At 40.2% G+C, this 117,434-nt stretch overlaps 4 protein-coding genes and 1 long non-coding RNA gene across 7 annotated transcripts; all 5 read left to right on the top strand.

The window, feature by feature from the left end:
* The first annotated feature begins 11,741 nt into the window (after positions 1-11,741).
* lingo4b (leucine rich repeat and Ig domain containing 4b) lies at positions 11,742-27,927 on the top strand. Its single transcript, XM_018676083.2, is given in 4 exon segments — positions 11,742-12,297; positions 24,504-24,619; positions 24,731-24,982; positions 24,984-27,927. Coding segments are annotated over 2 exon segments (1,815 nt in total). The 5' UTR covers positions 11,742-12,297; positions 24,504-24,619; positions 24,731-24,742; the 3' UTR covers positions 26,559-27,927.
* A 4,080-nt stretch (positions 27,928-32,007) lies between these two features.
* si:ch211-113g11.6 (uncharacterized protein LOC559008 homolog) lies at positions 32,008-63,752 on the top strand. Its single transcript, XM_051076090.1, has 14 exons — positions 32,008-32,442; positions 38,626-38,765; positions 41,890-41,952; positions 45,505-45,600; positions 45,954-46,059; positions 48,463-48,570; positions 48,934-49,073; positions 50,526-50,704; positions 51,912-52,020; positions 52,277-52,484; positions 57,749-57,864; positions 58,392-58,564; positions 59,080-59,135; positions 60,752-63,752. The coding sequence occupies exons 1-14, from the start codon at positions 32,364-32,366 to the stop codon at positions 61,096-61,098; spliced, it is 1,920 nt and encodes a 639-aa protein (XP_050932047.1). The 5' UTR covers positions 32,008-32,363; the 3' UTR covers positions 61,099-63,752.
* Positions 63,753-68,285: 4,533 nt separating this feature from the next.
* tlr18 (toll-like receptor 18) lies at positions 68,286-84,378 on the top strand. Its single transcript, XM_018676080.2, has 4 exons — positions 68,286-68,450; positions 78,288-79,283; positions 79,383-80,565; positions 81,961-84,378. The coding sequence occupies exons 2-4, from the start codon at positions 78,298-78,300 to the stop codon at positions 82,426-82,428; spliced, it is 2,637 nt and encodes an 878-aa protein (XP_018531596.1). The 5' UTR covers positions 68,286-68,450; positions 78,288-78,297; the 3' UTR covers positions 82,429-84,378.
* Positions 84,379-86,126: 1,748 nt separating this feature from the next.
* LOC108883167 (protein S100-A1-like) lies at positions 86,127-88,497 on the top strand. The gene is made up of 3 exons (XM_018676079.2): positions 86,127-86,255; positions 87,889-88,065; positions 88,149-88,497. The coding sequence occupies exons 2-3, from the start codon at positions 87,934-87,936 to the stop codon at positions 88,338-88,340; spliced, it is 324 nt and encodes a 107-aa protein (XP_018531595.1). The 5' UTR covers positions 86,127-86,255; positions 87,889-87,933; the 3' UTR covers positions 88,341-88,497.
* Positions 88,498-91,053: 2,556 nt separating this feature from the next.
* Positions 91,054-93,406, top strand: LOC108883169 (uncharacterized). Of its 3 annotated transcripts, XR_007814636.1 has the most exons (4): positions 91,054-91,068; positions 91,442-91,543; positions 92,330-92,500; positions 93,113-93,406. It is a non-coding gene; the product is annotated as an uncharacterized LOC108883169 (long non-coding RNA). The 3 variants fall into 3 exon arrangements; XR_001960892.2 differs by lacking the exon at positions 91,054-91,068 and having other exon boundaries at positions 91,434-91,543; XR_007814637.1 differs by lacking the exons at positions 91,054-91,068; positions 91,442-91,543 and adding an exon at positions 91,590-91,613.
* Positions 93,407-117,434: the final 24,028 nt, after the last annotated feature.

The following is a 117,434-nucleotide window of genomic DNA, read 5'->3' as shown; positions in this document are numbered from 1 at the left end:
AGAAAACCGAATGACATCCTATTTTCTGTATGCATCCCCGTCTATATCACTCCCTCAGGGACAGATTACGTAACTCTAATGCTGTTCCCTGTTGAAATGAATTGTGTTTAAGCACCAGAAAACATCAGACCTCGTTCAGATTCTTCTCCCCTGCCAATCTACTGAGAGAGCCTGAGAGGCTTTAAATCCTGATCTGAACTGTGTGCACTTTTCACTGACCAGTTCAGAGATTAGTGCAGCAGACACCAAAGAGGTTTTAAAGGCTTGTTTTGATTCCAACAGATTAAACTGTGTTGTCTTTTTTCATTCCAAGCTCAGATTGTTTGTTGGGGGGAAACGCAAGAAGAATATTTACGGTGGTCAAAAAGTCATTGTTGTTTGAGCCACACTCGTCCTGACATCACTCTTTCAACATCTCCTCTGAGGAGAGCGCTGAATGACAAAGAACAGGCTGAGGTCCACACTTTTAGCATGAACACCAGCAGGCACTCAATGAGGATTATGACAAGTATGATGACAATTATAATGAGTTTTTGCATCTGTTGGTCTCCCTGCTGATGGCTAATGCTAGGTGGTGTTTATCTGGCACTCGCAGTCCCCTCACAGATGCCACCTGGTGTTTGTTGGTGCACAGAACTGGTACTTCTTCTACCGGAGACAAATAAAAATGATCTGAAGAGGCTCCTTGTTGGAAGCGTCAGTCCTGATGCACCACACTGCACTAAATGTTAATGTCAAAAAGAAAAGAAAAAAAAGATTTCAAAATGTTCAATTCTGAGCAGCACCGTGGTGCAGTGGTTAGCACTGTCACAAGAAGGATCTGGGTTTGAACCCAAGTTCAGCCGGCGCTTTTCTGTATGGAATTAGCATGTTCTCTGTGCCATGTGGGTTTCTTCTGGGAACTCTGGCTTCCTCCAACAGTCTGAAGACATGCAGTGTGTGACTCTAAATTACCTGTAGGTGTTTGATTTGTACACTTCTGTATAAGCATCGTAGGGGTGATTTATACAGTAGACTCTTTTATAGCTTTTTCTCTTTATCTCTGATTATTATTTCTTGTAGAGCATTGCTCCTTTGGTCAAAAAATAAAGGAGACTCAGGGACACTCAAAAAAATAAAAAAAATAAATAAAAAATTTCAATAAAAAAACTAACAAAAGCAGCTCTGAGCAGTGAAACAAAAACAAACATTGTGCCAGAGAAGCTGGATCTCAGCTTTTAAAACTGCACTTACTCCTTGCCCCAGCTGGTATGATGCTCCAATGATGGATGGTTTGAGAAGAGGCAACAGATGGAGGATGGAGAGTCCCCAGATGAGTCAGGTCCCTCAACCAGGATTCAGCAGTTCCAGAGGAGGCAGAGATGGGCCGATGGTAGCACCTTGGATTTTCAAATACCCCACTTTGAACATCATTTTGACCTCAGACACCCCATAACAGCAGCATCTAACCACTTTAAGTCTGTCTTCAATAAATAAATCAGATTATTCTTGGACAGCGCTGTGTGCTTTCTCTAACCGGTTCATACGAGAGCACCAGACATCAGAAAGCCTTTTAAACTCTTGTATTCATCCAAACAGATTAGATCAAATTTGAACCATTTGATTGCAAGCTGAGACTGTGCACTGAAAAGATCTTTTAATATCTATTATGGAAGAAAACAAGTTACCTTTTAATACTGTAGTACTTTGTTGCTGTTTGTGAATACAATGCATCAAAAGACTCATTCTAAAATGCTATATTTGGAAAACTGTGACCTGATTTTTGTAGCTCTGTATTAATATTCAGACAGACTGAGGTCAGCGCTGCCACCAGGTGAATCAAGGTGCAGGAAAAAGGAAGTTGAAAATGAAAACCCACCACTGTGATGTGTATATATATATTTATAATCAGGGTTAAGTGGGTTAAGAGAACATTGTCAGAATGTAAAATGAGGTTGAACAAACTGGACTATTCAGTAGGTTAATTAGAGGCAGATGAGTTTGCCTAGAGGAGATCCAGAGGGCCTGCTGGCCACAGAGTTGGTGTGGAACAAAAAATATAAACAGACAACAACAAGACAAGGACATACAGCAGACAATATACTAGTACACACAGTGAATCACAGGTACATCCATGAAGGTTTGTTTTTTGGATTAAGGTCAGGAGGTTAGGTAAAGCAATTTAAATTAACCGTCGGGAAAGTTACTTTGGTTGAGGTAAATCGTTTGAAGCATTAGCTTCACTGAAATAACTCCGTGTAATTTAAAAGGGGTCACTCATAGTGCCAAGGTTGTGGAGAATTTCCACCAAACTCTTCTTCTTTTTAGCCTTCTTTTCTAGCCAATACAGGATAACAGGAAGAGGAGAGAATCAAAGTACTGAAAGCTACATGTAGCATGATAACAAGGATGATGCTGCAGGAATCCTGCAAGGATGTTTGTTTCTCCAGGCTCAGGAACAAAATAAGCAGTTTGTAAAAAAAATGAATGGGTCATTTCATGAACTGAAGTGTTGGAGAAGTGGAAATTTTGACCTGTTAATGGTTGTCCAGGGAAACCAGGGAATAACCAAAATCTCTGAATTTATTCCCAGGGGGGACCATGGGTATCTGTACCCATTCAGTTCCAGTTCAGCAGGACCATGGCTCAGTGTGACTAAAAAAAGGAAAACAGCTCAATAAGAATACAATATGGAAAACCAAGAAACAGGGATACAATGGATAGCATGTAGGTGGTGTTTAATGTGAGCACATTGATTAGAATACTGTTATCCTCCTTAGCATTCACGCCTCAGGGGGTCAGGTTCTACATCCAATATGCTTCCCTTGATCTGTGCCGTTAATCAGTGTCTCCTTCCTCTCTGGGTTTACTCAGTGCCAGAGTGAGAAAAAAAAACAAAAACGTTCAAGCAATGATTTCTTTTCTTACTGTGGGCTATGAGGCTGCTGGATGGAGTTGTGGTTGTCACACATGTAAAATAAATCACCCCAGACTGAGCATAAAGTGCACAAATGTAGACTCCATCATATTCTATATTTAAGCATACAGAATATTGACATTTAGATAAGGTAAATGGGAGAAATCATTTTATTCCCTGTTGGAATTTTAAACATCTTTACCTCCAGTCTGTGTGTGTGGGTGTTGTTCTAAGATAGAGCTTGCTGGTGGATCTGTGCCTAAAAGATGCCAATTCTTTTTTGAGTAATGCTGCTAGACTTTGGCAGCGTAGGCAGTTTGTAGCTGAAATGACGGCCCTGTTTCTGGTTTATTTCAGTTTCATCGTGGTTTCTTGTTATGGCACTAACATTCTTCACTCCACAGCTGCTTTCTAATCATTTTAACATTGCTCTTCTTCCTTTATTGATTCATTTTTCCCCATGTTGTGTTTCATTTGAAGATAGTATTTTATGAATTCATTTCTGTATTGACATCAGACTTTCCTTTTTAAGTAGAATGATAATTGAAATGCATGGGGAATTAGTTATGTATGCGTGGTCTGTGAGGGACATTCAGACCTCTTTCAATATCCGCTCTCATGAAGGCAATCATCTGTTCGGAGCTGGCCCATATGTCCTTTCAAAAACTAAAGGAAAGCATGAATATATTTGGATATGTTGCATTTTTCTGCACTTGACTCTTAATAAGCAGAGACCATCTGTTGGTGAGTAAGTGAGCATGTGAATAAATAAACAGATAAATAAATGCTCCAATCTCCAAGGATAATAAACACAAATATCAGTGAGGTATTTGTGTGTGTTTGTGTGAACATGTATGGACCTTGGACCATCAGCTCACTCTGGACCTTCGCTCTTTGTGTCTTTGTCACGTGCCGAGGAAAAAATTATCAACGAGTCCAGTCAGAAACGGGCAGCAAAGCAAAGTCATTCATGATTCCTGGCATCTAATCTCTTTATGCCTGGTCGCTGTGCATCTGTGCCTTCCGCTGATGCACACATGTGCTGTGATGTTTAAGGGATTAGTATTTATTCTAAGCAGAGACAGAAAACCCCACATATCACGCACACTGAAATGAAAACCGGTCTCACAAACACAAGCTGCCAGCACACATTCATAATTTTTCCAATGGTTGATCTGTCACGTGCTGATCCGTCTCCAAGTTCGCTCTTTAGGGATTAGCAGTCAACATGAGGTTGTGCTGCCTTGCGCTCCTGTCTTTTAATTCATATTTTTAGTTACGCAGAAAATGTTGATGTGAAAATTAAACGAGCTCAAGGCTTGTAGCTTAAGTGACACTCTCTTTATAGTGGTGCCAATATTTTAACCCTAAAGAATATTTGAGCAGTCAGCATTAGCTGGACCCTCATTAGAGGAGGCAACAGCTGAGGCCTCAACATGGATTTAAAAGCTAAAAGGTCTATTTGTGCTTGTATGCTTTGTTCTGTGGAATAGCATTAGTGCGACCTTTGAAACCAGCTGATCGTCCATCACAGCTTCCATTCATAAAGACAGAGATTTACATCAGCAGGTTTATGGAGCTTTAATTGTCAGCAGCTATCAAGGCTTCAGAGAAGAGCCACATGGGAGAATGTTTAATAGACAATAAAAGGGGGATCAAAAAATTTACTGCCGACCTTTACAACAGAACCTTTGGGAGAACAATGTGTTCCTGCTCACAATTTTTGTTTCTTGTTGCAGAATTTGAATGCAGATTATTTATGTACCTGATAAATTAGTATTAAAGAACAACTAGTATCCGGTATTTTCCTTAGTTCCAAAAACAGCCACACAATTGTCACAATTATGCAATCACTGCAGCTTCCATTTCTACCTTATCACCATCTTGGTTTGAGGAAGGCGCTGGCCCTTTGTTTTCTCTTTACAAAAAAATAAAAAATACAGGATGCTCTGGGTCTGCTGAAAAGAAATAATCCCCATGTAATGTTCATGGTTATAAGAATAGGCCAGGCCTGTGGATGGCAGCAGGATGACCAGATGTCGCTGGCAGCTATTATCAAAAGGATGAGCGGTTGAGAAGACCTCCTCCTCCCTTTCCTCCCCCCACCTCAACCACTTCCAGTTGGCTCACTGGGTTGAGGTGCATGCTGGGCAGCAGCCAGCGTTGCTTTGCTGATACAGACATTAAATATTATAACAGCCAGTCAGCACTGTGGCAGACGTTTTCACAATGACTCAACCTGTACCTTAAAGAAGCTTTGTGTTATTGGTTTCTGAGGAGGGTTTTAGTGTCCCATGATTTCCTAATTTTTTTTTTTTTTTTTTTTTTGACATTGACATCAAGAAAATTCAGGAGAAATCCCAGCATACATGTTCTACTTTCTGCCATTACAATGATACAATGGTCCTGTTTAAAGCAACAATCCTTAACTCAAATGTAGATGTGAAAAAGGGCTTCCTCCATCATCAAATTCAAAATGCAAGCTCTTAAACTTGCATAAACTAGCATCAGCTGTTTGCCTAATGCTTCACAGTGATTGGCTCATTCACACCTGTGTGGCTAGTCTAGTCTCATGTTATCAAATGCTCTGGCTTATTTGTGTTTCTTTAAACCAAACACAATCATCTTGGGTGGCGCTAAGCCCAGGATGCATCAGCCGTGCCCCTGCAAAATGATGTTGGCGAGCACTGTCATTAAACAGTGAATTCCCCACAATAAAACAAAGCAGGTCTGTGTGATTGCATGATCTAAATCTTAATCAAATCTCGCCATTTTCAGCATGTAGGCTGGTTGTTGATTGTCAAAATGGTAACATGAAGAAAGCAGAAGAGGAGAAGAATGCCCTGTGAAATACGTGGCCCACGGCAGGCTTGTGTCCACAGTCTACATCAAGTGACCTGACACTTATCACTGTTACTCTGCTGATTACACACACTGTTGAAACACTCGCTCCACCAGCTCAACCTCCTCTCTTTATGGTATTGTCAATTTTACTGATTTATGTTTATTAAGGGGAATTAGCTCTCTCAGCAGAAACCTCAGTGCTGATCATGTTCTCTTAGAGCTCCCTTTCAGCACATGGTCAATTAATTGACATAAGTGTCCTCGACTGGACACAACATTGACGTATTTTCACCTTATAAACTCACAAGTGTAGCAAACAGTTGTCTATTTATGTCTGTGAAGATTCTCAGTCATCCAGGTCATGATTATCCAAGAAGGATTACATCTGGAGCAACAGGACCTGGCTGTAGATACCTGATGCTGTTTCACCAGTTCTGCGCCTCACCTTTTCCCTTTTGTGACACTCTTCATTATTCCCTAGTTTGCACCAACAAATAAAGCAGACGTGACATTGAAAGTTACACAAGTCTTTTGTTTTCACACACATTCACTCACAAACAGAGAAGCAAGCGGAGGAGGGCAATGAGAGGTAACCAACCCTGCAAATTATTCTCCTCACATGCATATGGACATGATGGATGTCAGCTGTTTATTTTTGTTGAGCAAAGTGGCCACATGCTGTTGAGAATCTGGTCACGTTTCTGCCTAATCATCCAGAAACTGCTCTCTACAAATTACACTAATTTAAAGGATCGGAGACGGAAGCAAATTAGATTCGTAGGTACTTTTTTATATCAAGGAAGTGATGATGATTTACTGTTGATATTTATAAAACAGTTTTCCAAATCACAGGGCTGCAGCATGAATATATAAACAGCTCTCTATCGACCAATCACTTGTCTTTCTCTATCTGTGCCGCTGTTAGTTTTAGGATTTCGACAGGAGCTTGTCTTTAGGGCCAAAGGTCAAGCTTCATGATTCCTCCCTCCTAATTGGCCTCAGTTTCCCATTATTCATTTCAGGCAGTGCTGACCCTTCCTGAAGTACCACATCTAATTAAACCCCTCCGGAATTTTCAGAGAATTTTCAGAGAGTACCACTGTCCTCCTGAAACACTGACGGTTGCAACTTCATATGTAGATTTCCTGTTTACCCTCAGGCCACACCGTTCTTTTCATATACAGTTATTGATGAGCTGTCGGCACGCTGTCTTTTCCCTTCCTGCATCTGAAAAAACTTCAAGAATGCAGGGTGGATACCTAAAGATACATCACATTTCTTAAATCATGGAATGCCACTTTCATTTTTTCATCCTCTACATCTTTTTTTGTTTAGTTGTTTGTGTGCAGGCTTCTTCATTTCTGCATGCTGACCCAGCCTATTTACTCCTGCCACTGTATCAACTGTGGTCTCCCTTCCTCTCGACCACCAGGAGCAGCCTCCTGCCTGGCAGATGCTCCATGTTTTGCTTCAGGGAAACAAGGAAGCGCAAGGCTGCCCTGCTCTAATCAGAGAACCACAGGCAAAAGGATGAGGATTAATTAAAATGGAACGTGAGGTTGAGCCCCAATCCAGCATCGCCTACTGGGAACCAAAATGCAGCGTGCAAAGCATCCTGAAAATTTGCTTATGGTCTGAGAAAATAATCTCAGTGTTGTGGGAAAAATCCTTGATTGCATATACTTTTTTAAACAGCCTCAGAGTGGACACTTTAGTCAAATCTTTGAAACTTCAACACCTCTACTTCAGTATTACTAACTTTGTTTTCACACCCTAACCAAACAATTGGACCAAGACCACCTGGAAATCTGGGTTTCTGTCCAATTATAAGCAGACTCTGACGCAGTTCATTTGTGGTGTGAAAGCAAAGCAGGCGAACCACAAGACTGTGATATGTTATTTTAGCAGGAATTCAAAATCTAAACTACTGTTACATTTCTCTGCTGATCACGAACCGTTCAGACAGAAGTCTCCTGATCTATTTTCCTCGTTACATCAGAAAGTGAAAAGGTGTTAAACAGAGGTGTGAGTTAAGATTGTGTCCCAATAATAAGTGAGTAAAAAGAGTGAAACAAATCGCCCACACAGAATCTATCTTTGTGCAATATTGCAGCACAAAATGCTTGTCACTATAAGGTCCAGTTGCAGTTTTGATGAATACTGCTCATAATTTAAGTCTATGTGACTTTATGCTTACAGCTTTTGGTACCAGAATTAAAGAACTAAAAGGAAACAATGTGTCTGTAACTTCTGCATGTACAGTGATCTTATTACCATGTGCTTTTTTGCAGCAATTGTTGTGTGTGTGCCCTCACAAGTCGTGCTCTCTTCCATACAGGAGACTAAAACGTCACAATGTCTGCATGTCACCATAGCCACCTGTTCTTCCATGTTCTTGTTTCTTCATTTTGTTGTTAGTGTGTTTGAAGGAAGTGAAGTGATCCCACAGAGTGAGGTTCATTCATTAACAGGACCAGTTTCATGGCCTCAGAGAGCCATTTTTCAAACTTTGAAGCTGGTGTGGGGACCAGGTGCATAGCTCTCAATAATATAATTGTGGTGTGCTACAACAACATCATGTTACTTCTACTTTTTCTGCTGAGAGAGGACAGTCATTTTTTACATCCACAAGAAGCTGATTGTCAGGAAAGTGATATTTTTTCTCATGAAGACAGCCAGTGAAGGTCTCTCTGAGGTTTGAAAACTAACCAGTCCTCAGAAAAACAACTAAAGACAGAAATGAACAGGAATGCAGAAACTTCATTTAATAAACACTTTGGTGTTGATCCTGTTGATTACAGAGGCGGGGTGCGGAGGGGCGAAGTTGTGAGTAGCATTGACAAGCAGTGACAATGAGGTTGTTTCCTCAGCCAAGATGATCATTGGATGATTGGAAAGGCTGTGCAATCTCTGGATCCAGTGAAATCACTGGATAATAACAGAGAGTGTGATGACAGGATACGCTAAAAGCTCCATGAGCAGGAGTTTTGAATCAAAGTTATATTTTAGGAGGTGAATTGCATTCAAATTCTGTCCATTTCTGCAGACAGCCTCAGTTTTGGGTCTGCTCTCACCTCAGGCTCTGCTTGTCTTTTTCTTGGTGTACTCGTCTGTTCCTGCTGCTCATGAATGGAGCTCTGACAGGCACACATGCTAAAATCCAGAGGGAAGGTCTCTTTGGATGGGTGACTTTGCATTTTGGGCTGGGATGCATTCACTGTGAAAATGTTTCTGCACCCGTTTACAACAGCTGAATGCTTGAATAGCTCAGCATAGTTCAGCAGTGGCCTTTGAGGTATGTTTGCTCCCATTTGGTGGGTGTGACAAGACTGAAAACCAATGCAGCTACGGCAATAAACTAATGGAAAAGGACAGCATAAAAAAACCCCACAGTGTACCAAATGGCCCTTAATGCACCATGTAACATTTTAAAATATTTTCAAAGACCCTCATTTTCAATGTTCTCTGTGATTTTTTTTGGAGAGGACACACACCAGTGCATCCATTTAGCTCTTAAGTGGAGACCAGAGAGCATCAGCGCTTTGCAGCAGCAGGTTCAGCCCACTACAGTTTCGGTCCAAAACACACATTTTACCCTCTTTGGAATCCAGAGACACTTACAATAATTGAAAAAGCAAGTTTTTCCTCACAGGCGTTTAAAGTCTGTAGAAATGAAATTTCGTGTTATGTGAGGAGCAACTTTAGTTTATATCTCTGCAAGTTTTTGAATCCTCTGCTCCTAAAAGACAGAAAATGAGTCAATACAAGCAGCTTAGTATGTTACCTAATATAGTTACTTTGGATGGCCTCCATTTTTATTATAAGGAACGTTGGGGTCATTTTGACCAGGACATGTCCTGGACCTCACACAACATAAGACTTTGACTCTTGAGACCACTGTTGATGACAAGGGTCCAGGACACTTTGCATGTTTATCGTTATAACATGATGATGAAGGTCCAGTCCACCTGCTGCAGTAGTAGTTAGGAGCATCTGTATGTTTTATACATAGTTCAGTTAAACCTCAGTGCATGGTAGTGTCTCTCCTGCATGGGTCAGCAGCAGCAAACAGAAGGGAGTTGTACTGCCCTCCATTTCCATCATCCCTCTCCATTTAGACTCAGTTTGTCTGTGTACAATGATATATTATTTATATTCATAAAATTGGTCAGTAATTTGACTAAAAAAATGGGATTTGACTTGGGGTCCTCTCAACTGATGATTCAAATCATCTACTTCTTACAACTACTTCTGTCATTTCTCGTGCATGCAGTTGAAGGGATAACAGTTAAAGAAGTGAAGAAAGTGTGCACTGTTATCCCTACTTGTAAACACTCTTGCTGTTAAACTTGGTTGGAGAACACTGTGTACCAACGAGTCCTCACAACCAGTGGATGTGTGTGTGTTTGTTTGTGTGCAATGTGAGGTCCATATTAATCAGGTGAGTTTCCAGCCTGCAGTAAGGAGCGTCTCTGTTGTTCTGACCGGAGAGGAAAGGTCAGTCCAGCAGGGGAAGCTAAACAAGACGATGATGAGAGGGAGACACTTTTTTGTGGACAACTCTTTGTTGATGCAAAACTGCACTGATAAACAGCAGCTGTACATGTTTTTTTTTTTTTACTTTTCAATCTGAGCGAGCAAAGTCTGTCTGTAGAACTATGATGATCCAGGTTTAACAGAGTGACTGACCTGAACTTGAATGAACTGAACTGAGAAGTATGATGGACTGTCACCAGGGCCATTAATGTTTTAAAACCAAGAATCTGAGCATTTGGCAGCCTCATTAACAGGCTGTGTGTGTATGTGTGTTTGTACATCAGCGTTCATGTGTGTGCATGAGCGAGTGGGAGGGGGTATTCCTCACCGCTACTACACAGTCGGAGCCTACTCATCTTTATCGTATCCAGCTGTTGTTCAATCCAGAGATTTGGCTGACCCATGCATATCTGCCCATCTCTCCCTCCAAGCTGTGATAGTAATGTACTGTCCTGGAAACATGCCAGCACTCACTCAGTGTAGCGGATAAAAAAACAAAGGAAAAAAAAAAAAAAACACAAATCCCCTCAGAGCTGACAGCTTGGGGATTTTGCCACCCATATTATCATTATTTGCACATATCCCGCAACCTGGATGTGTTCTAACAGTTACTTTGTTGACAAAAAGCTGTTTTTATGTGCATCAACCTGTTGGGATTGCAGCTGGGTAAAAGACTAGTATATTATTTATCTGTAGCCACAGTGATGAAAGAAGAACTTGTGTCTTCCTGTTTTCTAGGTTTCCTGTCTTCTTTTGTGTCTGTTACTTTAGTAAAAGCACCATATAAAGAAAAAATTCCAGTTTATTACAACTTAGGTCTTGTTTTTGTAGCGTTGGCCTTTCATTTTTTATTAATCATGATAACACTGAACTCTGCAAAGTAATTGCTAGGATCTAGAAACACAGCAGTAGCACTAAAAAGCAGTGAAATGGAGAAAGAAGCGGCAGATGATCATAAACATCCCCTGATCTTTTGTGAGTTAATATAATATTTTTACATTAGGATGCGGTCAAAACAAACAAACAAATGCAACCAAACTTTCCTACCTAATTAAAAGTATCAGAGTATTAGCTGTGAAAAGGTTTAGTCCCTGAGGTGCCAGATATTGTCCTGAATTGTAAAACTGCTTCCCACCTCACTGACAGTTGGGGATTTGGGCCACTATTTTAGAAGCAGCAGTAGTTTTTTGCAGAACCATGAAACAATCCGCACACTGTCAACACTTCAAACGACCTTCATCAGGCACTTATGATTGTCAAGACTTCAGTTATGACTCCCTGAAAGTTTTTATTTATCACTTATTTTTAATCTATTCTACTTTCAAAACTAGACTCCTATTAAAAGAAAGCATGTGTCCTCTTGCTGGAATGCACTTGATACATAAAGAGTAGGAATGTAATGGTAATTATGAGAAGTGACCAGAATAATGGGAATCATATTTTTTCAAATATCTATGGTGGAAATGAAGCGCTGGGGACAAAAGCAACAACTTATTTCACATTTTGTCGTGACTGTAATAGTCCCACCCTTCGTTACACTACTCGTTACATGGGGATTTAAGGCATTATGCGGCCGTGACACATGGCGCGGATCCAGCCTTTAAATCTGTGGGACTTTTGTTCCAGCTGAGCGGAGGGATGGAGATGCGGAGGGCGCAGCATCAGCAGCACCGCGGTCAGAGCGCAGCAGCTTCTCCACAGCATCACCACGGCACAACAAGACCGACACAGACACAGTCGACCTAAATTAATTTAGTAGCGCAATTATCCCAAAAACTCCCCTGGGTGTTCGGCAGTCGGAAAAAGGAAATTAATGAAGAAGGAGGGCGAAGTAAATTGCGCGACTCCGATGTGACAGATGTTGGAAAAGTCTGGTTGAATATAGACGAGGAAGAGGAAGAGGAGGAGGAGGCAAAGTGTCCTGAACAGAGATGAACATGTTTTTCTGTTGGAGACAGACGATGAGTGTTAGAGATGTGGAAGATTTGTTGCGATGGTTCCTTCACTGAACGCTTCAGCTGGTGAGTTTTCTCTGGAAATCACAATGTAGGAGACTTTTTCCTAAAAATCTCAAACTACTTTTTAGTTTTTCTGCAGTTTTACTGTGGTTGAACCTGAAAGCTGCTCTGATATCCTGGAACCATTTCTATAAGAGGCGACACTATATTTATTAATAGCATGAACAGAGTTTAGGGTTAGGTCTTAATCTGATGTTTCTTGCTCGCAGTGTGACATTGTGCTCAATATACTATACCGTAATAATGATCCTCACACGTTCCAGCTGTGCCACTGTGTTCTTTTGTCGTATTTGCGCAGCTTTTCAACTTTTGCTTTATGATTATTTTTGTATATTATCCTGAATAGATTAAAGCATTTCTTCAGATCAGATCAGATTTAACGGTGACATTCATGGATCAAAACGTGAAACGAGTAGCGGTTTCTCTTGTGTCATATTTGAAGCAAAGTTTCCTGTTTCTTTGTTGGTGGCTGCTCTTGTTGTTTTTATTTATTTCATTTAGGACAATAAGGGTAAAGGCATGTTGTAACGTTTACATACTGGGACTTGTTTCTATTATTTGATGTGGTCACAGCCCAAACCAAGTCAAACCATAATAAAAAGTGTAAAACAGTTATAACATTAGTAACTTGTACAATGCTAGGTTTAAATACTGACCTATATTAATACTTTTATGCGCCATGTTTTTATTAAATCTTTTGAAACAAGAGAGAGAAGGAAAATGTGCCATTGCTACTTTACTATTCAGCCTAGTTGCTTTGTTGTTTGTGTAAAATTGTCACTCTGTTGTTGTTGTTTTTTGTGGAGTTACAGTCTGTCCATGTGAACAGTAATCCTCAGGATCGTTTGTTCCATAAACCTAAAAAGGGCTGCAGCAGACTGTGTTTTAACTGCGTTTCAGCAGGATTACAGACAGCAGTAACTGCAGCCTCATTTCCCTCTGGGACAGCATGTGGCTGTGTGTGTTTTCAAATCAAGATGCTTCACTCTGACAGTAATTCTGATCAAACCTTTGTTTGTCACCCAAAAACTGTATTGTTTCCAAACTTGGCTCCTCACGTTGACTCACCTGCGGCCTGATATAAGCCAGGATCAGCATTTCAGTAAGGGCACAGGGGTGAACTCAGACCAGGAGCAAACTCCTCGTCCTCTCCTCCTGTCATAATGAGGACACACATCACGTCGGTTACAATGTGGTTCAGGAGGAGTAGATCACCATCAAGGGAGAACCAAGGATTTGACGCTTGGGATTCTGCCAAATGGGCAATTTAATCAGAGGGCATTTTATGCACAGGAAGTATGTCAGTCTCCTTGTTAGGGAATGATTTATCTGGACTGTTATATTGGGCAGCTGCTTCAGACCTCAATTGATTTCAGCCTCAGGCAAAGAAGTGTATGACAAATCTTTAACTGGTTTCATTGCTTCTCCTGAATGACCTCAGTGATGTAAGCACCAAGGCTTTTAGGTGTGTTTTGAGTTTTGAGTATTACAGTGTGTTTTGGGGGGTTTATCAGTACATTGATCAACATTGTTCTGGGAGATGCTTTTCTGATATCCTATTGGAGTGCTTTTAGGCTCAAGATGTAGCTTTAATTCAGGACTCTGAAAGCAGATAGGTGAAATGATTTGGAGTATCACAGGAAACGCTTCGGGTCACGGTTTCACAGAAAAGCTGTCTTGGTTGAATCCAGAGGATCCAAAAGGTTTTGTAAATGTCCTACTGATCAGACTCAGAGATCAATATTTCAGTTTCACACAGCTGCAATATGAGTTTATTTATTTTTAGAAGCTTTCAGTCACATCCCATGGTCTTCCTCAGGGGACAGAGGTGCTAAGTTGTAAGGAAACTTCAGTGGCTGTGGATGAAAGCTTCACAAACACAAAGTGGAATTTGTGACAGGAATTTTTAAAAAAATTATACAGTTATTTCCAAGGTCAAGCTCAACATTTATTTGTATCTAGGGAGCTCTTTTGTTTTCCTACATCTCTTCACTTTTAACTGACTGGAAAATATTCGGTGATGTCCTCACCTCTAGAGGAAACAGTAAGTTCAACTCTGTCCTTGAGGAGCAGAAAACAGGAAAAAATGGGGAGTGGGAATATGAAATCCTGCGTAAATTCAGCCTCAGCCCATTTATACCTTTTGAAGATGGAAATATGTTTAAAAGCAATAATGTGCTGAGTTCTTCCACCATTTAAGAGCTGTGGTGAATACTTTTGAAAACATATTTGTTTCAAATCACCAAAAATATCCACCAGTGACTTCAGCTTGAAAACAATGCTTTAAAATATCAACGAATGTGCTACTTGCACACTCATTGTCCCATTAGAGGAACTGAGAAAATTGGGCAACAGAGTATTTCACTGCAGCTTTGACTTTGTTCCAACTGCAGCTCCTTAATACCAGGCTTAGCCAAAGATGTTTAGGAGCTGTCTGAGAGAAGGTGTATCTGAGCCTGGAACAATTCATTTGCACATCCACCCACCACATTTTCAGCCATGAGATTAACATCATAGTTAGGTTCAGTACTTCTCTTGTTTTCACAAAAGATAAATCTCTCGGTTTTCCCTCAGTTCTATGTTCTGCTGTTTGTCTTTTCATCAGAGTCTCATCTAAACCTGCTTCTTTTTTTTTGGAGGGATTGCACATGAAAACATGTATCCACAGGGAATCTGTGGTGCGCAGCACTTTTGAACCCACCATGCGCACAAGCACTATTCAGGCCACTCAGTCATTTGAAGTCCCTTTGTAGTTGAATAGAAGGATCAGATGGTCACTGCCACTGGAGTGATGTAGTCAGGGCATAAATGAAGAGTTGTATGCTACTGGCCCAGGGCTTGTGTCAGCAGCAGCCTGGTGTTGTCTGACCCTGAAAAGAGCATCGTCATATTACAGGGTTTCTTTCATGCAGCATGTTTTCTGTCATGTGGTGTTTCTTTACCAATATGTGTGTGCCCATGTGGCTTTTATTAAATTCTGGTGTGTGTTGTGAGTGTGTGGGCTTCCTGTCTGACATGCATTTTATCTCTACTTTTTTTCACTACCTACACAGCCAGTGCAAACAAAATTAAGTAGGGTTCCTAATTCCATCTGGTCTCTTTTTCCAGTAGCTTCAGCTATGGAAGGTATGTGTATCTGACAAACTGTCCAAAAATATTTGAAGAACAACAAAATAAACCAAAAACACCACAGATCATGACAGGCAGGTCACAGCCTGGCAAGAGTTACAAAGAAACACGCAGCAGGCAAGATGCTGGAACGCACAGAGGAGCTGATAAATAGTGGGAAGGTTGCTGGTAGACTCACTGGGGCTAAATGAGGGAATGATGGGCAGGTGTGGCAGGGAGCAGCAGGGCCAGGTGACAATCATTGTGACAATTAACTCCACTTGTCCCAGTATGTGGAGATGTGAAAGAGGGCAGGGTTCGAATTTCTCTTGCAAGCTCTTTTTTGTCATTCTTCACACAGTCACTTCATCACTTTTTGTGTGTACAACTTTGTAACACCATGGATGCCTTTGAGGATGGATATTAAACTACTACTACTATACTAAAATCAATCTTTTTCCTTATTTGTATGATTCACTGCATCAAGACTACAAACCAAATTGAGGTTTCGTGACGCAGCCAGGGGGAGTGTAGACATTTGGAATAAAGAAAAAAAAAATGGAAAAAAGACACAATCTTTATTCCATTTCCATGTGTCTATTTTCTATACCCATCTAGCCAAGGTCATGGGGACTGGAGCCTTGTCAGGGTACTCCCAGGAGTACAGGGATCCAGTTATAAATTAACGTCACAGTTATGAAACAAGGTGGTGTAGAGGGAATAAGGAGAAGCAGTCAAAGCCCACACTTGGCTGGTTAAGGAGCTTGTACTTGTTCTCCTGCCTGGTGGGGGACGTCATCATGTCAACCTCAGGGTGTAAATGTCCCAAAAGAGGTTTTTGCCTTTTTACTTTTACTTCTAGATATTTTTAAGTTGCTCATGTGGTCACAGGACAAATTACAAATGTTAATATTAAAATTTAATTGTTGTAACTTAGGTCTGTTTTAAAGTAGGACAACACAGATGAGTGTATAAAGCCAGGAGTGCATCTGTTCCTCTTCTATCTGTTCTGTCTCCATGGTTTTCTGTGGGAAGTGATAACAGTGTAGCACGAGTTACTATCACTGTGACTGAAAAGATAATAAAACACCTTTGGAAGTCATGTTTGGTCAAAGACATTTGAACAGCACTGGAGAGATCAGAGGCTGTGGCGAATTGAGTCCGTGACCTGCCAGTTACGGGAAGCCTTGATCCAAACTCCTCCCACACACACGGAGCACAGAGTTGATTGTATAGTAATGTTTCTTGGCCTTTGCGCCACTGTGGCTCGCTCAGGCTCAGATGGAAACCAGGTGGGATGGTGGAGTGGCCCAGTCAGATTAGCATGCAGGCCTTTAAGTGTGCCAACGAGGAAAAGCTCCTCCTCCACACTAGTGACAGGAGATTATAGAGTTGATCGCTTTCCTGTAAAACAGAAAACAAAAAAATTACAATAGTAATTTCTTTTCTTTTGTCCTCAAGAGGTCGGCTTACCCAATCTCCTCTTAAACTGCAGATTTGAAACATAATTTTTTAGGTTTTGTCAGAAAACTAAAAGTTGTTTGACACATGGGATTAAAATGTGAGGTTCTTGGACAAAGCAGCAAAACACAATAACTGTATCCCTTTGTCTCCTCACTGCTTTTCCCTACTTTTCCTCCTCATTGATTTTTTAACATCCCTTTTCTTGATCTAACTTTTTAATTTGTAATTTCCGATTGCTCAGTGCTTTTGTATTTCGTACTTCTTCTGAGAGCACGTCTTAGCTACTTCTATATCTTCAATAGACTGAGAGACTTTCAGTTTTGGTCAAAGAGTCCTACAACAGAGACCATGAGGAGTGTTTTTGTGTTTTTGTATCTGTCTACAACCAGTGAAACACCAACAGTCTGCTGTCCCAGATTTTAGAAGGAGCTGATTGCAGTTGAAGCCTATAGTCAGTCTGTATGTTGCCCTGAATTAGTCTGATCGGTGTTTGACACATGACCTGTTCCAGGTTAAGAACCGTCTGTCTCCCATCAGTCAACACCTCTTAAATGCGTGTCCTCCCATCATCCCTCTGATGTACATTGATGGATCCAACGCATCAGTTCTGTTAGCTGAGACGACCTAATTTGTCACATCACATAGGCACTGCACTGAGACTAATTCCCTTCCCTCATTTATTTGTGCTATTATTAATATTGCAGACAGAGCACTTTGCGTGACGTCGCACAGAGTCTTAACTCTCTCCTCGTCAGAATGAGGAATTACAGCGGAAGTGCTTTACCCAACTAGGAACAAGACCGATGTGAGGGGATCTGTCAGTGTGACCCACTTCCACCACACACTACATGGGTGTAAATACTCAAACACACCCACCCTTACTGCATCTGTCCCTTTCTCTCTGTCTATCACACTTACTTTTTCACTTCTTCAAACAATCGTGTTTTCATTTTATCCATGTTTTACGTTGCACTTCATGTAAATACATTTGAAGCAGCTGAGCTGAACAACAAGGAAAAGAAAGAGAGAAATACTGCTTAATAACAAGACAGTTTTATTCATACAGAACTTTCCTTACAGCTAAACCCAATGCAGGTGGCTTTAAAATGTGCACAGCAACAGGTAATGGCAACAGAAGTCAGGCTAAAAAAACACCCACACTCCAAAAGAAGCTGATAAATCTTGTATCTACCCCCACACACAAACCATAAACATAGATATCCAACAGGCACTGAAACAGAAATGTTTTCAGGTCACTTCTGAATGTAGACAGCATCGTGACAGATCTCATGTCATCAGGCACTTTGTTCTTGGGTATAAAAACTTTCCCATTTCAAAATAAGCAACAAAAAACAGCACAATCCGCAACATTCAGATGAAATAAATCTGTTTCAATGTGTGTAGGCACAGAGGCAAACAATTAATAGAATCCCATTTGTCACAGGCATAAGCTTGCAGCCACGTTGACATACACTTTTCTTTATCTCTGTTCCACATGCCAATTTCAAATATGCAGCCAGGCAAACACACTCTTCCTTGGTGACATTAGTATTCATGGGTCTGCATTTTCCCCACAGCCTTGTTAAAATAATTTTCAAATTAGAAATGGCTTGCTTGACCTCCACACAGTCTGTGAAATGTTTTGTAATGAGTGCAAAGATTATGTAATGTAGACATGAATTACGTGAAGATTACATTCCCCCACCACAAACTGGATTATGTGATAACAACAGGTGCTAAACTCTCACCTGTCTAGCATCACGTCATTCACTACATTTTATTGTTATCCTGGACAAATTAACTGGGCTAAACCATAGTATATCAGTTATTACTAAGACAAGGAAACATGAACAATATTTGATGAGACAAAACTGTTTTTCCACCTCGCTGTTCAGAGTTATTGAGTAGTCCAGAGGAGTTTGGTTTCGAAGCAGCGCCCCCTTGTGTTCACTGATAGTAATCAAATCTGAAACTAATAAACTATGTGCATCATACAAATTACACTGAATGAATAACAGGGTCTGTTTTAAATGTGAGATATGTTAAATTATTTATCTGACTCTGATGCAGTTTGTAAATGTAACTAAAAATTAGTATTCTTCTCAGAAAGAGGAAGCTACTTAGCCTAGCTTGTGAACGTTAGCACTACACATTACTTTTTGTTCATGTTGTTTCAGCACCTGCTGAGTCATTGGCAGCTTCTATACACAGTTTGTCCTGCAGTATAGGAAGGAGGAGGTCTGTCTATAGTGTTAACTGACCTCTTTCCATGTGTCCAGACCTGGTGTTGTGATAAGTTTTGATTCGAGCTTCAGTTGTTATTGTCCACCATGACGTTTCATTATTAATCTACTTTTGGTTTCTGTCACAGGGTCCTCCTGTACAGGGAAAAGTTTTACATTTTGTTTATTTAACACAGATGTGCCTCCCAACATGAACTTGTTTACAAGTCCTTTCCCAAACAAACCCAAAGGGGAAAGACCAGGGGACTTTTGTTTTTCAGCTATGCAGCCGACAGCTGTTCTGCCAACAAACCTTTTAATATTTGCTGGCTTGCATGCAGGAGGTCTCAGGGGCCGTCTCACTGCAGCAGGTGCCAGAAGGCCATAAAAAAAGAAAAAAGAAACACTCACACACCAACTCCACCACCACCATACATTCAAACACATTTTTAACAACTCAAACACACACACACACACATAACACACAAAGACCCAAGCTCATGCTCTGTGATCCTCACGCTGTTGTTCTGTTCCAGCCACTTTAATTGGGGATTTGAGCCAGGCTCTTGTCTTTCTCACTGTGACGAGCTAAAAATAGCTTTTTGACAAGTGTCAGAAAACCCAGCCGGGCTCCGACTGTGCATTCTCTGTCAGATGGGCTGCTTCACACAGGGATTCATGCTCAGGGCATTCAAACTCAGAAGAAAAAAATCTGTCATCCTGTGGCCCATGTGAAATTATGCTCCTGTTTCATGCACCTGTTGCAAAGCAAGTCTTCATCTCAATAAATGTTCACTCTCTGTCGCAGTTTTTCACATTTCGCTGCAGGTCCCCAAGTAACAAGCAGAGATTGAGTGTTGAGAAATGGCAGATAAGGTAAAACTTTAAAAAGCCCAGTTCCCTCTCAAAGCTAATGAAGCCATAATACAGGTAAGAATAAGAGTTAAAGATAATTGAGAATCATTGCCTTTTCTTGGTTTCTGGCTGTGTTACAGCAAGATAATGATATGAGCCACTGTTCACTGTAGCACTTTGTTGAATATGATCCTGAGCAGAAATGCTCGCGTTGGCAGTTTTGTGAATGAGATGAGCACTAAAATATTTCATCAGAGATTTTGCTGAGCCTCATAATCAGCAAACCAACAGCACACAGGTGGATAAAAACACTTTGGTGACCATCCTCCACACCAAAACACCATGATGATGTGGTGTGATGCCCAGTGAAATCATGTCTTTGAATGTTTTTTTAATTTCACTTGTGGTTTGATAAACACAATCTGCTCATAATCATAGCCATCAAAGAAACATAAAGCAACTGTGCAGAGCCAAGTAAAGACTAAATCTGCAGCTGTGTTCAGTCACTGAAGAAAGTCCTAATTTTAACACAGGGTGCAAACTGTCCACAGATTGATGTAAGGCGATAAGGGCCTGAGCTGAGAGACTTGATGAGTTTTGTCTGATGACAGAGTGGAGAGGGCAAACTGAGCACAGTAAGGGAAGTTGAATTATTTCAAAGAATTAAACGACTGTGGGACTTTGCCCAAAAGACTGCTGCAACTCTGCCAGAGGATTGTCTGAGGAGAGGTTACATTGGATTGGATTTGATATTGTTTGCATTTTGGCATCGTGAGGGTTTGTTAGGTAAGAGCCAGCACACACTTGGCTTCAGGAGAGTGGATGGTTTTGAGTTATGCAAAAAGGTTTTTGCAGGGACATCAAATGGCAACTTCTTATTGGTGAATCAGGCTCTACACAGGTATCTGGCCAGACTTTGACTTACGTAAGCAAATCCAAGCAGCAACCAGATGGTGAGACTTACCTCAGTAACCAAACAGCATCATTACTGAACTGAACTAACCAGAAAAGATCAATGGACTTCTGAGAAATGATGATTTCAAAAAGAAGGAAGTAGTGTTTGGTAGATATTACGGTAACTGTAACAACCACCACTATATTTACACATGGCCAACAAAACAACATCATTATTAAACTGAATTAGGAAATAATAATAAAAAATGTCAAAGAAATGATGAGCAGGAGTGTGAAATCAATGTGACTGAGTGTGGTTAACAATACAAATTACAGACTGGTCTAATTTCTATTAAATTATGGAATTTCCAGCTCATAATTTCCATTGTTATAAAATATTTGTAAACATGAGAAATGTCTCAAAGTGGAAACAACACTGTAACATACATAGAAAAACAGGGAATTTCCTTGCAAGTTAATTCATAAGAACATTATAGTCATAAAAACAGATACTTCCTCATTTGACACGAAGCGGATTTTGTATTATTTTCCTGAAGACCTCGGCACTGTAAGTCACTGTTGTCTGCTCTAATTTGAAATGGCATCATTAATAGAAAGGACAAGCGGCCGTGCGTAATCGAAAATAGTTAGTGTAATTAACACTGTAACACGACACTCATGTGACTGCGCTCCATGCAGGGTGAGAAATACATGTCCAAATTACAAATGCATCTATTCCCTCACTTTCTAATTTGACGGACTGGGTCAGGCCTGGCTGTGACTTCAGGGTCATGACCTTTGGGCTGGACTGTAGCTTTATGATGTGTGCGGAGTCGCAAAGGAGGAGCGATCCTGATCCCTGATTGGCTGGAAGGGATCTGCAACTGACAGCCCACCCGCCTGAGATATCACACACCTGCCAGTCTCTGTCTCTCACAAGTTGGCTCGGTGGGTGGGGCAACACATTTAAATTGTTGGTCCCTCCCATGTTTTTGAAACAGACAGGACACTAAGGAGACTGATATGGGTTTCTTGAATGCTAAAAAGCCAATATTTGTTGCTGGTCATCAACTTGTTTACATTTGATCATTTTTATCCAAGGAGGAGAGAGGTTAAAAAAGTGTCTGAAAGAGCAGTAAGACCACAGGACGGTATAACTCTTACAAGATCCCAGATAAATACATTGTTGTTTTTATAAATCATGACGTTCTTTAAGGCACCATCACTTCATCATGTAAGAAGTCAATATTTAAAGGCCAAATACACTACATCATCCCTTTAACTCAAGAATTAACTTACAAAAATGACTTAAAAGATGAATAAATGAAAGTTGTACCTTAATATAGGTTTTTTTTTTAAAATTGTTTTGGTATAGCTGTGATCAAGAAAAAACTCTCCCTGATAACTTGTACTTGGCTGAAGTCAAACATTTAATAACCAGGTTTAGTATCGGTGTCTGTGTGGTGTGTCTGCACTCCGATGCCGTATATCGGTCTAACACAAGTCCTGGGAGTCTAAGAAGTGTTGGGTTGTGAGTCAGCGCAGCCAGCCAGTATAAGAGCTGTTTGCATGAGGAGCAGGGATGAGACAAAGACTGTGCAGCTCTGGGACTGTCGACAACTCTGCCACTCAGGCAAGGCTGCAGTGAGGGCGAGTCCACACTCTTGAAGCTGTCTGATGGTGGGGAGTGAGAATCTGCAGCTGCTGTGGGTTAGTCTCAGTCCGGCATTTGGTATTTTTAAGAATTTGGATTGTCTTTGGTGTATATTTGAAGTACATATAAAATATCTGCTTGTTTTGAAAGGAAACTTTGCTCTAAAGTGCTGTTTATGTTTTGGGGTTTTAGTTTTCTGTGCACTGTGCACATTGGGCATGGTGCAATGTTTAGAATTAGAGCTGATTTTTTTATGGTCAGTTACCTCTGTTGCATGTACTAAAGCAGCTCTCAGCAGTGCTTGTTGGAGAGGAAATACATAATTTATATTATGTACTTTCCTGGCACCTGTTTATTTAACAGGCAACACCAGACACTGGCACAATAATGTAATTATGTAATATTTCACAACGCAAAAGTGGGCCTTTTTTTGGACTCAAAAAATATGTTTTGATCTCTCTCTTGATTTGGCTTTAAGCATATTTTTCTACTTGAGATGCATAAGTATTGACTTGTTTTGACAGCTCTATGTTTTTATGTTTTGTAACTGTATTTTTAAAAAATCTCTGTTACTCAAAGTCATTGTATTATTTGAGTATTTCACTTCGAAACACTATACATCTGGAATATTGCTACTGTGGACAGTATTTTAAGAGCTGGCTAGTCCTCACTTCAGATGAGTCATTTCCTAACTCTTATCAGTAATTCAGAATAATGCTCTGAATTTATGTCAGTAATTAGAGCAGAGTAGTCATCATTTTGTATAATGAACATTAGTTTCTCACTTTAGAACCAAGGTCTTATGTTAAAAAGTCTATGTTATCTATTAACATATGCATTCTTTTGGAATTTTCGGAAACAGAATCTTGCATAAATTCAACTGATCTTATAGAGTTATTTCTCTAGGGTCAATATTCTAAATTATTCTCATGTAATGGACATTATAGAATATTTTTTTAATCATAATAATTTCTATATACAATAATTTTCTCCAAATCACAAATTTTACTTAGAGGTCTTTACAATCTGTTCAGCATACAACAAGCCTTTCCTTGCTTTTAAATGTTGTACTTCATTGCTTATTTGGTATTTAAACTTTTATTCAGACTCAAAGCCTGTTGCTGGCTCTGACTCCAGTTGGCGTGCCTAAATCCAGATGCCTGGCCCAAGGGGCAAAGCTCTCATCCCACTGAGACCTCATCTGCAGCGCCGCACATGACGCTAGATGCACTAATACTTTTTTTTTTTTTTTTTTTTTTTGTAGGGCAGATCATATGTGGACACTTCTGTGGGTGTTAAGTGCTGTTAATGGTACTTTTCCAGTCTTTGGGAGGATAAAATGTCCTGAGTAAAAAGTGTGATGTATTCTTTGATAATCAGTTAAGTAGGGATTTTGTTGTCTGCGGCACAGAGATGTAGGCCGGTCTTATCTGCTGCGACATCTGCTTCACACTGAACAGACTCTACTATCCAAAATGTGCACTTTTTGTTGTATTCTCACTCACATCAGAAAAAAACACCAAGGGAGAACCAAAATGAATATGGGACACAAAAAAGTCAAAATTGTGTCAGCATGTTGATTATCAGAGACAAAAAGCAAACTCAAACGCTCTGGTCACTATTCTCCATAAGACCAGCTGATACTAATTTTTGTAATTTTAAGACAGGGCAGGACAGTCTGTTCAGAAAGTTATGCCTGTGTTGATTTTGAATTCATCTGGTTTTCTGTTTGGAGCACCAAACCGATAAGATAGACAAGGTTAATAGTTTTCTTATATCAAGCACGTGGACCTAACACTACAGTGATAGACTAATGGCACATGTCCACTCTCACAGTGGTATTTGGGATAGATGTAAACTGAAGTCAACCAATTGTTTATGTAGTCTCAGAAGTGTTTTTGGATGCTGTCTTTTGTTTGCGAGTTAAATTGAACTTTGCCCTTCAAGTCACCATTTAAGGCCATTGTTTGATTTTGTTAAGACTTGTTTTTCTGTCTCTCTGCTCTCTCCAGGCCACTCTAAAGGGCATGTTACTGACAGGACCACATTTCTGCAGAGGACTTAACTTAAGTCTGACTCCAACGTGATTGCCACTGGTTATGAAAATCTGCGTACCCAGACTGAAACGGTATGTCTTGACACAACAACTTCTAGTACAGTTATAAATATAGTAAATGAATCTATTTATTTACATTGACATATCTGTATTATTAGAATTTGTGTCTTTGTCTCTTTACAGGCAGGGGGTAAGATGTTCGTGGAGTCAGTCGTGCGATGGGGGGCGTGGAGCATCCTGCTACAGTTTGGACTGGGTGTATCTGCAGGAGGCTGTCCTCCACGCTGTGTATGTCGACCTGAGTCTAAAGAAGTGATCTGCTCTGGCAAACATTTCAACTCAGTGCCAGAGAGCTTTTCCAGTGATGCCAGGCGTTTGGATTTATCCCACAATAAGATTAAAACTGTGGGGCGCCGCCAGTTCTCTGGCCTTCCTGCAACTTCAAGAGTTGGACCTCAGTGATAATATAATCTCCATGATTGAGGTGGAGGCTTTCCAGGGCCTACAGAATCTCAGGACGCTTCGGATTAAGAATAACCGACTCAAGATCATCCCAGTTGGGGTGTTCTCTGGCTTGTCCAGCCTACGCTTTCTGGATTTGAGCCAGAATGAGATTCTGGTCTTTCTGGACTACACCTTCAAAGAAATGGTGAACTTGCAAACACTGGAAGCTGGGGAGAATGACTTAGTGTTCATCTCGCAGCGGGCTTTCTTTGGTTTGCAGAATCTGCAGAAGCTCAATTTAGATCGCAGTAATCTGACCTCCATTCCAACTGAGGCATTGTCCCAGCTCCAGAGCCTGACACATCTTCAAATGCTGCGCCTCACCATTTCTACACTTCCCAACAACGCTTTCCGACGCCTCCACCGTCTGTGCAGCCTCACGATTGAAAACTGGCCTGCACTGGACACTATGGCTAGCAACAGCCTGATTGGTCTCAATTTGACCTCGCTTGTCATCAGCAAATGCAATCTAAGTGCTGTTCCTTACTCAGCACTTCGTCACCTGGTCTATCTGCGCTTCCTGGACCTGTCCTACAACCCCATTACTGTTATCCAAGGTAATCTGTTAGGGGACCTCTTGAGACTCCAGGAGTTACACCTAGCAGGGGGGAGTCTGCTACGAATAGAGCCGGGGGCCTTTAGGGGACTGGCCTACTTTCACACGCTTAATGTGACATCCAATCAGCTCACCACTTTGGAGGAGAGCGTCTTCCACTCTGTGGGGAACCTTCAGGTGCTGCGGTTGGATGGGAATCCCCTAGCATGTGACTGCCGCCTTCTCTGGGTGGTCCGACGCAGACTACGCTTGAACTTTGATGGACATCAGCCCACTTGTTCCTCTCCTGATGCAGTGAGACAGCGTGAATTCAGAGACTTCTCAGAAAAGGAGCCCCCTAGGCTGTTCACCTGCCGCCCTGCTCGCATCATGGACCGCAGGCCGCAGGAGGCAAGAGTAGAGGAGGGCACCACAGTTCTCTTCTCCTGTAAGGCTGACGGAGATCCATTCCCATCTATCACTTGGATCTCATCCCACAAGAATGTGGTTTCTCCAACAGGAAGAATAAGAGTTCTGCCCAATGGTACTCTAGAAGTGCGTTTTGCCCAAGTTCAGGACAGTGGCACATATCAGTGCCTGGCAGGTAATGCTGCTGGCAATGATAGCCTGACTGTTGGTCTCTACGTGAAGGGCCTCCCTCGTAACCGAACCATCCCTTTATTCTCAGAAGATGGCTGGGTGGAGCCATCAAATCCCCAAGCGGCCAACTCCTCAGCTCAAATGGCCAAGCCATACCCATTTGATGCAAAGACCCTGATCATTGCCACCACCATGGGCTTCCTGTCTTTCCTCAGCTCAGTGGCCATCTGTTTTGTCTTCATGTTCTTCTGGAGCCAGAGCAAAGGGCAGATCAAGCACACAGCAACTATTGATTTTGTTCCTCGGTCTTCAATGGGTGGAGGAGGAGGGGATGGGGGTGATGGTGGCAGGTTTACCATGAAACTTATTTAAAGCCAAGGAAGATGTGAAAGGGGTCTCAATATTGACTGTGACTTCTTCCCATTGGGACACTCAAGGACAGAGACCTCTATTCAAAGTTGTCTTTTAGAAGGCAAATCAGAGCCAGTTTGTTGGACTTGCACTAATCCTCTTCTAATTTAAGAGCTGAAAGTTACATCTCAGCACCCACTTGGCTGTGTTATCTAACTAATGAATATCTCATGATCCTGGAATAGAAAGATGTTAACAGACTGTAGGCAGAGCTGTCTTGTGGTAGCTGTGCATTTGCTTTCAACAACTTGTACTTTGAATAAGCAAATGACCACTTACCCAGCACTGGTCTAACTTTTTATGTAGCATGTAATTAAGAAATAGTTCTACTTTTCACAGATTACACAGAGAGATTTTGAGTTTGACACATTTGTCTGACGTTTCTGCATTGTCAAAACATATCAGGTGCTTGTTTAATCGTCCGTATTGTAAAAATGTGCTCAGCTTTATGTCTTCACTTGCCAATACAAGCCGAGTGAACATTTGACCTTTTGACCCTTGGGTTGCTATTTTTGCTCACCAACAGAAGATCATGTCAAAGACTGTCAATTCAGCACTGGCTGTAAGACTTTAACATGTGAATATGTGACTATAAAGCTTTTGATACTTGCAATAAATATATGGAATAGACTAGCCAAATCATTTCTAATTCTCAACGTTATGGTTAAATTTTGAACATTTTGGAGCTTGCAGTATGTTTCACAAATGCTGCACTGGGGACATGCTTTCTGTTATGGGTACAGCTTACTTTAAACAACCATTTAACAGAGGACAGATGGCATACCATAATGTACATAGGAATGTATCCTTTCCCAATTCATACTTAAATCAAGTTTGTCAGGTCCAAATTGGATCACTGTTTTTCTTTTGTACTTTATATGTAATTACATTAGATGACTCTTTGTTCCATTGATTTCTCCTTTTTTTTATTGAAGAAAACTTTTTCTTTTTTTTTACCCACATAAAACACAAATATGTGCCTCAGTAACATTCTCACCATTGACAGAGAGAATGCTCACCTGATCACCGTTATCTTGTAAATATTTAGGTCAAGGGCGTTTGTGTGCGCTGGGTTTATTCTTTCATTTTATCTAGTTGTGGGGATTAGTGTCACTCAAATACGCCGCTCTTGTTGTGTATAAACGTAACTGTGTAGATGCACAATGCACAAAGTAATGCTTTATTATGCCAGGAAAAGAGGATGTAAAAGATGAACACACACACACACACACACAAACACAGCTTTGACAAGTTTGTTTCTAATTTGCCGTCTTGATCATAAATGACTGTTTTTTCACTTTATGTTATTAAATACACATATTTGAACCTGCCTTGTGTGTACTCAATGCCTTGAATTGTTTCGTGTAAAATATTTTGGAATGTCATCAAATGGGGACAAAAAAGCCAAATCCAATCATCTTAAAACCAATCTCTCTGTGGATCTTCATCTGAGATGACGCTATTGTTAGGAAATTGGCAAGAGTGGGACACATTTTCTTGCATAACCAAAGCACTTAATCTCTGTGCCATGTATCCATTGTGAGGACTTTGTGTTGAGACAGAAAGTGGCCTTGTTGCCCTCTTGTAAGACAGCACAGCTACAGCTGGCAGTTAGCCTCACAAATGTACGTATATCATCTTTTTTTTCTGAGTGAAGATAAAGGATTATGTGTACAGAGGAATGCCATTGTGGCTGTCTTGCTCTCAGATCCATGTGTGCCCCTGCTGTAATACAAAGAAATCTATTTAGACATTTACTGGTATTTCCTCTATCCCCTGCTGCACATTCTTCACCGCTGATTGTCTGTTTAAAAGAGAAAGTTGCTCTTGAGAGTGTTAAGCCAAAAGTTAACCAATGAATTATCCTCACTTCACCTTAGTACAGTTTAGAGACTTGCAGTGCTCAGAGTGGATTCACTGGACAACAAATCACTTTGTGTGTCTCATGCAGTTGCCCAGAATAACCCAGAAAAAAAGAAAAAAAAAACTGATAATCACGTGTATGAGCAGAGATTTAAACCCTTTTGGATTACCTCTGCATGTCTCAATCTGTTATATAGGTCTGTCTGGCGGGTGCTATCCTCCGGCCCAGCTTGGACTGTCATATTATCTATTTTAATACAACTCTTTGCTCCCATTGGACAGAAAGCCAAGGGGGCAGATTAAAGTGGTGTTTATAAGCCACTCCCCCCCCATGACTGGCATGCACACACAACCGAGAACATTATGGTCTCTTCGCATCTGCTGTTAGGTTAGTTTCAGGCTTCTCCACTGGTCTCATGGTAAAGAAGGGAACGTGTCTTTACCACCTGATAAATATTTTACATTTATGTTTTAGTCACTTGGCTGACGCTGTTATCCGGAGTGTCGGGGAATAGGTGTAAATGATGAGATCACCTAAGTTACAAGCAGCTAACAGCAAGGGTGGCAAAGCTGCATATTCATGTGGCCACAGGTATAAGAGCTAAGCACCTTTATGATTACCTTTCATTGAGTTTGGCATAAACAAGGTTTTGGTCTTTACTTTTTTTGGTTTTGAAAAATTTTCACGTAACTCTGCCTGTAGCTCAGACTGTCTGAACCACAGTTTTACTTGGCTCTGACTCAGCTGACTCAACTGACCTGGACTGAACAGAGGGGGTCTCTACAGGCCTCCAGCGAAGAGATGAGCAGTGGTGAGAGGTTTTTGAAAAGATGAGAGAGAAGAGAGAGGACAAAGTTGGACATGACTTTCTATATTCACTCATAGTCAGAAAAACTCCTTATAGAGCTTCTTGGGGGGGCTTTAGACAGACAACAGACATCCCTGTTTGGAAAAGAAATATGGATTCTTCAAGTGATCAGGCCCTTTGTGCATTTGGTTATTTTAGCAGGTAAGTTAATGTTTTTGGGGGGATTTATTTTGAATTAATTTCTTCATTTACTGACTGAGGAAATAAAACAGTTAATTTATCCCTGCATCTGGGAGTGATAAAAAACTTTTTTGTGTGTGTTTAATGTCTTGGTTTGACATTTTTGTGGCACAATAGAAAGAAGTCTGGGAATCACCAAAGATAGTGATAGATATCTTCTTTGGAGTATCAGGGTCCAAATTTAATGGCAGTCCATCCAATGGCTTTCAAGATATTTCACTCTGGACCAAAGTGCTGGACTGACTGATGATGCTCTGTTGAGCTGCTGATGTGTCCAAACTAAGGATTTGGTTACGTGTTAACACATGAGATGCTCTTAAACCGTGTGGGATTTCTGTCAGTTAATCAATTAATAAATCAATTACTTGTGTCTGTGCTTGTATTACTGAATCTTACATCACCTTGCTTCATCACAATGATGTTGAGATGACTAAACTAAAAACAAGTTAGCAAAATGTTATATTTGTCATCTTGCATTTGAGTTGAGCCTAAAATCATTACAAAGTTCCAGTGTTATCATTCCACTGGTTTATATTGATTCACACAAGCAAGTGGTGTTACAACCACAAATCAAAGGGATTCATTACATTTAACAAGCATACACCAATTTGCATCAATTGCCTGTATTTTGGCAACACACACACAGACACACACACACACGTGCCTTTGTGTTTTTGTCATAATAATGAAATGTGCTCTAGGCCTCAGCTTTTTGGAGCTAGTCTATACAAACATGCAATTATCATTATTACATTACCATCATTTATTGCCATTTTAAACCACATGCATGGACGTTGTTTCATTATTTTATGACATTCAGACTTGTTTTCATGTCAGCTATTGCTCAAAAGACAAACAAACCAACAAAAATGCCTGAATGATGATGATTGATTACTATTACTGGATGCAAGCTAGTTAATTGTATTGTCTTCCTCTCTTTCTCCTGAAACTGTGATCTTACAGGGCAAAAGCACACCAGGTGATTTACTAAGCAGCGTTCTGCCAGAGACAGCTAATCAGTGCACTGAGCTGATGAAAGTGACAGAAGACCCCGCTGTAATGATTCAGGAGGCAAAATCATTAGTTTGGAGTGATGAAACGCAGTTTGAAAATCCTGCTTTTGCTGCCATCTAGTGGTTGAAATTTTACACCCAAGCATTGCACCTAATACAATACTACAAAATGACATCAGCTTTGAGTGAGGTCATACTGTGCCTGAAACACACATAAGGCTTTAATCACATAGAGGTTTTATCACCATCATGTCAGACTGATTTTAACTCAGTAAACAAAGGAAGTGGAGAGACAGGAAGAAGCCAATCAAATCAATGCTGTGACTAAAATATCAGATTTCTTGGTTAACTGTAGACACGGTGATTCTCCACATTTAAATTAACCATATACAAATGTTTTTTGACATAGTAGTACACTCCGGCTAATCACCAGTTTAAGCCCCTCTGTGTCACACTGGGCCTAAACCATTCTGGGCCAAAACAGCACCAGAAAACAAGGGAACAGAAAATATATCTAGTCTATAATACTGTTCTACATCTTTTGCACTTTTAATGATTTAAGTTAGATGTGCACAGTGGAATGAGCAGGTTCAATAAATACAACTCAGTTTGAATCCCTGTGGAGTATGAACTCAAAGGACTTGATTTAAAGGGCAACACTGAGAGACGATTAAGGCATTTGAGAGATTTTTAAACAAGGGAAATTGCCCCCCTAGCGAATGAGCTTTTACTGGTTTGTTTCTACCAAGGACCCACCTGTGAGTGGCATACATTGCTCTCTGAATGGATGAAATACAGGAATCTTCAATATATACTCAAACTGATTTTTCCCTGCAAGGAGCTCACTGCTCCCAAATGACTCATAGAAACCCAGATGACGCTTTAAATGGTCCTAACACAGAGAGCAATTTCATGGAAATGGAAGCATCTGTTTGGTTGCATCCACTAAGAGGCATTCACCATTTAGAGTGGCTCAATTTTTCAAATTTGAGTCAATTAACTCACAACAAATGCAAGCACAGCAGAGCCAAACTGCTGATTCATTCCTATTCAGGCACTCAGGCACTATTGACACATATTGATTAGACATTACAGTAGAAGAAGTTGCTGAGGCAATATCATTATTGGCTGCTGGTGTGAGGGTTTGTATGCAAACATAAAATGGCCCAAATACCCCTAAGGCTCTTCTATTGTTTCAGAATTTGATGTAAAATTAGGAATTGTTGTTACTGCATATGGATATGCAGCTATGTATATGTAACAGCTCCTGTTGTTATAACATTTGGCCTGATTTCAATAGCAGAGAATATGACACACTTTCAGGTGGAGGCTGGAGAAGATTACACTGGCTGCAAAAATGATGTGATCCTCATTGTATCAACTGGATTTAAATGAAAACAAGATGAGTAAAAATACAAGATGTGCATCATAATTTTAAAGGTGCAGTAAGATGCAGAGATATCATCAACATCTTTCTCTGTCAGCAACAGGTATGACGCGTAATCCCACATCCCTGCAACTATAATCCAAAACTGATATGTTTGTTGGCAATTTTTGCAATCTTACTCTTCACTCCTGCGCCCCTGCTCAACGGCTACACTCCCCCTTTGCCTTTTGATTCCGAGGTGGAGCCTGATACCCCGACTTCTCCAAACTGAACTGCCGGCGAAGCAGACGGAGAAGATAGGACTGGGACCAGCAGTCGGTGGCACAGATCTGGGACGCAGCGGATCGGGAGGGACCATACGGGCGGCTGTAAGGAAGAGGAAGGATTTTGGGGAGCGCTTTCTTCGGTTGAATAATTTCACAAACCGGCGACACACGACAGAGCTTCGAGAAAGATGAATTCTTTCATCCTGCTGTCGCTTTTTGCCGCGGTTATCGCCGGAAAGTCACCTCGGCTGAAATTTGTTGTGCACGGTAGGCAGCTGCTGTATTCTCCCAATATTTCCCGGTTTTAACACAAGTGATTCAGACAGTTATTTACGTCGCCAAGAATGTTTTATTAATCCATATTATGCGTATGGTAGGTAGCGTAATGAATGAATGAATGAATGAATGAGCGGGTGAATGGATGGATGGATGAACAGAGTCAGAGTTCAGTCATGAGGTGATGTAGCCAGCTATTTTCCAGATTTCTCATGAACCGAGGCTGTCCTGTCCTTTGCTGCACAAGCTGCACAGATAGTACCAATAAAGCCACATTGACGGGGCTACCTCTGGATTAATCTCTTAAAACACCACCCTCCCCCCACTGACCGAGTAGTAAATTACGCGCTCCACCGTTCAGGCCCCGCACACATGTTCACAGGATCTGACAGGATGAGCATCTGGAGGAAAACTCATTCTGCTGTTTTATCTCAGTGGTAACAACACATCATGTTTAGAATAGGATTTGACTGTTTTCTTATGCAGTTCATTCGTTTCCATTAAATTTAGAGGTAAACGTGTTTGCTCGGTCGCAAAGGCACATTTGAATAATTTGGATCTGATTTGTGCAACTTGTGGTTTTTCTGTTGGTCTTTTTGACAACTTAATTGTTGTTTTTTTTCAGTGCACGACACGTTCACTGTGTGTTCGTCTTAAAAAAAAACACTGTCTCTGGCTGTTTGTCAATTAGGACACCCAGGCTTTAATTAGTGACCGTCCCTCCATATTCTCCCCTCCAGGCGCACCGAGCGGAATAAAACCAGAAGCGCTCAATAACAGTCTCTCCTCTACCATTCTGGAGGAACATGGCGCCTGTTCGCACTAAACACCGCACGAGGCGGTGGCCTTTAAACACCCGCCTGCAACCGCCGAAAAGCATCATTACTGAGAAATATGACTCTTTGGAGGTTGACACAGTCACTGTAGCTCCACCGTCCTTGCGGAGCTGCAATGCGGGACACGGCAGCTGCTTAACACTGCAGCACTGGCGTCCGGCTCCGGTAAAAGAGAGGGTTGCTTTAGGGTACCAGACGCCATAAATACACATACATATACATGTACAAATATACAGAGGGGAAGAGAGGGAGGAAGGGAGGTGAGAGCAATGAATGGAAAATTCCAAGCCGAGTCCTAGTTATCTATTCCACTCACGCCTTTTTACACCTCACACAGCCCTCTAATGTATTCAGCAATCAATAGAGATGGGGGCTGTGTGTCAAGTTATCTGTATCTGTATGCCTCCCCTCCCCGCAGATGAGCACAGTACAAAACGCACAAGATGACGGCCCCGGACGTGCAAGTCATATCAATCAAAACTGGTTGTTATGCAATTCCAGGCTTAGCTATAAATGCCTGTTGTTAGGACACACACACACACACACACACAGGTAGAAAACTGTCAAAAGAAATCGATCAAAGGCACTGTTTGAGTCTTAAGTGCAAAACCTCCTCTAGGAGCTGGCACTGTTTCAGCACCACTGACAGCGCTCAGGTCCTCAGACAAGTAAATGTCCTCACTTCGCACATTTAGCCAAATAAGGACATTTGGCAGGTCCTCATATCTTCAAGGAACTGTTTGGTATTTGGTTTAAAACTGGGTTTATTTTAAGGGTTAAGGTTAGACATGCTGTGATGGCTCAGGTTTATGCAGGGGCTAAGGAGTGCATTAGGCTACATTGCATTCATTTAGCAGATGTTTGTGTCCAAAGCTATTACACTAAGTGCATTCAACCTCAGTAGGAACAAAATGTCATAAAAAAATTGTGAATTCATCCCTCCCAAACAAACAGCTATGAGGGTACAAGTACAATCAGTTCTAACTCAATGAAGGTTATAATTTATAGTTTTGATCAAACAGTTTCATGGGGTTTAATCCTACTCCTATAAATATAAATGAGGTAGACAAAATATTCTCTTTCAGTATAACACAATGTTATTCAGCATCATGATAAACTTCAGCATAAGCTGAATCAACTCCTCCTCTAAAATAGCTCCAACAATACAGAACATTACAGCCTTCACAGGTTTTTGCTGATCTGGTGTATTAGACTACATTAGTTTTAGCCAGTTGTTCTTAAACTGGGCACTGAGTACAGGTTTGTGCAAATGAATCCAATTTTCTTTGGCCATTTTGGGGCAGATGTCTGTGCTCATCTGGACCACAGGTCCTCAGCAAGTACATGTGGCTCCTGAGCAGCTAAATGCTCCATTATGCTCACCAGTAGTTGCTAACTTTTGTTTGTGTGCTGTTTGGAAGCATAACATGGATTTATCAGAGCTGTTTCTCTGAAAACTCCTGGCTGCTGCTGATAGAAATGACGGTGAGACAGAACCAAAACAGCAAAGATTCAGGCAATAAAGCCAAAACAATGTGTTGAAAGATGCTAGAAAGCTCCACAGAGCTGAATGGAAGTGTAAAGTATGTGTGTGTTTTTTCAAGAAGAAAAAGGAGAAAAATTGGTGAGTGATGCTTTGTACTTCTCACTTCTTCAGTATTTGTATGCATTTGGATTTGGATTTGGATTAGGGAGTGAATGATGTGAGAGACAATGAAAGTCTGCCTTACTTTACTGAACATTATGTTACGCTATGTTCACACACCTTATGTTGAAAATGTCTGCTTGAGAGTGACAAGGAAGTTAAAAGGCAGAGAGAGGCAAGGTAAGACAAACAAAGGATCTGTCAGAGACATAAAGAGAGTGAAAGAGGAGAGAAATGGAGACAAATTCAAAGAACGAGACAAAGGCAGTGAGAGTTTGAGAGAGAGACAACAGCTCACTTCAAGACTAATTTGACATCTGCAGCTGCATGCTAAATATCAGAACATTTTGCCAAAGTTCAGCCATTGCTGAGTTGACCTTCTCTCTCTCTCTCAGTTGGAGGCCGGAAGACATCAATTCAAAAACTCTAACCATGAGCCTGATAGAATTTTCTCGTCACGTCCATAATGGAGCAGCTCGAGGTCCATCTACAAAGCAACTTTGCAGTGAATGATTCTATGTAAATAAAATAGCAGCTGTCATTTGCCAATGCCAAACAGAAAAGCTTCAAAAGCCTCTATATCAAAAACTGTTTGACTTTCCTGTGGCTGTTTTTCTCACCACCAGGAATGCTTTATTCATGTATAAGTGGAAACTATTCCCACAAATAACATCTGTGCTTTACTCTTCTTTAATTAGCACATTTATTAGTACAATTAGGAATTTGGCTTTTTAAAAGTGACTCACTGATTTGAAAATGTTTTAACTTCTTTCAAGGATTACATGCTCCTCTGAGGGTAAGGGAACTCTCCAACCCCTGAGTTTAATGAAGCCTTTTTGGGGTTTTTTGTTGTTGTCGTCAAGATAAAAAAACAACGCTGTTTTTCTTGGCTCCTGAAAAGCTGACCTTTTGAAAATTCAAGGTTTTCACCAAGCAGCAATGATTAAATGTCCAAAGAAAAAGAAAAAGAAACACAAGAGCGAAGACTCCAAATTACATAGACTGTGACATTTTTGTAGTATATGTCCAACCCTTTGAAATCATGTTAGAAAGACATGGAAAAAGACACTGTTAGAAGGACTGTATATTCTGTTCCGACAGTTCTGTCACATTCACTGTTACGAACCAAAACTCATTGTGGGTTGTTCCTTCTCTTTGGGTGCCACGTTACTGCCACTTGTAGATTGGTGGAGTACAGTGAAACTGATGACAGGGAAGTGTATTGTGTCACTCACATGAACAAACAAAACTGGGACCCACTCATAAAAACATTGCTTCGTAGCGCTACTAGTGGTCAGAAACTCCACAGGGTGGCTTTAACAGGACGCTTTGCAGGTTGTGGTAAACGTGCCACAAAGGTTTTGAAACTTCAAACATAAACTCAATGAAAACTGGAAAGTTGAGACAAGTGCTGGCTGAGAATATTGGCTGCTAACACCATAATTACCTTTGTCTCATGTAGCAGGCTTTTGTCATGTTGAGCTCAGTTGTCTGTAAAGTCTTGTCAACAATATCAAATTAATGAAAAGTTTAGAAACAGATAGCAATTTGTTTGATATCCTTAACCAGCCATCTGATTGGCTGTCATTTAAGGGTTATGGTTGTGGTCAAAACAGCAAAAAGCTCAAAATAAATGGTTTAAACTTACTTTTGACTTGTCATACAGATTTTCACAAATCAGTTGAAGTGTATGAAGCCTTTGCAGCTTTGTCTTTGTTTTTTTCCATGGTCAAATTTTCCAAACAAAAAGAAATCTGTTGTGTGGATTTAAGTTTCGTACAACTCCTGCTAAAGAAATATAAAGTCTTTGGCATGAGTAGCTGCTGGTAGGGCAGCATGCGGGTGAACACCAGCCATTTATTTGTATTCAGCTTTTATTTTGTACTTTCTTTTAGCTTGATGTGGGTCTGTCCAACAGGTGATTAACCTCTTCTCTGTTGTTGAAGCCAGACTGAATCAACAGAGGCTTACTTGGGCTGTGAGGATTTGCTTGATAACTTCCAAAGCAAATATTCATAGCGTTCTCTCAGTGTGCTTTGCCAGCGACAGAATGTTCTTCTCAAGATTGTCAGACACTGAAATGATTATACTGTATACAGCCTGTTCTTACCTAAACCATCAGCCACATTGGCCTTCCTTGTACATTCTTCACTTCCTTGTGAAGTATAAGCTTCATCAATTAGATTGCCACCAATAAAAGAGGCCCCTGTTTCCATAGAAACTTAGTTGGTTGGCTAGCAACCTGTATCACTGATCACCACCACTTCATCCTGGCTGTGCTGTCAAGATGAGATGTCTTTTTATGTCAGGGATGAGGAGAAAATCATTACAAATACCATATATCCGTAACCGTATAATCATCTGCTGTCATTATTAGTGTATGTGTTTATATTGAAATGTCAGGAGTAAAACACATCATTAGTTTGGAAATACATTTTAATTTTCTACTCATGAAGTATCTTTGTTGAACATTAAGTGGAAAATGGAAGCTGTATAAGAAAAGCAAATAACTTTTATTAACCCCCTTTTGAAATTATCTGGTCATGGCCCTGTTTATAATATTTTCTGCTAATTGGATTTTAAACATTATTGTTTTATTTCTGAAAAAATGATAGCTGTTGGTTTGATTCAAAACTTTTAAACTCTTCAGATTAGAATTTTCTGAAGTGAAAATTAATGGAGAAATTTCTGGGGAAGAAAGCTAATACTAAACTAAACTGCCCATATAATTAACATACCACTCATTTTTGACATGGCACTTTCTGTAGAACTCTTCAATATCTTTAAGTACATGTTCTGCATGTAACCTACATTAGTTAGTAGCAGGGATTGTATTCTATTTCTAAATGCAGGCACAGATGCAGTGTAGGTAAGTGTGAGTCTGATTGGACGGGTGATTCAGAGAAGCCCAAATGTACTTTTGAGCCTTCTGGAGGTGTCCGGAGCATAATTCAACCAAGTGTCTGCGATGGGATTTTCCTACATGATTATTTCAGTGATATTTATGCTTCTACCAAATGCCCTTTTCCTCAAGCACCCAAGCCAGGTTCCTGTGTTTAATCTAAATCCACAAAGGGCAGCAACGTCAGATCAAGTGTTTTAGTGAATAGCGCAGGTTCATAGCCAGGACTCCTCGAGCTAGCGTCTATATTGATGGCAGATTAAATGTAGATTAAAAACCAGAGGTTTGGCTCTTTGCCATCAGGGCCTCTAGACTTTGATTCGACCTGCCTGAGGAGCTTAGGGTGGCTAAATCTGGATCATCTTTGCAAATAACTTACTGAAACTCAGTTTTGCTTTCGTGCATTGACCTTTCATTATTGTGTTTGACCTCTATGAGTCTTCATTTTTATAATAGCCTTTTTGTTTTTTTGCTTTAGCTTTTGATTTTATGGATTTCCTATCATTTGGAAACTGCTTTTTGTCTGTTATTTGAAAATATCTGTATATATTCATCTTCCTTCTCCTTCTCAAGTATGTTATTATAATCCAAAAATGTTGCTTTGTTGTTTTTGGTCTTGTTTTTAGAATAAATTCAATGAGTTTGGTTCATTAATTAAACGTTATTACCACAGGGCATATTTTCATTGCACAAATACAAACATAGATTTTAACAATAAAAACAAAAGTGCACTTCAGCAAAGCTCTCATCTGCCAGCTCATCCCTCTAATATATTTCATTCTGACCCTCAGAGCCCTCCAGGTTCCACTTTACCAAACCTGAGAACTACATCAGCATGTACCATCAGGAAGGGAGCGACACGCTGTACGTGGGTGGCCAGGCGATGATCTACGTGTTGACATTCACTGACAGAGGGGTCCGCGACCTGCAGGTACACTTTTACCAGATTTTGCTGACTTGTATGCAGACACTTGGATGTTTTGGGGGACTGAATCCCTCAGCTTCTTACAGTCAGTCAGTTTTTTAAATTTGGGAACCACTCTGCTGCCATGTAGAGAAGTTATTAAAGATCACTCACCAACCAGAGGCTCAATACTGCCAAGTCTTTAAGTCAGTCCACTTCAAAAGCCACTTTGGCAGCTAACCAGTGTTTGGAAGTGCTGCTTGTACATAAAACTTATGCTGGCTGGTAAAAGGTTGAAGAGGCAGGTCTGTAAACAGAATGAAAGGCCCACCACAGTTAACACCTACACATGTTTTCACTCATGTCGCCCGATTAAACTTCCTCCCAGCACTTTTTGGCTTTTGTGTGTGTGATTGACATCTCCCTTACTTTCCCACTGCAGTTGTTAAGGTGAGGCAAGTTACATCTTTATCAGTCTTTGCACAGAGATAGCACAATATTGCCATTAAGAAGACCCTTGATTACACCACCTTTCCTTGTTTACACTGAACTGAACAAAGCCAATGTAATTCAGCCCCAGTGTGTGATTTTAGATAGCATAGTGGCATTGCAAAATCAGAGGTGCGCTGGTTTTCCCTTTTATACAGACATCTGTTCATCTCTGTAACTACCCCCCCTGCTGCTTTAAAGGTTGGACAACAGTCCACCTTTGCAATATACCCCTTTTGCCCTTCCCCATTGTCTCTGCTGAGGTACCTGTGAGCAAGAAATTGGGCTGTACTGGGCTGGACTGTGTGTACGATCAGTGTGTTAAGTATTGAGCTGGACCCAGCAGGCAACTAGTCTAGCTTAGCATAACAATTGGAAAGCAGGGGAAACAGCCAGCCTAGCTCTCTCCAACAATTTCTTAATAAAAACTGTTCATCCATCTCCCAGTTCTCCACTGACTGACTGGACTCTGGGATATCTCTGCACCTGTTGTTCAATAAAAATGTTACAACACCGGAAACACCCATAAAACCATAATTTGTTGGTTTTAATTTCTGTCAGAAAATGTTAATTAGTGAGCTTTAGATGTGTTGGTAGGTGAATATCTGAACTTTGGAGAGAACCTGCTTCCAGTTTTTATGTTATGGTAAGCCAACCGCCTGCTGGCTTCAGCTCTACACTTAATGCACAGACATGAGAATTGTATCTGTTTTCTCATCAGAGCACAGGCAGACATTGTTTTCTTACAAAGTGTAACACTAATCCTGTGAGAAATATAGTGGCTGGTGATCTTGTGTGATCATGTGTGAGTTTTTGATACATTAAAACACTACTTTAAAATAAACAACCTGTGTGGATCTGCTATAAAATGAGATGTAATTTGTTGTGTTTTAAATGTGCTTATAAAATTGCAGTAAGTAAAACTGAACCAATTACTACTATTACTTCAAAAATATATATTTCCTCCATTGCTGTTTGCCAGACTGTGGGGTTTGAAAACAAATATAGTTCCCCCTCCTGCTGTGAAGGCAACACAGTGAGCCAGAGAGGGCAGAAAGAGATCAGACAGCTGGCCTGACCCAGTTCAGCACATCCAGTTATCCAGTGAAGGCCGAGGACGATGCACCACGCATACATTAATGAAGCTACACTTATTTCTCTCTCTGCGAGGAGAGAAAACATAATTCACTGAGCTAATAATGTCAACACAGGCTCAAGATTACACAGTGTGTGGGTTACTGTGTTAGCACTGACTAGCCTAACAAATTGAAGAGACTGTAAGCCTGGTGTTTCATCATATGACCCATTTTTCGGAATGATTGCAGGCTTAGTGTAGGGTTTTCCTCAGTGGAGAAAAAACAACACGTGGAAAAACAGTGACTGGTCATGTGTTTGGAATTGAGAGACTAAAAGATACATATCATAACTCTAGGATTTTTGAACCTGAGCAGTTTATTTCCATGTTTTTGGATGTACATGATTGATAAGGACAAAAATCTTTGGAATCAGTGCAGGATTGTATTGTACTGAGCAAGAATGGTGTAACAGGTGTATCTTTCAGTGGTGGGAGAAGTATTCATATCCTTACATAAATAAAAGTACCACACAACAACACAACAAACTAACCAACCGAGGCAGCGGTATTCCAGCAACAGCTGTGTTCTGCTCGGTAAAATTCCTGTTTCTGTCAGTGGAGTGCGGCTGATATATATAGCGATGTTTCTGGTTAAACTAAAATGAGTAAACTGAATAAAATCTTGAATAAAAAGTTCTGTCTCTGTAGGAATCCCACCCATAATGCTGTCAGACACTTAGAACAATCTGAGTCTGTTCGTAGCAAAAACAAGCTCTTTAGTGGATGTACTTTGATGTGAACAATTGCCCACTGGATTACATTTCACCAGCTGTTTGCAGGATACACCACTCTTGCACAATACTGCACTGATTCTACTGATTTTTGTCCCCATCAATCATTTACCCCCAAATAATGTGAAAATAAGGCCTTGGTTTAAAAAATAATGAACTTATCCTTTAAGTGACATTTTATCAGGTTATTCCTGGTGCAAGTCAGTCAGGAGGAGAATCGGTCAAAAAGCTACAGTTTTCAATTATAAAAAACAGCATCAGTAAACATCAGCTCCAGCTGTCAGCCACACAGAATGAAAGAGCAAAGAGCGACTTATTTTTTTGAGATTCAACAACTATAGAGGTAAATATTTATTATTACAGGGTCAGTAAACTTACTTCACAATGGAGAAAACAAGACTGGTTTGACTGAAGGGCGCAATGCTCAGCAGTTTTCTCAAAAGGATAAATTCAGTTTACCTCTTTGTATTTCACTTTCTGTTGCTCTCTCAGTCAACACACACTGACAGCAACAAGTTCATGCCCATTGTTTTGGGGGTTGTGAAAGAAATTCTGGGAAATGTGATGTATAAGAGGCAGGTTGAGGGAAAAGCAGGGGTACAGCAAAAATATACATTACACATTTAATGGCAAAATAACTCCTTGAATGCAGTGAAAATCACAGAATAGTGTTAGCTAACAAGGTGGATTCTGTGAGGACCGTGTTTTAGAGGCAGCAGCAGGGTCACCGTTTTCATGCTGAAACAGAGCGGTGTGAGAGAACTTGGCACAAACTAAACAGTCCTTCCTCCCACAGATCCCAGCGGCATCTGATCAGACTGCGATTGATACGTGCAAGGCAAAGGCTGCGCCACTCGAGGTAGGAACACATCCTGACTGTCAGACCCCGCAAAGTATTTCCCTCCTCCATTTGTGCATCATCATCAACAGCATCCAGTTTCTCGTTACCATTGTCATCATCATCATCATCATCATCATCATCATCATCATCTGCAGTTGCACTACAGCAAGGTTAGTACCACAATGTTCAGTTCAATGTTTAATACAGTTATTTAGATAATTATTTAGACTTAAGAGACTAAATTGTTCAACTAAACATATAATAACAAATAAATAAAAAAACAAAATATGCAAATTTATGCAGATGAGATACAATTACACAGGAGGCAGCTTCACCTCAAAACAAGCAAACCAAAAAATGTACAAATGAGTGAATTGTTAATTTCAGTGAATAATTTAATGAGAATCCGTGGAGGGATTGAAGGTGTCACAGGATATTTTTTACATTATTAAACCAAAAATGAATCTAATAGTGTGGGAAGGCTTCAACTGAGCGTTTAAATTCTCAGAGGCTGAAGAATTATTGTAAGAAGTGCTGGATACACTGCTGCTTAAAATACTGCTTGTCACAGAAAAAAATCCAAATGACAAAAAAGAAAAAGGCTCAGCCTGGCAAAAGAATCTGATGTCTTGGTATTTAAAGGCTGTTCTTAAAATACCAAAAACATTTTTACCATTTTCCATTAATGAATCATTTCCACATTAACTTTGATGCAGCTATATAATTACAGGAAATTAACTAGATCGTTCAAACTAATTTTCCATTTATACTCAGGGTCAAGTTTTGCATTCGCTTGATAGCAAAAAAGGAAATTAATTTTCACTTATCTACTTAGCCAAATGTAATACGCAACTTGAAATCTAACAATCTACTTTCTGTAGTAGGTAAAACCCTCTGTATCTGTTTAGCCATTAGAGTCCATGTGATGAAAATTTCTCTTGCTGCTCTTGTCCATATGTGGCTATGCTAACTAGACATGATTATGCCATCTCAAAATGACATGTCTGAATTTAACAAGTTGAAATTTGAGTAGGTGATAGCTTGAGTGCAAGTGTTCAGTTAAACAGCTAAAGTAGTGTCTCCACATATTCACATTAGAATTTAAAGGAGAGATTGACTTACGTAATATCTATAGAAACCCTATAGAAGATGTTTTTTTGGACCTAAGAATACATCAGGCACGCAGCCAAAACTGTGAATACCTAGGACCAAAAGCAACTAAACTTTTTACAGAAAGACTACTGGACTGTACTCTTCACCCAGGCCATTACAGGGTAAGGTTTTAAGGGTTTATATTCTGAAGCATTGTCTTAGCAGCAAAGATTTTTCAGTGTCACCACTTCTATGACTCATTTCAATGTTTTTCAACAATGATACATTATGGTCTGGTATATTTCTCCTTTTGCTGAATCAACTCTCTGTTCTTGTGAGAACTGGTCATCACAGAGTTAGATGTCTGAGTACCTTATCTTTGAAAACTATTGCATGATTTCATTTTTGAACTGCAACTTCTCTTAGTCTATAGAACTGGCTCAATGGCAGGCTTGTTTTAAGTGAAAAATCTTAAGACGAGTCTAAGCCACCCATATCCACAACAAAAAAAAGTGTTACTGTAGTTGTGGAGTTTCCTGCACAAACACAGCTGAAGATTCCAGTGAGTCTGGCAGTGGCAGATGGTGGAAAATGAGAACGTTCTGAGTGACGCAGTAAATCTTCCCAATAAAGCCAATGGCGCTTGGAAGGCAATGAAGGACAGGAGGCAGCATTCCAGCAGTGATAGACTGCCACAGGGTTTGTGGAAAACATTATCACTGGAGTGAGACAGAGATAGGAGGTTAACAGTAGGTAGCACACCTAGTTTGATAGACAGACTGCATTTCCAATTATCTCCAAGGCCACAGAGTTTTGTGACTGTCTATTCATCTCAGCTTCAGTTTGTCTAGAGTGCACACAGTTTTTGAAGGCTGAGCCCAACAACACCAAGGACAAATATAGCACAAACCTACAAGTCTTCATCCTGAATGACCATCTACTTTCACCAGGGGGCTTTCAGTTTGAGATTAACTACAGAGAAGTTTGCTAAAAAGGGCACTCCACTGTTTTTACACTTAGAGAGCAGTGGTGGTCCCAAGGAGTACGACTCAGCCTATGAAAACAGTTGTACAATGTCCTCTGTAGCTGTAGAGGAGCTTATTCAAAAATCTACAATAATTATGGTATGGTCATGATTAGGGTATGGTTGAGATTAGGCGACAAAAACAATAGTTAAAGATAGGGAAGGCTCGAGGCTACAGTCTGGTCTCCTGCATGAAAGTCAGAAACCCAACACCCAGATATTCTGCATGAAGGGGACACTTCCTAAGTTGGTGTGGAATCATGAAATATGGATGTAACATCTATGGATCCTGGGTTTGTAATCTAATGAACATTGTCCTTCAGCAGCCCTGAGAGCTTCTTGAATGGCAGTGCAGCAAAGCAACAGAACATGATGCATCAAAAAAATAAAATAACAAAAACAGCTGAGACCAGCTTCTCCCTAGTCAGAAATGATATGACTGAAGGAGACTGATGTACGGTTAACATCAGCTGCTGGCTTCAGCAAGACAGGTTCTTATCTGTTTTTCCATCAGATATATGTCAGTCTCAAACCAATCCTTAACCTTAAATCTGCTCATAAATCCCCTGGAGAAGTGTGGACGACCTTTGCAAGATGCCTGAACTCAAACTATCTCTCAAAAGAACAGAGGTATACAAAGTAAGAACATACAAACTTCCGTACACATGATAGAAAAAAAAAAATAAAAATCAGCCTACCCACCCGCCTACCCATCCACCTACATATCCACCTACACACACTTACACAAGCTCTGGTCCTGCTTTTTGGATTTAGCGATGTACTTCTTCTGTCTTCAGTTTTCCACTTCCAACAAGATTTTTTGATTGTTTGATTGTTTTTCTAAAAAAGCACTTATCGCATTTTTGTTAAAGATGCACTTTCAACAGGAGCGCTGCTGCGACCTAAGACCAGAATTTACCACTTTAGGTTGTACTCTGTATTCATTTTCATGCTCCATTCAGTAATGTCTTGGGGAAAGCAGTCTATTTTCTGTACTTAATGAATAAGTGATGCATATGGAATATTGCAGTGCTGTACTGCAGGGCTAAGCCTCCTGTGTGCTGTCTGCCAAAAATGTTTAGAGCATGGATCACCTCCAATTTTTTCTTACATCTCTCTGTCTGAGCAATCCGCTTTTTCAACTCAATCTGTTTTGTTTTGTACTCCTGCTTTGTTTCTCCTTTGCTCTATTCCACCTTCCTCTCTTCCTCTGTTTGGTTTTTCTCAACCCCTTGGTCGTTCTCATTTTCCTCTCTCCCTTTGTACTGTCCCTTTTTCTCTAATCACTCTTGCACACACCCTCCACTTTTTCCTTTTTTTTGCTGCTGTGTCTCTCTGCATCTTTAATCCCTTTTCCTATCTGTGTATTTTTCTGCCTCTCTCTCCTGTTTCTGCCTCATTTTCTGGCTTTGTCCCACTCTTTTTGTCTCACTCATACTTCTTTTTTCCCACAGCTGGAGTGTGATAATTTCATCACAGTCATTCAGAAAGTAAACGACACATTCATAGTATGTGGGACAAATGCTGGAAGCCCCAGGTGCTGGATGCTGGTAAGAGTTTCTTACGAAAAATTCCTTGAAAGGCTGCTACATGTTCTTCTGCAGCACTGGAAACATCCCACTTTTATTGTTTGCTGCTGTGCTACTTCACCTCGAGCCTGAACAGTCTCAAGATCGAATGCAATTAGTATTTATTTATTCACTCGCTTATTTCTCCTAATGGTTAGATGAAACCCGGGTGTTATTTATTGCCATGGAGGATGTTTTCATTCAGTAATTAATATGGTCTTATAATAGCAAACTGTAAGATGTTTAATGTATAATGTATAGAGACATACATCTGTACTAAACTGGATTTAAAATGCTAGACTTCCTCCGGGCTCAGATGTCTACTCCCTCTGCAGGTAAATGACACTGTGCTGACTGATGTCCAGGGCAGCGGGCAGATAGCGTCAGCCTCTGACATCTCACCACCTTACCCTTCCCAAAGGTCCATCAGTCTGCCTGCAGGTAACAAGAGAAAAAGTACACGTCTGTTTGCAGAAGAACTACAAGGAGTAATTTCCTGGAGGGAAAAGAAACAGAACCTTACAAAAACATAATCACACATTCTTCATGATTTAATATCAGCAAAGGAAAACACTAATATGAAACATTTTTGACAAAAATGACTTTTAGTGTTGCCAGTGAACCTGATAATACCCACAACCAGCAGCCGGAGATATGATTTCATAAAGCTTTAAGGCTGCCTACAGTAAACAAAGTAGTTATATTAACCAAAACCACAGTGTCCCCTTAACTTAATCAGATATTTTAACCCCAACAAGTGAGGTAATTGGGGAGAATCAAACAACTAAGTACCTTGATTGAAGTCTCACTATGTTCCATTATATAAAAGTAAGTCTCACCATTTCAGAACTCTCATCTCTTTTCAAAGGTGTCACTTTTTCAAATATCTTATTCTGGAACAAAGCCATCTTCAACTCTTGATATTAACTTTGCTCATTTGTGCCGGGAGCAGCTGAGCGACACTTGTGAGTCCCAGGAGTGATCTGTCTCACATTATTACTCGCTATTCGTGATATGCAAATGAGTAAATGCTTTTATCTAAAGTGCTTCACAATACTTTAAAAGAGCCAATCCTGCACAAGATAGATATGTTAGCAGATTTTAATAAATCATGTAGCACTTCGCTGTAATATATGTACTCTACTTGAACAGGATTAGGTTCTTTCTCTTGTATTTGATTGAATGTTTCGTTTGTGGGCAAACTTATATTATTGTTTTCAAGTCTTCAAAGATTAAACTCAGCACAATCATGTCATCATTCGTTTTGAGTAGCTTTTAAATCAATTTTACAGTAACCAGAGCCTGTGCCTTAGCACATCATACATGTAATTTGTGAAGTGTAACATCACCAGGGGATCACACCGCCCTGAGTGCCAAACATGCAAGAGTCAGCCATCTGTCATTGTGCATTCACATGGAAAAAAACATGGGAACGATTGCTAAAATGGAGCTGTTATACAACTGATTGCACAAACAGAAAGAATTCAGGCTTTTTTACAGGCACTTGGATGCTAAAGAGAAAAGGTGGAATAGTAACAAAGCAAACTATTTCTGGAATGAAATATAATGAAATAACACATTTTTTGCACATTCGTAGCTTTCACAAATAAACTGAATGTCCTTTGAAGTCCTGGTGGTCTTGATCAGGCTGGTAAATTCTTTGAAATAAGATCATGCATCTACTGCATGTATATGCCCTGCAGATTTTGTTTACTCCCATTACTCCCTCAGTGTCAAGCTCCATACATATATATCTCTGGAAACTCAATATCTGGCCACATTTCGACATCCACAGACCACTGACTGTCTGGTATGCCGTACGAATCATCGTCTGTGCAGATGGAAGTTGCTTTTTCAAGATATTTATTGTTTTCCTCTCAGAATCACAACTCTTCTTATTTAAAGAAGCCATGATGGGCATGTTTTGCCACTCTGTGACAGCAAGAAAGGTTCTATCACAAAGTAGAAGTGACAGGGCATACCCTCAATCCTGGGGGAAAGAATTCCCTCTGTGTTTCTCTGAAAATACAGGCCTGATAATAAAACTTTGTTTTGCAAATCCAGCTTCAGTGGACTGAATAAAAGCCAAATGTTGGGCTTGTGATTCATCAGTTTCACAAAGTCACAAGTCAGGGATTTGGTGTCTTGCTCTTCTCCATGGGGAATGGAACTCCTAATTGTGTGATTATGGAGTAGTGCAGGATCACATTAACTAAATAGAGATGTTTTGAATTAAACCAACCTTTCAGTAGTAACAGAGCATAATGAGGGACGGACAAACTGTCTGTTTGTTAAACCATCTAATGCAGATGGATTGTTTGTAGAGACACTTAGAAATTAGTGAGAGGTTAGTCTGCGCCACAGGATGCTCTTACAGATGGGGATCGATTGCTGAGGCAACGAGCCGACCCTTCGCTTGAGTTGAGCAGCATTCTAATAACGATCACTCCTAATTAGGATGTTACTGCCACGATTTCAAATGCTTCCCCTCTGCGTTGCTATGGAGAAAGAGCTCTAAGTGGGGTTATAAGAATATGGTGATTGGTGTCTGCTGTGATGTCTTCTTTGCTCTTGCACTTCTTTTCCACCCCTGTTTTTTATTCTGTGTTTGGCCTCCTGGGCCTCCATTTTCTGTCTTCACTCTCCCTCTCTGTGTTTAATGTTCTCTCTGTGTCTTCCTCTCCTCCAGCTTCAGTCAATCCCCTTCTGTGTCGCTCCAATCTCTCTTCCTCTCCTTGTGAACCTTGTACCCATCCATCACACTCACTGTCTGCCTTCTCGTTTTTTGCCCACTGCTCACCCTTCTCTTCTCCTCTTCTCCATCTTTTTTCCTCACTGTCTCAGATGGGAGTCTGTATTCTGCCATGTCGTCGGTGGGAGGTCACGCCGGCTCAATCCGGCGTACGTTTGGCTCCCAGAAACTCCTGAAGACGGAGAACATTTGGCTGCTGAGTGAGTAGGAGGAAGGGAGTCATGCAGAAACTGTACAGGTTTAGACTAATGAACATAGAGATGGTGGGTGGTACTCTGTAAATCATCTACTATCATTCCCATGGGGAAAAATAATGTGTAGGTGCATTAACTGTCACATATTTTATGTTTATTACAGTAAAATAAAAGTAAGGAACACATGTGATCGGCCATTTTCTCTGGTGTTGCCTCTCACCATATCGTTTTAACATACATACATATATAATCCTTAAATCAGGCAGGTGTTTTTAATTATGAAATTAGACACTGAAGACAATACTGCCTAATCTAAGAGATGGTAAATTGTAAACAAAGAGCATTTCATGTTTAAATCTCATCACACAGATCCACAGTTTGCTGGTGCAGCCATAATCCCGTCTTCGCAAAAGTTTAAGGAGGAGATCTACTTCTTCTTCAGTGAGTTCAACAAGACAGCCAGAGTGGACGAGGAGCCGTACAGGGCCCGCATCGGACGAATCTGCACGGTAAAAATGACACTGCTGTGCCTGTGTTTGTGGAAATGTGGATAAATCCAGGTCGAGACGAAGTGGTGTCTCTGAACCTTTTCCTGCTCTTGCAGTCTCTCCTCACATTATGAGTTATGAGCAGTGTGATCAGAGAGTGCTCACTGAGACTGTTTCATCTCAATAACATGGCCTGGAGAAAACCACTGGCTAAGTGAATTGCTAATGAAATGACCTAAAGGATTAAATGCTCCAAAATCTGAAAAAATAAATGTTCTGAGTGAAGATGAAATATACAACAAAGTGTTTTACTTCTACTGTTAGTATATTTTCTAGGCTCTGTATGATCTTCCCTGCATGTTGCATTTCTCTCTGACCTCACTCTCTAATCAGAGCAGGTGTTTCCTAATGAGCTTTCAGATGCTAAACACCTGTTGCTCTGTCTGACTGATGATTTATCTCCTGAATTGATCACATATAAAGACACTCAAATCAAAAGATAAATGATAAGAGCGGAAAAGCAAGGCTTCCATGTTTCAAGTTTTTTATTACAACATTTTGTCATATACTTCTCAACATACACTTCTTTGCTCTCTTGCCAGGAGTTAAACAGGAAAGTCAGTCTGTGCATCTCTCTGTGTTGATGTCCTATTTAATTAGCTTTAGAAGTGCGGGTGGTTGTTTTCAGTCTTTAGGCTAAAATAGCCTGCTTCTGGCTATAGCGTCACATTTACCATACAGACATGAAGATGGTATAAATCTTCTCATCTAAGTCTGTAAATATTAAATAGTTCCCAAAAAATATTTTTTAAAGTAGAGAGATAGCTGCAGGGCTGTTAGCCTCAGAGAAATTGTTAGCCTCTGTCAGTCACCTACATTTTGCTGAGAGTTAGGAAAATGTGCATAGCTGATACTTTAGGCGGGAACTTCATGAGGTTTTAACAGGTCTTGAACCAGTTTCTCTGACCCTAGCTGTTGTAGGTCAGAAGAGTAACAAAGCATATACTAAATACTTGATGACCATCTGATACCAGTCTTCGCGCTTATCACATTACATTAAACACAGCAGTTGCTGTTCATTAAATAGCTACGGTAATGCGTATGCTAACTGCTTGTTAAACCTCTGTGTCTTGTGTATTACTTTACTATTTACAGTGTGTGCTTTGGAATTGCTGGAGAGCGCCTACCAGCAAGTTAGACTAGCTGGTTGCACTGTCTCTGTGCTAAGCAAGGCTGCAGACATATTGGACCAAATTCAGAAAAACCTCCAAGTCAGAAAAAGCTAACTTTTTCCTTTTTCCCCCCAAAAAATGTCAATGATTCAGAAGGGAGGGAAAAGGAGTCCTGTATGCTGGATTAGGGGTCTGTGTCTTGAAATTCAAATTTAGTAACCTGGCTGCTCTATAGATAATGGATGGATGGATGCCCGCCCTATAGGATTTTGTTGTCAAAGCTATTGTATGTTATTTCCAGGTGGATGAAGGGGGCATTAAAGCCCTCCTGGCAGACTCATGGACCACCTTCATGAAGGCCCGGGTGATGTGCGGCGCAGGCAATACTCAGCAGCAGTACAACAACATGAAGCAGGCTGTGGTGCTGACAGCGCAGGACAAGAGGGCCGGGGTCATGTATGGCCTGTTTTCCAACGCATGGTGAGCTGGAACATCTGTCTAAGTCCAGAGTGCAATCAGCTAAAAACTGAAGAATAAAAGAGTAACAGCCACTCATACACACACACAGCAGCACCTACTGACAAACAAAGACATGCAATACATGCACAATCAATATCCAATTTTGAAAGAAAGTCTTTTCAGTGTCAGTTTCATTTAACTGTAACATCACTCCTCTGTTGGAATAAGAATCTGCTAAATAATTGTTCACAAAGTTTACTGAACATAAATTAATTTTCTACCCTCACTATGTGTGTAAGTGAAGAGTGAGTCAGACCAGACTTATTGTAAAAAGGAAATAGTACAGTTAAACAAGTTACAGTGACAAATAGTTGTAATAAAAACAGTGATCCAGCAGGGGCACCTGTGGAGTAGACAGAGGATGCGTATAAATATTTGTTTGGGAGCAGTTGTGGTTGCTACTAGCAACAGAAAACCCAACTGAAACCAGGTGTTGGTGGCCGAATACTGAAGGTTAAAAATTAGCACACTTTCTTTCTGTGTCACTCTAAAATAGTGGCATACCACCCAAGGGAGGGGGAGGGGGAGGGGGATCCATAGCTGAAAACAGTTGTCCCCAAATTTTGGAACCTCTGCAACTGGTCACAAAGATTAAAGTATGTGTAAAGCAGATTTAGAGATTTGTCTCTAAAGACATTATTTATGTTAGTTACTCTTTATTACTGCGTTGTGGAGTTAGACCGTTTCACAGTTTTCCGTCAGTTTAATTTTCAGGATTTTAATGGGCGGGTCTAAAACTGTGTCTCAAAAAAAGCAGAAGAACAGACAGTGCTTCATTCTAATGGTGTGCGCCGACATAGTGACTTTTTGACTTGCTTCATGAATGCTCTGACTGTGTGTGTTTCAGTTCAGTTCAGCCTCTGACTGAACTCTAGTTCTTTGTGTTATTTCTCTGCCGTCTCTCTCCTTTTCCTCTTGTCTCTGTACATTTATATCAGATTCACAAAGCCCTGCGATATGTGCAGAATTTTTGCTCTAATTGAATCGCGCCATCTCTAACATTCGCTTTGCTTTCTTTTGGCAAACCAAAAAGGAGAGAAACGAGAACCTGCTAGGGATTATAGCTAGTTACTGTTTTATGGCCCTGACTCAGCTGAGAATTTCTAGCTGTTCCAATGCATGTCCCTCAAAAGTGGACATAATTGCTCTTCTTTGTGTCTTTGTACAGGGGAAGAACAGTGATCTGTGCCTACTCCATCGAAGATATTGACCAGGCCTTCTCCACAAGTAAACTGAAGGGCTACAGCAGTCCATTCATTGGCAGTCGCCCTGGAATGGTAAGAAAAACCAACAAGATTTTTCAATCTGTTTTTTTTTTTTTTTTGGTCACACTGATCTGGAAAAAAAAACCCTGAGAAAAGCATGCAATTGCATGAGTCAGCCTTTATTTCAGAAGCAAAAAGATTGAAGTGCTATTTTTGAAAAGCAGTAGTTAATAAAAGAGAAGCAATTTTGAGCTTTTTGTCCAAGGGCGTTTTGTTTATCCAAGTTCCCAGCCAGACTCAGAATTGATTACATCACTTCTCCTCCCAGTGTGTCCGCAAAAACTCGACAGCAGGAGGTCAGAATGACATCAAAAACCTGGGGGTGATCAGATACCACCCAGAAATTGAGGATGTGATCCGACCTGTCGGTGTGGCTCCACTCGACCTCCCAACAGATGACCAGATCACACATACTGTGGCGGACATCGTCCTGGCAGTCAATGATGAGCACTACAGTGTCCTGTACCTTGGAACAGGTGTGTGTGCATGCTAATGTGTGTGTTAAAGCATCAGTTGTTAGGCTGTCAGTCTGTTTTGTGCTGTGAATCAACTGAGAACATTTACTCAGTAACTTCAGTACTGAACATGAGCATATTCCATGTAGTCACAGTGTTAGAATTTTTTCATTCACTGTGATAGAAAGCAAGGAACATTGTGAGCCTTTTTTTAAAACTTTCCTTATGTTGTCTTGACTCAATTATCTCTGACGGCATCATAAACTTCTAGGAGAAAATGCGAGACATTGATGCTGACCACTCACAGCTCCTGTAGTCATCTCAGTTCCACTCTAGCAAAGTTACCTTGATCCCATATCTAAGCAATGAAGGTGTTCATATAAGAAGTTCTAATCACCAAAGACATCACGGCCAGAACTGCAAAAATAAGACTACATTTTTTATAAAAGTCCTTTCACCGACAAAAGCATATGATCTTGCCTATGTTCTTGCCCCTGCTTTGTTTCTGTCTCTCAGCCATGAGAATGAATAGAGGGAGGAAAAATCCTAGACATTCAATAGTATGTGGACTTTTATATCAGGGAAAGTGAGCCATACAGTGCAAGGTTCTACCAGCTGAACATTATGGGCAAGCAGAATAAAATAACAACAAAATACATTAGAGGCATTTAATTACTGCTCTTATACACTGCAAACATTTTTTAAATGCATGGCTGAGAGATAAGCTTACATTCCTGATTGAAGCACTGAACTGTAGAAAGTGAAGAAAACTGACACAAAATCTGCTGTTCAAAACCTATTCAAAAGATTCCTGGCCTTCACAAGACTGTCTCTATTTGATCAAAGCAGCAATGCTGAAGCACTGCTGGTGCCCATAGCAGTTACTCCAAAAATTGCTTTGTGCCTGGGGGACATTACTATGGCAACCATCAGAAGTCATATGCTCATGTGCGTATGAGCGTCTCACCACTCTGAAGTTCACCAAAAGATGAGTGTGTGTCATCTGTACTGAGCACTATTCTTCACTGCTGCTGTGGATATGTGCCTGTCATTCATCACGCTTTTCTGGGTTTGCTCTATTTTTAGCAGATAAAAAACAATATAGTGTTAAAAAAGACAGAATGATGGCCTTTCGCTGTGGGCTTTACTAACTGTGTCAGTAATAGGAGGAAAAGGATGGAGAGCTATGAACAGCCATGGGTCTCTGTGGTGGCCTAAAAAGAAACTAGAGCAGTGTGAGTCGTGGTTTTCTTAGGCCGGAGGAACAGGTTGTACTGGCGATCTGCCTGTTCCAGCAGCATATGAAAAACCATGTGTTGGCCGTCACTCCTTAATATTTCTGTTGTCGTGATTTGTGAAAAGAATCATGTAAGTCTTGAACTCCCCTGATCTTTTTTGAATTCTGATTTGATTGCATTCCTTTCTCCTCCTGCTCAATATTGCATCACCTTCGCTTCAAGATACCGGTTATAAATATTCACAAGCTCATCAATCTGCATAATTAATTTCAAGCATGTTCACGTATAGCTAATGATGGAGAGAAAATAATCCAATCTTTAGTGAGTGCAGCAGACAGACAGCACATCTTGATGGATAGTTGCATTACAATAGTCTAAACCAATCAGAGCAGTAGAGGTGGCAATGCCAGTGTCCACCACGAGACCACAGACAACAAAATCAAAACAGATGCATTCTGGGTAGCCCTGGGACATTAGTCTTCCCTGGCGATGGAAATTCCAATAAATATCCTTCACAGAGATGAGCTGGGAGACTCAACCCGCACAGTTAATCTTTGTGCAACAAAAGGCAGTGGCTGATATTAGTGTGGTAGCCCTGGAGAGTAGATATCACCCTGAGTGCTCAAATAATAAATATCTATAAAGGGGGTGAGCTCACCCTCACTGGGGCTCCCTCAGTGGAAGATTAGTTAGAGCTTGCACTCACACCTAATCTATTTAGTGCACTTTGAATGAACTCTGGTACATTTGTCCTGTTTGCTGTGGTTCATTTAGTCTGACGAGAACATTGTCATTTGAACATGTGAGCAGACCACAGATGTCACATGCATTCAAACACTATACTGCTACCATTTTCCCCAACATGCCTCCTTCATCTGAATCTATTTGCCAGCTGTTAAGTGTGTGTTCAGCAGATGACCAATCAAAGAGAAAAGGAATTCTCAACAACATATCAAATACGCAGCAAAAATTTGTTCCACATAAAGAAAACAATTAAAAGTAAGACTGTGGATGCTATGTGCAAGGGCACCTTACCGGTGGCTGTTACGAAAGAAGGAACATTACTCATCTAATTTCTCCACCCGCAGAGGCACACATCTTGTTTATTCTAGTCACAGTTGTCTGACAAAATGATGTATTTGGAGGCTATAAGAACTCACTTTACAGTATTGACCTAGAACAAATTGACAGGGCAGTGCCATGCAGAAAAAGTTCTAATTAGCTAAATAGCTTACCGTAAACCCAATAGTTTTCAGCCTGTCTAACTAGTCTTGGTGGGATATCCATGGAGATACGTGCTGACAGAACACTGCAGGATTTGACAAAGTGAATCTTTCTGTCTTTTGATCACCAGCCAGCAAATAATTCAGCAGAATTTAGGCATACAATAACTAGCTACTTCAATATCTGTCATCTTGAAAACATGTCAGACGAGGATATTCACTTCAGAACTGCTCTCTTACTCATATTAAAGGCAGTGCAGTAGTTCTGCCAGTGTGTGAGTGTTTCATAGAGACCATGTTAAAACCTATTCAGCTCATTTTACATCAAACTGAAATAAAGTTGCGGTTGCCTTGATTAGTTAACCGATTCATTCAATGTGGTTTGTCCTCATTTTTATAGAAATTTAAAGCTCTGTTTGTTTCTGGTACCAGTGAAATGATGAAATAAGATCCAGGAAGGCTGGTTTGAGAAAAAAGAATCCATTGACTAGTTGTTGAGATATTGAAGTGTGGACCAAAACTGTGGGGCATCAGACCATGATGGCCATTCCTAAAATCCAGCTGTTAGCCTGGCTAAAAAGGAATGAACAACTTATGTCTGAAGTTCAAGAGCCCAAGGACATCTGACTGTGAACATGTTGTGTCAGGGCCCTAAAGAGTCCCTTACAAAAAAAAAGCAGCAAAGAAGGTGTGAAAAGGTTGTATACCTTAGAGAGCCAGAGGAGAAACTGGAACAGTTAGGCTCTGATGCTGGGGACTGTTGGAAATGAAACAAAAGAATGGGCAGTAGTGGAAGATTTATTTTCCTTCACTAACTCACTGACAGATTGACCACCGCAAGAAGTAAAGCTGTTTGGACCATTTCAGTCATGGAGGCGATACAGCAGAAAGCTTCCCTCAGGGATGGATGAAATGTCAGAGCCATACACTTGTTTCAAGCTGACTTTATGTTTGGGATCAGAAGCTATTTTCTTTTCACACAGTGTGACATTCGGGGTGGCAGTAGCTTAAAGGTTAGAGAGGCAGACCAATGTGTTGCCCAACTGGGAAAAATATGGGTTGGGGTGGTGAATGACTGTAACTCAGAGGTTTCACCTCAGAGAAAAGGGAAACATAGCTTGTTAGTAAAAAGAAGGCAAGTTTAAATCTTTAGCTTAGCTGGAAAATGTGTATATTGGTTATTGGCCTTCTGTCCAACAGTCAAAGCTTTTATACAATGAGTAAGTGAAACTGTACAGATGTGAGGGGTAGTAGCAAAGCTGTTTACTGTTAAAGAATATGTGCGCTCAGCAAACTCTCCCTGGATAAATAAAACTAAAAAACAGATTCACTCAGCAGATGCCACGTGAGTTCAGCGTTGTCACCCTTTTTCCGCTTGCTTCTATCTTTGTGCTGATGCACTGTTTTGATAAAAGAGCTGAAAATAGCTGTAGACAGGATTAAAGAATCATATAAGAATAAACTGGATAAAATGGGGAATGTTATCTTCGACTACAGAGAAAAAAGACTTGAAGTTTATGAAAAAGAGACAAGGCAGTTTCAGGACAAAAGAAGTCTAAGTGACAGCAGGAACCTGCCAACCTAATTACAAATGAGAAAGTTCCTCATGGAGAGAGCATTCAGGAAATGAAGATGTGAGATAAAAAGATATCACTGTAATCACATTTTCACAGTGGGAAAGGTAAAATAATGCTAGAAGGACTCTCTGAAGGGAAGCATTAAATCTCTCAAGTCATTATTTGGAAAGGAAGGAGTGGTTGTCTGGAGGCAGATCACTTTTAGGGAGTGCAAATAGTAAGGGTAGAAGAACATTTTCATTGACTTTCAGTCCAATAAAACTCTCTCAGTACCAAAAAAGGTACCAGGTAATAAAGAAATACTGAGCAGACCAAATGACTGTAAACAGTCTATAAGAGTGATGCTGCACTTAGCTGTCAGGTATTGTAATAGCCTAGTTCACAAAACAGAGTGATGGCTCACAGCTACGATAATGACCCCTCCATTTTCAAAAATCAAGCTGCACGCAAGAAGGCACAATCGATCAGCAGGGCAAGTTGAACAAAGGTGTTAGCAAATCCCAGCAAACCTCTAAGACTGCTGGAGCTTATTATTTGGAAAATAGGAAACCCAATTTGTGGCAGATTTAATTAGACTTCATTTAATGATGTTTTGGGACCCTAGAGCAGTTATAGGGTTATGGCCAGTGGTTACAAATGATTCAACTTCGTTTATGAGAAATCACTATTTTTCATCATATGTCAAATAGCACTCAAGATCTTAGCTATCCTTCATGTCAGGAACAAAACTCAGCACTTAAATTTCTGTAATTGATCCAAAATGGACCCTGCTGACTGTATTGAAGGGGTTCTGCAGAGCTCAACATCTTTACTCCACAAAAATAAAAAACTTCCTCTCTTGTATTAACCAGTGCTGTGGTTTTTGGCTCCATCCATTGAGGTTAAACAAGCACAGTTGTAGTATTTCTCTTTCTAGAACATCTCTGCCTTCACAAATGCTTGTTCAAAAAAAAAAAAAAAAAAAAAAAAAAAAAAACTATAGTCTGCCATTTTGCCTTTGGCCGTCTGGTCTGCCTTAAGAGTGGAAGCTGTCCAAGTCAAAACCATGAATTTATAAAACACTTTGGACAGCACAACAAGGGCTGCAACACAGGCAAAGGCAGAATGCATGAATCTTGACATATGATACCAAGTATGTGTGTGTTGTTTTGGGTGTGTGTGCAGTTTCAGATGAGTTTAGAAGACTGTAGTCATGTGATCCATCCCTCCACTCCATTTACTCAATTTTGGCTTCTTTATTTCTACAGAACAAGGCAAAGTTCTCAAAGTTCTTCACACCAGCGAGGGGGTCTTCATCATATCTCAGTACTCTCTGTTCCACAATGAGGGTCCCGTTCTAAACATGGCCATCGACTCCCAAAAGGTATGAGGAATGGTGTGTGGTAGAGGATGATTTCCTGCTTTTACCATAAATATTACATCAGGGCCTCTACAATACTGGGAAAGGCTGAAGCCCCCCCTTTAGATGTGTAAGGAAGATTAATAATACTGCAGCTGTTTATCGTAGATATAATGTGATCAGGTTCCAGTCTCAAGGAGGCAAAGAGGAGGGAAGAAATGTGAACTGAATCTAAAACAATTAATCTTTTTAAGACGCCAGGAAGGAAAATTGTTTCCACTGTTCCACTCAGAAGAAAGAAAAATATTTATTTTAATCTATAATGTCATTGATTGTCCATATTATCCAAATCCCTCATTTTGGGTTTTAGTGAGGGTTTTACTGTTTTGTTTGAAAGCTCTTTCAGAGGCTCAGCTATCCTAAAAGACACTGACTGCTTTGGTTTTGACAGCCAACTCTACAGTTCTGAATAATGACACAGCACTGGCTGATTTATTACAGTAATACTGCGTACAAAAGGCACATACTGTACTGCATCTTTTCCTTCTTAGGGACACCTGTATGTTGGTACAGCGATGGAGGTCCAGCGACTGCCACTGGCTGACTGCAGTCGCTATGGCGACACATGCAGGGAGTGCATTCTTTCCCGGGATCCTTACTGCGGCTGGGACAGGGCCAGGAGGAAGTGCATCGCCATCCCGCCTGGATACAATGTCACGTCTGGGTATGATTAGATATGATGTCACCACTGCAGAGCTACTGGCTGTTTTTACATGGGCTTAAGAGGAGAGGGCACTCATTAGTCTGTATCAGTACCATCAGATCTAAAGCATAAATCTGCAATTACAGAAAAAAATGCTTTATGTTCTGACTGAAAATCATTGGGCCTGTAGTGATGAAACGTGCTTCACTATAAAGAAACTGCAGTTCAAAGAAAAACATGATAATCATCAAAGATGCATGTGGAGCTAATATTAAGAATTTTGACTGCATTTTTCTCAGTGAGTAAATTGCTCTGGCTCTAACATATTTTGTGCAGTTCCAATTTTAAGAAAGAAAATGAAAATCAATCATGTGCTATAATAAACCTCTGACTCAGTTTTCTCCTTTTCCCACCCTGACATTGTTGAATGATTTGTCTCTGCATGTTTTAATTTGCGAGTAACAGTAGGTTGATGTGGAGGCTCTTAAGCCACTATTCAGTGCTGCTAATTTGTCCTCTCTATTATTTTCCAACAGGGCACTCATTCAGAATCTGGACCATTCGAACTCCTCGGTTTGTGGGGAAGCTGCTGGTGAGCCCTTATCTGCTCTCTCCCACTCTCTCTGTATCTTAATTAAACCAAAATAGGAACCTTTCTGAGCAGCTAGAGTAAAAAGATGATTATCATATAATTGAGCAGAGTCCAACAACCCACAGGGAGAGATTTTTTTTTTTAATGTCATGGCTTGCCCTGTTTCAAAGCTCAAAACCCAGTTATAACCTCAACTAATCAGGACAATTACTCCCCTCTGAAGGGAAAGCTATCTCCTTAAATGATCGGATTTCATTTATTTCCCGTTTTGTCAGTGGTGCCACATGTCCTGCCTGGATACAGTAACTATTTCCCCAGAAAATAATACTTTGAGGCAATGAGAAGCAATGTGTTTTAGTCTTGTTGTTGATATTTTAAAGCAAAAGGATATTAGGACAGCAATTACACAGAACACTACAAAGCTTCATACAGGACTTTACTTTATTGATTCTAAACAAAGCGGCAGTGTTTACATTTCACCAAACTTGGCAGGTAGATCATCCTAAATTCTGTTGTTTCAGGGTGTGTGTCAGTGTCCTTCATCTCTGTGTAATCCCAGAGTGACTCTAGGATAATCAGGGCTCTGTGGGAGCCCGACCATCTGCTAATAATACCATACCTCTTGAATTTGGAGGCAATGTTTTGTTATTTACTGTAGTAAGTATATCTAAGGTGCAGATAATCACTTGGACTCTTGCTCATGCACAAATGTTGAAAAAGCTTCACAGGCCTGGTTAGTGGTTAGTTAAGGTTGGTAAGCGATTATTACACATGCTCTGTTTGGAGTTTTAGATTGTTTTATTTTCAAAACACAGATTGTTACATTTACATCAGTAAACAATTACTTGTCATAAGAAGATGGCAAAGTAATGGGAAATGTTTTCTTGAGATACTAAGTTTTTAATCACAAGAAGATAACAATGTAATGTGATATTCTTGCAAGGAGGAGAAAAACAGCGTTATGTAGGCACTGTAAGAGCTAGTCACACTGTTGGACCAGTATTTTCCTTACATTTTCCAATGATGTGTTTCTCCTCTGGTCATTCAAGCTAGAAATCACCTCGGTGTCACTTTTTTCTCCTCACAAATATCATGTTTGGATCAACATGTTAGTGGGCTCAAGGCCAAAAATGATCTGTGGCCTCTAGTGACCACTTGGCGCAGGGGCCCACAAGGTAATAATGCAGGACGTGCCTTAAGGCACTTATCACTTCACTTGTTACTGTGCTTTAGTCCTGCATGGTCTCAGACAAATTTGCAATTAATCAGATAACTGTAAACCAACTGAAACATAATGAATATTGGGACCTCAGGGAACCAAAGTCCCTGATGTAGTCTGGAGCCCTGAGGTGGTTGCCTGCTTTCCCCAATTGCTAATCCAGCCCTGGCAAAGACCTACAAAACAATTTGTGTTCTGAGCAGAAAAAATAAAACTGATCTGGATATGAGTGAAATCACTATGATGTTATTACAGGAGTTCACAGAGTGGTATAATCAGCATTTACTGTTACAAATTAATGCTAAAAGAGTCTTTTCAATTGCAGTTACTTTGTTAACATTACACATTTGACATGATTCATTTTGGTGTGAAACTCTTCATTTCTTATTCCCCACAGCTCTGAAGCAGCGTCGCACTTCACCCAGAGAAGTGGTGGTGCAGTCCAACACCTCCATCTTTCTCCCCTGCCCTGTGCGCTCCTTCCATGCCACCTATCGCTGGGAGAAGGATAACTGCATTAAGAACTACCCCTGCCTCTTCTCTGGGGACTTCTGTGTCCTGGGGCCAATCATCGATACGCCCCTCAAGGAAGGTGTCTTCCGTTGCATGGCCACTGAGGACGGATTCAAGGTGGAGGTTATCTCCTTCAGGCTGGTGAACGATGGCAGGCTTCTGGCCGCCTCCCTGGCCTCCACCTTGGGGCCGTCGCTCCTGCTCGCTGTGGCTACCCTGTGGCTTCATTAACTGCAGCTAATGCTAATGCTAACCCCTCATCCTTAGTGGCTCCCAATGACAGGAAAGACAGGAAGCCACTGTTAGGAGGTTAGGTTTGCAGAGCACTGAAGTACATGGTTGGGTTGTACGGTGCCAACTTTTTTCCATACCAATTTTTAGAGAGAGTCCAGCAAACGTCAGTGAACGATGGATTCTGATTCTGTATTTTTAGCATAAAGCAACATATCTGCAGCTGCCGCAGTCTTAAAGAGATCAGAACTGGAAACAGCATACATTATTTTATTCAAACTAAAAGTGACTAGGAGTTACTGTCCATGAATTGACATGTCTTGCAAGTTCAACCTTGATTCAACCATAATTAGGTGCTTTGCGAACCTTTCCTCTCTGACTCAAAAAGATAAACATATCCTGTGAGTTGGGCAAAAAAACAAAAACAAAAAAAACAAACACCAATACCAGGCCAATTATTTTTACCATTTCTCTACTTATTTTGAATTGACTTGATTGTGCTTATTTGTGAATATGTAAACCTTTAATACTGCTCTTACATCTTATCATTCATCTTGTTAAACTTCTCGGTATAGCTCATTAGTACTTAGAAAAAATGTCTGGTATTGAGAATTAAAAAGCCTTAACACTTCTGGGACAAAAACTCCTAAGCACAATTTTGCAGTTGAGGCAGAATACTGCAGACTCGGTTGGACTTGGCGCTATAATTAGTGCAGCTGAGTCTAACAACATCGTTGGGAGGAAGTGTCAGCTTTTTGACAGGAAGTAGGTGGATGGGCAAGAGCTCATTCTCGAACATCACTGTGTCTCAGCACCTCCTCCTCAGACGAGGCAGTTTCTTGCATCTTTTTATCAGATGGTATCAGACATCGTTATTACGCCTTGTTCACAGCTTTGTTCGTTGTTTTACTTTTTCCATGCCATCGTCTTTCCTCCGCCCCAGATCATCAGAGCAAACCACTCGCTTTTACAGGATGTGAAAAAAAAAACACATCACCTACAACTCCTGTGGAAGAAGTTACTTAATGTTAGCAGTAGGAAGAATCTTAGCAGGAAAATCTTAAATCCTTAAATATTTAAATTAAACGCTATCAAGCTGTGTGAAAGTTTTTATTCTGGTCAGTTATTGTGGCCAAACAGTGGTAACAAGTTGTGTCAAATGGCTAGTGATTATGTGGCTAATTCTGGGAATGCCATTTGCAAATAAAGATAAGGTTTTGGCAAGAAAGAAGAGCCAATATGGTGGAAATGACATCCAACCTGACAATGCATAAAGATGTGAACAAGGTGTTTTGCTATAGCAATTTCAATTAATAAATGCTCACATTAACATAAGGGCAGATGAAGCTAAATGGAGTTGCATTTCATAGTTTGCCAGGAGATGGAAAGGCTTGTAATTAGATCTGTGAAGTATGTTCTGTATTTTATTGCTCTGCAGATGCTGATCTCTACCATTGCTGCCTACGTATGTGACAATTTGTCTTGATGGTTTGGGTTTTTATGCCATAGCTAGAATGTGATATGTAACCACTGACTGCTTTGCCTCTTTCCCCAGGGACATCAGTGCAAATAGACAAGAAATTGGTTATTTTTTCATACTTGTATCTTTATGCTGTGAAACAAATGGCTTGACAGATTCCAACAAGATGCTTCACTGATGTACAGCAGCAACCACAACCAACAGCGAGAACAGTGGTGTTACATGTAAACTTCATCCAACAAACAAACCTGCAGCATCATCATCTTTTAATCTCCCAACTGATCACAACAAATTTCAGATAGATCAAAGCTGAATGTAAAAAAAAAAAAAAAAAAAAGAGTAGTGAATGTAGCTGCAGCTCAACAGCACTGAAATGCCAAAAACTGTGCCCAACCTTATGAATACTGATCAGCTGACTGAAGAAGGCTTGTGCAGCCATGAATTATGCAGCGGATTAGCATGTTCTCCAGAGCTTTGAGAATTATCATTCTGTAATGTTACATAAATCTGTCCATCCCTAGCCCTCCACAGTGGCAGAAATGTCATTAATAGCTAATTAGACAACTGGAGCGAGCTCGTCATGCACCGTATTAAAGAATTTATTTTACACCGTCAGGGATACGAGCAGCGAGCATGTTCTCAGTTCTCTGAAACTCCAGACAGTGTCGAGTTTCTCACTCAGTTCGGTTGTGTGTTGCTGCTGGGGGATCTGCTTGCTTTCTGCATTGCACTGATGCGGGCAACTGACTGTGCCAAGAAAAAAAAAACAAAAAACAAAAACAAAAGCTATGTTGAGCCACCTCATTCACTTGCTGCTTATTGCTTCTTATGTTTATTTACAAAATCCCTTGCTTCTTACCTTGCATAATGTTTTGTGCCGATGAAACCCTGAGCGTGTGTACAACAACGGTCCTCCACACAACCAAACTCAAACACGAACCTGCTGCAGGTCTAACATGCATATTAATCGTCTTTGTGTCTCTGTGTCGCCACCAGGGTGGGAAATTAACACCAGCCACCAGCCAAGTGCTAGTAAACATTTAGTAGAGGCTGTTAACAAACTCCATTCTGCCAGAGACTTTTGGCAGGAAACTAACTCAACATACACAGATGCTCTGAGGCATTTTCCTCTATAACCTCCTAACTGCTGTGTATATGTTGTGATTTGACGACTTAGAAAAAAAGCCTATGCTTTCTAATAAGGCAAACAAACCTGGTATCATAAGCTGCTTCACTGTCCCAAATCCATACTATACTTACAGAGACTCCTCAAAAGAAGAAAAAAAAACATGTATTAGTTGTTTGTTCAGATTACACCAACCTACTGTATTTTAAGTTTTCCTAACGTGATGTCTTGCGTTCATGTGGATAATGTCTTTTCTAAGCAGCAAAGGCAGAAGTAGAATGACAACATTAACGCTGCAAAACCTGTGAGATAGTAAGTGGATGACCTGGAAGGCATGAGACTCTGAGATGGACCATGATCATCTCTCATTTCCTACCACTGACGCCAGTCTACTTTACAATTATGATCCATCTCTAACTAACCACACCTTCAAGTATCAAGGTGACAGATCAGAAAACACTGAATCAGTACCAATACCAGTTAACCACAAGTACTTACCAGCACTGTTGTGGTGAAGGAAATACTCCTGCATTTAAATTTTTCATTATGGAAACATAAGCAAGTAAGCACGCTAAGTATTGTAAATGATGTAATCATAATCTGCTGGAGTGAAAATGTCATTAAATAGACAGACTGTAAAGCATTTTTGGCACTTAATACACAAATAATGTTGATCATTTGTACAAATAGTACAAAATGCTGGTGGGTGTCAAAACTACCTCTAATATTAAAATTTGAAAACATCTTTATTTCCTTTCATTTTTGGTTGTTTTTTTTTTCCATTGACATGTACTGTATTCATTTGGGAAAAGAAATGTCCAAGCATATTTTGGAGCATTTACAGCCGTCACTGCAGCCATCTCACAACCATCCATCAACAGTTGTTTTGTAATTTTACTTTTGAAATACCATGTTGAATCAAATGCCTTGTGGGACTGTATGGTGTGAGCCAACACCATACACAAAAGAAAATCCATTTCTGCATGTATGCTGGCATTTTATGCTTTGTTATTTTTCTAGTGTACATAGTAAAACACAGAATAGGTACAGATCATAGTGTGGATTTGGGACACGGGTTTTGTTTTCTCACCAGAAAAGATGACTGTGTGTCACAGAGGATTAAACCTGGTCAATGAGGTGTTGCTGTTTGTATTTTCCACTCTTCATGAGGTGCTCTGGTCCTCAGGCAGGTGGAATTAGACCTCCATCATTATCCTCAACTCAACAGGGCTTTGCTTTAGTATCCTCACTAATGTGTGGAATTAAAACTTATAGCATTTACCAACACTTTCCGTCTTCAAACCACACCTCCCACTCTGTTCAAGTCCTTGCTTTGATATGGATTTTCACTCAGCTGCTACATTGAAATTCAGTTATCTCTCACTTACATCTGCCATCGTCAGCCAGACCAATAAAGGCGAATCTCCTTCAAAGCAAGCTCTTGATTTGCCTTCAGGAAACCATTTTGGTGGATCACGCTATCTGCTATAAATGAATCGACGTCGAGTGAAGCGGGTCGCTGTTTTGTTTGCTCTGGGGTTTTGAGTGTCAAGTACTGTACATGATGTGTGCCCACAGTTCTGTGTCTTGATATATCTAATTTTAAAAGTAACATGCCAAACTCTGTTATTAAAGAAAAGAGATTTATATTGGTGCCATGCCAGTCTAATGCCATCTCATAACATGTATTTTTAAATAACAGATATCTATAGTGCAATAGATATTCATGTAACAAACCCATATTGACATGTGTTTCCCTGAACATGTGCGGTGAAAAATTAATAAAATATATAAGTATAAATAAAGAACGTATTGTCTTTATTTGAAAGCCCCCCCCCACCAACCCTGCAGTACAGTGCTGTCCCTCCTCTGGCAGGAAGAGAAATTACACATTACACAACTGTCAACACGTGCTTATGACGTATGCCTACTGGTGATCCGTGTTTGTCCTCACTGTCAATAACTTCCTTAGTCTGTTATCCATCCTTTGAATGCAAAGTCTCTTTTTGTATCTGGAGCAGAAACCTTTTAGACGTTTCCCAGGTTTTTTCATCGTACCAGTTTCTGCAGCATACTCCATCTCATCTCTGTCGCTACAGTTGCTCCCTCATTCATTTCTGGCAAACTAATCATTGGTGGTTGACATAAAACACATTGTTGACACTGCACCAGCTCAGGAATGTCGCCACAGACACCAGATTTAAAACGTCAGTATACTGAACAGATTTACTCTGTGCAGAAAGGCTTAATCAGCATTGTGTGAGCTTGTCTGGCAGCATTCATTTATATATAAATCCAGCCCCACGCTCCAGCTTTAAAGTTCTCTTGCAAAGACCTTAATTATATTCTTGTAATGTTGCTGTTGTTTTTACTCACTTATCTCTTACACATTTTTAAAAGAAAACTGAAAAAAAGATTGAGACAACACTGCACTGTTAAAGTTGTTTAAATGATAAGGAGGTGCATGTAGACCTTTACATATGCAGATATTGTGGAAATCTACACACAGATCATAAAATGGTTGACACTTAGTTGGAGGTGCCCGTCAAGACAAGCGTGTTTCATCACCATCTGCTGGTCAGTATTTGACAAGAATATTGCAAAGCACATGAAGCCGGTTTGATGTGTGAAATCTACTGACATGAGTCATAAATCTGGTTATTCCTTAATTTAGGCTGCATGTCAGTTTGAATTTTACTCTTGCTTCTATGTTGTTGTAGCTATTCTGCTGTAGCCTCCTGTGTTTCCAGTTGATGGTATTTTATGAGTTTAGAGCAAGCAATCAACTCCACCAATCAGCACTAAAGCAGCACCGGCGTCATACCTGTCTGGTCAAACAGTCAGAGATGATGTAACACTAGCCAGCAGGCTACGTAATGGGACTTGCACTCTGAGATTAATTAATGTTTTATAGCTGAAATATACATTTATGTCTGTTTGAAAAGTATTCAGCAAGACTCTTGCTTCTCCAAAGTTTATGATTAAAAGACTTCTATGCAGCAAATGAAGTTGCAAGTCTGTCAAGAAATATGAATTTCATACTAATGTAAGTTCTTCTTAAATTAAATTAAAATTAAATTATGAGACACAAAAGATTTAGGTCTTTGATTGAGGATTTCACCTCTGGTTTCACAGTGAACATAAACTAACAAAATATTCACCAGACAGGAAAGTTTCTCTGTGGTAGCCTGGAATTTCTAAATAATGCCCTGGGCACTGCATGCAGTGTACCTCTGAAACATTTTAATCATTAAAGAAAACAGCAGCTATTAACTCTACTGGTCCATAGCCCAGAAATACCAGGACAAGGCTCTAAAACTGAGGAAGCACAGCCCCTCTGAAGGCCAGTACACCACTGGACAAAATGACCAAGATTTCCAGAAAGAACAAACCAAACATAACAGGCCTGAGTCAGACAGCATGACTTAACATTATGACTAATTAGCTGAGGAAAACCTGTGACTAAACACAGACTCAGTGAGCAATACAGGCAGGCAGAGTTACAGCTGGCATTCACTCAGAAAGTGAAAACACAGATGAATCAGAGGTAACTCCCAAAATCTTGAGAATATCAAAATAAATGCAGTGTGTAATACGGTGTCCCTTCGCATAGGGTTAATACTGGACTTTTTCTTACATGAGTACTGTGAAATTCACATGTGTAGCTCTAAGTGAAATGTCTTGACAACAGCCATGAAATTTGGGATGGACATTGAACATGTTCATCATCTAAATCCAAAGTCTTCAGTCTGATGAGGGAGGTAGAGGAGAAGCTACTGTAGGGGAGGGAAACGATGGAGCTGGCTGAGGGCTGGGTCAGACTGAGAGGCTCAGTGACACCATTGAAAACAATCCAAAAGACAGGCTCAAAGCTGGAAATGGAAAACAGAGGCAGCTAATGGACAAGATCTGAAGCAGAGGGAGGCAAGGCCTAAGCTAGTTAGCACTGGCACTGACTGAACAAACTGGCAAAGAATGGATCAAACCCAAGCTGGAGTTTAAATGCTGCAGCAGGCTGAGGTGTTGATTAGGTGATGAGCAGCAGGTGTGCAGGAGAACTGGAGGGAGCAGGAGCCAGGAGCCAATAGCATCAAGTATTACTTTCTGTTTTACTCTGCAAGCTCACTGTTATCACTCTTGTCTTCAAACTCTTCTAATTATGCATACATTAGCACAAGGAGCCTTTAAAATACACATCCTCCCTTGCAATTGGTTTGGCACATCCATTCATCTGCAGTTAACAGGAACACACACACGAAAAACAAGGGCTGTCTCTGTTATACACACACACACATCCACAGAGGAAGTTCATGTCAGTCTTCTCAGTTGTTGTGCTGGCAGAAACACAGACACGGAAACAGATTTTAACCAGTGCTGAGAGAATAAATGAAGCCATATTCCATTTCTCCCTCTGCTATTTCACCCCATTGGTTGTATTTTAGTCAAAGCAATAAAGTCTGATTTAAACAAAATGTGGGGGCAGTTAAAAAAAATCTACCTTGACAGTTTCCACATTCCACATTCCATTGAGCAAGAGAGAGTGAGAGGGTGTATGAGGCAGACAGAGAGGGTGGGAGGGAGAGGGAGAGAGAGAGAGAGAAAATAACCGAGCTGACAGGGTTGCCACAGGCTAACACATTGTGTTGAGTCACTTCTGACCAAGCTTCTAAAACACAGCGCAGGTTAAAATGTGTTGTGAAAAGTCAAACTGAAGAAAAAGGAGCCAAGTTGACCAACCACCCTGAGGTGAGTCTTGTGTGTCTGTTTCAAACTCCTTGTTTTGTCTCTTAATATACAAATTAATCTAGTCATTTTTTTGCCATTTAAATCTGTTGTATTTGTAACCTTTATGACTAGCTGTAGTAGATTCTTACACATTACTTTTGTCGATGTGAACCAGTGACATTCACTGAAGTAAATTGTTAAGTGATGAAGATTTTAGATCTGGCAATCATACAGTGCTGGTATGGTGTAAACAGTTGTACTCTGATAAGTGGTTATCATCATTTAGTCATCCCAGCCCAAAAACCTGACTAAGAACTGCTGAACAATCTTCCAAGATATGATAACAGCTTGAAGTAATCGGGCTGAAATAAAAGTAATTTATTACGTGAAAGTGATTTTAGTCCATTGCCTGTTGTTGTTTAAACAAGTTATCACCATGGTGGCTTTCGACTCTTTATAGATGACATAGTTTATTACATACAATACAATATTCCAGCCAAGCTAACACAAGCACAGTTGTTCTTCGTATTATAAGTGTAGCTTGAGTTTTCACCTCTTTAGGCCCTTTCCCTTCTCCATGCCCCTTGGAAGCAGCAAAAGTTGTGCAAGAATTCCCCTCTCTGCTTCAATAGCTGTTAGCTTCCTGTACATATCTTAACAGTTCAGAGGTGTGGACAAAATGGCAGCTAAAAGGTTTTATAGATGAATTTGAATGTGTTTTTAAGCTTGAATACTTGAGTCCAGACACAGATTAGTTGTTTTGTTTTGTTTCAAATAGGGATAGACTGATTATTGGCTGGGCCGATTATCACCGTGCCTCTCTGTCTGCAGTCATTACTCTGTCTCCAGCATTGTCCCACCCACAGCGCCATCTGATTGGTTACATGTAGAGCCACGGCAGGGGTAACAGCCAATCAGCAGTGAAAGCTGTGCATGCACAGTGCTCTCACACACGGTGGAGAGGAGAAAAAGTTTTGCCGGGTGGAGCTCCAGAGAGCAGATATATGTTTCTTGATTTACTGTAGAAAACTTTAGGGAGATATTGATTTATTTATTATTTTGTTTAAGTTTTCATTTAACTTTATAAGACATGCTGCTGAGCCTGGGAGCTCCCTGCACTTTTTGTCAGAATTTTAAAAAGATGTCTGTTGTCTAATATATATATATATATAATATAAATATAAAACTTTAACATGTTGCAAGTCTGAAAAGCTGTTTAATAAACATGCTTAGAGGCATTTCAACAAAGTTAAGTCAAAATTTTGACGCTGATATTTTCACTTGAAATGAATGCAAATGAATATCGGTTCCAAATATCGGTTATCAACTCTGTATCACTGTTTTGGCGTGGCGACGCAGGGTTTGAGGGGAGGGGCAAGGACTGTGAGATCTACATATAAACTGCATATCATTTGCATAGTACTGCCCAGGACACATTGCCTATATGTAGAGATTGCTTTTCTCCGCCCAACAGTGCTCCTTGCCCCTCCCCTCAAACTGTCACTGAAAGCAGAAAAGCAAATTTTATTTTCAGCGTCAACATTTTAATGTCACTGTTGTAGCTCCATACAGGTTTAGCCTGGTGCTATTATCTTATTAGCTTCCAATGTGGCAATGAGAAGCAGTCAGCCAGCTCTATGTCTGATGAACTCTCTCATTCTCCGGATGCCAGCATGGGTTTTCTCTGGGTCCTACAGCTTCCTCCCACAGTCCAAAGACGTGCACGTTGGGTTAATTAGTGACTGTGAATTGCCTATAGGTGTGAATGTGAGTTTGAGTGGTTATTTGTCTCAAGCATTTAGCAGTTCAGAGATACTTCTTCAGGAGTAATTAGGAATCAGACAAACCTCTCTGAACAAAATTCTCTTGAAATAATTGAACTTGTTGTCTTCCACTGTTGATTAACCAGAACTTCCTTGTTGTGCAATAACCACGCTATTTAATCACAAAACAGCTGTAACATCCGGTGGTGACTTCTTCTTTACAATTAGCATGCCCTGTGGTTTCTGGATAACAGCAGAACAACAGAAGGTATACTTCAGGCTACATAGGCAATACTTGTTAGTAGTATCAATTCAGTGTTTGTTGGTAATGATAAAAAAAAACCTAACAACAGGCTTATCCTTGAAGACACGCGTCTCCTCAGGCAATCAGTCAGCTAATTGTTGGCACCTGTGAAGCTCCAGTGGTAAATCAGCTCATTTCAGGCAGTTCTGAGCAGCTGTTCACGTCAGTGTTGCCTGGCTCATAATGACTTTAGAGTTTCCTCTGCAACACTGTGAGGTGCTTATATTGTGCATGTGTTAGGTAGGCTAAAGCCACTCTGAAATGGTTACAAACTGCAGATTTTATTGAGAGTGAGGAGGTGTAACCAAAGCTCTTTTGGATTCTTAAGGGATTTGTTTGTACACTGAAGTCACCAGATCCCTGCTGCTGTCTCGCCCCCTTAAATCTTTTTCAAACAGTTTTATTTTGCACAGTGTTATTTATCTCAGTCCTTTACGGCTTCTGTTTATGTCAGAGTTTCTGTTATTTTAAAGGACCTTGTTGAGCTCTCTGATGGCAAAACAGCTTTTCTGGCCCACAAGTTTGAAAGCTGCCTCACATCACTAATGTATCAGACTTTAGGGAAGAAAGTGTTCAGACTTTGCAAATCCACCTCATTAATGTGAGCTTTCTCACACACATTAAACAAAGGGTTTGGCTTGGTTAGTCTGACATTAATATTAGCCAGAAAAAGCATTTAAATGACTGACTTAAATAGGTTGTTTGTCCCTATCTTTGAATATAACCCATAGACACGTACCAGCAGCAGGTGTACTAGACCTTCATCATCATACTATCAATACTAAACATGCATTTATGGATAAAAGAAACAATGTTGATTATCAGTTTCACATGGAAAACAAACAGTTTCCTGTGTGACAGTCCAGTTTTATCGACCCATCCGCCTCAACCTTCTCCTAACACAGACTTTGTATCTATAATAAGTCACTTGACCTTTACTCCTGTGATAATTACTACAGCCACTAGTATTCATTTAATAATAAAATGAAACTATGGAACATAGTAAACTGCTTGCACAGATGACCTTCAGGCTTGTTTTTTTAATGGAGGACAGTCTCAGAAAAGATGTATATCTGTCACACAGTACAGCCCAAACAATGACACACGTAGGTGGAGTCAAATCACATGACCACAGCACACATTGTTCTGTGCTGAGATTTGTTCCCTTTTGAAGGCCACAATAGACAATATTTAGATTTCTGTGAAACACATTAAGTTTTAGCGATGAAACAGAACACTTCAACTTTTTTTATGATGAAGCCTTAGAACTGTGCTTACTGAGTGGCTCCTTGAGACCTTCTTTTTCTCTTTATTTCCCTTGAAACTGCTTTCATAAAGAATTTATTTATTTTAATTCTTACAGGACAAATGAAACTAAATAAAAGATTCCTCGTGTGTCTCATATAATAAACCTTTCTCACTGTGGATATTTTGACTTGTCAGAGCAGGGAAAGCACAGATGGAACTAATAACGTTAACGATGGCTGTGTTTAGTAATAAGCTGTGACAATGAGCCAGCCTTTGCAATACAAGAGCCCTGGGGCTGGAAGGCATAACTTCATTTTAAGGTAGTCATGTTTATTGGTTACACTTATTTCACATGTCAAATTACAATAACGACAAAGATCTATTGCCTATAATGACACATTAGACAAATTTTCACCTTGTCAACTCCATGAGGCTGTCGGCTATAAACACTTATTTAGAAAAACATGTTGACTCACCAAATACAAGTGACTAATAGTGTGAGTTTTATGTCGCACCTTTTGCTTTTCCTGCTATGACAAATCAAAATAACCACAGTAAAAAGGCTGATACTGTTTTAAAGTACTGTTCTTACTGACACTGGTTTTTTATTTTGGTTAATGGGTGGATGCAGACAGGAAAAATGTTTTGACAGCACACTCAGGAAGTTGCATATTTTACCTTTTGTGTTTTGACTCATAACTTCCTCTTGATTTCTTGCCCCGTCCTGCCCGTTGCCTACAGTCAAAGTTTTGACTTACTCCACAATGTAATTTACAATGTTGATCTGTAATTTTAAAAATTGCTAATGTGCGCTCACACCACTTCGTGTCCACATACATGAAATGTTAACAGAGGCAAGTTGTGGTGGATGGCAGGCATAAAAAGTGCACAACCATCAAAATGAGAGACCGCGGTTTACATCCAGAGTCCTGTGGTTTAGGCAACAAAAACACGTTAGGAAAAGATTGTGGTTTTGGTTAAATGTAAATCCATACGTTGTGTCTGAAGTCACTGTGAATCTTGTTTGCTTTAAAACCAGACCATGGTATTTTACTAATCCTAAGCAAGTACTGTGAGTCTAACTAACTGTAAATAAGTGTAATACTGCTTTAGTAACCAGAAGGGGGTTGAAGATTACGTTGCATAGCAATAAACTGCTTTAACTCCTTTAGAGGTGAGTGTTGTGGTGAATGTTTTTGGGTGTGATTTTGGTGACCAGCTAATTTCATTTCATTTCATTTATGCAGACCACTGCTCTTTACCTCTAGAAAGCATCAGTACTGGAAAAAAAGAAAACACTTGACCTGACATAAACAACACCAGTACATAAACACAAGCAAAATCTGTTGATGCAGGGGATGAACATGTTTACCTTGGAGCAGAGTGTTCGCAGTTCGAGCAGCTGTGTTTGTGCGTAACACATAAATGCGGGGCGTCATTAAACCAGAGTAAAGAACGCTCATCAGTTCATCTGCTCCCAGATTAATGTGTGCTACAGGGCAGTGGGCACAGTGCTGCCAACAGGTGTCCATGAAAGAGCTGTTTGCTACTAACTATTGACTGCTGGGTAAATATCAGACACAGTAATAGAGCTTTGAGCTCACTGGATGACGCCATTCATGGCATATCAGAGAGATACCATAGTTTAATCAATGATAGAGCCAGTTATTGTTTCTGTGACAGCCTGGTCGCTAGCTTTGTGTGCAAGTACCACCTCACACTGTGGAGCCTAGAATACAATGGAGCACACAGTAAAAGCATCACCTAGAGAATGACATGGACTCTACATTTTAGCCACAGTTTCGTGGACAGATCATCCTCTGAATGAGTTTTACATCCGCACCCATCTAGACAAAATAAACACAAGCCATTTGCTATGGTTTTCAGATGTTGGGGAGCAGTACTGCAAATGTGCAAAAAGTTGTCTAAAGCTTTTTGTGCCTCCAAAGGAAGCGAGTCAGTCTTGGTTGGGTTACCCTCTCTTCATCTCTGCTTGAGGTTAGCAGCTTGATGCTACATTAACCCAAACCTCCAACAGAATTGTCACCAGTGGAGTTGCATTATAGACAACATATGTGTCTGGTTTTAACAAGGAAAAGGAGCATGTGGAATTAAAACGATTACATCTCTGACTCTGCTGCATTGATGTTGATGCTTTTGTAAAGTGACAGTTGTGAGTCCGGCAATGTTATGGAAGTGGAATGCCAAATCAGAGTATTATTTAGTCACACTAAAGCTAGTGTTACACTTCCCACACCCATGAGGGTCTGCTAGAATCTGTAAGGTGTAATTTTCACCATCAGAAGTTGCACACAAGGCTCTGTGTGGACATGCAGACCTTCCAATGTGTGACCCTCCACTATGCTACAAGGTATCAACTGTACATGCACTCTTCCGAGATGACCCCAGGCAGACTAGGAACTAGTATAAGGACAACAACTACATGTCCGTGGTGTCCGGGCACCACCTCCAGCTGCACTTAATCACCACCAGCTTTACTTTATTGCCCTCAGCTGTATTTTAAGCTTAATGTATTTGATCCATTATACTAAAGCTGGAATTATACTTCTCCAGGCTGTAGGATGTCAAATATTAGAGAGTGTCAGTCCATACATTTTAAACGATAGCAATGGTTAAAGCTATTTCTTGGATGCAGAGAAAATAGATAGTTTACCTCTCTATGGGCTCTTGGGGGTTTCCCAGTTTCCTTTACCGCTCCATATTATATGAACCTGGCAGTGAGCCAGGCTGCACGTGAAAAATATTGACTAGGAAGAAGGCCATATGTTTTATATGTATACACAGTGAGCCACATGTGTAGGTGTTTTGGATTGTATGACCTGTAAGAATCTGTCAGCTTGGTGTGGTGTTGCAGTCACTTTAGTGTCAGCACACGTTTTAAGTTAAGAAAAATAATACTAAAAGATGAAGTACAGCCTGTGGCATTGGCAGCATATTTGTGCACATTCCTTCTCCTGATAAGGCTGCACATGGCAGAACAGGAGGGTTTCACAAGTGTAAACAGAACTTAAATGACTCAACCTCTAAATTCTCTACACAGAATCTCCTGCAAGGCAAGTTAATGTCAAACCAGGTGGAAGTCATGAGCTCAAAGCTTGTAGGTTAGGAGCACACAGGCTTAGTTTCACAGGGCAAATGAGGTCAACCAAACCTGAGACAGCTTTTGTCTTTTTCACTTGAGGTGTGACATGGTGCAAGAATTTGATGCAGCCACTCGTGATTGAAGGTTAGAGTGTTGCTTGGCATAAAGCTCTGCTGGGGCACAAGCCCAACACCAGTATGGTTATCTGAATAAAAACTCACTGGTTTTATTCTAGGAAAAGCCAGAATGTGAATCAAAACTGTGAAGACTTTAAAGAAGCCTTTAAAGGTGCCTTGTGGTGCTCTCTTGCTCTCTCCTGATGCAAACATCGTAAGCACCCATAGACTTAAACACATAGATGCCACAACTGACTGCCACAGTTTGCTTTTGCTGTATTTTCATGAGAGTAACACAGATGAATGATGTGATCACAGATGATGTCGATGATTTGTAACCATTCACAAGACATCCATTGCACAGTCCAACGGGCCTAAAACAAGTCCTTTGAGTCCTATAGGGGACATGAATGACTTAAGACTTGACTTGATATTTGACAGCAAAGACATTCAAATGTTGACCTTATAAAATCTAAGAACAATAAAAAAATGAATAAGGTAGGCAGGCCTCACACAGCATAAATATTTAATTATTAGGCCTGTGCGATGAAAATGGTCCCAGCCATGAAACTCAGTTTACACAGGTTTGGAACGAAGATGTTCAGGTACAGTGTCAGTGTGTTTAAGTAGGAATATGACCAGAGATCTGAAGGATTTTCTCTTCTGCACCTGGAACTGTTTTTTCAGTACTTGAAACTAGACTTGGACTTACCCCCAAGGACTTATAAACTGCCAGTAACCCTCACATTACCCTTCAGTGTCTCTATTACCTCTGGTTGAGAACATCAACTGAATGCTTCAGATGTGAATGCATTTTGGAAAAGTCTTAAACTGAATATTACTGGTTCGCAAAGATTTGTTATTGTCAGGTTATAATACAACATCATTTTACAGCCTGTCATGTGAGGAGTTCACTAAGTCAATATTATTGATGTTCATCTAATCTAGTGTCAATTTCCAGGAACAGCTGTCCACTGTTGACCAGATTAGAAAGCTAAGGAGTGTTTCTGGTTTCCTCATTGAAGCAGCATCACGGCAGCTGTGTTCTCTCACAAACAATGTTAGATGTTATAGACAAAGAAGGAAGATGGTGGCCACACAGTAAACTCTGGATGTCAGCCAAGGAATAGAGTCATTCATTTACTGTATTGTATTAAACAATGACTGACTCGGATGACTGTTGGCCTGAGGGGAATGAGAGGTGATTGTCTAGTTATCGAGTGAATACCTAAAAGCAACATTAATCATCTTCCCAGCAGTCTCCATGTTTTTGCTTGTGTTGTAAATTCATTTTGATTTAGTCACCATTCTGAATCAAACTCGTAAACATACTGCTCCACTTAACAGGCTGACACACTTTAACGAGCCATACAGTAATCCTTTATAATGACCTATAATAACCTAAAATAAATAGGGAAACAATGTATTTGTAGCACCCATATCCGCACAGACACACATGTTTATTCAAGTCACGTCACTTCTTGACCAGATAAAAGGAACACGGTTTGTTTATAAAGGAGGCTATAAAGCTTTACGGCGTCTCTGTGTGAATGTGTAGCTTTGGACCAGCAGTATAAATAAAGGTTGAAGAGAGGGGACTTTAAAGAGTCTGTGTTAGCAGCCTTAAGCAGGAAACTAGTCTTAAGAAGGTAAGTGTGCAGCGTATGATGTGGTGTTGTTGTATAGTGGGGGACCAATGAAAATGTCTGTTCTATATGGATGAGAATTTTTCACTGCAGATCTGCTGCCTTAGTACACATGACTGCACAATGATGTGTGTTGCCTCATGTCTGTTGTGTGTCTTGCAAGACCCACTTGACCTTGAAACCAAGAAACTGTCTATTTTACAAAGGAACATTAATGATTTGATGTGAAATTATGAAAATCAAAGATTTTGTAGAGGTCGATCCCACCGGTCACAATGGTGACCGTAAAAAATGTTTTCATTTATAAGGCCCTAAAGATGTTACTAAATGATGTATCAATGCATTTCCAGCAAATATGCTATAGCTGAAGCATAGAGTCTTCTTGGGTATGATGAGAGGAGCACTGCACACCTGGATTCAGGGGTTTTCCTGCCATTGTTCTCCGCATATCCTCTCAAGCTTTGTCAGATTGGATGGGGACTGTCAGTAGACAGCCCTTTTCATCTTTTTCAGAGATGTCTGATTTGGTTCATGTCAGGGCTTGGGCAAGGACATTCGGAGGAGTTGACCCCAAGCAACTCCTGTGTTGTCTTGGCTGTGTGCTTAAGGTCATTGTCCTGTTTGAATGTAACCCTTTTCTTGTCTGGGAAAAATTTGGGATTAAATTGGTTAAGATTTCCTTCTTTCTTCTGTCACATCATGACTCGGACATCTCGTTTTCTCTGATTTCTCCCTGTGCTATTAATTTTCTATCTTTATCTGACTGAAAAAGTATGAATTTCCATTTTACAGGAAAAAGATGCCACTTCATAACAGGTGTTATCTTGTGCCTCACAAGTTACTTTTTCTCCGCACAGAGCTGTTCTGCAAACCATAACTTTCATTTGATGCATTGACAGCATAGACCAAGATATTGAGCCATCTCTTAATAGGAATATGCTGAGGGGGCTTCACAGAGATGAAAAGAGAGAGAGTGTGTGTGTGTGTGTGTGCTTCAGTGTGTGCCTGGGTCATAGAGAGATTCTATACTTATGTATATAAATGTGCAATTGCTGCAGTGACGTAACTACTATCTATCACATATAACATTATTGCATTTAGAATTTTCCTATCCAGTAAGAAGTAAACAAACATCCAAAGTAAAAGCATTCATTCTGAAGAGGAGTAGTATTCAGTTTTATTGTGAGATGATGTCCTTGTATCTTCATTTTGGGAGATTTTCATGCTTACACATCAGTTGAGTGACAGCAGTGAAAAAGCAAAAGGGTAAAAATGACAGAAATAGATTAAAAAAAAGGAAGTAAGGTCAAGAAAAAGGATGGATAAAGGAAGGAGAGGATAGAGAGAGATTGAAAGAAAGAAAAAGAAGAAAACATGAACTTAACAGAAAATTAGGAAAGAGAGGAATTTCAATTTGCTGTAGAAACATTATGTTGTGTTGAATAATGCCTCTGCCATGTAGTGGAGTAAATATTACAATATACACCAATTAAGTATTTCTTTATTAATTGTACTGGAGGAAAAGGAAAGGTTCTTAAGATGAAAATTATGAAACATGGAAGCATGTGGAAAATGCTGAATACCCCGAGTGTCAAAAAAACAATTTATTTTTTGCCACCTTTTCACTGAAAAACAGAAAATGCTTAAGCTTACCTTTCTTGTTCTTCTTCCTTTACAGGTTTGTCACAATGATTTGGAAAGTGATTAATTTCAGTGCTCTCCTTCTTGGAGCACTCACATCCCCAACTCCATCTTCACCCCCCATCTCTAACACTGAGGAAGGACCATGTCGCATCTACAACTCTGGCAGCTCTGCAGACTGTCTGGGTAGACAGCTCAACAGTGTCCCCTGGAGACAATTTCCATCCACACTTGAAGCTGTAGATCTCTCCTACAATAAACTTCAAGCTGTCCATGCTGATGACTTCCTCCGCCTCCCTCGGCTTCGCAAGCTTCTGCTGCAGTACAATAACATCTCACACATTGACGATGATGCCTTTAAAAACAACACGCTACTGGAGCATCTTGACATCTTTAATAACTCCCTGCAGGAAATTCCTGCCAGAGCTCTGACGCCTCTCTTGAATCTAAAGAAGCTCTACATGTCCAATAACCTTTATAAACATGCCACTTTAGCTGATAGCTTCTCCAAATTTGTCAAACTCCAGGTTTTGTCAATGGGTGGTCCTCTGGTGATGGGTCTAAAGAAAGCAGATTTTCAGCCACTGAAGAACATCAAGTTACAAGGATTTTCAGTCAAATGCTCCTCCAATCTAAGCTACTATGAGCCTGGAAGTTTAGAAATCATTCAGACGCAGATGATGGGCTTCGATATGGCCATAGATCAACGGCCAAGTGCTCTCCCTCACATGCTACGAGACCTCGCCAACAAGACATTCAGCCTCATCCAGTTCCGTAATCTCTTTGAGTTCACTTACTACATGGAGAAGGAGGACATTTTTCAAGGATTAAAAGACATCACAGCCAATCAGCTTATCTTTCACAGAGGTAAATTCAACGAGAATCTCCTGAGGATGGCTTTAATGAACTTACAGGTCACCCCTATCAAATGGTTGAGACTTCAGTACATTGACTTTGCCCGTTCACCCACGTTTGTTGACAGTGGAGCAGGTTCCAGCATCACAGACCTGGAACTAGATAAGTTGGATCTTTGGTAAGTACCCTCCCATGTGCCACTGTAAAGTATAAAGTAGTAGAATGAAATAAATAATATTGTTTTTTATTTGACCATAACAAGCTCTATTTCTTGTAGGTATATCAGCAATCCTGATATACTGAGATTTGACTGGCGTTTCACCTGGTTCAACAAAATTAAGGATCTGTCCATTCGGTATGTGTATTTCAACTCCGTGCCTTGTGACTCCTGGGTTGAGATGGAGGGTGTGGAGTCCCTGGACGTTTCCAATAATCGACTACAGAATGAATTCATCTTCAACCAGCGGTGTGATTATAAGGGCTCCATGCCAAATCTTCACACTTTCAACCTCAGCACGAATGAACTGACAAGCTTAAAAGACTTGTCATCACTAACAAGGGAGTTCCAGCAGCTTCAGGTGTTGGATTTAAGCAACAACAAACTTGGATCTGCTGAAAACAGTCAGGACTGTGTTTGGCAACAAAATATCACTCATCTTATCGCTCACCACAATCAGTTTGTAAGTGAAGCCCTCTGTTGTCTGCCCACCACCGTGCACTATTTGGACCTGTCTTACTGCAACCTGGACCAGCTGGACATGATGTACTTTGAGAAAGCAACTAACCTGAAAGAGCTCCTGCTGAGTGGGAATAAAATCAAGTTCATCCCATCCAAGTGGGAGAGTCTGTCACTGCAGTCACTAGCTTTGGATGGGAATTCGTTTGGCCTCATTAGCAAGGCGTCCTTCCAGGACATGCCTCGGCTGTCTCAACTGAGAGCGGGGAATAATCCTTACCATTGCACTTGTGAGCTTCATGCTTTCGTCCAGGACACAATTTCACAAGGCAAGGTGAACCTCACAGACTGGCCTTGGAACTACAGATGCTACCACCCAGAGGCTTTCCTTAACACAGTCATATCCAAATACTTCCCAGGTCACGTGGCTTGTGATATCAGACTAGTTATCGTCATCTGTGTTGCAACCACTACAGCAGTGATCTTGATACTGATGCTGATCTGCTATATTTTTGACCTCCCGTGGTACACTAAAGCCACATATCAGATCATCAGGGCCAAATACAGAGCTCATAAGGAAAAAGCAGCAGGGGAATTAGGGACTTTTACCTATCATGCCTTCATATCCTACAGCCACTCCGATGCAGACTGGGTGAGGGACGAGCTCTTACCCTGTTTGGAGAACAACAGAAACCCCTACCGTCTGTGTATCCATGAGAGGGATTTCATGCCAGGAAAGTGGATCATCGATAACATCATTGAGAACATTGAAAACAGTCGAAAGGTACCAAAATGTAGTTTCATAATAGTCTTGTGTACATGCCAGGATCTAGTATTACTGATACACACGACAGTTACAGTACATATACATATTGCAAATAAGTTCAGTAAATTGTGAGGGGTGAAAAGATTCTGCAATCAGTTCAATTCAGTTCCAAAGGATTTACATTTCTGTACTTGGTTGACTGTTATCAATTATTTAATAGCTTAAAAGCAGATGGAAACTATAATCACTCAACAGGTGTGTTCTAATAAATCAAAGGTCTCAGTCAGTCACTTACTCAAGTAATGCATGAAATTTAAGTTAAGGCAATATCACAAGTAGATGGGAGAGTGTACAGGCCCTGATCCACATCTCTCATCAGTTTAGGTGTTTTCCAATAGGTTGAGGAGCTAAGTCCCACCTTTGGCTGATCAGGCAGTAGAGTTTCCAGTGTAATATTTACAAACTACACAGCTTGCCCCACCTTTAAATACAATAATTATTATTTGGCTTACACATACAGTTACATTAGTAATGCAATGATAGGCTGCACCTGCAGTGGTGGCAGCAGGACAGGGTGAGGATTTCACAGTATCACAATTAAAGATTGTGAACATTGGCATCACAGTTTTGGTCTTGGTTTCAGAATTACTACACCCCCAGAAAATACTCATAGTGAAACCTATCAGTGAGTTTGGGCAGACAGCTTGAGGAAGAATGTTTATCAAACTGTCTCAGCTGAGCAAGGTTGGCAATGGTACCATCATGTACTCTAAGTTTAAGGATTGGGCCATGATGGGGTTTAGTGTTGTTTCAACATTGACTTCCCTTTGTTACTTCCCCTACGGGAATTTCCACTGCCATCTTATGTGATTAAGTGATCTGAACTTTCCACAAAACACGATGACTTTTGTGACACTGGGGGCTGAGCAATGAAATAAGAAGGCAGATGTTAGGATCATGATACACCAAGATGACAATGTTGACTATTGGGCTCCACTGGGCTGTTGTTGAGCATTTGGTGCTGACCTTCGGCCATAGTTTTCAAGTTTGTCCAGCACCACTGGCCGAAGTCAGCTTTTATGGTGGTCATTTATGCAACAGCCTCTTAAATTAGTGGTGAGACAGAGCTTGGTCTCTGGCTGATCTGCTCGCCAAATTAGTAACTTCACCTATTCAGTGCAATGGAGTACAGTAGGTGTAGATTGTTTTGAAAGCTTCTAGGATTTATAAGAAGGGTTGTAATGCAGAAGATTAGAAGAATTCAGCACCAGTACCATACTATTTCCCTAATTTCTAAAGCTTACTTTTAGATAGACAGTTCATAGCTACATCATGTCCTATATAAAGTAAAATATGCAATTTAAATCCATGTTGTAACTTCCTTTCTTTCTTATTCTTTATTTCCATTCTCAGGTAATATTTGTCCTCTCACGGCATTTTGTTAACAGTGAGTGGTGCAACTATGAGCTGTACTTTGCCCAGCAGAGAGCAATGGGAAAGACCTTCAGTGATGTTATCCTGGTGGTAAAGGAGCCCATTGATCCCAACTCCCTGCCCAGCAAGTACTGCAAGCTTAAGAAGATGCTCAGTACTAAGACGTACCTGGAATGGCCCCAGCATGCCAACCAGCAGGTGTTTTTCTGGGAGCAGCTGAGGAGTGTTTTGGGCAAGCCGACAATGACCAGAGAGGGTACACACAGTGTCAAGAGCAGAACTTCATCTGAGGGTGGCATTTCTGTGATTGGGCTCCCTATGGAGGATCAGAGGCCAGAAGTAGTGAAACCTAACATGGATCAAGAAGAGGAACTCGGAAACAAGATTATTAACAGGAATAATCATGAGTTGTCCAATCAGGGACAAATACCTGTGGTGGCATTTTGACCACTAGCTTACATTTCTTCAGTATTGTGTCAGCAAAAGCCTGAACTCAGGTAACCTTTTGATATGCCAAGCTGGGAGCAAAAGCCAATGTCTCATTAAGATGACAGACAATAACATGAGCCCTACCTGCCTATGGCATTCTGATATGTTATCCCTGAGGGCTGAGCTGATGCCCTCTGCTCCACTTACCCTTTGAGCGTCTCAGACCCAGTGCCCGCTGACAGGCGCTGAAAGGCCACAAACTCAGCGGCTCAAATGAGATCTCCCATGTTGCAATCAGGATAACAAGCCAGGTGCCAGGAAGACGTGGTGACAGGTGCCGCATTGTGAAGGGACCGTACTCTGTTACATTCTTGGCCCTAAGAGGTATGAGATCACAAATGTTCCATCTCGGAAATCTCACAGCCGAGTCAAAGGCTGTACAGACCACATAATATCAACACTTAATGCTGTGTTTTGGGAAGATTACTAACATACCTGGGAACATAATAGTCAAAATCACAAGTGAATCTCAATATATCATTCAATTCAGCAATCTATGCTGGCTCTTGAGTACAGGCAATGCTTAGTGATGAAAAGTAAAGTACACAAGAGAGACAACTGAGGACTCCAGGAAATTATATTTGTATCATCTCTTTGAGTGTGTGCTAATTGACTCATAAACTGAAGTAGCTTTCTGTAGGCCTTCCGCTCTTTCAAGTGGACTGTTCCTGTATTAAACTATTACATGCATGGTCTGATAATCACTGATTTGATTGCTGCCAAAAGTTCGTCTTAACTTGATCTGATTGTGTTGCTTTTATCAGTCCTCGTAAGTCACTGTTGTTAATTGCCTTAGATATGTTTTTAATAAACCTCTCATCACATGTGGAAATAAGTGGACAAATCCCATCAGAAATTATTTTAAACTTAATAGATGTTTGGCCATTTGGGTGCAGATGAACAGACACACCTTTATCGCTGGCTCTTTAAATGACCCAAAACAGCCGCTGGTTTGTCACTACTGGTGACTCCTTTCACATTCTACATAGTCAACTTTTTTTTTTCTTTTTCTTTTTTTGCATGAAATGACAAACGTAGCTAAGTGTTTATAACAAGTCCAAGGTAAGGGTCAGGTTGTATTTAAAAAAAAATCCTTGCAGTAAATCATGGTGTTTTATCCTTTAGGTGTCTTTACACACTTTATAATAAGTAAATAAAAACTATCAGAAGATAAAGCAAGTCACTGCCCCTGATTTTGTCATGAAAAGAAATTGTATTATAAACAACAATGTCCCCCTCCTTTTTTTTGGATAAGAAGCATACTATGTACAGTTGGCAAATGTTTTTTAGTAACATTTTTGTTGTGTTCTTTTTTATTGGATTTGAGCTGAGCTCAGACCTGTGCCATGATGGTTACTCTTTTTTGAAAGCATTTTGGATTTTTTTTGGATTCTTTCCAAATGTTTTATATTCAGATTTGCATCAGTGTTATACGACAGTTTAAAAAAAGAAGAATTTGTTTCTCTCCTACCTGCAAAGTTTGCATGTGTGGCCATTTGCAGAGTTTGCAATCAGCCTGTAGATGACACCCTTGAACTTAATATCCTCTGATGGATGTTGTCATTACCACACACACACACACACACACACACAGACACAGACAGAGAGAGAGAGAGAGAGCTCAAAGTTTTGTAGTTTTTTTTAATGACAAAGTGAGTGAACGATGAGCTGCACAAGTCCTTATCACTGCATATAAGAAATGCATTATATATCTAAATATAAGGCATTCAGGCATGGGACATAAAATGACAGACTCTTAGTATGTGTATACTTTTAGTATTTCCTGCTCTAGAAATGATATTCATGTGCAGTATGTGCCTTACTGTTATGACATGTAAAATATTGATAAGTCTTACAACGCAGTATTCATGCATCGTTGTGTAACTGAATAAAAATGTAAATGTTTTAGTTCTTACTGTTAAAGTCTGACCTTGTTGGCTTTGGTTTCCCACTAAAAGAGAGATGAGGAAAACTTTTTGTTCCAGGTTTCACATGCAGTTGTCTCAGTTGGTCGTGTCAGAGAAAGTGTTTCATCTTTAGGTATTACTTTTCATCAAACCAGGAAGAGAAAATCTGTCTCTGATCTGATGACATTTCAGGTTTTTGTTAATGTGATCAAATGCCAAATTCAGAGACATTTATTTAGTCCAGTACAGACAGCCAACTTTGTACTGACATCAGGGATTTACTTCCCTGTATTATTAAGATATATAATATTCTGCAGTGTACATACAGTAAATATTGTCTTGTGTGTCCCTGATGTAAAGTCAGAGAGCAATTTCAGTGTCAGCCTCAGCAAATGATCTCATAACTGCTGCAACCTTTAATTTCTTTGCAGCATTGTTAGATATCTAATGTACTTTCTGGCGCCCCAGCGTAAATAATTAACTAGACATGCAAAGTTCCATAAAACCTTCATATTGGCCACCTGGAGATACTGATGTAAATCAACCCTGATCGTTTGCATTCAGTGAACAGAGGATTTCATTTGACCGGCCTGCACTTAATTTGTATTGCTTCTCACGTTGCACTGTCATTCAAGCATAATCATTCCCTTAATTGCAAATGATGTTGCAGGAAGGTACCTGAGGATTACAGGCAGCACACAGGGAAAAACTGTGGCAGGAAAAAAAGAGAGAATTGCTGCAACTTATTTCTTGTATTATTTGTCAGAATAGTTAACAGCTCTGGAGGCAAATGTCATTCACAGGTGTCAAGAAATTTGAGAGTATTTCATTTGGCATTTTGCACACAGGCTTTTTGGAAAGGCAATGAATATTAAACTGTGTATGCATACAGCATGGTAACACAGAGTTCAGAGCTCAGGTCAGAATCAATTTTGTGTCAAAAGCTAAATGCCATGGAGATAAAATTTTGACCGAAAATGAAGATACTGTGTGTTGTTGTTTCCTAAAACATAAGAGGTTGCAGAGTTTGTTTTCTAAACTGTTTGGAAAGCATCCTGCAATGTTAGCTGTGATGTATCACATGAAATCTCGACAACTGCCCATTTGTAAGAGTGCAGACTGAAGGCTAGACACATTGTTCAGACAGAAAGAATATTTTGCTGATATCAAATATTATAGAATATTAAGCTTGGCACTTTTAACTTTAGTTACAGTAAATGACAGAAAGACATTCAACAAAAAAAATTAGATGAGCATTTTTATGTGCAAACAGTGCAAAATATAAACTTAAAAACTCATCCGATATCTAAAATAGTTCAACAAACCCACAACATATGAATGTATATGTTGTATATATGTATACACATAGCAACTAAAATAGCAATTATGGAATTATGACATTATAGTCCCCCCTCATGTTTGACAGTCAGCTCAGATTTGTAATAATCACAGTTAGACTCCTGGTTCATGCTAATGTTTCACCTTAGGTTATGCAGTTTTGTGCTAATGACAGCCATAATTTTATCAGGTGATAATATACTTATCAGGTTCACTTTTCATTGGTTACTGACTTCTCAGCTATTCTCTTTTTTGACAATAGCTGCAGTGTTTAGGTGCAGGGTCTCTGTCAGTCAGTCACCTAAATGGTCATCAACAGTGTTATTAGTTACAGCTGTGCTTCTCTTGCAAGCCACGTACTGCCTGTTTTGGCCTTAGGGCCAGAGGCGGCCCACCTGCTGCACAGGTGGGGCTGCGGCTGTCCGGAGGGAGGCGCTTATCTGATTCTGGGTCATTTGCACACGTGAGAGGAGTCCATATAACTGATGGGGATGAGAGCTGAAGCTACCTCCACCAGCACCTGTTAGCATCACTGTCCAGGTGAGTTCCTGCTATTTAATTACCTGAAGAAGCGAGTAGTTAGAGCTAAACGTAAAACTGATTCAGTGTTTCATTCCAAGCAACTTTATTATTTTAAGTGAGATTTTGACATTTCCCAAAACTGCTCGTGGTTTAGTCTCTGCCTCAGTTAATTAACATCGCCTTTGCATTTGACATTCAAAGGCTTTTAATTAGCTCGGTGAAATGAATTATTAACAGCAATCATCGAGACTAATTAAGGGAATGTGGCGCCGCATCATTCAGTGAAGTCATGTAGGAGAAGTTACTCAGATTCACACACAGGTATAGAGCAGCTGTATTATTGATGAGAGCGCCAATATAGGCAGGATAAGAATCATCAGACAGTATAAACGGCGACACATGAACCTCTCAGGGTTAATCCTCAGCATCAATGCATCAGGTCGTTTAGGTAACATAATGCAAGCCACAATCTAAAACTATTTTATGTGCATGCTCTGCAGGGGGTCTGCCCTTTGTCCTCCACTGGTTCATGGAGGTTGGAGGTGAAATGACTCAGCCCCCCCTGCAGCAGCCTCTCAGGTGTCTGATAGAGAAAGGCAGGTATGAGGTTGGATATTTAAACAGTCTAACTGTGTCATTCCTGACCCTCAAACACCTGCAGCTCATTTGGCACAGACATTAGCAGGTTTAATAAATGTGTTCATGTGTCATACACAAGATGTGGTCATGTTTGTTTTAAGCATTAAATTTTTCTACATCCTCTGGATACTTTTATTCAGTTCCCTCTTGTATCTTGGTGCAGTTACCCTTCACTTCCAGCAGACTGATAATTGATGTCATGACATGACAAAACAGACTGAAGTCTCTGTTTTTGGCTAACAACATTCTGTGTGCTAGCCAATCAATAACAAGAAAGAAAATGCCAAACAACAGTGAATCTGTTATACAGGTATTTTTAGGAAATGACTAAAACTCAGCAAGAGAAATCAAGTGATCCAGCTTTGATTCCTGTTTCAGAGCAAGGTTTTAAAGAAGCTATCACAAGTGGGACACTCGAGCATAAGCCAAGCTTGAGATATGTTGCACAGCAGAGATGTGGTCTACTAACAAATGTCAGTAATTTGACAGATGAAAGACCTAAAAGCTGAAACATAATTAAGATGAAATCCTAGATGAAAATGTTTTGAGCTGATGGTTGCTCAGGGCGACCTGTGACCCTGCAGACTGCCTCGTCCTGTATTTTCCTTTTCCTTACTTGTTTCCAACTTTAGTTTTACTTTTGGGAAACATCTGCATCTATTGTGTGCTAATATGTAAAAATGTCACTGAATCATTTGGCCCTCTGGAGCGTTGTTGAAAGGCAGAGTAACATCATTGTCAACCTCATAACTCCTGGAAAAATGGGGGGAAAAAAACATTTTATCTTCCTGCAGATTTCCTGTGCACCAGAGCTGATACAGGTGATGGAGGCTGCTGGTCCTCTGCATACAGATCTGAATCACACTTTTTCACTGCTCTGTTCCAACCTGTCTGTAAATGATTTTTCCCTTTTGTATTGTCCCTGCCCAGTGGAAATCCTCAAAATCACTGAACTGTCATTTTCTTTATGCTTTTCGTCTGCTCAGTAATAAAACTTTTTTGTTTTCAACAGACACTCTTGGCCGCCTTCTTTGTCCTTCCTGCTGTAAAACTGAAAATGTCCCCCCTGCAAGAAGCTATGGTGAGCCTCATTGAAGTGTTCTACTCCTATTCGGGGAGAGAAGGCGACAAGTTCAAGCTGAACAAAGGAGAGCTGAAGAACCTGTTACAGGAAGAACTCACACTGGCAGTGAGTATCTGTCCAAAGCAAAGTTTGATCCTGTGAAATGAATTTCTCTGGCTCGGTTTTTCAGCATGGTGCTTCTGTTTTAGACCAGCAAGGACACCGCGATGGTTGAGAAGATACTGAATGACCTGGATGAAAACAAGGACGGTGAAGTGGACTTCCAGGAGTTTGTCGTTCTGGTCGCTGCAATGACTGTCGCCTGCAATGAATTCTTCATGGACTGTGAGAAGAGCTGCAACAAAGGCAAGTCGGAGGACCATGGTGCGAAGAAAGACTGATGCCCCAACTTCATACAATTTCTATACTAACAAAGTTGGTCATGTCTTTAACCACAACACCTTATGATGTTGCAAAAGATTCATCACTGTTAACCAGTGTTTTTTTTTTTTCTTGTCCTTCCCAAAGTCTTTGATCTTAATAAAAATGTTCTCCTGTTTTGACTTGTCAGTTATTTCAGGAAAGAAGCTGGATGGTTTAATGTCTTTAAACATTTCACTGACCCATCAGAATCTGAAGTGAAAAAAAAAAATATATTTTAATTCCTTTTATTTGCAGATGGGGAGGGATTCAGATTCAATTGAATATAGATTCATGATAATATGGGTTGTTATAAATTTGTGGAAGGGAAGTGCCACATTTGTCTAAAAAGTGATTACAGCACAGCTAGCTAGCCTTGGAAACACAGGTGATGTGACAGAGTGTCAGAGGCTGACATGGCCTTACATCCTCTCTTTATCAACACACAGGGCAAATGAGCATTTATTCAGTTCTTTATTGTCATTGTCAGTAATAACGAGATTCTGTAGAGCATCTCAAAAAGTGACACAGCAAAATTAAATTCAAAAAGTGCATATGTGTAAATATACACAGTGTATTCTATCACAGCACAGTAAGACAATAGTTTGAAAAAGGCACAGTCGCAGCATCAGACCGATCAGATGTGTAAACAGTTGCGTAAGAGCTGCAGCAATGCAAATGATGTGCACACAGCATGGACAGCGAGTGCTATAGATGGTGATTAAGTCTGGTAGACTGGTCCCAATGATTTTGATTTAAGGTTAAAAGCAGCCCTTAATAGGACTGTACACAATGCAGTCTGTAGAAACTCAATACAGGCCCTTACAAAGTCATGAAGCTTCTTAAATTATACAACAGCAGCTTGTCTGGCAGCTATTTATGCTGAAACTCCTCAGAAACGCAAGCTCTGGTGACATGATACTGCAGCCAGTACTAACCACAGGCTTGCCTACCACACTAACAAGTCTGTCCTGTTACCACCAGATGGTGGTAGATAGACACTACGCAGGCACACCCTGAAGGACTTTGTTTGTTCTGCTAATGAGATGCATTCTTACAAGTTTTTTGAAAAGGTGACACAAAGTTTACAAAACAGCACATACACTTCATTCTTAAACTCTGAACACAGCAAACAGAAACAGCAGAAAAAGAGAAAACAGAATTAAAGAGAGAACAAAAGAAAACTGTTTTTTCCACGAGACCCAGAGGTCTAAAACAACCACCCTCTCCTGCTGGCTTTGGATTTTGAAGCACCATCTCCTGAATATTTACATGTAAAAATAAAACAAAATCAGATATGTGGTGTTTGAGGAATGATGAATTGACCTCATGCGAACACACTCATGCTTGCACTCCTAACAAGGACATGGACACTGTTGGCAATCATCATATTTTGCATACTGACACTGTACACTCTTGAGTACTTGCAAATCAAAATGAGGATGATTCTGCAAATTTTGCATTATGTTCAGAGATGGTGTGTTTAGATCAAATGTGGTTGAGGTATGGGTGGGGCTCGGCAACTATACACTTGGTACAGTTGGAAGAAGACTATGGCTATGGTTACTAAAAGAGCACATGTTAATATCAGATCTGCAACAAAAACTCAGGAATGTTGCATAACAATCAGAATCACTACACACCCATCTACCAGCCCCAAAACCACACTGTCTTTCTGGCTACCTTCCTACCCACAGGGCACACACAAAACATTGCAGTGTGGGAACTGAGTGACTTGTTTTTTTTTTGTTTTTTTTTTTTTTTGTTGATTTTAAACAGACTTCACTTCCTGGAAAGCAGGTTTGTCCCACTTGTCACCAAATACTTAGAAAATAATACCAAGCAAACAGTGAGAGCAATTATGCTCTCACTACAACCATCAGGCAGTGGTATGCTTCATGAGTCCACCCTCATACTGTCTGCCAGTGGTTTTAAAACAGGTCTCAATGTACTGCAATGTATTGTGGTGTGTTGCACCTGTTCCAGCACCAAAAAACAGCAACACTTTGGGTTGAGAAAATCTTAATCAACAGATTTGAAACTTTAAATGATCATATTATTACTGTAAGTAATGGGGTCCTAAATAAACACACAGGTTTGGCATGTAAGAAAAGGTGTGGTCCTGATGACAGTTGTTCACATGTGTTGCCAAACTAAATAAACAAAATACAAAGTACTTGCAGAACCTCAGTTTGTTACCCTTATACAGAGATACCAGAGACAACAACAAAGAGAGGTGTGGTCACAGAGCCCAACAGTTCTTTGCCGAATTGGTTGGAGCTTGTACAAACAAGTTCTTAAACTCAAACCTGATTCAGAGAATCACATCAGGCACAACTGACCAATCAGCTGGAATGATGAAACCACCCTTTCTAGGATGCTAAGTTCCTGTTTAGGTTTTGTCTTTTTTCAAATTTCATCTTTTGTCACTAAATACAACACTTTTGTTCTGTAGGTTCCACATGCTTGGTTTGCAAGGGAGAACTCCTCTTCTATATTCTGCTTTCCTTGTCTTTACATCCCCTTTTTCCTTACTTTCCTCATTCAGGAAGCAGGGTTGCCTTTGCTTTTCATGGTACAGAGACCCTTGACAGAAGGCTACAACATGTATTGTCTCTGATATACTGTCCAAGGTACAGTGTACCCTGCCTCTAGCCCAGTGTCAGCTGGGATTAGCTCCAGCCCTCTGCGACCCTCAAAGAATAAGTGGTGAATATCTCAAAACTTCATTGTGGCTAAGTTAAGAAAGAAAATATTTTGAGGGGAACTGACCCTTTAAATGGTCACAAGACTGTGGCATGTTCAAGGAAACAAAATTTACCTAGATTAACCACTCTGACCCACTGCACAAATAGTCTATTACCACACAGCTCCTCAGATATGCTTTTGATTAAAATGTACGTTAGACGAAACAGCGAGACAGGCAAAACTAAATATGGCTGTGTTTGCTGGCTCACCAGTCTGCCCGACACACCTACATTCCTATCGCTGTATGCTTTTGCTGCTACAGGTCTGTTGTGTTATACAATACAGTAATTCACATGTGGCTTTCTGTTGCACGCAACGTGATCCACCTGGGAAGAGGGAAGTGTCTATCTGATTGATTCATTTTCATTGGTGCTTTGAGCCTATATAACTGCTGAGATGCAAGAAGCAGCCACTTCCTCTCCCACCACTGGTTCAGGTGAGTTCCTCTTGTTTTCTATTTGTGACGGGTTCAGAACATTTAATGGTTCAAGTGTCAGATCTGCCAGGTGAGAGTTGAAATATAAATATAATAATAATTCCAATTTTGATTATATTATAGTTTTTTTTTTAAATGCTACAGAGAGAATTTATCTATTGGACGGCAATGATAGTAGCATTACAGGCTGTGATGTTTCAATCTTATCCTCACAAAATAAGTTCAACTAATCAGCTTTGATGACACTGGACAGCTTTGATGTCTCTCCACATATACAGCAGATAAGATTCAGCCCTGTACAGTGCCTCTATAATGGGAATAAATAATAATAATTATTACAATAATAAACCTGCAAAAAACTTAAAATACTCAAAATACTCCTCAAAAGTAAAAATTAAAAGAGCAGTTAAAAGGACTTTTCATATTAGACATTTAAGTTTGGATGTTTAATATGTCTTAACTACTGCTGTCATTCTTCACGCCTTTCTTCATGCCTTTTATTCAATTCATTCATGTACTCATTCAGCCTATGAGGGAGAGATAATATTATGTCCTGCATTATACTTTGTTATTATTATTTGTTATTATTTTTATAATTATTTATTGCTACTCAGATTTATATTTATGTGATGATAATGCTATCACTATTTATCATTATCATATATAAACAAAATATTGACTATAGTCTTCCTACATTCTTTAGCTTTCATCTTTTCCAGTAAACAACAATAAAATGCCCTTTTCAAAACTTCTGTTGTGTGTTTGTGAATTCAACTGTCTCTCCAGGTTTTGACTGCAGGACTAAAGATGAATAAGGAGCCTGGCAAAGGTGAAGTGGCTGTATTCCTACTTGCCGAAATGTTTCATACTCATGCTGGAAAAGATGGGGACAAGGATCACCTGAGCAAAAAAGAGGCTAAAGAATTGCTTGAGGAGGAATTTCCTCTCTTAATTGGGGTGAGTGTTCTTCAGAGAGCAAAAGTTCAGTCCCTACACTTTACTGTATAGTTTGATAAAATGCATGTCACAGTTTTTCTCAATATACTTACGTAGTGGTGCTTATTAATCTTTTTCAAGGATAAGTCTGATGATATTCTATATTTTTCTTATTGCTAACAAATTCCATGAAATTTTTGTCTTAAGTTTTTTTCTTAACACATGTATTTCTCCAGCCTGTCTGTGGCTCTCACTAATATATAGCTTCCTTTTTTGAGTAAATAGTGTGACTCACTGATGTATTTTAATAGTTTTTGTACAACTGTGGAGTTCGCTTAAAGTAATAATATACTGTAACAACCAAAATCAGGACTTATTATTGTGAATTATTTCACTTGGGAGATTTCTGCACTTGTGTTCTTGTCTGAGCTCACAGAGAAAAACAGGTTTGACATGGGCGATGCCCGGTAAGAAAAGGTGCGGTCTTAAACACTGATCAGGATTCAACAGTGAATCACATCCTTATGACAGTTGTTTGCACTTTTCTACTGGGATGTTATGTGTGCATTGGGATTCAGTCTTGTGAAACTAAATTGTTTTGGTTTGTTTTACTTCATGATTCTTCTGTTTTAGGACACTTCTGATCCAGCCACGGTTGACCGTATGATAAAGGGCTTGGATATGGACGGGGACAATAAATTGGACTTCCAGGAGTTTATGACTTTGGTCTTTTCACTGACCACAATCTGCAATAAACTGATGTGAAAGTCTGCCATGTTACATTTAATCACTAAACCTTTGTTACTGTGGAAATAGTGTCAACAATGTTCATCATGTTATAGATGGAAAGGTTTTAGTTGTTGCTTAATCACACCACCTTGTAATGGTCCTAAACGAAGCACCATTCTCAATAAAGATTTAATCCTGTTTTCTTACATCTCATATTTACTTATAACTGGACTGCTCACTGATGATGAATTTCAAAATTATTATTATATATTATCAAAGCACACAAATTCAACAGCTGAACAAAATCAGTTTACAGATTCAAAATATTGCTCAAACGGGGACAATTCTCAGTCTAATTCATCATCAGGATTTCCTGATTTCACCTGGAGACTCTCTTGGTAAGAGTTAAACGTGACGATTCTTACCATTCTCAAACAAACATGAAGCTAGTGTTTTATGGTCTTTGACGTTGCCATGCAACTTCACCCAGCCAATCAACAACCCTATACGTAACCCCTTCTAAAACTACAACTTGCTGTTTTTACACTTTGTATGAATTTAAAAATTTAAAAAGCAGGATATAAAATGATAACTGGAGGTGTTTGCATGGATGTTTTGTTAACTTGTTACCAGGCTCTTGTTTCCTGCTGTAGTTTCATATCAAAAGGACAGATATAATGGTGACGCTCTTCTCATCAAACACTTGACAAGAAAGCAATCAGGTGCTTTCATGTCGAAATTTTAAGGTTTAAAGCAGCACTCAAAAGGACCTCACAGAAAGCAGTCTGGGGAAACACCATATGGGCCCTGACAAAGTGAAGTTTGTGATGCATGTTCACTCATGTTACAGCAGCTTCTCTGACAATTATTCATGTGGAAACTCCTCAAAAACATAAGCTCTGTTGTCATGACACTGCATCGGTGAGCAGAGACTTTAAAATGCAAAGCAGCGATAAGGCTTACTGGTTCCAGATGGATAGAGAAGTCACGGCTCTTAATGCATCAATGGTGCCATCAAGTGTCTGCAAATGGTACCTGCAGATGAGTCCATACTAACAGTAATCGTGTTAACACTATATTTCAATGAGGGTAGGATTTGGTTTGCAATATACTCATTTAATGCATTTAGTTCAAGATAAATGTTATCCTACAAATTCTGTTGGGATTGACTAATGGGCCTTTAAACAGTTTGTGACTGTTTTGTAAAGTGATGTGTGCCTCACAGTATAAATATTACAAAGCCAGACAAAGTCATGTAAATTATAGTTACATAACAAAACAAATACATGAAAACATGGAAAAATAACAAAGAATAAAAACAAAGCTAGGGAAGACAAACACCTGCACTTTAAGGTATCATAATCTTCTTTTTCCCCCTTGAGTCCATCATGTACAGCCAATCATGTGGCAGCAGTGCAATGCATAACATCATACAGATACAGGTCAGGTCAGCTTCAGTTAATGTTCACACCAAACACAACAGTCTCTAGTGTTTCCTCAGAATGGTGCAAAAAAAACAAAACCCATCCACTGAATGGGAGGTCTGCAGATGGAAAGGCTCCTTGTGCGGGAGAGGTCAGAGGAGAGTATCTATCCATCCATCCAACCCTCCATCCATCGAGTGGACATAGCATGCAGTACATCAACTGACCAGCAGATGGCGGCACAGACTTTCATGATAACCAGCTGTCTTCACACACTCCACCAGTCTGAGCCTCATTGTTGTTAACTGTCACTGTGGGGTGTGTGGTTCGTAAGCTTAACTTTATTGTCCTGTTTTTTGTTTTTCCCTTTCTGATGGATGTAGGTCCATGTGGATGGTCTCATAATTCCCATGTAATTAACTTAAAAACCAAAATGAAAAGTTGACTCTGGTCAAAAAAGCACCAACACATACTTAGCATTTTCATGTAGCATGTTGATAATTTTCACAACTCATATGCTAAACTTTATGTATTTAATATATTTAGTGATTTTCTACTCAAACTTAATATCACATCCATCTGACTTATTTAAAAAAACTGGAAATATAGTTGGAAATGTGTTTACTTCAGCATAAATTCTGAACGTCAAAATGAATATGGTGTAAAAAAAGAAAATAAAATCACAAGGGCATTTTGCAGTTGAAAACAAACCAGGTAACGGTGACACTGTTTCTAAATGACCTCAAATTTGATTATTCTGGCATTTCTGTATAGAAGATCCTTATCCTTTGTCCACAGCATGTACGATGATGCAGATGTATCAGCAGTAAGATAATATCAGTTGATGTTTTATTTATGGCCAAAGATTGGAACTTGCATATAAATACAAAGTTTTGCATCTCACAAACTGTATTTACAGCTTGGAAAATGGTAACTGTTAACACCAATGATAACTGGGTGGCTGTGGTTCAGGAGGTAGAGCTCCATGCAGGAGGTCGGTGGTTCAATTCCCGGCTCCTCCAGTCCCCATGCAAGATACTGAACTCCAAATCACCCCTGATGTGTCATCAGTGTATGAATGTGTGTTAGAGAGCACTGACTTGCATGTATAGAATAAGTGCTGCATGAATGTGTGTGAAATGGTTAAATGGGGCTGCATTTTCTTTTTTTTTTTGCCATATTTCATGCATTAAATCATCATAGCTGCCTTCATATTTTGGATTTAACTGGTGTGTGTGTTTGATGAAAAAACCTGTTTTATTCCCCATAAAAATTCAGTCCATGTTGTGCTTTAGATTTAATTTTGCTCTCTTGATAAATCTTGCTAACATGAATCTGATAGAGCTCCCTTTTTCTTTAACTGTTCCCCAAAGGATCAGATTCATTCAATTGAATTCTGCTTTAAGCCCCCCACGATTCTGTTTTGAAGTGTCTCTCCCCTCCCTGTTTGTTTCATGAATCATTAAACCAGACATAGCTGGCATCATATGCAGTCCTTGTCAAACATTACGGTGCCACATGTTAGTAGAGTAAGGGTGTGTTTACAGCTAAAGATGGACAGGAAATGTGCTGTATGGATCTTATTAACAGTGAGAGTCGGAGAAATTCAATATCCTGACTTCACGTTGGGAGCAACAGTTGTTGGAAAGTGTTTACACACACATACATGAGCATGTGGTCTCGGCCATCCCGGGGTAATAAAGTTGTATTTGAAGAGTCATATATGTGAAACCAACCACAAGCCTTGTACCAACATGGTAAACATTTTTTACACTTAAACACAAATGCAATCCGTTTTGGTCCAGGTGATGCTGCCTGTGCATAGATTCCAATTTTATCTGGAAAATGTGAGAACAGATCTATACTTTGCTAACTTTAAAAAAGCTTTAAAATGTTACTGTTGAAAAAGAAACAACAGTTTATAGACTGAATATACTGTCGCTCTCTGTAATGCTGTGATTGGTGAATGAGAAAGACTCAGTTCATTACAATGTTTGAGGGTTGTTAAACCAACTTAAATGGAACGTTATAATGTGAAGTGACCATGTCATCCTTGTAGTAATGCATTTGTGTACAAACGTCTTTTTATGTCCACATCCATATGTTTGCTTACAGGTTTACATGAAGCTAGGAGGAGTGTGCGTAAACACGTACTGATCCAGTTAGCCATTAACAGGTGGATCAGGTCATCTTGTATTATCTTCCTTCTTTTGTTTGATATGAAGTAAAACCTTATTCTGTGATTTTACTGCCTCAGCCTCTCGCTTTCCCTGCTCCTCCCTCCTTTCAGCCCACTGGAGCTGCTCGCGGTTTACTGGGAAGAAACCACCAGCACCAGGCTGGAGCAGGCTTATACTGAATGGGATTTGGATCTGGCCCAACTTACTGTAAGTCCTGGGTTGAGTCTGGGCTACTGTCAAGATCTCTTTATTTGTGGTCCAGTTTATTTTTGTGTTTGCACAACACGTTCTCATAGCTAAGGGTCATTAGTCTTTGCCTTCCAAAAAACTAAATCTCATAAAAACATATATTCTTATGAGTGTTTTGAGTGATGGCTCTGTGAGACTGTGCTCATGATTGTAAGAAAACCCATTTTGACCTGTTGATAAACAAAATATCAGTTACATTATATATGGATGCCAGAGGAGAGGACGAGGGCTAGCCTCCCTGACAATAAAGGCACCGTTGGCAGATAGCGCATGTTAAAAAAAAAAAAAAAAAAAACACATTGTGGTCTGAGTTTATTGTGAACTTTTCTGATGTTTAGGGTTGGCGTCTGTCCATCTATGATTTTACAGACTTGTAACGCTTGCATTTAACCTGGCGAGTTGTTAACCTTTCTCCTCTGCAGCTCTTCCGCTCCTGTGTGCTGATGAAATCGCGGGCCTCAGTGTTGCACACTGACACATAGCTTCTGTCTGGAGTCAACACTTGCTACATGTTTGAGTAGAAACATCTATTCTTTTCCTGTCAGTATGCCGTAACTATCTGAATTAATGCAATGATAGATTCACTGTTGTTGAGAATTGATCATGACATTTTCACTGGGGCACGTGCCCTAGTGAAAGGTGTCTGAGGACGCCTATGTTTTATGTCTAAAACAGTGGCTCAATGACGCACCACTCAGCATAACCCCGCCCCTAAAACTACAGCCGTTAATAAATATTAGCGTCATGTTAGCATCAGTAGCATGCTTCTCCTGTTCAACTGCCAGCTGTTGTGGATTTTGCTAGCTATTCCGTCATCCCCGCAAATGCATCTTCCCTGGATGCCAGTTTGTTGAACAGCTCAAGGGTTTCAAGCCGGTTAGCTTTACAAACTTTCATCAGAAACAACAGGTAATAACCACTCATCTGCTGTCACTTTGGAATGGGGTCCGGTCCAGTCCCGCAGACATTGCTTATTGTGTGTGTGTGTGTGTGTGTGTGTATCCTCTGGACTACTAGTATGTGTTTAACATGTTGTGGTGCTAACAGGGTGCTAGCAGAATAAACCTTGAGACTCAAACCTAGCAGGGTGTAGTTTCAGTGCAGCAAACACGTCCCCGTCATCTCAGAGCAGAGAGCTGCTCATTGTGTCATTATTTTGAGACCTAATTTTAGATATTTGCAGATTTAACCATTCATATTAAGCTGGGTGGTTAACAGCACATTTTCTGTGGTATGACTAACTCAGAATGCATTGCTATTACTGCTTTACACAGACTAACAGCTTAAATTCCACTCAAAGAGAAGTCAACCAGCTGGTGGTGTGAGAAGAAAAGTCAGGGCATCACCAAAGTTATTATGATTCATTTGATACCCACTGGATATTTGTACTATATTTCACAGTACTCCATCAAATATTTGTGGAGATATTTCACTAAAATGCAAAATTATCAATGTCATGTGGCACTAAAAGAAAAGTTAAGTGGTGCAGAGATTCTTTACCAGATAAGTATCTTATCCAATTTGATGCAACTCTAGTCTGTCCCCCTAAAATTGTCTCTAATATATCTTCCACCAGACACATAGGTCCCGCAACTTTAACTGTTCTTAGTGAGCAACTACCAGAGGTCCTGGCCCCTTTTACGACAGCAATTGGTTCTGTTGATAACTGTACCAGGGATTTGAATACAACCTTGTCTAGTCTCCTTGATTCAGTTGCACCTCTCACCACTAAAATTAAACAGCCAAAGAGGTCCACTCCCTGGTTCACAGACGACACACGTGCTCTGAAGCAGGCCTGTTGGAAATTAGAGCGCAAATGGCGCAAATCCAAATCAGAAGCTCTGTATCTCCAGTGGCACCAGGGTGTTCTGGAATATAAGCATGCACTGTCTACTGCCAGAGCAGCATATTTTTCAAATTTAATCAATAGCAATAAACATAATCCTAGATTTCTTTTTGACACTGTAGCTAAACTCACTAAAAAGCAGCAGGCTCCTAGTTGCTCGCCCTTTACTGCCTGTGAGTTTCAGAATTTTTTCTGCAGTAAAATTGATGAGATTAGATTAAAAATCAGTTCAGTTTCTCCAGCATCTGCTGCAGAACCAGCTGTGCATCATGCTGAGTCTCAGAGAGTTTCTACTCTGATGAATTTTGACATTATATGTCTTGATTCATTATCTAAGATAGTACTAGCTTCTAAACCCACCACTTGCCTTTTTGACCCTTTACCGGGTAAACTCTCCAAAGATCTCTGGCCAGTCTTGGGCCCTGCAGTGCTGAATATTGTGAATCTATTGTTGACGACTGGCACTGTTCCTTCTAGCTTTAAAACAGCTGTGGTTAAACCTTCACTTAAGAAACCACACCTTGATCCTGGGTCTTTAGGTAACTATCGGCCTGTCTCAAATCTCCCATTCTTCTCTAAAATACTAGAAAACGTGGTGTCTCAGCAGCTTTCAGCTCATTTAGCTGATAATAATCTATTTGAACCGTATCAGTCTGCTTTTAGGGCCTTTCACTCTACTGAAACAGCACTTGCTAAAGTAGTAAATGATCTGCTACTCTCTCTAGATTCAGATTCCACCTCTATGCTCATATTACTTGATCTTAGTGCAGCCTTTGATACTGTAGATCACCGTATACTCATGGACCGACTGGAAAATAGATTTGGAATCTCTGGCCTGGCCCTCAGCTGGTTAAAATCTTACTTATCTGACAGAACTCAGTGTGTCTCTTGTAATAACACTGTATCATCCTTTTCTGATGTGAAATATAGAGTACCCCAGGGTTCTGTTCTTGGCCCCCTGCTTTTCTCTCTTTATATTTCTCCTCTTGGCCAAATTATTTGGAGTCATGGAATTAATTGTCACTGTTATGCTGATGATACCCAGCTGTATGTGCCTATAAAGGCTGATAATGCCTCTCAAATTAGGGAACTAGAGATCTGCTTGTCATCTGTTAAAAGCTGGATGTCTCAAAACTTCCTGCTTCTTAATTCAGACAAAACGGAAATGCTGGTTATTGGCCCGGCGCAATATAGACACCAGTTCGATCATGTAACTATATCCCTTGACAACTGTGTTATCTCTCAAAGTACAACAGCCAAAAATCTGGGTGTCACACTTGATCGTACTCTTTCCTTTGATCAGCATATTAAAGACATTACAAAGACCGCCTTTTTTCACCTACGCAATATAGCTGGGATTCGGTCTTTTCTTTCCATGGCAGACGCTGAAATTCTAGTCCATGCCTTTGTTTCTTCTAGACTGGATTATTGTAATGTTTTGCTTTCAGGACTACCGCGTGCTAGCACTAAAAGTCTGCAAATGGTCCAGAATGCTGCAGCTAGAATGCTAACCAAATCGAGAAGGTTTGACCATATTACCCCGGTTTTAGCCTCCCTTCACTGGCTCCCTATTCATGTCAGATCAGACTTTAAAGTTCTCTTAATGACTTATAAGATTCTAAATGGGCTGGCCCCCTCATACCTGTCTGATCTTCTTAACCCTTATATTCCCTCCCGTGCTCTGCGTTCTCAGAGTGCAGGGCTGCTGTCTGTCCCCAGAGTCAAAAAGAAGTCAGCAGGCTGCAGGGCCTTCTCCTATCGGGCCCCCTTCCTCTGGAACAACCTCCCTAGTGATATTAGACAGGCTGACTCAGTTGAGGCCTTTAAATCCAAACTAAAAACTCATCTTTTTGCCTTAACTTTTAACTAGCACATTATTCTGGTTCCTATTTCAGGATACCATTTTTCCCTCGGCGGGTTGGGTCAGTCTCAATGCATCAGTTAAGATTAATAGTTAGTAAATGTTGTCCATGATGTCCTGCAGACGAGATTATTATTAACTGTCTTAATATCACTGCATCACTCTAACTGTGTGTTTCTTCCCTCAAGCACATTACTGCCCAGGCTGTGCTTCTCTCTCTCTCTCTGCTACTGTCTCTCACTGCAGGGTTCTGCCTCCAGAGCTGGAGAGTCTCCTGCTGCTCCCATGATCCAGCTCAACCCATGATGCAACAATAATTAAACATTTACTAGTGTTATTGATAGTTGTTAGTTGTTAGTTGATTGTTAGTGCTATTAATGTACCATTGTTTGTCATTATTATTCCTTTAGCTGTAATAATAATTATTACTATTATTATTATTATTACTATTATTACTACTACTATTTACACTTTGACTTAGTCTGTGTATCTGCAATGTTGTCTTTCTCCTACCCCATTCCCCCACCCCCCTCTCTTTCTGTCTAAACCCAACCGGTCGAGGCAGATGGCCGCCCACCTTGAGTCCGGTTCTGCTCGAGGTTTCTGCCTCTTAAAAGGAAGTTTTTCCTTGCCACAGTCGCCTAGTGCTGCTCATGGTGGGATCTGTTGGGTTTTTCTCTGTAAATCTTATAAGATAAAGAGTACGGTCTAGACCTGCTCTATATGTACAGTGCCTCGAGATAACTTCTGTTGTGAATTGGCGCTATATAAATAAAATTTGACTTAAATTTGACTGATAAGTGAAAAGTTTAACTAGCTTGCTCCAAATGAGAAAATTAGATGATTACCAAACACACTGAGATTCATCCTCTAGAAGTACTACACAGCAGTTCACATATTCCTTGAGCCACATTGCTAGCAAACTACTCAGTAAGAGGTATAGATCGTGGTCATAATCAAAAGAAACTAACATGATACTGTTAAAGGACAAGACCTGTGAGATGCATCATAATAAAGGCTAAAAGATCAAGAACCTTCCCACACAGAAAATGGATTACACAGATTATTTTTGCCCAATGACCCTATACAAAAAGGTAGAAACTGTGGCGCCTGGGCTCTGGTCCTTGTTATCAGACGATACTTAAAGTTTACGGCTCAGAGTGAAAGAGAGTTATCAGCGCATCCCTGCTGTTTGCATAGTTACTCCAGTGAAAGATGGACCTGGACAAGTAGCGATAGGACTCAGGTCAATGTTTACCTCTCACCTTTCTTATCAAGCTGGGAGTTTGCCCTCCACCCAGACAGAAAGCCCCTTGCCTCTCCCATCTGTGTTTCCTCTCCTCTCAGCAGCTTCAGATGTTGAGCAACAGGCCAGTTACAACACCAACAAAGTGAGAGCTGTGAGAGCCGAAACCACAAAACACCAATGACATTTTTTGTTCTTTTTTTTTTGACTCTCCAGCAGGTAGAGAGCAAACTAAAGGGGCAGCACCCATGAAAGAATATGTATTATGAACTTGAAAGATTGAGCATTATGTCGTCAACCATTAACCTTTTTTCCGAGAGGTTAACCCTAATCCCTAATGTAACTAACATTAACTAAATGCTTCTTATCTTTTTGGCCGCTGAGTTCACACCTGTGCTTCTTTTTCCTATCTTTCTCCTGTTTAAAAGGGAGAAAGCCACCTTAAACTGTCAGTGTAATATCTTATGTCCATTTAGTAGTTTCTCATTTAATGTTCCTTCTCATGAATAACAGGCCAAAAGAAGACATGGCATGCAGATATTTGTCCGAAGCTAACAGTAAACATGCTGTTGAATAATTTAAGCCCTTCAAACAGGAGGTGAGGAAAGAAACTTATGGAAATTTATGTCTTGGACATGATTCATACAACTCCACAGAATCCTGTGGTCCTTTCCAGATGAGATTACTGAGGAAACTGGCTTGAAAAAAACAAACAAACAAAAAAACTCATTTCCAGACAGCCAACACAGTTTGCATGAGTTGTATGAGAGCATACAACCTTAGTCAACCTGTTGTCATCATGACCTCCGCCTGATATCCCCCTAGGAGGTCAGAGGTCAGCTGGCACAATCAGCTCCCCCACCATATGGGCACTCACCCCTCCTCAATGCTATCGGTCCTTCATCATGAGTCTCTTCCTAAGTAACTAAGAGAAGTTGCTTTCCCATGGTCTGCAGTTTCCCTTGGCTCCTCATACGATCTCCTTCAGCTAGTTGTTTTGGTTTTATGGCTCACAACTTTACTCTTAGTTCACTCTCAACACTCTCATCCTTGCTGTTTTCAGCCAAAGCAGACAGCTGCTTTGATAAACCAACTGGCCAGCACAAAACAACAGACAGAGAAAGTTAGGTAATAACTGGTGAACACAGTAACACAGTGGAGCATTTAGCGGGTCAGATCCAAAAAAAAAAAAAAAAAAATCTGATGTTTATCTCAAGATTTAATAAAACCAAAACAGAGCTAATGAGAATTTGTGTAGCCAAACACACAACTTAAACATATTCACCGTAACAACTTCATGAGATGATATATGTTGAGTTTACAGCACATTACACTGTCCCAGTGTGAACAAATATTCAGCTGATGCAGCATTATACTCATTCTTACAGTTTTGGTTACATTTTTATTGGGAATTAATATAAATCACAAAATAGACATATTTACTGATACTGTCATATGTATGCGATTTATCATCTTATTTTCAAAATGTATCTAAATTACCTATCTAACCTTTCTTTTCTGATTCCTAGAAAAATTGGCAGCCTTTGTTTTGTCAAATGAAACAACACCGAGTCAAAAGACAGAGATGGTGATGCATGTACTGTTGACTGGACTCATCATGTTACCTCATCTTGAACTTTCAGTACTTTGTAACTTTAGTCCATGACATTCTTATTAGACAGTGACTTTTTTTTTTTTTTTTTACGTCAGTGGTGCATGACTCTGTGTATATATGTACTTGTGTGTATGTGTCACGATCCCCAGCCCTGCCCTGTGCAGCAGTCAGGACAAAGGCATGCCGTCCCACAGCAGACAGAGAGTCTACAGGCAGAGCGAACACACAGATAAATTATGTCGACTAATGGCTCATCAAACTGTCACACTGAGCCCAGACAATGCACGCAGAGCTGTGCAACCAAAAAAGAAAGAAGATGCAGAGGCCCAGAGAAAGGCTATACTTAAAGTGTCGGATGTGGGACGTCACTCAGGATTGCTTAACGAGATGCACGACCTGTACAGACTGTCCTGTGATTAATGTGTGAGTGTGTGTGCTCTGCATGTGTCTGTAAAAACTGATGAAAGATTTTTAAACACATCAACTCTGAAGGTTTACTTGCAGCTCTACAGTGTGTGAGCATAAATACTTTCAGTTTCTTTTTCTTTTGTGGTTGCAGCTGGCTGCTAGAAAGAGTATTCCTGGATCTGGCAGAGTTTGGAAACTCAAAGGTCATGATGCTCAAGGCATCATAGATGTAACAGTCAGTGAAATGATGCCACCAAAACTCACTATGAGAGCACTTTGAAGCCTAGAATTTGATTTCACTGTGGACTTCCATCGTTCTCAGTTGTTTGGTGCTACAAAATCATAATCTGCAACCTTGTTAACAGACCACTAATTGAAAGAAAATTTGACACAGCTAAATGCATTATGTTTTCATCTTATATATTCTCTTCTGAAATTTATACCCATTTAGGGGCATTCATTATGCTACTGATCATATCTCTGGAATGCAAATCTCCTTGCTGAGATGAGCCATTTACACCTTAATTGTGCAGTAAAGAGGGCTTGGTGAACCTTGCCTGGAGCATTTGCGATAATAAACCTCAAAGATAAAAACAGCAAAAACAAAAATGTCCCTTTAAGACTTGTCCCATTGTCTTTGTGTTTAAACCTGTATTTTTTTTTGTGTCACGGTTTTGTTGCTGTTTTTTATATTTGTGTCCTGGGATTAATATTTTTGGTATGATTCAAATGATGATTAAACTTAGAACTTGACTTTTCCAGAGAAGAACTTTATAAAGTTCATGAAGTCTTCAAGTTTCTGGAATCTCATTAATCTAGTGGCCATTTGAGGAACTGCAGCCTAAGGCACTCCTAAAATGACATCAGCTTTAACATTCATCATATTTTTTGTGCTTGGTTTTAAACTTCATTTAAAACGCTCTTAAAGTTGCTGAAATTGACAATTCAAATTGGCTGAATATTGGTCCGTCACTCAGTCCAGAGAGATAAGTTTAGATTAGTAGATTAGTATACTTGTTCCAGTGAACTTGCTGCCATCAGATTTGTGTGTTAATGTGTCTGTTTTTGCATGACAAGTGAAAATAAGAAAAAGTTCCGACATAAACAACAAAGACTGTGTGTGTGTGTGTGTGTGTGTGTGTACTCATTTAAATGTTTGTTGGTGTAAACCAGGCAAACAAACAGTTTACATTTCTCTTCATGTGCGTAATGACCCAAACAGCCAGACTAACCTGAAGCTGCTCTGAGTCTCAAAGCTGTGTCACTTTCCATCTCAACTGCAGGCATTTCTAGAGAAACACATTCAGAGCAACCAACTCAATATGCATTTCCCAACAAAAACATCCTGCTCTAATGGAAAGACAGGATTTTCAAATTGATATGGAAATAATTATTTATCCTTCTCTGCTCAGGTCCAAGCAGACTTCAGTTCCTATAGATTTATAGTAATATTTGATGGGAGTCATTACTGGCTGGAAGTGAGAAAAATATTCCCTTGATGAGCTGAAAGTGAGGGGAAAAGATGAAGAATGAAGCTGGGAGCCAGGAGGCAGTTAGCTTAGCTTAGCAGAAAGACTGGAGGCAGGGGGAAATAGCAAGCCTGGGTACTTCTAAAGTGAGCTGTGTGTAAATACATCAAGTTGTAAATTACATGCGACTGCATGTTGGCTTATTTCCTGGTTGGGGATAGTGACTTCATGAAGTCTTGTAATCACCTTGAGTTTAATTGAACACTCACCCAGACCACAAATGAGTCCAATTCTTAGGAAACAGAATCAAATTTGAGTCCTGAGTGTTTGGTCAGTGACCAGTAATAATGACACATTTTCAAACACACTGAAACCTTTTCTTATCTAGAGAAAAAAAAAATCCAGTTTCCCTCTGTCAGTGAACACATTTTTATCTTTGTTCACCTGGTAAAGACTCACTAAGGACAAACAGTGAACTTGTTTCCAGCAGCACCGCCCTAATTCATACATTACAATGCATTCCTACTGGGAGTGCTACCAGTCTGCTGCTGTAACCAAGCTGACTACAGCCGCTGTGCTCTGCAAAAGGACAAAACTGCAACCTTTTCAGGCCTCCTGATCAACACTTAAAGGACAGATTTTTATTTATTTTGAGTATCACTTTAAGATGTTAACATTAACAAACAGCAGACCAGTGTAAATCTGTTCAGTATGAGGCAGAAGTACTGAACTGAAAGGAGTCACATTTTCTGTCATCACTGTGACCAGTCAGTGCAACTCTCGTTCAGGGCAAAATGAGGACACCAATGTGCCTAGGGGTGAAATTTGTGTGGCTGTTTGTGTGTGTGTGTTTGGCAGAAATGGTTTTGGGGGGTTGTATAAAGACTGATGGTAGCTGTCAGCCCTCTCAACCCCTGGCAGAGTCCAGTGTGGGTTATAACCCTCACACACTCTCACACTCTGCTGTGTGTGTGTGTGTGTGTTTTATCAGGAACGGAGGGGCATCCTAATGAATGACCATTGACCCCCAGAAAGGAGATCTGGGCAGAGGAAGTTGAGGAGAGGTGAAAAGGGGAGATGGAGGGTAAGAGGACGCCCGGCGCCACATTATGTCTCCTGTCAGTCACACAGACACCGGCAGCTGCCCCACCAATGGGTGAACCATTGGCTCATCCACTGAAAGTGAGTGCCATTCAATATCAACTGGTCCACCATGATGAAACACTGACACAACTTATACAAGGAGCCCAGAGGTGAAATGTCAGGGTCCAGTGTGGTACTCTCAGCTCCCCTACAGTTTGGTTTATTGTAAAATTATGAAATGCTGTCTTTTCACAAGTCAAGTTTTATTTATATAGTGCCAATGACAACTGAAGTTATCTCAAGGCACTTTTCATATAGAGCAGGTCTAGACCAGCCACCACTCTTTGTCTCCCACATCCAACTGGCAATCAGGGTTTGTTCTCTTAACCACGATGATGAACCACTGTGTGCATGTTAGCATGCTGTCTACCTAACCAAGCCACTGTCATGGCTACAGAGTGTTCATCTAGTTTTATTTGGCCACCTCCACTGTGTGACTCAGAATTACAGTGAATACATTTCATCCTTAAAGAACTGTTCAGTTCAAGATATCTGGTTAAGGACCAAAGGGGTACACAGAATGGATGCAATGTGTTTTTCTCTGGACTATTATCTCAAAGAACACACAGTCCTTGTTGATGAGGTCTGAGCTGTAATTGTTTTAAGCAGTTTCCAGAAAATTTCTCAACCAAGGTGAAAGGAAAATGATGCACTTCCTTCAGCTCCCCAGCACACAGAGAGCTTTCAAAACAGAATTTATTGTGTGGTTAAAGCAGAACTGTGTGCAGAGAAAGTGAAAGACTAAGTGCCACTTGGAGAAAACCTCCTGTCACTGAATGACTGAAACAAAAAAAACCCTGAAAATACTTTTATGACAAAGCATCACAGCTCATCTGCAGAACTGTACCCACGGAAGAATCCACACACAAAACCTTGGAACCTGTTCCAAGGTGTTGGCTGGATTCCCAGGTCATCTATGATTGGCTGCAGCCTAGGTTAAGCTCCACCTCCCTGTCCTGACCCCTGAGTCCAGGTTTTTAATGCAGCTTTGGCAGGGTCAAGGCTGGGTCGCCGCAGAAACCTAATGACTTCCTCCTAATAAGGACGTGATGTATGAGTGCTGTGATCAGCCCCTGAGATGACCAGCAGGTAACCCCAACACCAGGGTGGGGGGAGCAAGAGAGAGCGAGAGCGCCTTTGCATCCACGCAACACAAATTTCAGTAGATAATAAAAGATTAGAGAAACTACTTAACTGGTATAAAGGATATGTGCAGACAAACACTTGTTAGAACCTGCAAGTGAAAAAGGCTTCCTCTGTCAGCCATGGGCTAACCTAAACCCCAAGTTCTCATTGAGACTTTTTGATTGAGACCTGCATTCAGAAGGGTTCTGCATCTACAGTAGTGTTTTGTGTTGGGCTACATACAAGAGAATTTCTCAAGCCAAGAGAAATCACAGTGACACTTGAATCAATTCAGGATTGTTCATCTGTCCAGCACAAATTTTGACCTACAGGATGCCAGTACTAATGTAGCCCTAGAGTAAGCACTGTGTGCGTTTAGTTTAAAACATGAACTGGCTTTCATTTACACACCTAATAGGCAGCGAATGCTAGAAATGACACTGCACACTTGGTTTAAACCTTTGTCATTTGCTTTGTGTCATCTCACTCAACCAGTGCATCCAAACCAGATACTGAACCAAAACAACAGATTCATATTTAGTGTTTACTTTTTTCACGTTTATGTGTCAGCAATATTCTGCAGCAAACAGTTCTCCTGACGCATGCAGCATTTTAATACTGTGTCATGAAAAATGAAGTATGGTGAGGAAGACAGGAGGAACAAAAAGAGGAGGAGGGGATAAAGACAGAGAGAAAAGGAAAACATTAATATAAGGTAGAGGATAGTTCAGGAAGACAGAAGCAGACCATCACCATCCCAGCAGAGAGCAGCCACACTGGATGATAATTCACTGCAGCCCTGAGCTCCAGGCTGCTTCCTCTGAATGTTGTGGTGGCTTCAGGAAAAGACGTGTGTGTGTGTGGTGTGTGTGAGTGAGAGAGAGTGTGGAGAGGAGGGGGGTCATTTGAGCAGGATGCTTGGAAACTCTGATTCACTCAGATTGAGTTGAGCTGTAGTAGTTATAGTGGACTGGTTTTACTGGAAGGATTACACGGCATCATAAAACCAGAATTCACCCCCCACATCTCACAGCACTGAACTCTGTGTTCCATGTTCACTTTAGGCAAAGTACGGTTGTAAACAAACAGATTATCTGACCTCACTTTACCTTGTTAGAGACAGAGAGGTCTTACTGGGCTGCTCATCACTGCAGATCTAGATCTGGAGAAAGTTCTCCAAATTAAATTCAAATTGCACACATTGCAGCTGTTCTTAGTCTTCATGCAATTTTTGTGCTGCAAGTCTGACACTTGTGAATTTTTGCTTGTATCTACCTTGTGTGTTTTCATACAAGATAACCTGCAAGTTAGTTTGAGTAAACTCATTTCAAGTTAAGTAGTAGTTATCCCTACTAATTAGTGCTACTCAGTTTAACCTGGTAATTTATCCGACTGGGTTGTACCAGTATAATATACAAAATGTTTTATTAGTATAGTAATGCTCTTCAATGCACTTCAGCTTCAAGAGCATCAGAAAATATTCAAAATAATGTTTACGCAACAAGCCTATTAAACTGGTCATGTGAACAGGAAGGGACTGTACATAATGTCAAAATAAAAGTATGAGTGGGCAACACTGCCTCAGGTGGCACCAACTGAGCTAAAGAAGCATCTGTGTTGGTTGAAGATGTTACAACTTGACCATGTGAGTCCAAGTCATAAATATACACGAGAGACAACAGTATGTTTGCAACAGATTCACTAGCTAGTTTTGGTTAGCTAACAACACAAAGCCTCCTAGTTTTCTGTGTTAAACTCTCCTGTTTCTTTCTGACAGGAGTCTATATGGATCATCAGAGCAAGAAACAGAAGGACTGGGGAGAGCAGCCTTTCATACCCTTGGCTACTCCCACCTCTCAGGTGCAGCCAGTTGCTCTGATGACACCTACATGCCCTCCAAGAGCGGAGGTCTGAGACAGTACAGCAAAACATAGTACAAAAGTACAGAAAAACAAAGAAAAAGAAAAGTAACTATAGACAGTCATGGCAAAAAATATTGGCACCCCTGTACTTCTTCCAGGTAATGCACCACAAAGCAGAGAAAAAGTCTGCAAATCTGATATATACAAAAGTATTGACACCCTCAACTTAATATTCGGTAGCATGTCCTTTGGAAAAAAATAACTGAAATCACTCACTTCCTGTCACCATGAATGAGTTCTCTCCACTGGAATTTTGGACTTCAGATTTCATAATTCCACACACACAGTCAGCAAAGCAACCCCAAAATATCAGTGAACCTCCACCATGTTTGACCGTACGGACAAGAGTTCTTTTCTTCGAAGGCCTCGTTTCATTTTCTGTAAACAGAACAATGAAGAGCTTTACCAAAATCCAGTTATTTCTTACAATTTTGAAAAGGTGCCGATAATTTTAATGATTGAAAAATGTACACACATACATACATACATATGTATATATATTGTTTTGGACCTCCTCTCTTGGAGGGCATGTAGGTGTCATCAGAGCAACTGGCTGCACCTGAGAGGTGGGAGTGGCCAAGGGTATAAAAGGCTGCTCTCCCCAGTCCTTCTGTTTCTCGCTCTGATGATCCAGATAGACTCTTGTCAGAAAGAAACTGTATAGTTTTTTTGCAGAAAACTAGGAGGGTGGGCTGTTACACATGGTTTGCGTTTGTGTTGCTAGCTAAAGTAAACTAGCCGGTGAATTTGATACAAACAACACAAAACACCAAATCTGTAGTCATGCTCGTTATCTGTGAACACCTGAATCTGTGACCTGCAAGCATATCCATTGACTTAATAGCCACATACATACAACACATGGTCAGGCCAACACAATTTAGACTTTCAAACATAGATTTAAAACATAAAAAATAAAAAGTGGTGTGTTTTACCCACTTTACTTATTCATAATGTTATGTCATGTTTAAATATACAGCATCCCACATCTGAAGCTTCATTTGCTCCTACAAGTGAAAAAAGTTAGATTTTCTCATTGACTGAACCTTTTTGGATTTTTTTTTTTTCACACAGCTTAGTTAAATCTATAAATGACACTTGGATGATTTGAATCTCTATTTTTGACTCAATCTCACTCTCAGTCAGCAGAAAGCAGTTGTGAAGTTTTTGTCTTTTGAGTCAAACAGAAATTTAATTTGCTTTCTTTTCCCTGTATTTTCTCTCATATTCACTCACACACTGAGAGCGGAGTGTGTCTGTCAAGTTTCATTGGTTTGAATGCTTTCCACAGGCTATAAAGTCGAAAGAAAACAAATGCAACACAGGTCAATACAACCTCCTACTGTCAGCACAGAGGCACAGAGTGGGTCATTTATCTGTAACACATAAAATGTCCTCTGCACATAAAAATGCAAATATCAGCATTTTCAGCTGGGGTGACAGACAGCACATAACTGGTCAACCTACATCACACTGTGCTGGATGCCATATATAATTCAGCAGTGTATAAACGTAATGTGTAGTTTCTGACATCAGACTGAATGTAAAGCTGAATGACATAACAAAACCGGATACACAATGTTGCAATTATCTTTAAAGACCATCTATAGCAGTAATAATGTGTTCTGAGTTAGCACATTGTTCTGTGGTGTGACTATTAACCACCCAGCTAAATGTGAATGGTCAAAATATCTGAAAAGAATATATAAAATTAGGTTTCAAAATAATGACCAAATGAGCAGCTCTCTGCTGACATAATGGGGGCGTGTCCTCTGCAGGAGCTGAAACCACACCCACTCTAACGCTACAGCACAGTGACAGCAAGCACCCTGTTAGCATTCTGCTAGCACCCTGTTAGCACCACAACCTGTAAAACAGATACTAGTAGCTTTAGAGTTCTACAGATGTTCATGTTTGAGGTACCAGAGGATACACACCCTACACACAGTGAGCAATGTAGGCGGGACTGGAGGGTGAAGGTGGGGTGGGGGTGGGGCATAGTCGGTTCAGCCTCATTCAAAAGTGACTCTTCACTAAATGAATCCACCTCCTCTTGATGCCTTTGAAAATTTTAAATAAGACCAACCTGTTCAGCGAACTCTGGCGTCCAGGGAAGATGTATTTTCGGGACAAAGGCATAGCTAGCTAGCAAAACCTACAACAGCTTGTGGTCGAACAGGAGGCGTGCTGATGCTAGCGCAGCGCTGCTATTGATAACGGTTACAGTATTAGGGGCGGGGTTATGCTATGCTGAGGGGTGGCTCCACTGTTTCAGACCCGCCCATAAAATCCTGAGTGATGGAAAACCGTGAAATGGTCTAACTCCACAACATACTGACACAAAGTTTTAGTCTTATAGGAATTAGGAATCATTTTCGAATGCAAATGTGTTTAGACACAAATCTCCTGAATTTGCTTTACATAGACTTTAAAGGTCACAGTTCAGATTCCCTCTCTGACCCAGTAACACTGGCATTTTTTTTTCTCATCAAGTTTTTTTTTTTTTTTTTTTTTTTTTTTTTTAAACATGTCCTGACAACAGACCCTCTTCACAGCAGACAGTTTAGCAAGTCATAATAGGAAAAAGCATAGTGCTCATGATTACATCCCATTAAGTATCCAGTTTCAGGGTCCTGATATTGTACATGCTGGTTCACTGCATGTCACTCATGTAATTGAGCATTATTAATGTTATGTTTATATTAATGATGTTCATTAGACAGTGCTTTCCTGATACCAAAGACAAATGTCTGCAGTGGAAAGGTCTACAGACCAACCAAAACTGATACTGGGAACATACCAGAGCAATATGAGCACAAACACTAGGTGGAGACACGGTGCTAAAAAAAAAAAAAAAAAACAGGCTTTCACAAGACACACACAAACAGGCAAAATGTTTTTTTGTGTTTGAGTAAAATTAGAGTTCTTCTAGCTCCACTCATTCCTCTCTTCCAACAATTATTAACTACATTATTAGTTGAACAGACTGAACAAGGTCTATAATGTCAGCATCTCAAATCAGAATATAATATATAATACAAGGACAAAAAACAATGCTATAACATTACACATTGTAATGTTGTAGTATCATTATTTACTGTATAAAATATACTATATATAATATAATATACAAAAATGATGCCACTTGTCTTGCAGCTGCTTTGGCCAACATTATTAAATTCCCACACAACTGACATGACTATATATTTACTCTTGTTTATTATACAAGAAAAATATTTTAAATTTACCTGCCTGAAACAAAGAATTTGATATAATCGAATTACACATACAGTATATACAGTATTATCATGCTTAATTTCATATTGCCTTTTCATAAAGTGTATGGAGACACTTGTGACTTTGCACTAAAGGCTGCATATGAGGAAGGATTGGTGTAATACAGATCAGTTATGAAAAACATCAGGTACAGTAGGAGCTGCTGTGGGAGAGAGGAAGGTAGGAGCATGAGGAGAAAAGGAGGAAGGAAGAGTGGTAGCGGCAGGCAAGGAGGAAAAAAGGAAAAGATGAAAGATGGAAAAAGGGAGACAAATAAATACAATTTAGACTGAAGAGGGGGTTTATAATAAGAGGGAGAGGGAGGGAGGAAGGGCATGAGACAACATAAAATACAATAAAAAGTAAAAAGATGTAGAGATGGAGATGAGAAGGAGACGAGTGAGAGCGATAAAGTAGAAAAAAGTGGCAGTAAAGATGGAGGGGGGAATGAGAGAGAGAGAGAGAGAGAGAAAGGGAGGAAGAGATGAAAAAGGAGAGGAGGAAGAGAAAAGGGAGAAAGAGGGAAGGGGGGAGAGAGAGAGAGCATCTGTTTCCTGTCTGGAGTCCAGCTGGAGGAGGAACAAACGACAAAAGAGGAGGAGGAAGTAGTGGCTGGCCTGAGAACCTGTCTCACATACATACAGACCTCCTCAGGGAAAAACTGAATCCTACTTCCTCCTGTGTGTGTGTGTGTGTGTGTGTGTGTGTGTGTGTGTGTGTGTGTGTTTAATAGGTGTGTGCTATCAGTTAAATCAATAAAGAAGGTAACACGCTTCCAGCTGGGTATTTGTCAAAGTGTCTGATGTATTCCTTGTTTTTGCCACTGACAGACTAAGTCAATGGATAGATTGATGAAGTGTCTGACTACATTATGGATATGATTGTTACAGTGTCTTTGTTTAACCAGACCTGAATTTGTGTGAAGTATTCAGATGCTTTTACTTCAGTAAAAACACTACACAGTAACACAGAGATTCCAGCACTATTCCAGAAACTCCCCTGTTCTGCTCGGTGGCTTTGAACATAGTTGAAACGGCTATTTCTGGTTTCTGGAAAATAAGGCGCAAGTGCAAAAGTCCTGCACTTATCCTTTAAAACTTGCTTGAGTTGTTCAAATCAGGTCTCTGTTAGTGTTTCTAGTGTATTTAAGCAAAAATAATAATAATAATAATAATGCATACTTGATGTTAACTGTGGTGGTTTAGACAAACCAAGGAAGTTCCAAAAGTTTGCCATTTGATTTTCATATCTTGAGGAAATGAAAAGATCAAAGGCTGCCTTTCAATTATTATGAGACAATCATACTATCATTTATTACAAGTAATTGTAACTTTGTAGCACAAAATCACAAAACACAAATTTGGCTTGGACTCATTACGGAGCTCACCGTGAGCTTTAATTCAAACTGAACTCAACTCAAGCCAGTGTGTGTGAATTTGTATAGCAAATATACCATTTGAATCTTTCCATTGACTTTGTTGCCACGCTGCCTCCAAAATTCACCTTTAGACACGCAGATGAAGAAACTCCTCCCCCCAAAAACCCAGAGCCAGACATATGCTGAACTCTAATCTAAAGCTATAAGCACCATTCACCTGCCTGGACTTTTTCATGCTTTACTGACATTGCAATTTAACATTTTATTGTTGACACTGAGTCTTCGTAAAGTTACTGCTGCACATGTTCACTTATCAGGAGAAAATTAAAAAAAAATATGAAATGGATTAATTGCAGATTAAATGTCAGCAGGCAGCAAGTCACCAAATGAGGAGAGGGTAAAAGTGAGTGGAGATGGATTTACCCTTCACTGTAACTGTGTACTGTGTACTGTGTGTGTGTGTGTGTGTGTGATGTGGAGGAGGGGGGGTCGGGGGGTAGGATTTCCTGATTTGTTTGTTCCTCTCACACACTTTTCTTCCTGGTCCAGGCTGAATTTAGACTTCCTGTTCAAAGCTATTCAGAGCACACACACACACACACACACACACACTCAAACACACTCACACACTCACATGTACGTCCATAGGCCCATGCTTATAAATCCATATTCATAAATGTAACCTTTCGGGTTAACCTTTATACATTGTAAACTAGTGTAAATAAGAACTAGACTTAATAATTTGAAATGAAGTGAAGTTATAAAACATTCAGCAGTCTGTCAGAGTGTGTGTCTGTGTGTGTGTGTGTGTGTGGTAGTTGTCCTATTTTAAAATTACATGTTAGTTAGACATAGTAAACAAAAAAGATGGTTGTAAATTAGAGATACAAAGGATAAAGTGCAGCCCCTATTGGAACATGTTTGTGTTTGTGTCTTGCAAGTAAAAGAAACTGAGGGAGGGCACTAAAAGAACAGCAGCAGGTGCCGTATACACACACATACACTGCAGCTCGAGGGCCAGTGTTTCTCACAGCCTTGACAATCAAAGGGATGAATCCTTTTCATTGTGCATGTGTGTTTCCTGTTTACCTTCATAAACAAAGAACTCCCCCTCCCTCAGGTCATTGTTTCCCATGGTCACTCTCTCCTTCATTAAGCTCATATAAACCCCTGATACAGTAATGTACTGGTGGACTATCTGAATGGGTCAAAGCACACGAGCCAGACCTCTTTCAGGATTCTCCCCCTGTCCTGTGGTGTATGCAGGTTTGATGCAGGTCACGTTTGGGTTCCTTGATGAAGAGGGTCATCCCTACTTCAGGTATAGGAAGTGGATATAAATCTTATGCATCTCATCATCATCATCATCATTTTCTGGTTTTTCATGGTATGCAGGTAGCCCAGCATTATGTGCAACGTTGTGGTCTCCACTTTGGCCTCACTGTGGGTCACTAGCATAGAATGAATTAACACAGACATAAGGAGGAAGAAGTTTGTTTATCTTGAGTTTACTGTCACTGTGATGTGATGTGGTGCTTCAGCATCTTCAGTTTCACTTTGATATTGGAGGTTTTTGATGTCAAACTCTGTTAATGAAGGTGTGTCTAAAGCACTCAGGATCAGGATTATCATGTTGTACTAAATCCAGGTCTCTTGGACAAAGACGAGTTAATTTAGACAAGAGATTAAGGGAAATCTGCACAGATTTCACAAGGAGGGTTTTCATTTCTTGGCAATGGATTTGTTAACTGTTTGTAATTAGATTTTTTTTTTTTTCAATGTCAGTGCAGAAAAAGATCTTTGACAGTGGAAATCCGCACTGCTGTATGCAGAATTCATAATGACTTGGCAACATGTCACCTTCAGGTGTACATAATGTGACATATGTCACAAAACAAGACATTCACCTCACAGATGTTCAGATAACTTTGGAGGTTTTAATTTGACTTTCACCTGCTTCTGCTGCTGGTGCACAGACTGTTCAGGAAGTAGATCCACAACCAGCAGGAAGAGTTAGAAAAATCCCTGTCCCCTCCTCAGCCTGTGATTGGCCAAGAGGAGGCTCATCAGTCGTCAGTGTCCGCGTAGACGGTAATTACTGTTGGGGATGTTTGTGTGTCTGCAGGATCCTCCAGCGACAAAACATCAAACCACAACAGAAATGCTGTGTGTCTCCTCCTCTTATGTTATTTATAGGTCTGTTTATTAGACACACACACACACACACACACACACGCACAGAGTTTCTGTTGTGTGCCTGGGCACTCTTTCTGCTGCATGATAGATGATTTTGTGCATATGTGAGTGTACATGCGTGATTGTGTGTGTGTACATGTCTTTTTGATCAGCCTGAAGAATGAGTATGTTCACAACATCTGCGTGTGTGTGTGTGTGTTACAGAGAAGTGGGATAATTTTGCTGAAACTTCAAAGGAAAGAAGTAGAAAGGAAAATTCAGACATCCTACCACACACACACACACACACACACACACACACACGGAAACGCAATTGTACTTCTATAGTTGTGGGGACCCTCTGTGGGGGAAAAAAAGCATTCCCTAGCCCTTAACCTTAATCTAAACCAAACCCTTAATCCTATAACCAAGTCGTAGTCCTCAAATAGCTCTTTGAAGAGGTGAGGACTCGACAAAATGTCATCACTTTCTAAAAATGTCATCACTGTAAAGATCTAAAATGCTAACCAGTGCTACAAAGACAGTCCTGAACAAACACACACACGTCGGTCTGAACCAAAGCTCTGACGAAGGAGGGCGGCTGGACAGAACAGATCCTGCTAACCAACTGCTCTGTCATTACCACAGATCTGCTGTTTGTGTGTGTGTCCATCCTTCCATGCATCTGTTTGTGTTCTTGTTTGATTTATTCCATGTTAAGTCAAGTGGCCTAGACATGTGTATGATGTTTGTATGAATATGTTAGCGAAATTAGTCTTTGTTTTTTTTGCATTGGGGTTTACGTCAATGCAAATATACATGAGTATTCAAGTAGCCTACTAAAGTATCTTAAGAGGATTTTGAGAAACACATGAGAACTTTTTAACCAACTTCATATTGAAACTTTTT

Source organism: Lates calcarifer, linkage group LG15, assembly GCF_001640805.2.
Source record: "Lates calcarifer isolate ASB-BC8 linkage group LG15, TLL_Latcal_v3, whole genome shotgun sequence".
Taxonomy (NCBI): Eukaryota; Metazoa; Chordata; class Actinopteri; family Centropomidae; genus Lates; species Lates calcarifer.
The sequence above is the reverse complement of the archived record's forward strand: the minus strand, read 5'-3'. Positions and strand labels throughout refer to the sequence as shown.

What these genes read in the sequence shown, in the direction of transcription:
- si:ch211-113g11.6 (XM_051076090.1), top strand. Translation starts at nt 32,364, where the DNA reads ATGAATTCTTTCATCCTGCTGTCGCTTTTTGCCGCGGTTATCGCCGGA. An exon ending in GCATCGGACGAATCTGCACG is followed by an intron (nt 49,074 to 50,525) that starts GTAAAAATGACA and finishes TGTTATTTCCAG; the next exon opens with GTGGATGAAGGGGGCATTAA. An exon ending in TTGGCAGTCGCCCTGGAATG is followed by an intron (nt 52,021 to 52,276) that starts GTAAGAAAAACC and finishes TTCTCCTCCCAG; the next exon opens with TGTGTCCGCAAAAACTCGAC.
- tlr18 (XM_018676080.2), top strand. Translation starts at nt 78,298, where the DNA reads ATGATTTGGAAAGTGATTAATTTCAGTGCTCTCCTTCTTGGAGCACTC. An exon ending in CTAGATAAGTTGGATCTTTG is followed by an intron (nt 79,284 to 79,382) that starts GTAAGTACCCTC and finishes TATTTCTTGTAG; the next exon opens with GTATATCAGCAATCCTGATA. An exon ending in ACATTGAAAACAGTCGAAAG is followed by an intron (nt 80,566 to 81,960) that starts GTACCAAAATGT and finishes TTCCATTCTCAG; the next exon opens with GTAATATTTGTCCTCTCACG.
- LOC108883167 (XM_018676079.2), top strand. Translation starts at nt 87,934, where the DNA reads ATGTCCCCCCTGCAAGAAGCTATGGTGAGCCTCATTGAAGTGTTCTAC. An exon ending in AGGAAGAACTCACACTGGCA is followed by an intron (nt 88,066 to 88,148) that starts GTGAGTATCTGT and finishes CTTCTGTTTTAG; the next exon opens with ACCAGCAAGGACACCGCGAT.